At 40.3% G+C, this 144,179-nt stretch overlaps 1 long non-coding RNA gene and 1 other non-coding gene across 2 annotated transcripts; both read right to left on the bottom strand.

Moving 5' to 3' along the window:
* Positions 1 to 32,910: 32,910 nt before the first annotated feature.
* On the bottom strand, positions 32,911 to 132,494 carry LOC138837193 (uncharacterized). The gene is made up of 3 exons (XR_011375226.1): positions 132,412 to 132,494; positions 127,427 to 127,593; positions 32,911 to 33,128 (listed from the first exon to the last, which is right to left on the bottom strand). It is a non-coding gene; the product is annotated as an uncharacterized lncRNA (long non-coding RNA).
* LOC138837222 (U6 spliceosomal RNA) lies at positions 63,531 to 63,637 on the bottom strand. Its single transcript, XR_011375264.1, has one exon. It is a non-coding gene; the product is annotated as a U6 spliceosomal RNA (small nuclear RNA).
* Positions 132,495 to 144,179: the final 11,685 nt, after the last annotated feature.

The raw sequence follows: 144,179 nt of genomic DNA, 5'->3' as shown, positions 1-144,179 counted from the left end.
CTTCTAGCCCCATCTTGAGAGCTAGCCCATGACTTGGAAAAGTTACTTTGTCTCTAAATTTCCCTGGTTGCTTAATCTCTCCTTGCAGGTTGTTTGTTGGTGGTTGTTTTTCTAATGATTAAAACAAATAGCTAGCAAATCTAACATGTAGAATAAACAAGGAAAAGACTCAGTGTGACACTGAAGAAAGCCAGGAAGGAAGTGACATTCTGCCACTGCCTTCCACCTGGGGTATTGGAGTCCTTTGTAACAGCTTTCAAGAAATTGTCCAGGGACTGAAGACCTGAGGCTGGAGACCAGGGACTGGAGCCTGTTTGCTGAGCCTGTATTTGCACTTGAGGAGCTCATGTGGAGAGAAAGGGACAATTTCCATGAGAAGCTGTGCATTCATACTTACCATCTCATTTAAACTTTTCTTATCATCATGATCATTTTTCAGTACTACAGATGGGATTCAAGGACTCTCCTACATTTCTACTTTGAGCTACGTCCCACAGACCCTTCTGTTTTCAAGAACCTTGCTATTTCTATATAGAAAGGCATCAAACTTGTGATAGTGCTCTCTGCCTGCTGAGTAACAGTAATAACAAGCATGAACATTTATTTCTTTTATGCCTACTGGGGCATAAATGCCGCATCCACCTCGACCAGCAAGGAAGACACGACCCGGGATTCTTCTCAAAGCAGTTTATTCAGGAACCTTGTTTGCTAGCTTCTCCTGCTTCTCCCTCGCCCCGCACCCGCACTCCGGTTATAAGCCTCCTGGATGGCCAATCCCGAAGTGCCACGTGGCAAATACCAATAGGGTCACAAACACAGAAGCAAGCCAGTAGCCAAGCCATAGCCATATAAGGAGTTGTTTTTCACAAAGAGCACTCGCCATCGGGAAGGCGGAAGGCGGAAGCCAGCGCCATTTTAGGTCATGGCCGTGCCATGCGGCCCCGCCATCTTTGGTCGGCTCCCGCAGCTCTCCACACATGAACTCAGAGGTTCATGCCTAGCTTTGTCTGCCAGGTTTAACCCTGAACCATGATCCTTTCAACTGATCCTTTCTTGCTCATAGCTAACATTCTACCACTTGAGCCAGTCCTACAGCCTAGTGTTTTGCTGGTTAATGGGAAATTGAGTATGGAGGACTTTTCTTTCCAGGTTGATCCTGAACCTCAATTCTCTAGGTCTCAAACTCCTGATAGGTAGGGTTACAGGTGTGAGTTGACAGTCTGCTTAGCTAAATTTTTTTTGGTGCCAGTGCCAGGACTTGAACTCAGGGACTCGGCATAGTACATGAGCTTATTTTGCTCAAGGCTATCATTTCAACCACAGTTTTACTTCTGGCTTTTTTCATAGTTTAGTGGAGATGAGATTCTCACAGACTTTCCTGTCCTGCTGGCTTCGTATTGCAATCCTCAGTTCTCAGCCTCCTGAGTAGTGGGGATAACAGACATGAGTCACTGGCACCTGGCTGTAAACATACTATTTTTTTTTTAAAGAAGTCTGTATCCTCTTGATTTCTGGGTCCTAGGTCTCCAAGCCAGTTCATCACTACCTTTGAAAGAAACCATTTTTTAGACAAAGAATGATGCTTTCTTTGCCATTCTAAGTAGTGCCACATAGAATTTTCCTCTGAGATAAGAGCAACAGAGCCCTGGGAACTGGAAAAGGTGGAGACACAGACACACTAAGCAACATACCCCAATCATGGAGCTAGGCAGATGGCTGCCACAGTCTGGCTGTGACACCAACACCACACCCAGCTCCTCCCTGTCCAAGAGCAAAAACTCCCCTCCATCTCCCTGAGATCAAAGGGGTTTTGGTGTAATTGTTCTAATTTCTCATGGGCCACTTTTCACCCTACTGCATGTGTCTAATTAGGACAAGAAGGAAGGAAAGAAAAAAATGACACTTTGCAGCTGGCGGAGAGGAAGGGGGAATGAGAGAAGGGTTAATTGCCTCCTAGCTGTCAGACCTGTAATTATATTCAGTTTGTGGATTCCAGCCTTCTTTTGATGATGTGAAACAAATCTCCAAATACAGCCAAACTTCTGCTGCATGTGCCTTTGTGTTGAAAGTAAAGTGGCCTCGACACAGCCTGGGCTAAACTGCACGTTCTTGGCTAGTGGCCAATTGTAACTAAGTTTCTCATTGCTGGGGTTAAACTGCTTGCTTCAGTGTTCTAAAAGAAAGTGAATGGGGCTGTGCAATTGGGCCATTAGAGTGATCTCAACCCACACCGCAGGAATCAGAACAAAGTTAAGTCCAGTAAACCCACAGAGTCATGAGAAATAGTACTTGATGCTCTAAGAAGCTAAGTGCTTAGAGAGTGCATTGCAAAAGAGGCAAAGATTGCCTCTCAAGGCCATGCATGCTCACCCACTTCTCCAGGCTACTTACATAAGGTGGTGCCTGCACATGTGACTCTAGGTTACATGTAAATGCTGAAACAGCCGAATCCCACTGTGGGACAAGTATAGGCCCCAAGCCCCTGCAGAAGCTGTGGTGAAACAGCTTGGCTTACTCCACTTACTCTACAGGTGGCAAGAAATATCTAGTAATCAGAGACCAAACAAAGGATCACTAAGCCAACACTGTCCACACAAGGACCTGCCACTCCTACGAATAAGAATATATTTCAGGTTTTCTTCCCTCCTGGTTATAGCCAAATTCCATTTCCTTGCCCACACTGTGGAATGGTTTCCAAATTCCTTTATTTCACTTCAGAACTTCCCACATGGTGTTGACCTGACTTCTTTGTTTTGTTTTGTTTTTTAATAAGCTTTTTTTTGTGTGAAAATACTGTACAGAGGTGTTACAGTTACAAGAGCAAGGTAATGAATGCATTTCTTATCAAGCATTGTTGCCTCCTCCTTTGTTTCCCCTTCCAATACCTTCCCATACACCCCCCCACCCCCGTGCCAAAGTTGTAAAGTTTGTTTTTTGCAATAACGTCTTGTACATCTCATTGTTGCAATGGGTCCACCTGTATTATTATTTAAACATTTCGTTTTTTCCTTTCCCCTCCCCAAATTATATCAACATCGAATACAGTGAAAACAGGGGTTATACCATGGGGGAGGAACATACAAAGCAACAAAAAAATCACATGGTACCTTAAACTATGTTAGAAACAATAGCAAGAAAGAAAAAAACCACTTGTGTCCATATCTTGGGGTTCATTTCACTTAACTTCATCTTATCTGGTCATATGTACATAGCTTTTGACCTTTTCTACTTGTCCCAGACATTTACTAGTTATTGTAAATAAGGGAAACCATGAGACCTATGTTTCTTTTGGCCTAGTTTACTTCACTTAATATAATTTTTACCAAGGCTTTCCATTTCCTAACAAATGGGGTGATGTCATTCTTTCTGATGGAGGCATAGAATTCCATTATATACATATTATATATTATATATGTAATATATAATGTATATAATATATATCATACTTTCTTGATCCATTCATCCATTGAGGGGCATATGGTTTGGTTCCTGACTTCTTGTACTATTTTCTCCTTAGGCTACTTGTTCTTCCCCTCATGGTTATGATGATATTCCATTTCCTTGCTCACACTCTGGACTGGTTTCTAAACTCTCCTTTATTTTGCTTCAGAACTTCCCACATGGTGTTGCTCTGACTTCTTGCACTACTTCCTCCTAAGGCTACTTGTTCCCAGTTACTAATGTCTTTTTATCATTTAGGTCTGGATCCTGGCAGCTCATTCTAGCTAATCTTCCCTCCTTTCTCAGTCTGGTGTAGGTGCCTCTGCTATGAGCTCTGGGGTGTCCTAAATTATTCTGTTTCTGTTCTGTGCTATCTGTTCTCTCGGGCTCTCTGCATAACTCTACCAGTGTCTTCACAAGCACATGTGCAAGTGTCCACACCTGGAAGTGAGCATCTCTTGAGGTGGAAGAGGCAGCATGCTGTAGAGTTGGAAGTGCCCCATTCCTCAGCCCCAACTTCTGTGTGTGTGTGTGTGTGTGTGTGTGTGTGTGTGTGTGTGTGTGTGTGTGTGTGTGTCTCATACTAAAAGTCAGTATCGATTCTTCACATGGCAAATGAGTAACTTAAGTGGGTTCACTACCTCCACCTATGTTCTTCTGCAACTGATTATCAATGGCTGAATGTCAGGATGATGCTTTATAAGAGCGGTCTTGTCACCACTCTGCTCAAGGCTCAATGGTGTTTTAGTTTATTAGGAGTAATGCCCTCAGGATACCCTATGCCTCCAGGATCCATCATAGCATACTCATCTCTGCCCTCGCATCCCTTCCATCCCTTTCCCCTCACATTCACAGGCTTTGTCCTATTTTCATAAACCCTTCTTCCCTGATAGACACTCTCCCCAATCCAGTAGTCACATGACTCATGCCCCTCTTTTTCATATCTATGATGTGCCTCTCTCAAGAAGCACTACTGATATCTGGCACCAGTGTCTCATGTACCTAATCCTAGCTACTCTGGAAGCAGAGATCTGAGGGCCCCATTTCAAAATCAACCTAGGGAGAAAAGCTCCAGAGAGAAGAGTATCATCTCCAATTAGCCAACCAAATGCTGGAAGTGAACATGTTTCTCAAATGCTATACTATCAGCCTTGAGTAAAAAACCTAATGGACAGCACATGTCCTAGTTTTCAAGCCCCCAGCACTAGCAATAAAATAAAATTAAAATAGAAAGCCAGGTACCAGTGGCTCATGTCTGAAATCCTAGCTACTCAGGAGATATCTGAGGATCATGATTTGGAGGTATCTGAGACAGGAAAAAAAGTCCATGAAATAATTATCTTCAATCACCCTCCAAAAAGGCAGAGCAGATCCTCTAAGGAGGATCCATCTCTAAGGCAGAGTACAAGGAGAAAGTTGAGGAAGAGAAGTAAATGCAGCTGGGCACCAGTTGCTCATGCCTTAAATCCTTGTCCCTCAGGAAGCTAAGATTTGAGGTTGACAGTTTGAAGACAGACTGGGCAAGAAAGCCCATGAAACTCTTATCTCCAATTGACCATAAAAAGCTAAAACTCTGCTGTAGCTCAAGTGGTAGAGCTGCAACCTTAAGGAGTGAAGGCTAAGGGACAGCACCTAAGCATGAGTTCAAGCTCCAATATTAGCATGAAAGAAAAAGAAAGTAAAGGACAGGAAAAAAAAAACTGTTAAGAATACCATTATGTGGTCAGCTCTGTGCACACATCATCCACTGACCCAAGGTAGCAGAGGTGGCTTCAGGTTCTCTGTGAGAAAGAGAAAGATGAGCTGGGCACTGGTGTCTCACCCCTGTAATACTAGGAACTCAGGAAGCTGAGATCTGAGGATCACGGTTCAAAGCCAGCCTGTGCAATAAAGTCCATGAGACTCTACAATTAACCACCAGAAAATCAGAAGTGGGGCTTTGGCTCAAGTGGTAGAGTGCTTGCCTTGAGCTGAAGAGCTGAGGAACAACGCCCAGGCCCAGAGTTCAAGCTCCACACCAACTCCCCCAAGGACAAAACAACAAGAACACCAACAAAAGAAGCAGATAAGGCCCCTACCACTCTCTGAGACTATTTCAGGGCTATGCAATGATCTGTTGCTTGTGGAAAGCTTGAAAGAACTGTTGGCATTACAGTGATCTCACAAAACACTCTGGGGATAACAATGCAGTCTCTTGTAGAGACCAGAAAAACACATCATTCACAGAGAATAAATGTGCTGGCCTGGTGCTGGAGTGGGCAAGGTTGGAAAGGGTAAGCAGTCCTTCCATCAGCATTAGTCATTACAGAGTAATAATCAGCACCTCTGTCACACACAATGCCATTTCACAAGGAAGCAAAAGATTTTACACTTTCACTTTCATTTTAAACATGACATTCCTGGATCTGAACCCAAAATAACATGCTGGGATTCTATAGACAAATACACACACACACACACACACACACACACACACACACACACACACACACACACACACACACGTATTCAAAAATTACACATTAGGAACTCAAGTTCTTGACCACTTCTAAATTGATGAAGCCAACAAAAGTGACAACCGAAAAACAAAGCTCTCTGCCTCCAGCCCCAAACTGAGCAACCCAAACTGCAAAAGTCCTGGTGTCACCACCAAACATAGCATGTGTGCAGTCTGCATGCCTACCCTCTTACACAACTCCACAGCAAGAGGTGTCAGATTTACAAAGTCAAATTATTTTATTTTATTGTCAGTTGTGGGGGCTGAACTCTGGGCCTGGGTGGTGTCCCTCAGTTCTTCAGCTCGAGGCCAGTCCCCTACCACTTGAGTCACAGTGCCACTTTTGGCTTTTTTCTGCTTATGTGGTGCTGAGCAATCGAACTCAGAGGCTCATACATGAAAGGCAAGCACCCTACCACTGAGCCAACTTCCCAGCCCAAGTCAAGTTATTTTTAAGGTGATATGTCAGCTCTTTTCTTTCAAAAGCTTTCAGTAAATAAACATTCTGGGAATTTTATCAGTTAGCTATATTTTCTAGTAAGATGTGTGTATATAAACACATATGTATATATTTTCATATGTGTTTATGTTTACACATATGCATATATTTACACAAGAACAATTGCCTATAGTTATGTACATATATGAAAAAATAACTGCATATATACAAGCATGTAAACTTACATATAGGTGAGTTTATATATGCGTATATAAATAGACACACATATGAAGAGAGAATAATATACATACCAAGTGAATATTTTTCTATTTTCATCATTTATAATTGATTATTGCGGTATATATACACATCTATTAATTATTATTATTACTCTTTTTTGGGGGGGGACGGTCATGGTGCCTGAACTCTGGGCCTGGGTGGTGTTCCTCAGCTCTTCAGCTCAAGGCTAGTGCTCTACCATTTGAGCCACAGCGCCACTTCCAGCTTTTTTTTTGTTTTTGCTTATGTGGTGCTGGGGAATCGAACCCAGGGCCTCAGGCATGCAAGGCAAGCTCTCTATCACTGAGCCACCTTCCCAGCCCTTATTATTACTCTTTTAGGGAGGTGGTCATGGAGCCTGAACTCTGGGCCTGGGCACTGTCCCTCAGCTCACTGGAGCCACAGTGCCACTTCCAGCTTTTTCTGCTTATTTGGTGCTGAGGAATCCAACCCAGGGCCTCATGCATGCAAGGCAAGCAATCTACCACTGAGCTACCTTCCCAGCCCCTTATTACTCATTTTGCTCAACTTTCTTTTTCTTTTTCCTTTTCATTGCCAGTCCTGGGCAGTGTCTCTGAGACTCTGTTCCCAAGGCTAGGGCTCTACCACTTGTGCCACAGCACTACTTCCAGCTTTTTCTGAATAGTTTATTGCAGATGAGAGTCTTGTGGAATTTTTTGCCTGGATTGGCTTCAAACTGTAATCCTCAGATCTCAGACTCCTGAGTATTTAGGATTATAGGCATGAGACACTGGCACTTGTCTCTTTTGTTTTTGAATTTTGTGCCAGTATTGGGGCTTGAACTCAGAGCCTCATTCTCTCCCTTGGCTTTTTTGCTCAAAGCTGACTCTTACCATTTTACCACCTGGACCATGGCTTCTGAAGAGATTTTGCTTGTAAATTGGAGATAAGGCTCTCACAAACTTTCCTACACAGACTGGCTTTGAACTGCAATTCTCAGATCAATTGTAGCCTTCTGAGTAGTTGGATTACAGGTGTGAGCCACCAGCATCCAGTTTTAGAATTTTGTAAGTATCAATGTTTTCTAGTCATGGGTGCTAGAAAACACTTGCAATCCAAGCTACTCAGGAGGGTGAGATCTGTGGATGTGATTTAAAGCCAGCCTGGGTAGGGAAGTCTGTGAGACTCTTACCACCAATTAACCACCAGACAACCAAAAGTGGCACTGTGGCTCAAAGTGAGAGAGTGCTATCATTGAGCCAAAGAGTTCAGGGAAAGCACCCAATCTGATTTCAAGCCTCATGACCAACAACAACAACAACACAACAAAAATGTCTAGCTGAAGATTTTGCTCCATGGTAGACACTGATAAATGATGAATCAAATAAATGATGAATCATATAATAGAGCTGGCAGGTGGGTGTATATAGATGGCAGTTTTTATGTTGCTTTATTGGCCTCTCTCTATGGGAAAAGGTTGATGAAGAGATGACCAGTGCAGTTTTCAGCACAGGGCTTCTTGTTGTGGGCAAGGAGGAGGAGGCCTGACTTCGGCCTTCCCAAACAATGACCCTTACTAAGCCTTTATTATGGCTTCCACTTCCTTCTCACTGTCTCCACCTACCTGCTCTGCCTTTAAAACCCATGCCTATGAAAAACTCCTTTTTTTGCTAAAGCCATTTAGACTTGAGTTTCTGTTGCTTGCCACCAATTCAGACCAAGTTACAGATAAACCTACTTTGAAAAGTGTCAGGAGAAGACTCCTATCCAACAGATTCCTAACTTAAAATCTAAGTGTCACTTTCACTGAATTAGTGACTCTAACTACAAAGAATAGAGACTTGGTGATGGAATAATTTCGAGGCAATTTAAAACAACAACAACAAAAACAACTATATCATCTATCTATCTATCTATCTATCTATCTATCTATCTATCTATCTATCTATCTATCTATCTATCTATCTACACATATATATGCTCAGAAGTCATCAGTTGCAGCCAGGCACTGGTGGCTCATGCTGTAATCGTAGCTGCTCAGAAGACTGAGATCTGAGGATCATGGTTCAAAGCCAGCCTGGAAAGGGAAGTCTATGAGACTTCTATCTCCAATTAACCACCAGCAAGCTGTTAAGTTGAGTTGTAGCTTAAATGGTAGACCTCCACGCTCAAGATAAAAGCTGAGAAGTGGTGTCCAGGCTCTGAGTTCAAGCCTTAGTTCTAGCATCAAAAAAAATAAAAAAGGAAGTTAGGAGCTGGAGGTTAAAAAAAATGGAGCTTGGGCAAGAAGTAAATGTGTTCTGAGAAAGCTCTCTTAAGAGAGTAACACATCCTTAAATCTAAAACAATTTTTGGTCATGGGCTGCTTTTTTACACTGAGTGCCCAAGGTCTAATTATGGAGGATTAAGCTTCCAATTTAAAGCAGTGCATTCCACTTTGTGAAAGAAACTGCTGGTTTCTGAAAGACTCACAATGAATAACGCCACGGTGAAATTTTCTTTGTAAGGAAATGCCTGACTCCATAGGGTCCATGGAGTAAAATTAATTTCCACAATTGCTACAAGCACTTAACAGACACACCTTTCAAGAGGAAAGTTTAGCAATTATGAAGGGAGTGCCACTTTTATATATTGAGTCTGCAGGTCTGCAAATTTCATGTTGGAAATGTTGACATAATTTTGCACAGATTATAGTTATGTGGCCTATTTTGTTTACAGGTTTCTGGCATAAGAAATTTTAAAAATAGTTTTACATATGACTTCCAAAATAAAATGTGGATTCAAGTATGGTTTTGAGATGGGTCCTCTGTGCAGATTTCTGAAAACAAGATGGTAAATAAACAACTGAACAATTACTTGGTAACTGAGTCAGAACTGAGAACAGGAATGCCTCATCTGAATTCAATGAGGAAGTGCATCATGGTTGATTATTAATATCTGTCATGTCATAGAAATTAGAATGCAACTTAGTTCTTGCTATCCTATGTCATCCACAACTAATAAAGGCTTGCAGGTTCCATTTCTGCACTTGCACAATCACTCTTACATATTCTCAAATAATTACATTGGCATTTGGCCATTATTGTAGAAATAAAAAGCAATGACTTGGCATACTTTGAAAAATAATGCTTACTTTCTGATGGCTGTTTTGATTGATACCTAAGCTGCCAGTGACTTTTCCAAGGAAACTGCTATTTACCTCAATCTAATATAGGTCAATGTGGTGGGTGATGACTTATGACTTTTATTCTTAGGGAGATAGATTTTGTGTTCACGTGCCAGTACTAGGGCTTGAGCTAAGGGCCTGGGTGCTGTCCATTAGCTTTTGGTTTAAGGCCAGCACTTTACCATTTGAGCCACAGCTCACTTCCTGCTTTTTACTGGTTAAAGGGAATAAGAGTCTCATAGACTTTCCGGCTCTCGTTGCCTTCCAGCTACAGTTCTTTGATCTCAGCCTCTTGATTACTTAAGATCACAGGTGGAATTAGTCATTAGTGAAGCATTATTGAAGCACTTTTTTCTGAGAAAAACTGTTATATAGACTTTAAACTTCTTAGACATTCCACGTTCTCCCAACCCTTGGCTCTGCACTCAGGTACTAATGATTTGAGCTTCAGTGTCTTCATCTATATTCTGAAGAGACCTGGTAGCTCTGATAACACTCCATTGGAATAATGTATGTTAAAAAATGCGTTGGAAATTGAGAAGTACTATAAATATGAAAAACTTCTGAATGACTTGCTGAATAAAGTTAAGAGATCACTCAATTACAGAGTCCCAAAGCAACATCTATTTCACTTATAATTAAGTGAACTCAATTGTGCCATAGAAAGATGAAAATTCAGCCAGGCTCCGATGGCTCATGCCTGTAATCCTAGCTACTCAGGAGGCTGAGATCTGAAGATCATGGTTCAAAGCCAGCTCGGGGAGGAAAGTCCATAAGATTCTTATCTACAATAAAGCACTAGAAAACCGGAAGTGGTGCTGTGGCTCAAGTGGTACAGTGTTCGCCTTAAGCTGAAGAACGCAGTGACAGTGCCCAACCCCAGAGTTCAAGCCCCATGACTGAACAAAAAAAACAAAAAGGAAACATGAGAACTCAGGTCAGCTTTACACCTTGGACATGCATAATGCCTTCAGCTTGACTATATGTATGGGCTTATCGAACCACTGTATGGGCCTCTGAGAGCACTATTCCTGAAACTTTTTATACTCTTTCTTTTATAAAAATGTTCTTAGCTGAGCATCAGTAGCCCATGGTTATCTCAATAGATGCAGAAAAGCAGTTGACAAGATCCAACACCCCTTTATGATGAGGGTTTTGGAAAAACTAAGAATCCAGGCAACATTCCTCAATACAATAAAGGCTGTATATGACAAACCTACAGCCAGCATTATACTTAATTGTGAAAAACTAAAGCCATTTACTCTTAACGCAGGAATGATACAAGGATGTCTACTTTCTCCACTTCTCGTCAATTTAGTATTAAAATGCCTACCTACAGCAATAAGACAAGATGAAGACATAAGAGGGATCTAAATAGGAAAAGATGAAGTAAAACTCACCCACTTTGCAGATGACATGATCTTGTATTTAAAGAATGCCATGGACTCCACTATCAAATTACTCAAGCTGATTCAAAACTTTGGCAAAGTAGCAGGGTATAAAATTAACCCTCAAAAATCAATGGCTTTTCTGCATGCCAACAATGAGAAAAGCATGAGTGAAATCAGGAAAGCAACTCCATTTGTAATAACCCCACAAAAAATACCTAGGAATTAACTTAACCAAAGAAGTGAAGGACTTCTATGATGAAAACTTTAAAAACCTGAAAAAGGAAATCAAAAGAGAATTTAAAATGTGAAAAACCTCCCATGCTCCTGGATTGGAAGGATCAACATCATCATCGTGAAAATGGCAATACTTCCAAGGCTATTTTCAAATTCAATATGATGCCTATCAATATTCCAACCTCATTCTTCAAAGAAATAGAAGAGGCAATCCAACAATTCATATGGAACAATGAAAGACCCCGAATAGTCAAAATGATCCTTAACAGAAAGAACAATGGTGGAGGAATATCAATACCAAATTTCATTCTCTACTACAAAGCCGTAGTAATCAAAACAGCTTGGTACTGGCACAATAACAGATGGCAGGCCAAATGGAATAGAATTGAAAACCCAGAAATGCACCTACAGACCTATAGCCTTCTAATCTTCCATAAGGGAACTAAATAAATAGAATAAAGGCAGCCTCTTTAGTAAATGGTGCTGGCAAAATTGGTTACTCACTTATGGAAAACTAAAACTAGCTCCTTATATATCACCCTGCTCTACAATCAACTCCAAATGGATCAAAGACCTCAAAGTCAAAGCAGACACTCCTAACACATTACAGGTTGGAATAGGAGAAACCCTAGGTCTCCTTAGCACAGGCCAAAATTTTCTTAGTAGACACCCAGAAATACAACAAATTAAAGAAATGTTGGACAAATGGGATTGCATGAAATGCCAGAGCTTCTGCATGGCAAAGGACATAGCTAGTAAGATCAATAGAAAGCACACAGATTTGGAGAAGATCTTCACTAGCCATACAACGGACAAGGTCTCATATCTAAAATATACCTGGAACTCAAAAAATTAAATCTCCCAACAACAAATCCTTAAAGAACGACTGCACAATATATAAATGGGCTAAAGACTTACAGAGAAACTTCTCTGAAGAGGAAAGAAGGATGGCCAATAGACACATGAAGAAATGTTCAACCTCCCTAGCCATAAAAGAAATGCAAATCAAAACAACATTGAGATACAGCCTCACTCCAGTTAGAATGGCTAAAATCAAGAACTCTAATAAAAACAGATGCTGGAGGGGATGTAGACAGAAGGGAACCTTACTGCATTGTTGGTGGGAGTGTAAACTTGTTCAACCACTTTGGAAAGCAGTATGGAGGTTCCTCAAAAGGCACCACATAGAGCTTCCCTATGACCCAGCAATCCCACTTTTGGGCATTTACCCAAATGTTCACAAACAAGACCAAGCTAAAGCTACCAGCACGACTATGTTTATTGCAGCATTATTTACTATAGCTAAGATATGGAGCCAACCCAGATGCCCCTCAGTAGATGAATGGACAAGAAAATGTGGTATATATACACAATGGAATTCTATGCCTCTATCAGAAAGAATGGCATTGCCCCATTTGTTAGGAAATGGAAAGGCTTGGAAAAAATTATATTAAGTGAAGTAAGCCGGGCCCAAGGAAGCATATGTCCCATAGTTTCCTTTATTTGCAATATCTAGTATATGTCTGAGTCAAGCAGAAAAGGTCAGATAAGTTGATGTTAGGGAAATGAATCTTAAGATATGTATTCACATGTTTTTTTTTCTTTCATTCGATTGTTTCTAACACATTTATAAGATTATTTCTTTGTAGCTTTGTATGTCCCTTCCCCACAGTATAACCCCTGCTTTCACTCTATTTGATGTCGGTATAATTTAAATAGGGATACAGGCGGACCCATTGCAACAATGAGATGTACAAGTCATTATGTCGAAAACAAACTTTACAACTTTGGTGCGGGGAGGGGGAGGGGAGGATTGGGGGGAGGATGGGAAAGGATGGGAAGGGGGGAAAAAAAGAACTAACCAGCACTATGGTTTGGTTGTGTGCTCACTGTGTGGAGGGGGTGGCCTGGCCTTGTGCTCACACTCACTGCCTCTCCAGCGCGGGTGAAGCCTGGATTCTACTCCAACAAAGTGAGAAGGAACCTAGGAAGGAGACAGTACACATCCTGACAGCTTCCTAAGCCAACCCACCCCCTGATGGGCCAGGTCAGTGATGAGAAGGAACGGCTGTCCACTGCCTAGCAAGGCAGTGGAAGTGGCTCTTCCCCGATCTCAGCGCCATGGCCAGCATATCATGGGTAGCTAAACCCAAAGGTGAAAAATTCCCCTCATTTGCAGGGAGTAGTTTTTGAGACAAGGAAAGATGGCCAGATGCAAAGTAATGAAGAAAAGATTTCTGCATTTCAATAACTCCCTTTCCTTCTTCTCCTGCCCCTCCCCGAAAGGACTGAAACCTTTCCAACTGGAATGGGGACCTGTCTCTACTCTGAGCCAAGGCAGAATTAAATAAGCCATTGTGCCATGTGCTCATGGGTAATTAGGCATGCAATTAGACATTTCCTGTCTGGGCTGGTGTTGAACCATGGTCTTCAGATCTCAGCCTCTCTGAGTGGTTAGGATAACAGGCAGGAGCCAACATACCCAGCAGAAATATGTTATTTAAAACACTGTGGACAGCCGTTCCTTCTCATCACTGACCTGGCCCATCAGGGGGTGGGCCTCTGATTGCAGCCAGTGATCCCTGATTCAAGCTGTAGCCTAAAGTCTAACCTGAACTGAAGACTTACAGACACTCCCTCACTTACCAAAGCTACTTACCACTGTCCTCTCAGGTGATTCTCATATATAGTAAAGTTAGAGACCTCCTGCCTTGAATAGCAAATGGATGGATGTGGTATTGATTGTGAAAACTGCTCTGAAAACCTTACAGCCCCTATGTTCTCAGTTTTAGCTACACAGTCAAGTTACCTACTGGGGAGATTTTAAAAGCTTCCCACTGCCAAGACCCTATCCCAGGCTGTGTCATCAGAAGCCCTTGGGCTAGGCCGAAGGTAGCTATGTTATTTGAGGGCTGTCTGGTGGATTCCAGCATGTGGCCAGGTTGGGGAGGTTTGGTTTTATACTTGGGTATAATGTGGTTGCAGAAATTGTGTGTGTGTGTGTGTGTATGTGTGTGTGTGTGTGTGTGTGTGTGTGTGTGTGTGTGTGTGTGTGTGTGTGTGTGTGTGTGTTTCTGTTTGTCTGTGTCTCTGTGTTGGTCCCGGGTGCTATCACTGAGCCTCTTTGAGCTCAAGGCCAATGCTCTACCACTTGAGCCATAGTGCCACTTCTGGTTTTTGAGTGGTTAATTGGAGATAAGAGTCTTACAGGGAATTTTCTGTCCAGGCTGACTTTCAGACTTCAGTCTCCTGAGTAGCTACAGGCAGGAGCCAGTGGTGCTGGCTGGCTGTAGAATTTTAGGAAGGAGGTAAGTAGCTTTGGTAAGAACTAATAGTTCTTTGTGTTCCTTGCAGGTCAGTCTACTGCAAATATTTTTTTCTCCTTGTTGAACTAAGGGCAATCTCTGTTCCTTTGCCTCTTGTTGTTGTGGTTGTTGTTGTTGTTGTGTGTGTTGATCCCAGTGCTTGAACTCAGGGCCTGGGAGCTGTCCCTTTTGCTCAAGGCTAACACTCTACTTCTTGAGCTCCACTTCAGGGGGGTTTTGTTTTGTTTTGTTGTGGGATGAGTTTTTATTTTGGCAGTGAACTATAGATAAATGTTTCATGGACTTTTCTAACTTTGAACTCGTATCTTCAGATCTCAGCCTCTTGATTAGCAAGGATTATAGATGTGAATCATTGGTGCCTGGGTCTATAAAAACATAGACGATCCTCAATGGATAATGTGATTTTCTTGTCAGCCAGAGAATTCTCCTGTTCTATCAAGGTGGGCCTCTGATTGCAGCCAGTGATCCCTGATTCAAGCTGTAGCCTAAAGTCTAACCTGAACTGAAGACTTACAGACTCTCCCTCACTCCGACCCAGGCTCACTGAGGCCTCTGTCAACTGGAGGGAACTTTCTGGAACTTTCTAGAACATTCTGACATCATCGAGTCTGTGTGACCTGAAGCAAGCAATCTTGAAGCTCCCTTTTCTTTGAGATATGGAGAGCTCTAAACCAGACCAAGGCAGTTTGCTAAGAATGGACTTGCTTTTCAATACTGTAGTCTACAACCAGGCCCCAAATGAACATCCAGCAAATACTTGATGAAAGAACTAATTGAGCAATGCAAATATGAATATCATGCCATCATTTCCCCTGGTTCATCTTTTCCCTAAATGATTTACACATTAAATCTTGTGTTCCAAGATTTGCTTGCAGTGAAAATTTTTGGATAATCTTATCCATTTCCAGCTTTAGTCAATGATGGAGATACTTGACATTTATTTTCCATAGCCGGGTTTTTTGTTTGTTTTCTGTTTTGTTTGTTTTTGTTTGTTTTTTGTTTGTTTGAACTCAGAGCATAGGCACTGTTCCTAAGCTTTTTTGCTCAAGACTAGTGCTCTACCACTTGAGCCACATCTCCACTTCTATCTTTTTGCTGATTAATTGGAGGTAAGATTCTCACAGACTTTCCCTCCCAGGCTGACTTTGATGAACCATGCTCCTCAGATTTAAGCCTCCTGAGTCACCAGCACCCAGCTTATACCTTCATTTTCTCTCACAAACATGTGCAGGACTATGATTAGCATAAGCAGGACAGTGGAGGAGCAATCCATTTTCAGTGGACCAAACGTGTCACCTCTGTGAACAGACAAACATGGGATTGTGCCTGGGATATCAAATAGGAGAGAGATGTTGTTCACACTGTCTAATTTCTCTCAAATTCACTTCTCTCAAAGGAGGCTTCTGAGGTGTGAATGGTTAGTGAGTAGAAAGTAGGGCTGGACTCATTATTTGCTATGAGCTTGATGCAAAGCATCTGGAAACTGTAAAGCAATAATAATAATAATTATAACGATAATAATAATAATGATAATAATTCAATATTTTTGTGTTTAATTCTAGGTTTTATCCCAAAGGAAACTCCTGCAAAGTTCCAGAAGGTACTAGAAGGGAGGCAGGGACTTTTCCTGCCAGCTGTGGTATGCACCCAGGGGCTCTGCTGGCATCTCCTTGTCCATATAGACACTAGCTTGCTGTTGGCTGGCAGTGTGGCAGAGAGCCAATCGCTGCACTTACATAGAATCTTCTTTAAAAATTGACAGAGCATTGAAATTACCACCTGGCTAGATTTCTCTTTCCAAATACAAGACTGACTTTTAAGTACATTATACTGGTGTAATTGAAAATCAGAAGCATGGGAAAAGAGGTGCTCTAATTTCTTCTTGACTGTTGGGTGGGGCCTAGATGATCTACTGACAGAGCAGGGAGGCATGGGAGAAAGAAGGATGCTGGGGAGAATGGAAGGCCAACAACAAATCGGTATACCACATCCTTAAATGGAGCAGAATTCCTAGAGGAATAGTAGTTTACCACTCTGGAAATCTAAAGTCTGTGGGTTTTCTCCAGTGATGTGCATAGAACAATGTGGGTTTCAATTAATTCTGCTATTCCTGTTTCTGTCCCTGTGATAAGAAATTTTCTTTCTCTCCTTCCTTCTTTCCTTCTTTCCTTGCTTCCTTCATTCCTTGCTTCCTTCCTTCTTTCTTTCCTTCCTTCCTTCTTTTCTTTTCTTTTCTTTTTTTCCCCCATCCCAGGGCTTGATCTTTGGGCCTGAGTGCTGTCCCTGAGTTTTTGTGCTCAAGGTTAGCACTCCACCATTTAAGCCAGAGCTCACTTCCAGCTTTCACTGTGATTAATTGGAGATAAGAGTCTCAGAGCTTAGATTATAAAAAAGAACACAGTAAAAGACAGATTGCCCATGCAAGCCAATCCAAGATGGTACCCAATATTAGCACTTGTTCTTTGTTCATTTAACAGTGTCCTGTGGCAAACCTGGCAGCAGGGGGTGCTGTGCCCCTATGATTGGTCTCTCCCTGTTTTAGGGCCTGATGTGAGGATGGACAGAAGAGATCAATCATAGTGATAGATGGTTGGTGATTCTAAGTGGTTCTGAAAGAATGTTAATTTTAGGTGCTGGATCTTGGTAAATGGAGTATTACAGAATATGATCAAGTGACAATTGAGGGCTTTTGTGATATCATGTTCAAGATTTCCTCTGCCTGGGGTTTGCAGTGTAGAATTTTCTCTTGAGAGATTTCTTTAGTCTGATATCATTCCTGCAGATACCAACCAATGCTGCTTCAGATGAGTTTGTACTTCCTTGTCATGTCTATCTTGAGTTGAAGAGTATCAACCTTGGTGCCCTGGTTTAATGAGTCAGATGACACTGGAATTCAAATGTGTGTGTTTTGATCAGGGAGGACATTATACCCATACAGTAACCATGACAGGATATAGCACTTCACTGCCAAATGCCTGTGCTTTAGAATAACCATCCAGGCACAGATGAAGAATCTCCTCCTTTCTGTCGGGGATTGAGGCTGGCATTCCAACCCCTCTAAGAAACTCCGAACCTGTCTTCTTCACATTAGGAAAAAAGCACTGGGGACAAATGCTGGCTTTGGTCCTTGCTCTGAGAAGTTCTGACAGGAGTGACTATGTGTCTTAATTTATTCCTCTGTAAATAAGATTCAGAGCTAGGCACTAGTGGCTCATACCTGTCATCCTACATACTCAAGAGGCTTAGATCTGAGGATGCATGTTCAAAGCCAACCCTGGGCAAGAAAGTCTGCGAGACTCATCTCCAATGAACCACCAGAAAACCAGAAGTGGTGCTGTGGTTCAAAATAGTAGACCACTAGCCTTGAGCAAAAGAGCTCAGGGACAGCACCCAGGCCCTGAGTTCAAGCCCCTGACAAAAATATATTAAATATATAATAATAATTATTATAAATAAATATATAAATAATAAATAAATAAGAACAAAATAAGTAAGGTTCCAGTACAGTAGCATAAGATTTAGGGTTGAAATCTACCTTTAACTTGGATTGGGTAAAACCTGCCTCTTCTTGGAACTCAGCTTCCTAATCAGAGGCAAATGTTGTATGTGTGCCTGTACTGGATCTTGAACTCAGGGCCTGCGCATTGCACTCCACCAATTGAGCCACAGTTCCACTTCCTGTTTCCTGGTGGCTCATTGGGGATAAGAGTCTCATGGACTTTCCTGAACAGGCTGGCTTCAAACTACAGTCCTCAGATCTCAGGGTCTTCATTAGGAATCTGCAGCTAGGATTATCAGTGTGAGCCATCCCGGTGCCTAGCTTTGCCAGGTTCTGAGGTATCTTTTAGACAAATCAGAAGGGCCGTTAGCCACCTCGGATCATCTGAGGTAACAGCAAAAAGCCAGGAGAGCGAGGTGGAGCTACCCAAGTTTGGCAAGGGGGAAACCCCCAAATGGCTTCTTTACTCTGGAAGTTCTCAATATTCCACCATAAATGTTTCATAATTGTCTCATGGATTATTCAGTTGCAACTTAATAACCTTAAATTTTATGAGATTGTAGGGTTTTTTTTTTCCTATATGGGAGTAAAACGTTGCCAACCTGGGAGCCAGCTGGGAGGAGAAAATGCTGACATTGTCCATTTATTTTCATGATGCAATGGAATCCACAATAAACAACAAATAAAAAAACAAAAAAAAGAGGAGTAAAAATAATCCTGATGTTGCTCTTTCTAAAATATTTCATTTCATAAAACTCTCCCTCTTTGCAGATGAAATGATTTGTATTTAAAGAATCCCATAGACTCCACTCCCAAATTACTCAAGCTGATTCAAAACTTTGGCAAAGTAGCAGAGTATAAAATTAACCCCCCAAAATCAATGGCTTTTCTGTATGCCAACAATGAGAAAAGTGTGGCTGAAATTAGGAAAGCAACTTCATTTGTAATAGCCCCACAAAAAATAAAATACCTAGGAATTAACTAAAGAAGTGAAGGACCTCGATGATGAAAACTTGAAAATCTTAAAAAAGGAAATCAACACAGAACTTAAAAAATGGCAAAACCTCCCATGCTCCTGGATTGGAAAGATTAACATCGTGAAAATGGCAATACTTCCCAAGGTTATCTACAAATTCAATGCAATACCAATCAAAATTCAAACCTCTTTCTTCAAGGAAATAGAAGAGGCAATCCAAAAATTCATATGGAACAATAAAAGACCCCGAATAGCAAAAACGCTCCTCAATGGAAAGAACACTGCTGGAGGAATATCAATACCAAACTTCAAACTCTACTATAAAGCCATAGTAATCAAAACAGCTTGGTATTGGCATAAGAACAGACCTCAGGACCAATGGAATAGAATTGAAAACCCAGAAATGAACCTACAGACATATAGCCATCTAATCTTCGATAAGGGAGCTAAACCAATAGAATGGAAGAAAGACAACCTCTTCAGTAAATGGTGCTGGCAAAATTGGTTAACTACATGTAGAAAACTAAGGCTAGATCCTTATGTATCACCCTGTACCAGAATCAACTCCAAATGGATCAAAGACCTTGAACTCAAAGCAGACACTCTGAAAACATTACAGGATGGAATAGGAGAAACCCTAGGTCTCCTTGGCTCAGGCCGAAATTTTCTGAATAGAGACCCGGAAACACAACGAATCAAAGAAAGGTTGGACAAATGGGATTGCATGAAGTTGCAGAGCTTCTGCAGGGCAAATGACATAGCTAGCAAGATCAATAGAAAGCCCATGGATTGGGAGAAGATCTTTACTAGCCATACAACGGACAAGGGTCTCATATCTAAAATATACTTGGAACTCAAAAAATTAAACCCCCCAACAACAAATCCTCAAAGAAACAACTGCCCAATAAATAAGTGGGCGAAAGACTTAAAGAGAAACTTCTCTGAAGAAGAAAGAAGGATGGCCAAAAACACATGAAGAAAATGTTCAACATCCCTAGCCATAAAAGAAATGCAACTCAAAACAACATTCAGATATCACCTCACTCCAGTTAGAACAGCAAAATATCAAGAACTCTAACAACAACAGATGCTGGAGGGGATGTGGACAGAAAGGAACCTTACTTCATTGTTGGTGGGAATGTAAACTTGTTCAACCACTTTGGAAAGCAGTATGGAGGTTCCTCAAAAGACTTCACATAGAACTCCCCTATGACCCAGCAATCCCACTTTTGGACATTTACCCAAATGTTTACAAACAGGACCACACTAAAGCTACCAGCACAACTATGTTTATTGCAGCATTATTTACCATAGCTAAGATATGGAACCAACCCAGATGCCCCTCAGTAGATGAATGGATCAAGAAAATGTGGTATATATACACAATGGAATTCTATGCCTCCATCAGAAAGAATGACATTGCCCCATTTGTTAGGAAATGGAAAAACTTGGAAAAAATTATATTAAGTGAAGTAAGCCAGGCCCAAAGAAACATAGGTCCCATGGTTTCCCTTATTTGTAATATCTAGTATATGTATGAGTCAAGCGGAAAAGGTCAGATAATGTGATGTCAGGAAAATGAACCCTTAGATGTGTATTTTAAAGTTTTTTCTTTCATGCATGTGTTTCTGACACATTTATAAGATTATCTCTTTGTTGCTCTGTATGTCTCTCCCCCACATTATAACCCCTGCTTTCACTATATTTGATGTCAGTATAACTTGTGGAGGAGATGGGGAAAAACCAGTTGTTTAAGGATACAGGTGGACCTGTTGCAACAATGAGAAGTACAAGTTGTCATGTCCAAAACGAGCTTTACAACGTCGGTGCGGGGGGGGGGGAGAGGGGGGAAGGAGAAGGATTGGGATTGGGGGGGAGGGGGGATTCTGGGAAGGGATGTGAACGGTAAACAAAGGAGGAGGCTGCAATGCTTGGTAAGAAATGTACACATTATCCTGCCCATGTAATTGTAACTCCTCTGTACAGTATGTTCACAAATAAAATTAAATTAAATTAAAAAATTTCATTTCAAACCTGTGTTTGCAATATTTATTTTCCCCTATCACTAAGGAGCTGAGCTAGCTTTTTGGTAGGTAACAGGATTCATTTCTCTTTTTATTCTGTATCCATTAATGAGTTACACAGAGTATTCATTTTGGAATGAAGGCTTCTGTGGTACCTGAGGAGTATTTTAATGTCATGAAAGAGTGACACTTGAAAACTGGAGTCTGACTCGAGGCTGTCATTTAATTTATGCACATACTTCACAATCCCAATTAAGTGTTCTCAGCCTTGGATTCCTTATTATGAATGAAGCAACTTGGTAAGACATTACACAAAACATGCAACCAGCACAGCAACCCAGGTAAAGAAAGATCACCTCTCATCCTAGCTACTCAGGAGGCTGAGATTTAAGGATTGAAGTTCAAAGCCAGCCCGGGGAAGGAAAGTCTGTGAGATTCTTATCTCCAATAAACCACTAAAATAAAGTCAGAAATGGAGCTCTGTGGCTCAAGTAGCAGAATGCTAGCCTTGAGTAAAAAAACTCAGAGACGGTTGCCTAGGCCTTGAGTTCAAGCCCTAAGACTGGCACAGATAAAATAAAAAATAAAAAGCTGATCTCTGTGAAAGGATGAACAGAAAAATCCAAAGGAAAAGCTGGACATTTCAGACAGCTGCCAGTAATGTCTGCTCCTTTCCGTGAGTTTAAATGTTTTCTAGAAGCTAGAGAGAACAAAGCAAGACCACCCTTTCCTCTGGTGCTTGGTAATGTCATTTTATGAGCTGCTACTAAAGCCCTTTTATTGAACCATGAATCATGAGTGGAGGTGTGGTTCAAGTGGTAGAGTCTCAACCTTGATCAAAAAAAAAAACAGCTAAGCAAGAGCACAAGGCCCTCAATTCAAGTCTTTGTACCATCACACAAACACACACACAAACACATAGTACATGATTTCTGTGTGGGTGGGGTGGGGTGGGCAGGAGCTTGAACTCAGGGCCTGAATGCTGCCCTGAGATTTATTTGGCTCAAGGCCAGCTCTCTAGCACTTGAGTCACAGCTCTTCTTCCGGTTTTCTGGTGGTTAATTGGAGATCAGAGTGTCACAGACTTTCCTGCCCGGGCTGGCTTTGAACTGTGATCTTCGAATCTCAGCCTCCTGAGTACTTAGGATGACAGGAATAAGGCACCAGAACCCAGAAATGGGCTCTCTCTTGTTTTTTTTTTTTTTTGTTTGTTTTTTGTTTTTTTTTGTAGAATCAAAGAAGTGTAGGAAGATGATAATAGAGACTGTGGCAGATGTATTCCAATACACCCATTTTCCTGATGCAAAACTGAGACCTGGTGAAGATGGTAGATGTGACCAAGATTTCCTAGTAGGATATGACAGGACCTGGGACTCAAGGCGATGTTCTTTGGTTCCTGATCAGAAAGTACCAGAAATGTGCAACCAGTTTGGTGCACATCTGGTCTGAAGGGAACGAGTCTGCACAGGTGCAGGGCAGGCAGGGCTGGATAAGGCAGAACTGCAACTCGTGGGTTTGCTATATATAGGCAAAGGACCATGACTGTGGCAAACCGGGGCGGGGGACGGAGTGGAGGAAGGATGATGGGGGTGCTGAGTTGGGTGCTCCTCAGATGGACGGACCTGAGTCATCCAATTAAAACTGAAGCTGATGCCCCACAGGCTGCACGCAACCCAACATTTGCATTGACTTGCAATAACATTTTATTAAAGAAAGAAAGACAGAAAGGAAGAGAGAAAGGAAGGGAGAAAGGAAGGAAAAGAAGGAAGGAAGGAAGAAAGAAAGAAAGAAAGAAAGAAAGAAAGAAAGAAAGAAAGAAAGAAAGAAAGAAAGAAAGAAGGGAAGAAAGAAAGAAAGAAAGAAAGAAAGAAAGAAAGAAAGAAAGAAAGAAAGAAAGAAAGAAAGAAAGAAAGAAAGTTTCAAATATAACAACCTTGTTACAGGCATCCTGACAGCTGTCTGTGGCTCTCCACTGCCCCCTAGTGGCCAGTGCTTTCAAGTGTCTAGAGCCTTGGTTTCTTCAGGGCTCTTTCACAAGCAGCCCAGCGGTTCCTTGTTAATGTCTTTAACAGTATTTAGGGGGACTAAAAAAAAAGTGATAGAGTCTACAACTTTGACCAGGGAGACACCACATATATTTCAAGGGCATGCTGCCACTAAGGACTATGAGATTGCTAATAAATACTGCTGAACTGTAAGCTTAGCTTTTGTCCATGGCCTTATGGAACCCAAAGTATTTCTGAATCCATCTCACCCACTATCAGAGAAACATGCTCTCCCCAAGATATGTGCCTATGAGGATATCTCTAAGAACTGTACACATGTGTTCCAAAATTCTTCCAAATAGACACTTCCTTTGATCCAGAAGTGATATTGCCTCTAATTATTTAACTCAGGAAATCTGTGGAGAAAGAGTATAGCTCAAGAACATCCATCGTGGTGTTTTTGTTTTTGTTTTTGTTTTAAATAGGATAACAGATATGGAGGAATTCTTTCCCTTTCCAATAAAAGGAAACTCTCATTGTGTTATGATATTTCAGTCTGAGTGATTCAAATCCACCAAATAATGAAGTACTTAATCACATGAGAAAATATCCCAGTTATGCAGTGATTAGAAAAAAAAGTGAGTTGCCTAACAACATTGTATATAATAGTACATGGGTTTCTGAACAAAGTTAGTGATTGGGGATTGGAAGGCTGTAGAAAGGGCAGGAGATGAGAGGCATGGAGGCTCATGTCTACTATGATCACTCAGGGTGGGTAGACGGATTCATCTGTCTTTGCCTGAGAGAGGATGGCCTCCATGTGTTTGAATGGTCTATGCTCTGCCTTGTCCCAGGTGAGCACATTCTCTGCACTCCTGAGCATGGTAGCTCCTTGGATCCATATGGAAGCTGAGAATTCCTCACTTACTGAGATCATTCAGCACAGGCTGGCTTCGCCAAGATCAAATTACACCATGTCTATGGGTGAATTGAACATGCAAATTAATTCTGTCTTGTGTTCAGGGGGAAATTAAAAAGAAGATCATCTGAGCTGAGAGGACACAAATGGAATCATCACTTCGGTTTACAGGTAAACAATATGCCATCTCTGGAGAGCCCTAACTTCACCATTTGCTTTCAGTCTACTGATGCTTGATACTTCCCATCCCAGGATGAGGCTTTTGATCACAGGCCAAGCAGGTCATCTGATCACACCTCCTTTAAGAGTAAGTTCTCCCTAGAGGTTCCCAGGCCCTTCCCCACCAGTGTACAACCAGTGTGTGTATGTGTGTGTGTATGTGTGTGTGTCTGTGTGTGTCTGTGTGTATGTGAGAGAGAGAGAGAGAAAGACAGAGAGAGAGACAGAGACAGAGAGAGAGACAGAGAGAGAGACAGAGAAAGAAAGAAAGAATATGCAAGTGTCCCTCTCTATCCTCACCCCCTCAAGTCTGTAGTCAGTGCACTGGTCGGGGTATATGCCAGACCTGAGGCACAGAAGAGCCTTGTTCCTATCCTGGCTTATAGGTTGCTGAGGTCCATGCTCCAGCGGAAGCAGGTGGTCCGGGGGAGGAGCATGTGTCTGGGGGAGGCTTGCTGCTTCTGTTCAGTCTGTGCTTTTACCTGATTGGACGAGGCTTATCCTGCCTAGGGAGCAAAGTCTGCTTTGGAGAGTCTACAGAGTGTTAATCTCATCAAGAAACCTGGATGACAGAATGCTTGAACAAGTATTTGCATTCTCCAGGGCCTGGTCAAGTTAACCTAGCATTAGTCACCACACATGGATTATAGAATTTCCCCAGTGATATTGTGTAAGGTCCTTCTTTCCTTCCTTCCTTCCTTCCTTCCTTCCTTCCTTCTTTCCTTCCTTCCTTCCTTCCTTCCTTCCTTCCTTCCTTCCTTCCTTCCTTCCTTCCTTCCTTGCTTCCTTCCTTCCTTCCTTCCTTCCTTCCTTCCTCCCTCCCTCCCTCCCTTCCTTCCATTCCTCCTTCCATCATTCCTTCCTTCCTTGCCACTTCTGGGGTTTGAACTCAGAGTTTAGGTGTTATCCCTGTGCTTTTTTGCTTAGCACTTTACCACTTGAGCAACAGCACCGCTTCCAGCTTTTTGTTTGGTCTTGGGGCTTGAACTTTAGACCTGGGCACTGTCCCTGAGCTCTTTTGCTCATGGCTAGTGATCTACAACTTGAGCCACAACTCCACTTCCAGCTATTTTGGTGATTCATTAGACTTTCCTGTGCAGGCTGACTTTGAACACCAATACTCAGATCTCAGCCTCCTGAGTAGCTAGGGTTACAGACATGAGCCACCAGCCCCAGATTTCCACATTTCTTCCCTGAGAATATTTGTTTTGCTTTGGTTTTTGTTTTTCTTAAGGCTAATGTTCCATCACTTCAGCTACAGCTCCACACCCAGTTTTTTTTTTAATGATTCCATGGAAATAAGAGTCTCACAGCCTTTCTTGCCAAGGCTAGCTTCAAAGTCCAGCCTACTGGATGTAAAGAGTATCTCTCAGAACAAAATCAGTGAACCTGGTAGAGACGTTCTGAAAACGTGTCTTGGGTCATACAAGAGGCACCTGAGGAAAAAGAATCAGTTCAAAAAGTGTAGAGAGAAGAAAGATTCTCAGCCCCAAGATTCTGTGTGGTGGGATGAGGAGGCCAGCATAGCCAGAGCACGGGGAGATGAGGCTCTCAGGAGGAAGAGCACAGTGAAATCATGTCCTAAGGTTTGTCTTGAAGGTGTTGGAATGAGGTTCAAGTCATGTGATCAGACTTCATGGCCTGACCATCACTAGTGACTTGTCTTAGAAATAAGACTCACATGTATCAACACTGCTTTTCAATTGCCTTCAATTCTCCAGGAGATCCTGTATACCATATTTCCCCTCCCCTTTACTCAGTTTCTTTTCTGGGTAGATCTTTTTAAAATAAATTCCTATCTGTAGAGGAAGTCTGAGTGCTAGTCATATGAAAAGCAAATAGACGCTCACGATTGACCACTGAAATATTTTTTTTCAGTTATAAGTGAATTCCTTAGAAATTTTATTATAAATAAATTCCTCATTCAGGGCACATCTGGCTTTAGAAGAAATCCCAGGATAACAGCTCCATTAGGATGATGGTCTGCCTCTTAGCAGACCATCACTCAACTATTTAATAATCAGCCAAATAGATATTAGATAGTTGATTTAATTCTTTTTTCCAAAAGAGCCAATAAAGCTATTTCATTTTTTGCCATTTATTTTCCATTTAAATCTACAGGATGGAGGAGGTGGTAAAGATGAGAAAGTAAGTTTGCTGAAAGATTCTTATAATTTGGATTGACTCAGCTGAGTGGAATGTAGAGATTTTTATTATTGTTAATTTGCTTTATTATTCTTTTAGAGGTGATGTACAGAGGGGTTACAATTACCTGAATCAGGTAATGAGAACATTGCCTATCTTTTTTTCTTTCTTGTTTTTTTTGGGGGGTCCGGTTGTGGGGCTTGAACTCTGGGCCTGGGCACTGTCCTTCAGCTCTTCAGCTCAAGGCTAGCGCTCTACCACTTGAGCCACAGCGCAACTTCTGGTTTCTTTCTTTTTGCTTATGTGTTGCTGAGGAATCAAACCCAGGTCTTCATGCATACAATGCAAGCACTCTACCACTGAGCCACCTTCCCAGCCCCAGAACATTGCCTTTCATACAGTGTCTTCTGTTCCCTTTTTCTCTCCTAGGCCCTCCCTCTCATCTCCATCTGTGAATTGTATAGTTCACTTTCATCCGTGTCCAGTGAGTTCTATGGCTGCACTTTTCACCCCTTTTCTCTTGAATTTTGTACCCTCCCCCAACACTTACGAAGTTGTACACTTGAATCCACCATACATAAGATAAAGAATATAGAATCATCCATAATTAAAAACAAAAAATCCTTTTTTTCCAAGTCTTAGAGTTTGTTTCATTATGTATATTATTTTATATAAATATGGAAAGGCACTTATGCATTGTGCCTTTGAGTTTCTCTCCTAAGAGTAGCGTCTTTTGTTCTCCCTGTATGTGTGTCTCTAGAATCCTGTATAATTTGTCATATTCCAGTACATTTTAGGTCTAACTTCAGCATATCAGAGAGAACATGCAACTGTGTGTTGACTTACCTTACTTAACATGATTTGCTCTAGATCCAAAAGACACCTGCACACCTATGTTCATTGCAGAGCTATTCACAGTGGCCAAAATATGGAAACAGCCCAGCTTCCCCACATTAAATGAGTAGATCAAAAAAAAAAAACCCAATTGTACTTACACACAATGAAATTTTAAACAGGCCTTAGGAATTTCGAGATTTTTCTGTATGGCCCAGCCCTGGTAAAGAACCATCTGGATCTTGTGATAATAAACCTGTCCTCCATTTGTGGTAGCTTTTAGGCTAAAAAAGGACCAATGTTTACCATTTATAATCCATTGTAGGCAAATATTTTTGTTTGTTTTCTTGATCTCAAATTGAAAAGCCAAGTACTGATTATTTGGTGGTCCCATAAACAGATGGCCTTCCTTGTACTAGTGAATCTTTTGGTGTTTGTTTGCTGTGATTTACCATGGCTCACAGGCCAAGACATCTCTCTCTGGCTTTGCTCCTTTAATAGGGACTATGCGTTGCTCTGAGCAGGACTTCTATAACTCTATATGAATCTGTTTCGAAGAGAAAGATCAAACATTTGCTTGTATATATTTGACACTTTGTAATATTTTATTATATAACTATATATACATATGTATGCATATAATTTATACATAGTAGATTAAATATGTCTGTATACATATATATGTATATATATATGTGTGTATGTATGGTGTATGTGTGCTCGTAATAGGACTTAAACTCAAGGGCTATGTGCTTTCTTTTTTCTTTTTTGTTCAAGGCTGGCACTATTCCAATTGAGCCACAGCTCCACTTTTAGCTTTTTGGTTCTTAGTTGGAGATAAGAGCCTCATGGTCTATTCTACTTGGTCTAGCTTGGAACTATGATCCTCATCTTTCAGGCTCTTAAATAGCTAGGTTTAAAGGCATGAACCACTAGCAGCAGTCCTATTATATTTGAATTGAAATATAAATGTAAAGAACAAACACTTGTAGTATTTTCAAATCAGTATTTTTTCTTTTCTTTTTTTAAAATTTTATTTTTTATTGTGAAAATATCGTACCCACGGTATAACCCCTGCTTTCACTGTATTTGATGTTGGTATAATTGGTGGAAGGGAAGGGCAAAAACAAATCGTTTAACTAGGGATACAGGTGGACCCATTGCAACAATGAGATGTACAAGTATCTTTTCATTTACACTAAAACACACTGCTTTTCAAATTGATTTGTTCTGTTATTCCAACTCACTTACCAAGGAAGGAAAGGAAATGGAAAAGGAAACATTGAATACCAATGAACCTCTGAATATACCAAGGCTCAGGCCTGCTAGCTATTATTTCTTTGCTAGGAAATATAACAGGATATAGTCTACAGGTAAAGCAGGAGAACAAGCTCTCCACTGAGGCTGCAGAAAGGCTGATGAGGATGGGGCAAACAACTTTATCTAGGAAGTTTTACAAAGTGTTGGATGTGGTAGGCTGACTCTGGTGGATGTGTAGTCAATGTTAGAGGACATCCATTGTAAAAGGCCATATAGAGATGAGGAGGATAACTGAAGGTGAATATGTGGTTAGAGAGGCTTGCTTTCTTGAATATAGATGTTTATAGAGTAGGTTTTATACTGTTGAAAATGAGACAGTTAAGGAAGGGATGCTTATTTAATGTTTTAGTTCCAGGAATTGGAAATATTTAACATTATCTTTGAAAATTGATAGTGAGATAAGTGTATTTACAATTTCAATTCCAACATATAGTCTTTCCCAATAAGTGGTTGTTCATTCTGAATCAGTTTAGAAATGAACCACCATAATATATTTGAACACACAAAAATAATGACCTAACAACTTGCCATGCATGGAATTAAAAAATATGTAACAAGGCTCATGTCTGAAATCCCAGCTGCTCAGGAGGCTGAGATCTGAGGATAGCTGTTTGAAGCCAGCCCAGACAGAAAAAAAATTGTGAAACTCATATTACCAATTAGCCTCCAAAAAAAAAGTAGGAGATTGATGTGTGGATCAAGTGGTAGAGTACAAGCCCTGAGTAATATGGTTCAGGGACAGCACCTGGGTCCTATTTCAACCCTCTGTATTCATGCAAAACAATAAATTATGTGACTAAAGCATGTGGTGTATATTAGAGTTCTCATTTCTTATGCCATTCATAGTATATATAACACAAAATTCAGTTTTGTACAGGTATTAATTATAGTTACTATAGTAGTATCAATTATTATAAACATATTATACATATATTACTTATAGATTACATAACATTAATGATATTATAATATATTATTCCTACATTATTAATAGTAATTATAGTAGTATCAGTAAAATAGATATATGTTTTAGAAAAGGGAGTAAGTTTTCTTTGGTATAATGAGGAAGTAACAGTCACAAAAATTTTTCCTTTTAGATTATATTTGTATAATTATTTCTTTTGCATTCAAGATGCTGAATGTTAAAAGCATGTTTTCTTCATATGCACTGGTGTCATTGGCATGGAGTTGTTCTCCTAAAGCATTTACTCCAGGCAGCATAAACAGTGGAAGCTTGAATGATGGTCATTCAGGAATTTCTTTAGAAAATTAACCAATCTTGATTTGATTACTAACAAATTTGTACCCAATACCTTTTTCATTTATAAAATATTTTCCTTCTATAGCAATTTCATTGCCATTATAGCTATAATTAGAAAAATAATGTAGATTCTTCTGTTCCTTATCTCTTAAAAGGTAATGTGACATTCACAGAACATCCTCAGATAAGCATGATGGAAAACTGGATTTGAATTCTAGGTCTGCAACTGGTCAGTCTCAAGTATTTGGGAAATTTGGTTGGCTTTGCCTGCCTAGTTCTTTAGATAGATAAATAGATTAGATAGATAGATAGATAGATAGGTAGATAGATAGATAGATAGGTAGATAGATAGATAGAGCTATAGATATAATGAAGTATTTAATAAAAAGCACAGAATCTTTTCTCAAGTATGTATATTTACATTTTGAAAAAGTAATATAAAAAGGGTAGACATTATTAAATGTATTTCTTTAAAAAAACGAGTGCATGTCAGTAATAACTTCCCTTCAGCTCATATAAGAAGATGAGTAATTGTATCTTTTGTATGTTTGCCATATGGTATTGCATGAATTTTCAAAAATTCATGTGCATTTTAAATAATGGTATTTATTTCATAGTCACAAACCAAATAATTGGAGTGGATGACCCAAATATCTTATTTCAGTTTCCTGAATCAGATTCACAAGAGTCTAAATTTCCTAGTTATGAACATTTCTCCATGCAAACTTAACAACATAGAATGGAGTGTGAAGGTAGAGCCTTTATATATATTAGAGTAACATGCACCTACACTAGTCTGCACTCATGAAACACTGATATATTACAATTGTGTTCATATCAGAAATATACTTTAGCTTAAAGTAAAATGAGATGGACTGTATACTCTCAACCAAAGAGCAATGATCACCCACTGCAATTTTTCTCAGTGGGAAAACCCTCCCATGTATTTTACTGACTTAACTTCTATTTTGTGCTTTACAATTATTGGAGAGGTCACATTATGTCTACATACAATGCTGTAGCAGCCTTAGCTGACTTTCAGTTGTACCTCCATTCTTACAATCATGGTCAGCTTTGTAGCTGTAATCACATATTTAGTGGACATTTGATCTTGTCAAACCCTGATTTAAAATCCAGCCTTCATGTCTCATTGTCACAGTGTTAAAGATATCCCTCCTGTAGATTTATTTTATCTCCTTGTATTCCAGACACTGCCTTAGATGTTAGATTTTAAAGTAGAATTTTTGTACATTTTTATTGTAAAAATACTGTACAGAGGGGTCACAGTTAAATGACCAGGGTAATGAGTACATTTCCTATGGAGCATTGTTGCCTCGTCTTTTGTTTTTTCCCCTACGATCCCTTCCCTCCCACCTCCACAGCTACTCCCTCCCTCCCCCTCACCAGTTTTAAAGTTCATTTTCAATGGAGTGTCTTATACATCTCATTGTTACAAAAGGTCAACCTATATCCCTATTTAAGCAGTTACTTAATATCATCTTATATGGTCATATATCCATAGATTTTGACCTTTTCTGCTTCTCCTAGAAAGAAGTAGAAATTTGACTTTGCATTTGATCTGTTGAGGTATAGTGATGCCTGATGAACTGCATATATATATATATATATATATACATACATATACATATATATAAATAATGTTAATAATGTGATATTTTGACATATATTTGTTTAATTTTACAATTGAGGAAGTAAATACATATCACTTACAAAACTTTTCATGCTGGAAGTGGCACAGTAGCTCATGTGGTAGAGCGCTCGCCTTGAGCAGAAGAGCTGAGGGACAGCGCCCAGGCCCAGAGTTCAAGCCCCACGACCGACAAAAAAAAAAAAAAAGAAAAAAAGACTTTTCATGCACTTTCGTATTGTTTTATTTTACAATTGAGGAAGCAAATGTACATCATTTACAAAATTGCTTTCATGTACTTTGTTATTGCTTTGTTGTGAACTTCCTAAATGCCAGGCATGGCAGCACATATTCAAACTCCCATCACTTCTGTGGCTGAGACAAGGCTGGAAAGTTCCAGGCCATCTGGGACTACAGAGAAAAAAGAGAAAAAGAACCTTCCAAAGGTTTTATTACATACTTTTTACACTTAGCCATTATGACCACCATAATGGAACTCCACTTCTTCACTAAGGACTCACAGGATGACTGCTGATGATTGGTATCTTGCCAGGTGCTCATATATGTTTGTGTATCTTCTTTGATAAAGTGTGTTTCCACCATTTGTATTGAGGAGCTCAGAATATCAGTTCTGTCCACAACTCTGGAACAGCAGAGATGAAGGGATACCTGGCCAATGAACTGAGAAATTACAGAGAGGGAAAGGAAAGAGGGACACCAGGGGACCCAAAGGCTCACCACCAGTTTTTGGTGGTCCTGCTTAACAAACTTTTTATCCAACTTAATATAGGGGTGTGGCTAAAGTTATTTGCACAAACTAGGTCATCAATCTATCTTGTGGTTACAACCACTAACATGAGGTATACTTTGTATAAATAGTGACAATTAACTCTCTTACTGTTAGGGAGCAGAAGGGAGGAATACATATTTTAGCCATAAAATATCTTGTCTCATCTCCAAGATCTTACTATTTTAGTGTCCTAACAGCTGTATCTTAAACACACTTAAGGTAGTAACTTATAGCACTATCTTGCCTTGATGATTTGACTTTTCCAGGGTACATATCTCAGCCTTCTGAGTCTTGTTTAAGATGGCTTTCTAATCTTTTATCTCTTTCCAGATCTCACTGCTCAGCTCTAGAATCCCTCACAAGTAATCTTACAGTTATATATTTTTGGAAAGGATTTTTTTTTCTAGGATAGGCTTCACTTTTTAAACTCTTAAGATTCCCTTTCTCTCCCTGTTCCTGTATCTTCCCCTTTGTGTGTGTGTTTGTGTGTAGGTTGTGACTGTGTGTAGTAATGAGATTTGACTCGAGCCTTGAACTCTTGGTGTTTACACTCATGCCTGATGCTATACCATGTGAGCCAATGTTCCACTAGGCCTTTGACTGATCAATGGAACATCAATGTCTCATGGATTTGGCTACCCCAGCAACCTGTGAGCCATGGTCCTCCAATCTCAGCCTCCTGGGCATTTAGGAATAGGGATGAGCCACTGGTATCCAGATCTATTGCCAAGTGGTTTTTGGTTTTGTATTGTTGTTGTTGTGTTCATCCAAAATCTGTAAGGAAAACAAATCATTTATCATCAGGACTATTCACATAAAATATGCAGTGTTGAAAGATTAATTATGTTTGTCATCCTGTATGATTTTTATCAGTTTACAGATACAGTATGTAATTTGAATTTTTGAATTCTATTGTTGGAAACAGTTGAGTCACATATATAATTTGATTGTTCTTGATTTGGTTTTATAATGTGTTGTTTCAGAACAGAGTGTATTAAGGCTTAATTTTGCACTACTGAAACAAGACTTTTATGATTATTCAATGTCTTGTAAATTATGTTAATCATTTCTTGGCATCATGTGAGTGCCCGGTAGTTTCCTGTAGTCTTTCCAAGTGTTTTAGGACACAATGCCAGACACTTTTCTGAAAACATTTGAATTTACTGTTCTGACAAATATGTAAGATTGTACTTTATAATTCTCCTGGGATTTTCACTGTACTTCTCTGTACTCTCCAGTGATAAATTCATGTGACAGTTATGTTGATTTTCTCCCATGTTACATTCATCATTGCATCTTGGGAACTACTAGAATGCACTCCTGTTCTTCAGTCCATTCACGCCTTGGCCTGTATCCCTCTCACAGCAGAGAGCCATAGATTGGGAATATTTCCTTTGCTGTTTATCTTGGACATCTGTCTTTATTTTCTAGCAATATATTAATTGAATTCACTCTCTAAAGTCTAATAATGCCTTGAAAATACTGTATTTCCATGGTTTTTTTCTTGTTATTTGGCTTCAGGGAAGAATTTAGGTCAAGCAGATTGCAAACAAGTCTCAATAAATGTTATTCATTAGGTAATGTTAACTTGATGGTCTGACTGCCTGCTTCCTTTTCATTGTTTATTTTTCAATGTAGCCGTTTATTGTAGAAAATATTTCTGTGCCTATTTAATATTAATTCCTACTGTATGCAGTAATTAATTTTATTTCAACATCAACTCACAGTACCCTGTGAGTTTCTTCAGGGTATTTTTTTAGGGTACTTCACATTCTTGGATATCTTTTAACCATCAATGCATCCAATGATAAAGGCATATTGCTTAAATCACCATTTTGATCACAAAAGGAAACCATACTGCAATCTCACTATATGGCAAGCAATTTTCTGGTTTTAAATTATTTTAGATTAAAATTGATGTTGCAAGAATGAACATTCTGTGTATAATTTTATTATATTTTCCTAATTATTTAGTGTTAGTATATGTTCCAATATAGAAGTATAAAGTTAAAGAATTACTATTACTTTGTTTAGATTAAAATTTCTAAAATGTTCAGAGGAAAATTTCTATTTATTCACAATTTTAAGTCAATAGAGTGTCCGTTATGACTAATGGAGAGAGTTTAAAATTTTTGTGTTCCTTAAAGGAGTTGCTGGGTAATCAAATCCAGTGATTCATGTGTCAGTCTACTGTGTGCCTATGAGCCTGACGTGGCCTGTTGTTTTATTCTCACTCAATTAGAATAAAGAAAAATTTCAGTAGGAAGAAATTACTTGGTTAGTTTATCCAATATCTCTCATACATACAGAAATAGAATTAATTCTACACTGGCTGAAAATGGTGTTCTTGCATTATTTTTATTAGTAGTTGCTGTTTTTTTATAGCCTCTCCCTTCCCCCTTGAACTCCTGCCTCTATCCTATCCCCTCTCACAAGCTCAACTTGACCCACTTCCATTCAGCCCCTCTTTTGAAACCCTGTCCTGCTACACCTGAAATCCCACCCTCAATTAACCTACACCGTAGTAGCCCTGCTATAAACTTTCAAAGCTCTGTTTGCAACCAGCCTCCTTCCTCAAATCCCTGGTCTGCTACTTGGAAATCCCTCTTCCACTCCATCTACTCTTTTCTCTGCCCCAAAGAAACATATCTCCTCCCTCAATACCCAACTTGTTCTACCCAGAACTTCACTTCCATCCGGCTCCTCCCTTGAATCCCCACCCTTATTCTCTGGATGCCCTGCCCCTACCTAACCTAGTCCCTCCAAACCCACCCTTCCCTTTAAGCCTACCCTCAACGAGCCTTCTCCCTCAAGCTCCTTAGAGGCTCCAGGGAACATTTCTCCCCTTTGCCCTTCCCCCACCCCATAACTAGCCTACTCCTACAGCCCAGACAACCCTTTCAAAGCCCTTCCCTGAACTACACTCCTCCCATGAAGCCCTGTCCTGCTACATCAAAATCCATCCGCCACCCTATATTTGCCCTTGAAGCCCTGCTTTGTTTCACTAGAAGCTACTGGCACAGCCCACCTCATCCTTGGAAAGCCCGAGTACTTCACCAGATACCTCCCTACCTTTCCATCTATTCTCTGTAAGTCCTGCCATTCTCCCCCAATAATCCAACCCTCAGCTGAGCTCCTCATCCAACCCCTAGTTGGGGTTCTCTCTGGAATCCACACTCCACTCCACAGGATACCCTGCATATAATTATCCTAAACCCTTGTAGCCTTACCACCTTCTGAAAGCCCCACCTCCAACTAGCCTCATGGCTCCAAGCCCTGCCCTTCTCCACCAGAAAATCCCACCATCCTTGCTCATTCTGGAAGGCCACATTGTTCCACTGGAAACCATTCCACCAGTTGGCCTCCTTCTGGAAGGCTTACCAGGCTTGACTGGAAGCACCTGTCCATCCCTATCCCCTTCTTTGAAGGTTTGTCTTGCCCTACTGGAAACCCTGCCCACAATAGGCTTACTCCTTAGATATCCTGCCTCCTAACACTGAAGTCCCCACTCAATCTTACTCCATCTCTCCAAGTCTTGGCTGGCCTCACCGAAAACCCCACCCTAACTAGTCCTTTGGATCCTCAACGCCCTGTCCTGACAAGGCTCATTCGTCCATTGCTGCCCCCTCCTGCTCTGCCAGAAATCCTTCCATCTTACCACATGCCAGAAAGTATGGGGTTTTCCACCAGAAATGCTGTCCTTTACTAGCCCACTCCTTCATAACACTGCTTCCCTCTCAGAGCCACACCCCTCAATAAGCTTCTCCCCGTCAGCCCAGCCTTCCTCCACCAGAAAGCCTGCATTCCATCAGCCTCTTCCCTCAAATTTCCCACCCTGCTCTACGGGAAATCCCATTTTACATATCCCATGCAGGCCCACAGCGCTCCACCAGTAACCCTTCCTCTAAGTAAACTCTGTGAGAGCTTGAGGGTCCGGGAAGTCCTGCCCCATGCTGATTCCATCTTCATGCACGCCAGGCCACTTGGGGGAGAGGGGTCAAAGGGTGGCTTGGGGGACAGGCCACCAGATGTAGCAACAGGGGTTTCTGGGGAGGGGATGGAAAGAAGGAGATGCCACAAGAGACACATGAGAAGAGACATGGCTCCTGGACCAGAGCTGTGCCCAGCTCTCCTCAGGCTTGAGGAGAATCTGGGATGGCCCGAGGAAGCTGGATCAAGGAGATATCTGGGAAATCCCAGGCTGTCAGAGAAGGCTGGAGGAAGTCCGGTCAGGCAGGGAGACCTGGGGAAGCCCTAGACAGCTGAGAGGACTGCACAGAGTTGAGAGGCCTGTGAGGAGCAGGGAGGCCTGCAGAGAGCTGAGAGGCCTGTGAAATGCGGAGAGGACTACAGAGAGCCCAGAGGTTTGTGAAGAGGTGGAGAGGCCTGTGGAGAAGTAGAGAGGCTTGCAAAGTGGCCAATGGAGAGTGGAGAGGCAAGGCTTGCAAGGAGGAGGAAAAAGGAAAACAACTTGCCCCCTGGAGGTTGCAGTTGCTCCTAATTCTAGTAACCTAGGGCAGGGTTGCAGACACATTAGTAAAACACCTTTGACATCTTTAACTGTGCTTATGTGTATTTTCTCGCTCACAGGTCATTACATCTCCTCGCTTGCAGCCCCATTCTTCTCTTAGCTGGGCCTGAAAACAACATCTTCCCTGGTAATCCTGCCGTTTTCCTCTGAACATGGCTATCTCTGAGCTTCCTTCCTAAAGCCTTGTCCTGTTCCACTGGAAACCCCGCCCTACAAATCCAATACTTCCTACCTCCTCCCAAATGTCTCAAAGCCCTACCCAGACTGGCCTCCACTCTCAAAACCCTGCCCTGCTCTACCACAGAGGCTGTGGCAAAGCAAGCTCCTTCCTGGAAAACTCAAGAGGGGTTGACTGGAAATCCCACACCACCTCAACCACGAAGGTCTTACCTAGTAACTGTTTTATTTCAAATGTGATTTTAAGTTGGTATACAATTCATATTACTCAACACGATAAAACAGTTTTACAAAAAGGAAACATCCAACTGTGATAGCTATTAGATGCCTTAGTCTAGTTTGGGGTTATGGTACCAGACAGATACATATTGTGTGAAGGAATTATCTTATATTGTAAAGCTTTCTTTGCAGGTATTATTAATGTTTCATAAGTGATCATTTTATTTCTAGAAAATTTATGCACATTTGTGCCCATTAACTTTAAGAATATTAGTTATTTTGGTTGAGGAAAGAGTATTAGAGTGCAAAATCTGACTTTCACCTCATCTGTTTAATGAATAATTTCAGAGTTCCATTCCATACTATGTACTGGAGTTTTAATAACAGAAGTTCTCTAAATACCAGAATTGTAGGGAGCCGAGGCGAGACTCCGCCCACTCCCTTGCAGCTTTGAGGTAACCACCCCAGACGGTGCTTGGCAGGACGCCTGGGCTGTGCGCGTGCGCGAGCCAGGTAGAGTCCCCAGCCAATCCCATGACACCTGGTGACGGTGAAAGGCAGGCGACCAACAATAGAAAGACCCGTGTTCCTATTCCCTATATAAGTGGCCATGTTTCGGGTGCACGCTCTCTCGCGCCCAAGGTCTCCTACAACTAAAAGGCTCTCCAATAAAGCGTGATCTGAGAAGACTCCTGGTGTGGTGGTCGTTTTTCCTCGCTGGTCGAGTAGACGGTCGCTACAAGTGGTGCCGAAACCCGGGAACGAACCAGGGACGGGACCCGCGCGAGAGGCCGAACCAGAGCCAGAACTCAACACGTGGAGAGGGGACGTCGGTAAATATCCCCCGGTATGCTGTTCACTGTAGATTTAGATATTTATTGGTTGCTTGCATTGCTTCTTCCTTTGTGGCTTGTCTTTTTGATGGTGCGCACTTGCCTCAAGGAGGGAGGGTTTGATTTAATCCAGGAAGGACGCAAAGTACTAACGCAACATCAGGATAGTCTATCAGAGTCAGCATCCAGTAAGGGGGAGGAAAATAGGCCTAAAAGAAAAAGGGAAAAAAAGACAAAAGGATCCTAAAGAATTAAAGCAGGAGGGACTGCAGCCCTCACAAAAGGAGAAGGGTTTTAGGGAGGGGGTCTCAAGGAGACCCCCATGCCCTTCTTTAAAAGCAAACCGGTTCTCAGCCCTACATGTGGAAGGGCGGGACCAAGAACGCAGTGATCTTGTGAGTGACTCAGAGGAAGAAATGTTAGAGGAGGAGGGAGAACAGCTCGATCCAGCTGATAGTGAAGACTTAGCAGAGGCTGCAGCGGAGCACGAGGCAGACAGATATGGGGGGTGGCGCCCCCTAGGGGTGGGAGTACCGCAGCAGCCAGGAAGAGGAAGCGGAACTGGCCCTCACCCGTCGGCCCCCCCCCCCCGCCGTGCCCGCCGGCAGGGAAGAGTCACTTTATAAAAGAAAACACCTGGCGGCTGGCGGCCGCCTTTCCAGTTTTTGAAAATCCAGTTACTAATGAAAGAGATTTTGAGCCGGTTTCCTACTCCCAGTTAAAAGATTTAGTTGAGGCAGTCTGGACTTATGGGGTGACAGCCAATTATACCACTGCCTTGCTTCGAAGGCTAACTATTAATGCTATGATTCTGTGGGAGCAAAAACTGTTCAATATTTTCCTGAATTAGTGGCTAAACAGGCAATTTTGGCCTGAAAAAGAAAAAAAAAGGCAATTTTGGGTATAAAGTATTGTTTGATGCACTTTGCAAAAATTATTCCATACACCCGTGAGCAAGTTGAAATTTTAGCAGCCACAGTGGATATGTGGGCAATTCTTGTTTGCTCATTTCCAAATGTAATTGATAATCATTATCCTAAGCATCCTCTGCTTGCCATAGTTAACAAAAATTTAGTGTATTTTCCTGTTGTCACTTCAAAGGAGCCTTTGGTTGATGCTCTGACCATCTTTACGGATGGATCAAAATCTGGACAAGGTGCCTTTTTTGTTCAAGGACACAAACAGCCGGTAGTCTTTAATTTTCGGCCGAATGTCCCACAGGCTGTTGAATGTTTAATTGTGCTTAAAGTTTTTAAAAGATTTGATCAACCTTTTAATTTATTTTCTGATTCATTATATGTTGTAAATGCCGTTGCTTCTCTTGAAGTTGCTGCTTCAGTTAAGCAGGCCAGTACAATTTCTAATGTTTTGTTACAGATTCAATCCCTTATCTTAAACAGAAAACACTCTTTCTATATTGGACACATTTGTGCCTACTCTATGTTGCCGGGCCCGATGGCAAGGTGTAATGATTTGGTGGACCAGGCAACTCGGGCTGTGGCTCTGGTCGCTGCTGATCCTGTAGAATTGGCAAAAGACTTTTATAAATTGTATCATATACCTGCTAATACCCTTAGGAAAAGATATAATTTGTCCAGGCATGTGGCAAGAGATATTGTTAAAGCCTGTAAATCTTGTGTTACCTTTCTTCATCCTCCCCATGTGGGGGTAAACCCCAGGGGGTTGAGACCAAACGCCCTATGGCAGATGGATGTTACTCATCTGATGGAATTTGGTAAGTTGAAATATTTACATGTGTCTGTGGACACCTTTTTTGGTGTCATTCATGCCACACCTTTGGCAGGAGAAAAGGTGTCTCATGTCAGAATACACTGCTTAGAAGCTTGGGCAGCTTGGGGAAAGCCCCTTAGACTTAAGACGGATAATGGCCCTGCTTATACTTCCCATGGTTTTCGCGCCTTTTGCGCACAAATGCAGGTTGCCCACACCACCGGATTGCCCTACAATCCTCAAGGACAAGGTATAGTGGAAAGAGCTAATCGAAGCATAAAAGAAATGCTTCAAAAGCAAAAGGGGGGAATTGCTGAGTCAGCGTCCCCCAGGGAAAGACTTTCTCTCCCACTCTTTACCCTTAATTTTTTAATTCTAAATGACAACGATCAGTCTGCCGCAGATCGGCATATGACAAGAGACTCCATGGATACTAAAGACATGGTTATGTGGAAGGATGTTATTAATAATAAATGGTATGGACCGGATCCGGTAATAACGAGATCCAGGGGAGCTGTTTGTGTTTTTCCACAGAGTCAAGAAGTACCTCACTGGGTGCCAACGAGACTGACCAGGCCGGTGGAGACTGCAGCAGAACCCCCTCTTGAAGATGCAGCTGATCTTCCTGCTGTTAGCAACAGTGCTAATAGCAATCCCTGTGATAGCTAAACCAATGATGCTGTGGGCTGCTACAATTTACTGACTGGATTGCCTCTGCGGTGTCCTTTTCCAAAGAGCGGGTGGGAGTCGGAATGCTTTTAGCCTGCTGCTTGGGAGGATGCGTGGTCTGCCTATGGTTGGTCTGTCGCCTTCGAGCCCAAACCAGAAGGGACAAGGTTGTTATCTTGCAAGCATTAGCCGCTTTGGAGAGTGGATCCTCACCCCAGATTTGGCTGTCGGCCCTAAGAGGCAGTTAAGCCTTACCATTCTGCATAGCCTTAGCACCCCGAGGGATCAGGGGATCCCATTGCACCGGGACAGGTATGCAATTTGCAATTTGGGACAGGGTGCAAGGCAAGTGCACTGCACTTGAGGAGATGGTTCTCATCTCCTCAAGAAGAGCATGCTGGGTTGCAAGTGGGTTGATGCCCAAGATCCCACCTCTGCAAAAAAGGCATCGTACGGGCCTGGTCATCACTGGGGAAGGCGCCCCTCAGGCGAAGGCCAGTGGAAGGTCCTCTCATTAATGTCTTAGACAGAGGCCCAACCTCTACTCTTACCTGTTGCCAAAAAACAAAGAAGGGGGAACTGTAGGGAGCCAAGGCGAGACTCCGCCCACTCCCTTGCAGCTTTGAGGTAACCACCCCAGACGGTGCTTGGCGGGACGCCTGGGCTGTGCGCGTGCGCGAGCCAGGTAGAGTCCCCAGCCAATCCCATGACACCTGGTGACGGTGAAAGGCAGGCGACCAACAATAGAAAGACCCGTGTTCCTATTCCCTATATAAGTGGCCATGTTTCGGGTGCACGCTCTCTCGCGCCCAAGGTCTCCTACAACTAAAAGGCTCTCCAATAAAGCGTGATCTGAGAAGACTCCTGGTGTGGTGGTCGTTTTTCCTCGCTGGTCGCTACACAGAATGAACTTTCAGATTCTTCCTTCCACTAAGGTTCCCTTTGGGAAAAAATGAATTGGGATTATACAGCTAAAATGTTAGAAATAAAAAAGTATTATTATATAATTATATAGTTATATAATTATAACAGGTGAAGAACCACCCAATGTGTCTTTCATTTTCTAACAAAAGGAACTTAAGGATATTTAACTATAGACCTTCTGAAGGCTAAAATACAAAAATATAAGATATGCCCTGTGTATTTCTGAAAACAAAACCAAAACAAGGAAAGACAATAATGAAGCAGAAGGGAATTAGGAACGTTGTATGTGTGATATATAACTGGAGACTGTAAGAAATACAATGAATCAGGTAAAAATACCTTTGGTCAGAATGTCTGTTTCATTGTAAATCTTACTTTTGTTAACCTCTGACTGAATATTTGTTTCAGCAGTGATATGCCCAGGAGCTGTGTGGTTAGGCAGTTTCATCATTGCAAGATCATCAGAATGCTGGTCTCCCACACACTTTACCATACCTCCTAGATATGCAATCCTGTTGGTCCAACACTTTAAGCCAGTCCTGTGTTTTATCAAAGTATGTATGTTATTGGTTTATTTAGGCTTTATTTTTGTTTATTTAGATGTCCTCTGGTCCAGGAGGAGGCATCAATAACAGTTCGTTAGTGGTGAACACATGTATGTATCCTTGGCTGAAATCTGCTCTTGTTTTATCTAGGCTGCTCCTAGAAATAAATAATGACAATTATATCTAACATGGTATAGTGTCACTATTAACGTCTATCACATGCTGACTATATGTTTTTTATATTTCTTTTTACCACTCTCTCTCTCTTTCTCCCTTCTTCCTTCTTTCTTCCCTCCTTCCTTATCTCCTTTACTTCCTTCCTTCTTTTTTCTTTCTTTCTTTCTTCCTTCCTTCTTTCCTTCCTTATCTCCTTCACTTCTTTCCTTCTTTCTTTCTTTCTTTCTTTCTTTCTTTCTTTCTTTCTTTCTTTCTTTCTTTCTTTCTTTCTTTCTTCCTTTCTCTTTTAATTTTAATTTAGATATGTTGTTTGTTAGACAGATATTCTACAAATAAGGACACATCAACAATCTTTTTTATTTACTGACTTTGCTCATACATTATCAGTTTTGTTGATGGCAAAACAGAGACTAGGCTAAGCTCATTCTTACCTTGGTCTGCCAATTAGCTGGGATCACAGAATGCATTTCAACCTGCCTGGCTTTAGGGAGATATGGAAATCTTATTACCTCCCTTCCCAGACTGATTCTGAATTGTGATCCTCTCAAATTCTACTTCTTCAGTTAACTATGTGACCTTCAATAGCCTGCCCTCTCTATAGGTGATCCAAATGAATGGTTAAAGGCAATAATAGTCTCTTTGTGCCAGTCTTGGGGGTTGAACTCTGGGTCTAGTCAATGTCTCTAGGATCTTTTGGCTTGACACTTGATCCACAGTGACACTTCAGGTGTTTTTCTGTGATTAATTTTGGAGATAAGAGTCACACAGTCTTTCCTGCCCTTGCAGGCTTTGAACCATGATCCTGGGGTCTCTGCACCCTAAGTAACTCGGATTACAGGTGCAAACCACAGTTGCATGCCTGCAATTTGAGTTTAATCACTGGCATAAATATTAAATGTAGGGTAAGATTGAAAATATAATTACAATAGTCAAATATTTTAGAAAGTAATTTTGTTTCTCATTAGTAGCTCATCTTTACCAGAACTAAGGGATTATTTTTCTGTTTGTCATCTTGTATGTCATTTGGAAAATTAAACTTCATGTCTTCAAAGTGGGATAAAGGATTATGAATGGCCTTATGTACCAGCTCACATCTATGATCACTATCAGAAATCAGAGATCAAGAGTATCACACTTTGGACATAATCTGGACAAAAGTTTACAAGTCCCAATCTGCACAAATAAGTGAAGCATGGTGACTCATGCCATTAATCTCAGCAACACAAGAGACATAGGTAGGAGTATCATGGTCTATGCATTGTCCACACAATAAAGAGATTTTAAGATAACCTAAAAGCACAAAAGGCAAGAGGTACCAAAAGATTAGAGTTATAAACAATAAATACATGTAAAATTAAATGCATATTTAAAATCATTAATTTTAATTGGAAATTTGATTTCATACCTATTTCTCCACCATTTTTGTTATTTATGGGCCTGAATTCTAGGCCTAGGTGCTGTCCCTCAGCCCTTCAGCTCAAAGCACCTGCTCTACCACTCGAGCCACAGCGCCATTTTCTTTTTTTTTTCTGCTAATGTACTGCTAAGGAATCGAACCCAGGGCTTCATGAATGCAAGGCAAGTACTCCACCACTGAACCACCTTCCCAGACCCTATTTCTACACCTTTTATGTCTTCATTAGTTTGCCTTTCTGCTCTTGATTTCACTTCCACATATGATTACTCGATTCCTGGTGTTTATTTTATTGGACTATAAGTTAGTTTTCCTAATAAATTATATAATTTAATTTCTAATATGAATCTATCATATTTCACTCCTTACAATTATGTGCACCAAGTTTACCCAATTGTCTATTGTATATTTATAGATTAATTCTGTCTTCCTCAGGTGAGAGAAAACACACATTCTTAGTTTCTTTTGGCTTAACTTAATCTAGTTTTCACCAGGTCTTACCATTTCTTAAAATGATGCAATATCATCCTTTCTAATAGATAAGTAAAATTCCATTTTGTATATATTCCACCTTATCCTGGTTTATTTTTCAACTGAGTGAAAATGTCTAAATGTCATTTCTTGTATTTGGTGTGATCCATCTCTCAATGTAGCATTTAAATTTGCATAACTTTTGTCTTTTTGTGTTTCCATGTGTTTAATGTTTTGCTTTTTATTCTTTATGCCATTTCTGGCATTTGCATTAAGGGACTTGCACTCTCCTTTGACATTTTGCACTCAAAGCTGGCATTCTACTACTTGAGCCAAAGTTCCGTTTCTGGATTATTGCTGGTTAATTGGAGATGAGAGTCTTATGAACTTTCTGTCCAGCCTTGCTTCACACATCAGTTCTCAGATATGCATTCAGAATATCTAGGATTATACACAAATGTCAGCCTAACCAGGGAGATTCTCTGTGTTTTACGTTATTCCTGTTATCTTACTGATATTAAGTAAATGGCAGCAACTTGTTATTATTTCCTTAATATTGTGCATGCAATCTATTCTATAACAAAAACTGCCTTTATTCATTCTTTGGCCTGATGGCTTACATTTTTATATATGTCATTATATAAACCATTAGTTCAATATGATACATAAATCTGCTTTTTTTCTGTCAGTTGTGGGGCTCTCTCATGGACTTTCCTGCTTGGACTGGCTTTGAATTGCGGTCCTCAAATCACAGCCTCCAACGATTATAGGTGTAAGCCACCAGTGCCTGGCTTAGAAGGACTTCTTTTTTTTTTTTTTTTTTTTTTTTTTACTCTCATTTTGCTTTCTTTTTTTTTTTAATTTTATTTTATTTTATTTGAGAACATACTGTACAGAGGGGTTACAATTACATGGGCAGGATAATGCATACATTTCTTACCAAGCATTGCAGCCTCCTCCTTTGTTTACCTTTCACCTCCCTTCCCAGCCACCCCCCTCCCCCCCACACAATCATACCCCCCTCCCTCCCCCACACCGACATTGTAAAGCTGGTTTTGACATGACATTTGTACTTCTCATTGTTGCAACAGGTCCACCTGAATCCTTAAACGACTTGTTTGTCCCCATCTCCTCCACATGTTATACTGACATCAAATAAAGTGAAAGCGGGGGTTACACTGTGGGGGAGGGACATACAAAGCAACAAAGAAATAATCTTATAAATGCATTAGAAACACATGCATGAAAGAAACGAAAACATTAAAATACATATTTAAGGGTTCATTTTCCTAACATCACATTATCTGACCTTTTCCGCTTGACTCATACCTATACTAGATATTGCAAATAAGGGAAACCATGGGACCTATGTTTCTTTGGGCCTGGCTTAGTTCACTTAATATAATTTTTTCCAAACCTTTCCATTTCCTAATAAATGGGGAAAGTCATTCTTTCTGATGGAGGCATAGAATTCCATTGTGTATATATACCACATTTTCGTGATCCATTCATCTACTGAGGGGCATCTGGGTTGGTTCCATATCTTAGCTATGGTAAATAATGCTGCAATAAACATAGTTGTGCTGGTAGCATTTTTCGCAGCCCCCAAGAAGGTGGATAACATGGCAGGAACTCCCAAATACCTCTCAGTCCTATCTCTTAAGGTTAACGGACTGAACTCTCCAATTAAGCGACATAGACTGCCTAGTTGGATTAAAAAACAAGACCCTTCTATCTGCTGCCTGCAGGAGTCACATCTTGCCCGTAAAAACAAACACATTTTCAATGTTAAAGGCTGGAACAAATCTACCAAGCAAACGGCCCTCATAAACAGGCGGGAGTTGCAATCCTAATATCAGATAAAATAGACTTCAAATTAAAATTCGTGAGAAGAGATAAAGAAGGTCAAAATAGCTTTCAAAGGACATGACCCTGTGCTCATTTCCAATCTGTATTGTATAAGCTTTTTTGTCACAAGTCACAGTTTAATCTCCAGCTTTATGACTTGCTTACAAACAAATTATGAGAAAATTTTAAACAAATGCATAAGTAAAGTTGGCCAGGCGCTAGTGGCTCACTCCTGTAATCCTAGCTACTGAGGAGGTGGAGATCTGAGGACCGCGGTTCAAAGCCAGCCCAGGCAGGAAAGGCCATGAGACATTTATCTCCAATAAACCACCAGAAAATTGGAAGTGGCACGGTGGCTCACGTGGTAGAGCACTAGCCTTTAGATGAAGAGTGGAGGGACAGTGCCCAGGCCCAGAGTTCAAGCCCCATGACAGACAAAAAAGAAAGAGGAGGAGGGCTGGGAAGGTAGCTCAGTGGTAGAGTGGTATCCTTGCATGCATGAGGCCCTGGTTTCAATTTCTCTGCACCACATAAGCAGAAAAAGCCAGAAGTGGCACTGTGCCTCAAGTGGTAGGGTACTAGCCTTGAGTTGAAGAGCTGAGGGACAGCACCCAGGCCCAGAGTTCAGGCCCCATGAGCGCCAAAAAAAAAAAAGTAGATAGTTGTCTCACCCCCAAGTTTACTCATTACTTACCTTCAATGATAATAAGCTTATCTTGTTTCATTTATAATATACCTCACCTACTCTTCTCCCTCCTTCCCAGTATTATTTTAGAGAAAGTATATGACCATTTTATTCATTAATACTTCAAAATATAGATGTAAAACAATATTACCAAGTGTTGTTTCTCCAGTTTTTTTTATTGCTCAGTTTTTAGATACTGTCATGTTACTCAGACTAAGTAGTGGAGTAGAAGGGTGCTTTAAGTATTTACAAGTACTCTGTTAGCAAATGGAATATTGTCCCAATTCTTTGCATTCACCAGGTAGCTGATTGACTAATTTTTACTTCATCCTACACAAAAAAGTAGAGGGCATATGGCTTCTTGAATAACACTAGTGACTATTAATAGAACAACCCTGTGTCATTTGTTTTTATCATCCCTTCAGAAAGCTATGGTGAAGGTTTTTGTTTTCCTTCTTATTCTAATGAATTGAACTTCACTAATATTTTACCTGACTAAGCCATTCTTTGTCCAGCATCCTTATGTTCATGTGACCCACGCCCCTGTCTCCCTTACTGTCTCTGTCATGTTGGGTCTTCTTTTTTTTTTTTGTCTTTGGTTGGTCGTGGGTCCTGAACTCTGGGCCTGTGCACTGTCCCTCAGCTCTTCAGCTCAAGGCTAGCGCTCTACCACTTGAGCCACACCCATTTCTGGCTTTTTCTGTGTATTGGTGATGAGGAATTGAACCCATGGCCTCATGCATACAAGGGAAGCACTCTACTACCACTTAGCCACCTTCCCAGCCTTCCTGTTGGGTCTTCTTGAACCCTCCGTCAAATGCCTTGCACAGCATTAACTATTTGGTACATTTATTTTAAAACAGTAAGTTTCTTCAAAATTAACTCCATAACCCTGTCTGGAGGCCTGAATCCTATGTTTGTAAGCATAGTCTGTAAATCTACATTATAAAGGGAAATCTTTAACATTGTTTAAGCAACAGAAATCTCACAAAAAAATTCTCTATCCCTGCCTTTGTCTCTTCATCTGATAGTGCATATCTTTTAGAAGTCAGCTTCTTCAACTATTGGGTCAAACCTTCCAGAAGGAAAACTTGCAGATATTACTTTTGGGCATAATCTAAACTTATCTGCCAGTTTTGTTTAAGTAGTAGGTTCTTCCCTCTCCTGATACTGGACAAGGGTTTAGTTCACTGCCACAAAGTGGTCTGCTGAATCTGCTCTTCTCATACTTGGGACAAGTATGTGATGTTATTTCATGGTACCATATGTCTGTGGAGTGTCATGAAGTAAATTTTCTAAATGTCCTTTTCCTGGCTTTCTAGAAGAATATCACTGAGAAAGATCATAAGCAGTCCCTGCAGCTCACATTCCATTCACTGTGCACATATTTTAGGTAAGTTTGATTCTCCTCGATTATTGAATAATTCTAACCTCTGTAGTTATTTTTCTTTAATTAGTCCTTCCTTCTGTGCTTTTGGAGTAGTGCTTCTTCTACCCAGAATTTAGAGAGTTTCTCGAGTTCCTACTAGGCATGAGAATGACTAAAATAGTGATAGACTGATACTCTTCTCAAGACCTTAATCCAAGGCCTTTATAAGACAAGGTAGTATTGAACCCAGTGAAAACTTCTTCAGACCTTCAGTCTCTAATTAAATATCAAAGACAAAAACTAAAACCAAAAAAGTTTGGGGTCCTCAGTCTTCCATTACAACAACTGAAAATGCAGAGTAGTAATGTGTAGAAAGAAACATTCCAGGAAGAGAGTATATGGAGACTTACAGTCCCATCAGAAAAGCAGATGGGACTGTAGAGTTCCTTAATGGAGGCACAGACTCTTGAAAGAGGGAGGGAACTGAGCATCTGCTTACAAGTTGGACTATCTGGTCTGGATGACAGATTTAGGGCTATTTGTATAAAATGCTTTCAGAATCAGTTAACGAAGATGATGATAGGTCCTGGAGGTGTTGCATGAAGAACATTTGAAGATACAGGGATTGTTAGCCTGGATTGTTGAGTTACCAGTCATGATATCAGATATATTGAACACTGATATCAAGGTAATTTATGTGCCTATGCTTTTGGAAGGATATATGGACAGACAGTGGCATAGTCCTAGTTGTAACTACTATTTGTCTTCCTGACCCAGACCCCTCTATTTCATAGAACTGATGCTGACACCTCTCTGTGTTCTTTATTTGAACCTGACCAGGAAAAGCCTCTTCCTACAAACAGGTGTGAGTTTGTGTCCTTTCAGTGATAAAGATCCAGGTGGCCTTATACTTATACCTGAGAAAAGTGACCTTGCTGGCATGAACATTGGTGAAGTCCTAGCTGTCATGAATACCCTCCTTTGTGTGGCTGCTCGAGAGGTACATCCTGTTTTCTTCTCCATTCTTTACCTCATGCTTCTTTAAGAGTATTTGATAAGACATTTATTGTAGGGGTTTTTTGGAGGGTGGGTGGGATTGATGGTACTGAGTTTGAAATCACTGCCTCATTCCTGCTAAGCAAGTGCTCTACCACCTGAGCTGTGCCTCCTAGCCCTTTTTACTCCTGTCATTTTGAGGATAGTGTCTCAGTTTTTGCATGGTCTGGACTGAGATCCTCCTGGTGCTGGTCTCCAAAGTAACTATAGTGGCAAGAGGTACACCCCAAGCTATCCTTTAAGGTAAGATGTAGTGAACTTTTTTCTGAGTGTTCCTTGAACTACAGCTGCGATTATAGCATGATCTACCATACCTGGCTACAGTCTTAACTTTTGTAGTATTGTTTTTGCCATCACATAAGTTTTCTCTCATATGTCTAGACTATTCTGCCCATCTCTGTGTCCTCCTTAAAATTCTCACTACAAGATCATTGATATGTGCTGTCTTTCCAGTTCAGCACGGATCATTCTGATCTCCATTTTTATTTCTGCCATTTTCTATAATTTCACTTTCTCTTGTAGCACATCTAAATCCTGCATATTCTTCAATCTCTAAAAACTTCTTCAACTCTTACCATTCTCAGTCAAAGCCACTGGGTGAAAACTTCAGGGTTCTCACAAGTTGATAGAAACAGGAGCTCAACATGCTGGAACAAAACTGAAACCTGGCTCTTCAACTGGGCCATTCAACTCTGAAATCTCACTGACTGTCCAAGAGAGTTTCCCATAATCCCTTACCACTGGGACATCAAGTACTTGACCTTTCTTCCCTTTCTCTCATCTGTGATACAGAGGACATTGCATATACAATTAAACTTTCTAGGCCAGAGATTATTGCAGCCACTGAATTATCTTCTTGTAAAAGCAAGCATTTATGGTTATAGGGAGGGAGATAGAGTTACATTAGGAGAAAAAAAAGTAAAAATGGTCTAAATTACACCAAGTCTGAGCTTTTTGCTCATGTCTGTTAGTTCAACAATGCCTACCCAATGCCTGTTGTGTTTGAGGCCCCACGTTAGATGCAGAGGATACAATGATAGAGGAACCCAAACAAATGTGTGATTACATAGTTTTGTACATAATTCAGGCTGTCAAAGGATGAGCACAGGTCTAGGGAGAGGGAATGCAACTAGGGAAAAGCATTTTGGAAAAGAATTGCTGAGCTCAGGGAAGGACTTTGAATAGGCTTAAACAAGCAAAGAGGAAGTTAGAGACATTTCAAATGGAGGGAGGTACACCTACAATGGGCCTGTGATAAATGGGAAGGAACAGGTTACTAAAAAGGGGATGATAATGGGTAGATTCTGAACATGACGTATTCATGGTTTTATTGGCCTTAAGGTGGTAAGACCTAGTTGCACTCTCAAGATAGAAATTGTGGCTAAATTGAGCTGCAGAGTTGAGGGATAGCGCCCAGGCCGAGAGTTCAAGCCCCACAACCAGAACCAAAAAAAAGAAAGAAAGAAATTGTGGCTAAAGATTTGTAACCAGTAACGAACAGGAAGTCATGATTGGGGACTGCCTCACATCAGTCATGGGCATCTTGAGCAAATCTACAAGGAAGGTAACCAGGACAGTAGGAAGGAGTATCAGGAAGAAATTCTGGCAGAGAAAGGGAAAGAACTTAAAGAGGGCCAGAGTTTGCAGAGCCTGAGTTTCAGTGGAGGGGCTTTGCTCTCCAAGTGGTAACTGGGGAGTGATCCAATAGAGACAGTAGAATGGGACTGAAGGAAAAGCAAAGCCACAGCATGAAGGGACTATTTCAAAATGTGGTTCACATACAAAATAATAGATATGGAGGGACAATAAGTGAAAACAACTCTCTGTAGTATCATTCTTAAGTGTGTGTTCACAGGTTCCTTGTTTTCCTTTCTAGTTATCCCTGTACAATGTGTTGGTTATTGCTTGGTTTTTTTTTTTTTTCACCTTGATAGCATACAATCTTCTGTGAAATATTTGATTTGTTTAACAATGTTTTGGAGTTTCATTCATGTGTTGTCACTTGTATTCACTGGTGTACCACAATAGTCTCTTTATGGCATACCATAATTATCTGCTTAACTTGGAGAGGCATATGGGTTGATTCTAGTTTAGAGGAATTAATTACAGATAGTGCTAATATTAACATATTTCATAGTTTTTTGTTTTGTTTTGTTGGTTGTGGGGCTTGAACTCTGGGCTTGGGTGCTGTCCCTCAGCTCTTCAACTCAAGGCTAGCACTCTAACATGTGAGCCACAGTGCCACTTCTGGTTTTCTGGTGGTTTATTGGAGATAAGAGTCTCACAGCCTTTCCTGCCTGGGCTGGCTTTGAACCACAATTCTCAGATCTCAGCCTCCTGAGTAGGTAGGGTTATAGGTGTAAGCCACCAGCATTTGGCACTTCATAGTTCTTCTTCTTCTTCTTTTTCTTTTTTGTTGGTCGTGGGGCTTGAACTCTGGGCTTGGGCACTGTCCCTGTGATCTTCAGCTCAAGGGGAGCACTACCACTGGAGCCACAGTGCCACTGCCGCGGACCGGGTTCTGTCGGGACGACGGAGGATACCTAGGGGAGGAACCTGGAATAGGATGGGGAGATGGCAAACAGACATCTCACACACATTAGGAGTGGATGCTGAGTGCTGAGTGCGATTTAATGCAGAGGATAACAAACTTTTATAGCAAAAAGTCTCCATAAGAAAGGGCAAAAGGTTACATAATCTTGCTGCAGGGCTTCATTCTTGGGCGGTCACCAGCTGGTTGCCTGAAAGGGCAAAAGGTTACACAACCTTGCTGCAGGGCTTCATCCTTGGGTGGTCACCAACTGGTCGCCTGATAGGCACTTGTTTCCGGCTTTACCTCTATTTTTAAGAAATACAATGGGTTTCGATGATTGTCACCAATTAACCACTACTTTTTTCTATAGAGGCCTTAACTGTCCCATTAAGATCTTTCCTGTTTCTTCTTTAATAGTAAACACCAAGGAGACTTAGATTTGGCAAGTCTCTTAGTAAATGAGGAAGTTCTTTCTCCTAAGTAGTTATCTCAGCAATTGCCATACATTCTTTCTGTTCTAGCTGAGCCTACAGATTCTTGTAAATTTCTTACAATTCCTTCTGCTGAAGTGACTTTGTGAAACCCCCAATACTTTTATATTTGCTTATGGCTTGTCTACTAGCCTCCATAAGAGGGGTTTCAGGGTAGCACTTAACTCTGGTGAGTTAGTCATATTTTTAAGACACTCATCAGATATTGGAGTCGTCAAACACTCTTAAGAGCTTTGAATAAGGGAACGTTGACAATGAGTAAGTACAATGAGCAGTAGAAACAGTAAAAGATTAATAGGCACTCTTATGAGGAAAAGATAGGCAGAAACACATCTTTTCCAGGGGTTTTGCCAGCCTTTTCCCAGGAGTAGGCCTCTTAGAAGCCCTATTCTCCGAGGTAGACTTCGGTGAAGTCACAAAACTTGGAGATAGGTTTCTGTAAAGCCCCATTCTCTGAGGTAGACTTCGGTGAAGTCCCAAAACTCAGAGATAGGTCTCGAGGCCCCTATCATGGTCTGATAGATGGTTTCCCATGCTAAGCAGACTCTACTGGGGTAGGCGTGGCATGCCACTTCTGGTTTTCTGGTGATTTATTGGAGATAAGAGTCTAACGACTTTTCTGCCCAGGCTGGCTTTGAATTGCGATCTTCAGATCTCAGCCTCCTCAGTATCTAGGATTATAGGCCTGAGCCACTGATGCCCGGCTACTTACAATTCTTCTTCTTCTTCTTCTTTATTTTTTTTTGTATGTCGTTCATAGGGCCTGAACTCTGGTCTGGGTGCTGTCCCTCAGCTCTTCAGCTGTAGACTAGCACTCTACCACTTGAGTCTCAGCCCTACTTCCAGATTTTTCTGCTTATGTGGTGCTGAGGAATCGAACTGAGGGCCTCAAGCATGCAAGGCAAGCACTCTACCACTGATCCACCTTCCCAGTTCCAACTTCATAATTCTTATGTGACAGACCCTATGGAGGTTAGATGCCCCTTCAGAGAAAGTCCAAAGAACAAAGATGACAAAGAGTTACAAAAAGATCATGAATTATTTTCAAGTAGGTTTTTAAAATAAAATAAAAAAGTGAGAAAATCCCATCTTCCCTTCCAACATATAGGCACAATTTTTTTTTCAGGTACACAAAAAATCAGACACAAATTGAATGGACATTTCTAAAGTTTGGGCTCATTAGTATACAGGTTCATCTTCAACAGACATCTCTAAGCATTTTCAATGGTAGGAAGATTACAAGCTACTTGGCTACTTCTTTCATTTAGAAATTATAAATTCTGTAGTCATTTAGTCAATTCTCCTAACTTAAAATATTATGTTTTCTAAAAACATCCTCCTTATAGAGAGATTCCACACAGTGGTCCAATTTCAATCCTTTGTAAATTACGCTTTTAAAAATTAAAGGTTGGGCTGGGAATGTGGCTTTGTGCTAGAGTGCTTGCCTAGCACCCAGGAAGCCTGCCATTTGATTCCTCATTACCACATATATAGAAAAATCCAGAAATGGTGGTGTGGCTCAAGTGGTAGAGTGCTAGCCATGAGCAAAAGAAGCTGTGTGACAGTGCCCAGGTCCTGAGTTCAAGCCCCAGGACTGGCAAAAGTAAAAATTTTTAAAAAAATTAAAGGTTTCACCAAGGTGCTAGATTACAGCTAATCAGATAGCTGAGATCCAAGCCAGTCTGGGCAGGAAAGAATATAATAATTTTTTTTTTTTGGATCCGGTCGTGGGGCCTGAACTCTGGGCCTGGGTGCTGTCCCTCAGCTCTTCAACTGAAGACTAGCGCTCTACCACTTGAGCCACAGTGCCACTCCTGGCTTTTTCCTTTTTGCTTATGTGGTGCTGAGGAATCGAACCCAGGGACTCATGCATGCAAGGCAAGCGCTCTACCACTGAGCCACCTTCCCAGCCCAGAATATAATAATTTTTTTATCTCCAATTAACCACATCTTTTCCCCCCACTCCCCAGAAACGCCAGAATTGGAGATGTGGTTCAAGTAATAGAGCAGTAGTAGCCTCAAGCAAAAAAGCTGAGGGACAGCACTCAGGTCTTTAGCTCATGCTCCAGAACTGCCACCAAAAGAACAAATAAATGCTTCTGTTCTTTTTAGTGATATATATTTACCATTTAAAAACAATATGTAGCTCCTAGTTCTTCAAGTACCTTGACACTGGTCTTTAGCCTGAAATTAGACATGCTTTTCCAAAAATGAAGAGCTAACATTTAGTGAGATCACTGCCCCCAGTCACACAATATCAGTGATATCACAAGCAATGCTGTTTTTGTTGTTGTTATTGTTGTTTAAACCTAATAAAGAGGTCACATGACTATAGCATAACAATTTTTGATGTTTGAATTTATATTTTCATTTTCAAATGAATTGCTCGAAAATGTGATTTTCCTATTGTCCTTCAATGATGGATTATCTTTATTTTTTCCATATTTTATTATCAATTTATGGTACATGGTAGATTTATTTTGACATGTCCATATACTCATACAATGTGGGGGCTGGGAAGGTGGCTCAGTGGTAGAGTGCTTGCGTTGCATGCATGAGGCCCTGGATTTGATTCCTCAGCACCACATAAGCAGAAAAAGCCAGATGTGGCGTTGTGGCACAAGAAGTAGAGAGCTAGCCTTGAGCTGAAGAGCTGAGGAACAGCGCCCAGGCCCAGAGTGCAGGCCCTATGACTGACAAAAACAAAACAAAATAAAACTCATGCAATGTACCTTGATCAAACTCACACCTTCTTTTCAACTCTGCTAGCGAGAGATTTGATTGAAGACTCAGGAGAAGGGCCCAGAGACAGAAGATTCATTACAAGAAAGAGATGAACAATAGGGTGGGCGTCTTGGGATGCAGAAGATGTCTTGTGGAGCAAAAAGAATATTTATAGGTTCCACAAAACTGCAGAGCAATAGGGAAGTTTTCCTAACACCATTTTTCTTGGTTCAATTCTGGATTGAAAGCTCTTTCATAACTTTGCCCCATACACATAGTATTTTTTTGTTTTTGCTTTGCCAGTGACCGCTGCTTCTATAGAGATATTTCCTGCCCAAGTTCGGGGAACACCTTATTTGGACATTTCCTGTTTGTCTGTTTCTTTGTAGTGTGAGCTGATGATGCTCAGTGAGGCACCAGGGGAAGTTGGCTCTGTGCTCTTTTTTCTGTTCTGATCTGTGCAAAGTAGCCTGTTCTCCTGGTGCTATCTGCAACTGAAGAGCAAAGATCTGGAGCCAAAGATCTTACTGTGGACCTTATAGAAAAATGTGAGTATCAATACACAATCCATGAAAACAGATAATTATAACTCATGCATCAAGGATGTATATGGCTTATTTCAGTTCAGATCTATAGTTATTTCTGCTTTTGTTTTTGTTATTTGGAAGGTTTTGTTTTGTTGAGACCATATCTCACTATGTAGCTGATGAATGTCCTGAACTTGTGACTCTCTTGCCTCAGCCTCTCAAGTGCTGAAATTACAAGCCTGTGTCACCACCTTGTTCAGCTTATTTTTGTCTTTTTTTGTGCCATTTCTGGGTCTTGAACCTAGGGCCTGATTGCTGAGCTTTATTACCTAAGGCTAGTGCTCTACTTGAGCCACAGCACCCCTTCCAGGTCTTTTGCTGGTTAATTGGAGATGAGAGTCAAGTTGGCATAGAACCCCAGTCCTCATATCTCAGTCTCCTGAGTATCTAGGATTACATGCATTAGTCACCAGTGCCTAGCCTTCTTTTCTTTTTTCTTTTTTTGTGGGGGGAGGGAGGTGCCAGTACTTGAACTTAGGGCCTAGGCACTTTCCCTTAGCTTTTTTGCTCAAGATGAGGACTCTGACACTTGACACAGTTCCACTTCTGGCTTTTTGCTTGTTAGCTAGAGATAGAGTCTCATGGACTTTCCTGCCTGGGCTGCCTTCAAACTTTGATCCTCAGATCTTAGCCTGCTGAGTAGCTAGGATTACAGTTATGAGCCATTAGCACTAGTGTTTTTATTTAGAATTTGGTCATTCTACTGCCTAGTCATTCTCTTTGCAATCATACAGCACTCTTAAATGATATTATTCCATGTCACGGGAGTCTTCCATCTCTGTTAATCATCACCCAGAAAAGAAAGTATTGAGCCTTTAAAATCTATGACTTTTATAAGTCACTGAAAATATTGATACTTGTTTCCTGTAAATCGACCGAAAATTGTATGAAATCCAACAGATGGTGAGAAATTGACTGTTCACTTCTGCCAAATTTGGTCTCAGCAATTATGACAAAATGCTTAGAGTTCTGGATCAGGCCACTTAGGCCTTGGCTTTAGATCAGAACCCTTGATTCATGGACACATTGTAAACTAAAGGAAAGGGAAGGGTAAGAGCTGACTCATTTGGTCATTTTTTCTTATTTTTCCCTTTTCCTTCCCCCCTCCCTTTTCTTTTCCCCTTTTCCTTTTCCCTTCCCCTCTCCCTTTCTCTTTCACTCCTTCACAGTACTGGTATTTGAATTCAGGGCTTTGTGTTTGCTAAGCATGTATAAGTCAGCCACACCCCTTTTTTTACTTAACTTATTTTTCAAATAGAGTATTACATTTATGTCTGTGCCAGCTTGGACGGCAATTTTCCTATTTGTACTTCCCAAATATCTGGAACTACAAATATATAATCATATGTTCAGATTTTTATTGGTTGAAATGTGGTTGCTCAAGATGAGTTCTCTGAAACTTCTTGTCTAGGCTGACCTTAAACTGGAGTCCTCCCAAGTAGCTAGGACTACAGGCAGCACCACTTCTTTTTAGATAAGTTTTCACTGTGTAGCCCATACTGGCCTTGAACTTGCTGTCTACCCAGACTGCGCTTGAATTCTCAGTTCTTCCTCAGCCTTCTGTGTGCTGGGATCAGATATAACTTAGAGTGATATCTCCACTTCATTGAAAAGCAACACAAAAAATCACCTTAAACTTAACTATCACTCATACCAACTACTGAAGTTTTCACTGCTTTTCCCTTTCAGAGGTAATTAGATTGACATTGTTCATTAGGATGATGCTTAATGTTCTTGTGATCTGCTGTTCCCTTCTCCCTGTTTTGGTAGTCAGCTTCTATAGCCCTCCCTAGCTTTGCCCTTGGTAATAATGTAGTAAATGATGTTTTTACCATATAAAATATTAACTACTTTATGTTTTGATAGATATGTAACAGTTTCTGGTAAGCATGAGAGTGATTTTGGAATCCCTTTTGTCACAGTATAGTGGAAAAAACATAGTAGAAAAACTGTGTAAGGCTGGGAAGGTGGCTCAGTGGTAGAGCACTTGCCTTGCATGCATGAGGCCATGGGTTCGATTACTCAGCACCACATAAGCAAAAAGAAAAAAATAGCCAGAAGTGGCGCTGTGTCTCAAATGGTAGAGTGCTAGCCTTGAGCTGAAGAGCTGAGGGACAGAGCCCAGGCCCAGAATTCAGGCCCCACGACCAGACTCCCCCCCCCCAAAAAAAAAGAAAAACTGTGTAATTCAGTGTTTTCCATGGCAGCTCATGAACTGGTAAGGAGAAGTGGCTATTTTCAATAACCAGGAGGGGGCTGGTGGAAATACCAGCATGTGCAGTGAATACTGAGTACTTCCTTCATCTTCCTTTAGGTCATCTTTCTCCTAGACTTCTGTTCTTTGGACATTTCACAATGTACTCTCTTGAGAGAGTTCAGTACCTTAACAGAGCTGTTGAAGAAGCTCTACAATGACCCTGAAGGAGGACTGAGCAAGGTAACTTCAGTTGGCCCTGAACCTATTTTGCTTCCTCTCTTCAGAGAGATATGACTCTACCATATAAAACCTACTGGACTACAGATATATACAAATAAGTTGCCTCTAGAAGCTTTATTGGTATTTTTGCCAACAGGGATAGTAAATATCATCTTGATTTGTCATTAGCACAAGAAAGGAGGCCAAAAAGCTGTATATCCAATCATTTTATCCAATCATTTATCCAATCATTTTAGGTTATATTAAGTTACATAAAATCTATGTAAATAAAGACTGAAACTTTTGTCTAGCCAGGTGCTTGTAGCTCATACCTGTAATACTAACTACTCAGGAGTTGAGATCTGAGGATCTCAATTTGAAGCCAGTGCAGGCAGGAAAGCCTGTGAGATTCTTATTTCCAAATAACCAGTTGGGGGGGGAGGGGGGCTAATGAGGAGGGGTAGGCTTGAGCTGTGGCTCAAGTGGTGGAGTGCTAGTCTTGAATGAAAAAGCTCAGGGAGAGCACCAAGACCCTGAGTTCAAGCCCCATGACAGGCACACACACAAAAAAAATGAAGTCTAAAAGAGAAAATGTACATGGAAAGACAAATAAGAAGGTTTAGTATTTAAAAGAATTATCTCCCATACTTAATTTTTATTATATAAGATTTGTTCACAGTCTTTTTGAGTTTCATAACTGCCTGATGGTAATAGAAAGGGCATGTACATTTAGCAGATCTTTTTTATTTTCTCATTTTGTTTTTTGGTGTAAGACTGGAACTCAAACTTAGTACCTGTTGCTTTGGCTCATTGGGTAGTGCACTACCAACCAACTAATCCATGCCTCCAACCCTGATGTTTTTGTTGGTTGTGGGGCTTAAACTGAGCCTGGGCACTGTTCCTGAGCTTTTCAGCTCAAAGCCAGTGCTCTACCACTTGAGCCACAGCATCCAATCTTAATCGTTTTTTTTTTTTTTTTGCCAGTATTGGGGCTTGAATTCTGAGCCAGGGCACTATCCCTTAGCCCCTTTTTCTCAAGACTAGCATTCTACCACTTGACCTATTTCTGGCTTTTAATTACAGATAAGACTTTCCTGACAAAGCTGACTTCAAACTGCAATCCTCAGATCTCAGTCTCCTGGGTAACTAGGATTAGAATCATGAGCTAAAAAGAAAACTTTATTTTTTAGAGGAAAAAAAGAGTGGTCTTAGACATGCCAAGGTCCTAAGTAAAAATGTGAGCTCTTTAAACTTTTAATTCAGTGTTTTTCTCCAGTGGAATTCATACTAATACTTATTTTTAAAAATAGTTGTGTCACTGCTAAAAGATAAAAGCATGAGTCCCTAAAGTATAATCCTAATGCACTTCTGCTGAGTGATAGATGTCTATTGATCTCTGCGTAGACAGGAAAATCAGATTAGCCTGTATAAAATTTCATCAGGGCTGTCAAAGCCTGTGATCTAGAGCACTGATAGTTTATTTTGACAGTTGGTTGTGTAGTAATATCTGGAATTTTCTCTTACTCATTTGTCTGCCTAGCTGGATGTTGAGACCTGGCAGCAGGAACAGCCTGTGGTATTACATATATGGTCCAAGAAATCTGCCCATAACTATGAAAATAACTGCCATGAAGTATCTGTCTTTGTTAGTCCAAGGGCAACCTATTTTGAAGTGGAATTTGATGAGAGGTGTGAAACCAAAAAGCGCTAAGACTCACATGTTTTTTCTTCCAAGCAATAGTGGATCAAAAACAAGAGAAAGAATATAATAGAGATTATGCCTTCACAGGTATGATTATCTGGAATTTACAGACTCTAGAGGTGGGAAGACACACTGACACAAAGTTGGTACTTATAAGTGGCCTAAGGTAAGTCATATTCCCCAAACAAGGTAAATAAGTACTTCTGTAGCAATTCTTGTCCTTTTTCCAACTTTAGAGCAATAATGGTATGGTGTGTAGAAAGAGAAGGACTAGCTAGGCTCTGGTGGCTCATGGTCATATTGTTCAAAATCCTAGCTACTCAGCAGGTTGATATTTGAGGAATAAGATTTAAAGCTAGCCTAGGTAGACAAATCTAAGAGAGCCCTATCTCAACCAGCAAAAAGCCAGAGTGGAGACATGGCTTGAATGGTAGAATGACAGCCATGAGCAAAATAGCTGAAAAATACTCAAAGCTCTAAGTACAAACCTTAATACTGGCACATTTCTAGAATGTAACCACACCCATATTTCTAAGGGTTGCTTTGATACTCTACTTGTAGAAAGGAACAGTTGCAGTAGAGATTATGTAGCCCACAAAAGCTAAAAATTTAACTATCTGGCTCTTCATAGGAAATTTGCTAATACCAGTGTTGTCCAGAATAAATTAAAGAGCTGTTAATCTCTGAGTTCAGAAGGGCCAGTGGATCCAAGAGAAAGACTTAAACCATGGTGAAAGCTAGGAGCCCGGCTGACAGATCTGTTTAATATCTGGGCTGCAGCCTGCTTCAGACTGTTTACTTCTCTCTCCTATCAAGGGTCTTGGTTGAGAACAAAGAACTGAGCCAGTGATCACTGGTTGAGCAGATAGTCACTTGAGTTTTAGAAAGCTGAGCAGCAGTTTTCTACTAATTCTGCTTTCTAAATGTAGTTGTGAGTTTTGTGTTTTGGTATCATCTGTGTACATTTCTCCCTTAATCATTTTGAACTTATAGAAATGGAGACCGCTTTTAAGATTTTTTTGAGTCACAAAGAATATACTTAACTGCTGAGTTGTTGCCTCCTTCCATCTTGTTGACCACATGACTTTTTTTTTTCTCTCTAGAACGTGACGTTTAAGGATGGTGCTCTTTCATTCTGACAGCAGTAATAATGAATGGGGCTACAAATTCACCGTCACTGCCTATGGCCTGCCTGATGTTGCCGTGTCTTGTGGGTTAGACTTGCAACTCCTTGTTTCTCGACTAATGGTCCGCCTTGACTCCCAGTGCATGGCACTCAACTCTGTGCATCGTAAGTTCACAGTCTTGTCCCTTCCTTTTTCATTACAACTGTGTTGAAGAGCAAGGTAGGAACTCTTTCTCATAGGTGGTCTCCACATCACGAAAGAGCAAGGTATTAATAATGTTTCTTTTTAGTTTTCTTTAAACCAAATCAAAACAGTTTACCCACTGGGCACCATTGGGAAGTTTCTTGACTCAGGCTTTGGCCCTATCACAAAGTACGCTGTGGATGCCCTCTGTGGAGGACAATTGGGGAATTGCTGTTTATAGCAGCAGCATAGTCATTTTTAGAGATTTAAGTATATTCCAACTAGAAGGTAGAAATATAGTCATTTGATTGTTGTTTAAGTGAAATTTATGTGAACATAAATAGGTATGTGAATATATGTATTATCGTAAAATACATTAATCAACTTCGTATCATTTGTTCCAAGGGATAGATTCATAGAATAAATCTTTTGGAGTATTTTATATCTATATAATTTTTTAAACATTTTTCTGATTGTAAAATCAAATATCATTCATCCTAAATGCTCATTTTCTGTTAGGATTTTAAAAAGAGTTAGCTAAGGAAGAACAGCAGCATGTACGTGGTATTCAGGTAAGGAGTAGGTTTATTCATCATTCCAGCTGACACCAGACCATCTTGGTCCTCAACGTGGTGGGGAAAGGCCTGGGAAAGAGAGCTTGAAGAGCTGAGAAAGAGAGAGAAAAGAGCTAGAAAAGAGCTAGAAAAGAGCTAGAATAGAGAGCATCTGGGAAAGGTGGGAAAGAGAGAGCGAGGAAAGAGAAGAGACCTGGGAAAGAGAAGAGAAGGAAAGAGATGAGAAAGAGCTATAAAAGAGCAGAGAAAGGTCATCTGGGCCTTATCTAAGTTATGGGCGGAGAAATTTGTGGCCACATCAAATTCAGATGTCACCTCAGCAGATGCAGATGTGACCTCTTCCATTTGTGCCAGTTGCCTAGATAACGCAAGTACTGGGTACAAAATTTGCTGCGAGGAGGGTGGAGTCTGCTTGCCATCTAGGAGCAGACCTTACACTTTCCAAAGCCTGTGTGTCTAATTTCCCTTAGTTTCTTTTTAAAAAAAATTTATTGTGAAAATACTGTACAGAGGAGTTAAAATTACATTGGCAAGGCAATTAGTACATTTCTTATCAAGCATTGCTGCTACCTCCTTTGTTTCCCCTTCCCATCCTTCTACCTTCCCTACCCTGCCAAAGTTGGAAAGTTCGTTTTTCAACATAAGGATTTGTCCAACTCATTGTTGTAATAGGTCCACCTATATCAGTATTTAAACGGTTTGTTTTTGCCCTTCCACTCCACAAATTATAACAACATCAAATACAATGAAAGCAGGGATTATACCGTGGGGGACAGACATACAAAGCAACAAAGAAATCATCTTATAAATATGTTAAATACAATTGCAAGAAAGAAAAAAAAACATTTGACTACTTATCTTGGGGTTCATTTCATCTAGCATCAACTTATCTGACCTTTTCTTCTTGTCTCAGACATAAACTAGTAGTTCATAAACTGACAAATAAATGTAAGGAAGCCAACAAAAAAAATCAGTTCCTTTCATCTGATGATGCCTCTACAACAATGAGGAAAGAGTTCATCCTGCTAAGGAACTATGATAGGATATCAAAAAGAGAATTCATTCTTCTAGGTCTTCCCTATTTTTTCAATGTAACTTAAATGATGTAAAACACAATATACCGCTCATCAGTTTTGCACATTTTTATATGGACTTCACCTCAGTCTACAACATTCCTTCATTATTCTGTTCCTGATATTTTTACACTACCAAGACATAAGAACATTTTCATACAATTTTTATTATAAAAAAACTGTACAGAGGTGTCACATTTATGGGAGCAAATAATGAGTACATTTCTTAACAAGCATTGTTCCCTCTTCCCACCATCCCTTCCCTCCCACCTCCACAAATACGCTCCCCTCCCCCCTCCCCCTGACTAAATTGTAAAGTTCATTTTTCAACAGAGTGTCTTGTGCATCTCATTGCTACAATGAGTTAACCTGTATCCCTATTTAACCATTTTGTATTTCCCTTCCCCTCACCAAATTAGAGAAACATATACACAGGATGTAGGTGTACCAACTTCAAATACAATGAAAACAGGGGTTATAGCGTGGGGGAGGAACATATACAGAAAGAAAAAAAAATCACATTGCACATCATAAGTACGTTAGAAACAATAACAAGAAAGAAAAAACATACTTGTGTCCCTGTCTTAGGGTTCATTTCCCTTAATATCATCTTATCTGCTCATATGCACATAGCTTTTGACTTATTCTGCTTATCTCAGACATATATTAGTTATTGAAAATAAGGGAAACCACGGGACCTATGTTTCTTTGGACTTGGCTTACTTCACTTAATAAATTTTTTTCCAAGACTTTCCAATTCCTAACAAATTGGGTGATACTATTCTTTCTGATGGAGGCATAGCATTCCATTGTTTATATACACCCACATTTTCTTGATCCATTCATCTACTGAGGGCCATCAGGGTTGGCTCTATATCAGCTATTGTAAATAATGCTGCAGTAAACATAGCTGTGCTGGTAGTTTTAGTATGGTCTTGTTTGTGATCATTCGGGTAAATGCCCATAAGTGGGATTGCTGGGTCATAGGAAAGCTTCATATGGAGTCTTTTGAAGAGCCTCTATACTGCTTTCCAAAGTGGTTGAACAAGTTTACACACCCACCAAGAATGCAGTAGAGTTCCCTGTGGCCAGATACTCTCCAGCATCTGTTGTTGCAAAAATATGGAACATTTCACTAATTTGCATGTCAACCTTGCTCAGGGGCCATGCTAATCTTCTCTGTATTGTTCCAATTTTAGCGTATTTGCTGCCTAATTGAGCACAGAACATTTTTCATATATAAAGTGTAATTGATTTTCTTAAACTAGACAATTCAAAAAAAAGTAAGTTCAAAAGAATTCTTGTGAAATTTTAGAAGCATGTATTTTTTTTTTTTGTTAGCAATACAACAAACTGTTAGTACCATGCATTTCTTACATAAGCACACATTTAAGAATAAAGTCAAGACTGGCATGTCAAAAACAAAATAATTCCAGATATTTGTTGTTCAAGAGATGTGTAGGAGGAGGAATTCAATTGTTCTATACAAGGCACCTGTCATAATGAACACTGCAGCAAGTGTTAAGGTTGTTAAAAGTTTTAAATTTTAAATGTATTTAATTTTGGGAATTTGCATATATATGCCAAAATTAGGACTGTTTGGCAGGTGATAAACTTTTCTATAAAGTATTTAAGGTTTATGGTAGCAGACATATGGTACTAATTATGTACATTTCAGAGTTTATAGAAACATTACCAATAAGAAGTTGCAAAGTCTTTGCGTAAAGAAGCAGAGTAAAGAGTTAAGACTTTGTTAACTATATAGTTTCTGTTTAATTTTTAGGGCTTCCTTACTTTACATGTTAGTGAGGAACAAATGATGATATAAGCCATATACAAATGATGAGATGAGCCATAAAAAGTAATCTTAGTGGGTAATTTTAAAGACTACTCATAGCCTATAAAACTCTTTTTAAGGGGCTGGGAAGGTGGCTCAGTGGTAAAGCGCTTGCCTTGCATGCTTGAGACCCTGGGTTCGATTCCTCAACACCCATAAACAAAAAACAAGCTGGAAGTGGTGATGTGGCTCAAGTGGTAGAGTGCTAGCCGTGAGCTGAAGAGCTGAGGGGCAGCGCCCAGGCTCAGAGTCCAGGGCCACGACCAGACCCAAAATAAAAACCAAAACAAAATCCTCTTTTTAAACATCATAATCTTAGCCAGTTTTAAATGTACAGGAATATGAGAAAGTAGTAAAATCTAATATGTAGAACACTGGTAATTGTTTGTTTTTTTATTTGATTAATCATTAATATTTAATTGTCCGTTTTCTTTATTTGTTGCATTGTTTTCCTTTTTGTAATATAATACAACTTTTTATAAGTCGTCCTCAGGAGGTACTTTGAGAAGCTTACTGGGATGGCCAAAGCATTTTTTTATAGGTGCATGTGAGTTTACAAAGAAGAAAATTAAGAACAAATTATTTATTAAAAAAATTATCAAGTACAGTCTGAATTAGGAAGGATGATAAAGGTCCACACCCAAAATCTTAGCCTTCGTCTGAAGTGGCGGTATTACAGAGTTGAGACCACAAAAGTGAGAGACTGTTTTTGTGTTTTTTGTTTTTGTCAGTCTTGAGGCTTGAACTCTGGGCCAGAGCGCTGTCCCTGCACTCTTCAGCTCAAGGCTGGCACGCTATCCCTTGAGCCACAGCACCACTTCTGGTTTTCTAGTGGTTTATTAGAGATAAGATTCTCACGGACTTTCCTGCCTGGGCTGGCTTTCAACCGGGATCCTCAGAACTCAGCCTCCTGCATAGCTACGGTTACAGTCCTGAGCCACCGGCACCCAGCAGTGTTTTGAACTCTGGGGCCTGGGTGCTGTCCCTCAGCTCAAGGCTAGCGGTACCATTTGAGCCTTCGTCTTTTTCTACTTCTGTAGTGCTGAGGAATCAAACCCAGGGCCCCATGCATGCAAGGCAAGCACTCTCCCATTGAGCCACCTTCCCAGCTCCAGAAAGACTGTGCTTTAAAAAATCATCTAAACAATATTTGCTTTCTGCTTTGGGTTATATAATGAAATATATGAATATCTTTTTATATTTTTGTGAATTGTCATACTTCTAAATTTATGCTAACTTGAGCCACTTTATCCTTTTCAAAGTCATGAAATATCTCTGAGAGTGTTCTTCTGGGAAGATTATATTTGCACTTATAATTTCTTCTGAGTCATTTTTATTTTTTTATTGTGAAAAAACTGTACAGAGGGATTACAATTACATGGGCAAGATAATGAGTATATTTCTTATCAAGCATTGTAGCCTCCTCCTTTATTTCCCCTTCCCATCCATTACAAGCCTCCCCCCCACCCAATCCTCCCCCCACCCCCCACCAAAGTTGTAAAGTTCGTTTTCGACATGACAACTTGTACTTCTCATTGTTGCAACGGGTCCACCTGTATCCTTATTTAAACGACTTGTTTTTCCCCTTCCCTTCCACAAATTATAACAACATCAAATACAGTGAAAGCAGGGGTTATAATGTGGGAGAGAGACATACAAAGCAACAAGGAAATAATCATATAAATGCGTTAGAAACAAATGAATGAAAGAAAAAAACATTTAAATACGTATCTTAGGGTTCATTTTCCTAACATCACCTTATCTGACCTTTTCTGCTTGACTCATACATATACTAACTATTGCAAATGAGGGAAACCATGGGACCTATGTTTCTTTGGGCTTGGCTTACTTCACTTAATATAATTTTTTCGAAGTCTTTCCAGGCCCATATCAAGCATTGAAATAGAAACAGCAATAAGAGACCTTCCATCTAAGAAAAGTCCAGGACCAGATGGTTTTGCAGCGGAATTCTACAAGGCCATCAAAGCAGAGCTCACACCAATACTCCTCCAACTCTTCAATGAAATTGAAAGAGAAAGTTCACTACTGAACACATTCTATGAAGCCATCATAATCCTCATCCTAAAACCAGGCAAGGAATCATCATTTTTATTTTTTATCAAAATCATTTTATATGTTATATTGATGGGTTATCATACATCAGATACCTTCAAATGTACATGAAGAGTCTAAAGATAGCAGTATGAATATTCTCATACAGCTCTTGTTTATCTGTTATGTACTTTCAGTATTATTGTACTTCTCTCTTTCACCCTTTTTCATTCATGGTCTTTCTCTTTCAGGCTCCATGTCTGCTACTTAGAATTTCAGCTGGTCTATTATCCTTCAGGATCCACTGGTTTTGTGGGAACATGATAGGGACCAACAGTTTCCCTTGCAGTTTTTAACAATTATAAGATTGGCATGATATTATTCTTTGCCATTCTAAATGGCAAAACAACAGATCTAGGAATTCCTTTTCACTTTTCTTCTGTTATAAATTTTATCTCATAGGAATCATTGGGATAGGTAAGATATTTTGACTTGAGACCTAAAAGTTCTTTTTCTTTTACAAAAAACCTTTGTCTTTGATTATCAGTAAGTAACTACATGTAATGAAAACAAAACTATCCTATTGTAAGCAGACCGAAGTTGTTCACAGGGATGAAAAACAAGGTAATGGGGCAAGTGAGAACAAAGGACACCCATCATAGAGCACAGCTCCTCAGAGCAGTTTAACATGTACACTTTGTGAGAATGACAATGTGCTGGGAACTATTGATTAAATCACTGAACACTGATTTATATATATGTACATATATTTGCATATTTATATTTATTTATATATGCATATATGTATGTATATGCCCTTATATATGTACACATGTATGTTACTATACACACAAATTCACACATACATATACACATGTATACATGCACACATGGAGAAAGACACATATTTACAGCCAACACAAGTTTCACTAGTTGTTGACTATGCCTTAGATGGAATGCTTGGAACAAAATATGTTGAAAATGTATTTGTCTCCATGAGTTCTTTTACCACTCCTCTTATCTCTTACAACTGGTAGGTTTTGACAGATTCGACTTGCAAAATGCAGTACAAGTCACTTAGGAATCTCAGTAAGTAAAGAACATATGGTGTCTCCCAGCTCCCTACAGAATGCTTGCTCTTATAGACACTCTTAACAACCAAAGTAGCAGGAAAATATCCTTGTAAAGAATAAAGTTATACATCTCATTGTTGCAATAGGTCCACCTATATCCCTAGTTAAATGATTTTTTTCCCTTCCCCTCCACAAATTATACCTACATCAATACAGTGAAAGCAGGGGTTATACCGTGGGGGAGGAACATACAAAGCAACATAGAAATCATCTTATAAAAATGTTAAAAACAATTTCATGAAAGGCAAAAAAACATTTGAATACTTATCTTGGGCTTCATTCCCCTAACATCAAGTTATCTGACCTTTTCTGCTTGACTCAGACATATACTAGTTATTGCAAATAAGGAAAACCATGAGACCTATGTTTCTTTGGGCCTGGCTTACTTCACTTAATATAATTTTTTCCAAGTCTTACCATTTCCTAACAAATGGGGCAATGTCATCCTTTCTGATGGAGGCATAGAATTCCATTGTGTATATATACATTTTCTTGATCCATTCATCTATTGAGTGGCATCTGGGTTGGTTCCATATCTTAGCTGTAGTAAATAGGGGTGCAATAAACATAGTCGTGCTGGTAGCTTTAGTATGGTCTTGTTTGTGATCATGTGGGTAAATGCTCAAAGTCGGATTTCTGGGTCATAGGGGAGCTCTATGTGGAGTCTTTTGAGGAACCTCCATACTGCTTTCCAAAGTGGTTGAACAAGTTTACACTCCCACCAACAATGTAGAAAGCTTCACTTCTGTCCACATCCCCTCCAGCATCTGTTGTTATTAGAGTTCTTTATTATAACCATTCTAACTGGGGTGAGGTGGAATTTCAATGTTGTTTTGTCGAAAAACGAACTTTACAACTTTGGTGGGTGGGGGGATGACCCGGTGTAGGGGGAAGATGGGAAGAGATGGGAAGAGGAAAGAAAGAGTAGCCAACAATGCTTGATAATAAATGTACTCGTTATGTTGCCCATGTAATTGTAACTCCTCTGTACAGTATTCTCACAATAAAAAAAATAAAGTTATAAGGCGCTAAATAGCATCCTTCCTTGAGCTCTTTTCCAAAAGACAGCATCAATTCCTAAGCAGATGAGTGAGTCCTCAGAAGACTGGACCTCAGACCAACATTTAACCAACCCATGTGAAAAGTCTTATGAGAGAAATGCTGACTGAGGTCTGGCTGATTTCCTGGCCAAGAAAATAAGAAAAGAAGAAAGTATTTTTAATGTATTAAAGTTTGAGAATAATTTGCAAACTGTCAATAATTGTGTAGAAAACAACTATACCAACTGACAAAAAATGATGTGCTCTTGGACTTGGTGAGTGATTTTACATGTGTCTACACAAGTAGAATCAGCATAAATCAAGCCAGTATTTCTTCATTTAAGATATGAGGAAAAGATACAGGTTGACCCATTGTAACAATGAGATGTACAAGACACTCTATCAAAGAGTGGCTGGAGGGATGAGTTGGGGAGGTGTGAAGAGAAGGGATGGTAGGGGCAAAACAAAGGGGAGGGTGCTCAATAAGATATATACTCATGCTGGGCGCAGGTGGCTCAGGCCTCTAATCCTAGCTACTCAGGATGCTGAGATCTGAGGATCTCGATTTAAAGCCAGACCGGGAAGGAATTCCAAGAAATTCCGGCTTTTTTCTTTTTGCTTATGTGGTGCTGAGGAATCGAACCCAGGGCCTCATGCATGCAAGGCAAGCACTCTACCACTGAGCCACCTTCCCAGCCCCTGAGAAATTCTTATCTCCAATAAACCACCCAAAGACAGGAAGTGGCACTGTAGGTCAAGTGGTAGAGTGCTAGCCTTGAGCTGAAGAGCTGAGGACAGCGTTCAGGCCCAGAGTTCAAGCCTCATGAACGACAATAGAGAAAAAAATGAAATGTACTCATTACCTTACTTATGTAACTGTATCCCCTCCATACAGTATTTTTACAATAAAAATATATATTAAAAAGATACAATGAAAACTTCTGTACTTATAGGAAGTTGTATTTGTCACTCAATATCAGTAAGGTATTGGTTTTAGGACCACAGGCATATTAAACTTTGGATACTCAAATTCTCTACGTGAACACAGTATATTATTTACATTAGAATCTGCCCACAAACTAGTGCAGAGTAATTGCTATGAAAATTTTTACTACATTCTATGTTTGTAATGAAAAATAAAAGTATATGCACTATCAACAGATACAATTTTTTCAGATAATTTTTGTCCACATTTTGTGGATGGAATTGGGAGAGCAATTTTGAAAAGCACAAATTTCATCACCAAGACTGGTCTGCAAAACAAGGAGCTAATACAGCATCACTGAATAGTATGGAACGCCAAGGAGAAGTACTTGAATTGAGACAGTATCAGAAAGTGTAAGCACACAAGGACTTTTTAGAAATGCAGCTGCTAGATTTCTCATGGAGAGCTTTCATAACACTTTGTGAAACACAAGTCAGAACCTTACTGAAGTGTAGATAGTTTTCCCTCAAATTTCTCTCATGCTCGGTCATTATCAATCAACATATAGCTAATCATGAATAATCCTCTAATAACAAAATATTGATGGAGTATTTATATGCAGAAAACCTGGGAAGGCTAACTTTTTTCAATTAGGACAGTTGTATTCTATGATCCAGCAGAGAGGAAACTAGGTAAGCATCCATTTACAGTCTTCTGAATAATTCTGCTTCTGACAACATCAGTTATTTATCCATACCTGTGCCGGAGTGAGAGGCTTTTAAAAGACTTTAATGATTTTAAATTTAAATTTAAATGTGGAATGAAATTAGTTCCAATAGTGCATTACATTAAGATATTTAGAAACAACTGAGAAACCTAGAGATCTATAAGATTTTTTTGGAAGTGAAGGGATATTGGAATTTGGTTCTTTATATTTTAAGCAATTTGCAAAAAGAATTGGCAAATAAAATTTACATTTGCAGCAGACTTGACACTTATTAAATTTTGTATTGAAAAGAGCGCAGCCTCAACAATATATTAATGCTATCCTCTTATTTATCTTTAAAGGTTTATGCTTCTGGTCTCTTAATATTAAAACAAAACTTTTTTTTTAATCTTTAGCTAGTAGTCCAAAAGGGTTTTGCTTCATCATGTTAGTGTTGAATAGAGTGTATTTATGTATGTACGTATGTTGAATAGAGTGTATGTACATTTCAATGTACAATAGGATCATTGTCAAACTTTCCACTTTTCTTCCTTCCCTTACGCCAACCCAACCTGTTTTCTACTTATATTCTCACATATATACTGAAGTATGCCCTAACAGGGACTCGAGCTGGTACAGCTTCTTTCCTGGCTTTGCCTTTGTTTTAGGGATTTTAGAGAAAAAAAAACCCTCTAAACAAGGTTAACTCGACCTTGGCTCCAACCAGCCCATTTCTTGCAATGGAAAGAATGCCTCTATGCTCCTCTCCCCTTAACAACCTTACCCACCTTGATTGTTCAGTTAAGGACTGACCCATAAAACAGATAGGTTGTAATCTGGCTCCAGCTGGTGACACCACATGCTTTATGATAAACCCTGCCTTTTGCACATGCTTACAGTAAACTCCACCTATTAGCCAACTGTGTGTGGTCTGGTATGGCCGTACAATCCTTTGTGTGTGTTACGATCCCATTGGTCACCTGCGCGTGACAAGGCTTGACCTCATGGATTTTGTCTTTAAAAACCAAAGAATGGGGGCCGCTCCAGGTTGTAGTATCAGCTTCCGAGCCTGTGCTGAGGCCCTGGCTGGTCAGTGTAGGAACCTCAATAAAGTTGATTCCTTATAATCATCTTTGTTGCAGTGGAATCTGTCACTCCGGAAGATTAGGTGGGCTTGCCTGCCCTGAGTAGGGGGTCTTCCTACTACATTTAATGAGGGCTTGTCCAGGATAGAGCTCTTAGCCACTCCAACCTGAGGGGGATTGAAGTCCCTGGCTGGTAGGACAGTGTGTGAGCACTTGGCTGTTGGAGAGAAGTTCCGAGAAAAGCCTCGAGGTAAGCGGGGTCGACCTAGGTAGAGAAGGCGCCAGAGTGAGGCCAAAAGTAGGGTGAGGCTGGACGCAGCAGAGTCCCCTATGGCTGAGGAGGTCCAGGGACGCCTCGACCCCTCAATTCTACCTGTCCTAGGACTGACCTCAATTCTACCTGTCCTAGCAGTCCTAGTTGGACGGGAGCTTGCTTAAATATTTGTCAATTATGAAACTGCCACTGACCACCTGCAAGTGGCCCCAGTTAGATCTCAGCCTCAGGCCTTGCTCAGGGGGTCTGAGCATAGGGGAGAACCTGTCAGTCTTAGGGACCACTGCTAAGGACATTTTTTCCTTGCCTGAAGATGACTGGGAATTCTTCTCCACCTTGGAATGCCCCTAGGTCAACTTTTGCAAGAATCTAAAAGAAAAATCCTCCAGAGGTGAGTGGAGGGGGGTGGGGTTAGAGTCCTCTTTTTAGTGAATGGTGGTGAGATGTTGTCCCATTCACTGAGAATTGATTTTGTTTTTGTGGCCACTTGTCTGTCTTGTTTACTTCAGTGTGTTTTCTGTTCTATGTTTTCTGAGGTAGGGAAGTTCTGGGTGAGCATGGCAGGCTCATTCAGCAGACTCTGCATTCAGCTTGCTGAGTGAGAACAGGGCAGAATTCTGGTAGGGATGTACTGGGGACCCGTTAGTCCCCAACTCAGCCTTTGGTTGTTGTCTACTTTTGTTTTAAAATTGGGACCAGTTTTAAGTGTGGATCCTTCGTTTTTGTGTTTATTTGTGTTTTTGTTATTATTTGAAGAAGAATGGCCAATAGACACATGGAGAAATGCTCTAGCCATAAAAGAAATGCAAATCAAAATAACATTGAGATACCACCTCACCCCAGTTAGAATGGCTATAATCAAGAACTCTAATAACAACTGATGCTGGAGGAGATGTGGCCAAAAGGGAACCATACTGTATTGTTGGTGGGAGTATAAACTTGTTCAATCACTTTGGAAAATTGTATGGAGTTTCCTCAAAAGACTGCACATAGATCTCCCCTATGACCCAGAAATCCCACTTTTGGGCATTTTCCCAAATGAACACAAACAACACCATACTAAATCTACCAGCACTACTGTTTATTACAGCATTATTTACCATGGCTAAGATATGGAACCAACCCAGATGCCCCTCAGTAGATAAATGGATCAAGAAAATGTGATACACACACACACAATACACATATGTATATATATATATATATATATATATATATATATATATATATATACATATATAATGGAATTCTATACCTCCATCAGAAAGAATGGCATTGCCCCATTTTTTAGGAAATGGAAAGACAAAAAAATATAATAAGTGAAGTATGCCAGACCCAAAGAAACATAGGCCTTACGGTTTCCCTAGTTATTTGCAATAACTAGTATATGTCTGGGACACGTAGAAAAGGTCAAAAGCTATATACATATTACCAGTTAAGATGACATTAAGCAAAATGAACCCCAAGATAGGGACATAAGTAATGTTTTTCTTTCTTTCTATTTTTTTCTAATATATTTATAAGGTACCTTGTGATGTTTTTTGTTGCTTTGTATGTCCATTCCCCACTGTAGAACCCCTGTTTTCACTGTGTTTAATGCTGGTATAATTTCAGAATGGGAAGGGAAAAAACAAAATGTTTAAATAGGAATATAGGTTGACCCATTGCAACAATTAGATGTAGAAGACACTATGTTGAAATATGAACTTTACAATTTCAGCAGGGGGGTTGTGGGGTGAGATGGAGGGGAGTTGGACGAGGAGTCGTGAGTGTAGTTGTTGAAGTAGGAGGGAAAGATGGTAGGGGAAAAAAAGGAGGAGGCAACAATTATTGATAAGAAATGTACTCATTACCTTGCTCATGTAACTGTAACCCCTTTGTACAGTATTTTCACAATAAAACTTATTAAAATAATAAAAAAAGAACGGCTTTTGCAGAACTCTGCCAGGTGTTTCAATAAATCATCATTCCTCAGTTGACTGGGGACTGATGATAAACTGACTCTGGGCTCTTCTCCTTGTGATTCTTTCTTCTATTCATCTTTTCTCTCTTTTCCTTTCCTGAAGTAGCACGTGACATTCTATGTTTCATCTTTTGATTTCTGTCCTTATATAATGATAAACATTGGATTATGCTACACCCCAATGGGCAGTATAAATCCTGGCTGTAGCTCATAAATTTGTAGTGGAGACAGACACACCAGCCAATTACACTAATGCAATGTGAGGTTTTTGTTTATTCTTGCCAAATTTTGATGTTTCTGTTTATTAAATCTTTTTCAGGTATTTAGTTGATTCTGGTATAGGTCTATTGGATTAGAAAGATATGGACCTTGCAGTTCTGAATGGTACACAGGTAGTCATAGGCCTGTGAGGGTGTTGTTTAATGTGCCTTTACACAGGGAGCTGTGTGCTAACATTCATGGACTAGGAGAGAGTGCACTTCATGCTCTGGAGAGTCCATGTGCAGGTAAATTATTAGAGAACCATGGAGAAACAAGAAACCACAGCTTAGGGCTGGGAATTTGCTTTCCCAGACCCTATTCTGTGATTAATAAATGTGTCAAAGCAATTCTCACACAAGTAAGTGAAATATTTGCATAAAATTTCCAGCCAGAAGAAAGCCACAAATAACATCAAACCAAATGTGCACAAAAAATGTCCAGACAAATTGCAAGTCAAAAACTTCTTCAGCAGGTTGCAGGGCTCACATCTATAATCCTAGCTACTCAAGGGACTGAGATCTGTGGATCTTAGTTCAAAATCAACACAAGCAGGATAGTTGGTAAGACTCTTATCTCCAATAAACTACTCAGAAAAAAAAGCAGAAGTGGCACTTTGGCTTAAGTGGTAGAGTGCTAATCTTGAACAAAAAGAGCTCGGGAACAGTGCCCAGACCCAGAGCTCAAGCCCCATGCCTTACAAAAAACAGAAAATAAAAAATCCCCACAACTATTCCATTGAATTTCTCATTGAGGTGAGACACTGGAACAATGAAATACTTCGAGATTTAAACAAAGGCATGCACCTTCCAGGAGAAATGGGGATTGAACACCTACTTACCAAATGTGAGACTTGCCAGATACCATTACGAAAAATTGTGTCAAGACTTGTAAATAAATGGGCAAATACAGAATGTAAGCAAGCAGGGGAGCACAGGGGAACATGAAGATCCTGAAGCTGGCACTAAGTGAGGAATTTATACTTGTTTGCTTCCTGTCACTCTGGTGTCAGCAAGTGACAGAGGTCAGTGCATGCTGACAGAGTTGTGACTCCAGGCTTAGATCCTTCTCCAGAAAACTTTTCTTTTTGTGGGGCTTGAACTCTGGGCCTGAACACTGTCCTTCAGCTCTTCAGCTCAAGGCACAAAAACATGTACAAGAGAAGAAAGTTAGGAAGTTAGGAAGTTAGGAAGTTGGAAAAAGGGAAGGAAAACTCTCAAAAGAAGATCAATCACCTAAACAAAGGAGGAGGCTGCAATGCTTGGTAAAAAATGTATGCATTATCCTGCCCATGTAATTGTAGCCCCTCTGTACAGTATGTTCTCAAATAAAATAAAATTAAATTAAAAAAAAAAAGAAGATCAATCATACAGTACCTTAGAATGCTCATACAAAATAATTGCGGCAGAAGTGGGGAAGATCGCGACGGGGCAGTAGGGAAATGCCACAGCTCTCTCCAACCAAAAAGAGAGTTCAAGTTCCAACGCTTAATCTCCCCAAGAGACCGACAACAACAAAAAGATGAACACTCAGAGAAAAACCAGAGGCGGAGAATAACAAAAAAAGAAAGAGAGGAAAAGAAGAATTTCAGAACAGAGAAAAGCAAAGACCCCTACCCAAACCTTTATTGGCCGCGCGGCAGTGTGCCAAGCCACCGGCCAGCCTGCCCGGCGGGGGCTGCCGGAGCCCGAGACACACAGGGGGCCACTTGCAGATCACCAGGTACCGGTTTGCAGAACAGCAGATCGCCAGGAACAGAGAGTCTCCGGGAGTCTCCATGAGGATCCCACCCCCACCCCTCACTCTCCACCGGAGCAGAGAGGCTCCATCCCACCAAAGCCGCTCGGCACCAGCAGCGCGACAAAGGGACCTGTCGGCAGACCACCTGCCCGATCGCGATCGCAACGACCTGGCGGGGCCGCCCGGGCCCCAGAGGCACCGCGAAGAAGCTGCCTGAGCATGGACACTTTTGACCCGACAGCTTCGACAGAGGCAGAGACAGAAAAGAATCACACAGAGCCACCACCGCCCAACCCAGCCCGCAACCACCCCAACTAAACTCGGATTGCAACAAGAACTGACGACGTACACCACACAGAAACAACCAGCTCCAGGGTGAGTATCCCACAGGGGAAGTGTATCCCTCAAGGGAGACCAGAGCTGGAGGGAATCCCCAGACCCTGACCTAGACTCCCTACCCCAACACCCAGACCACAGGACCCACTAAAACTGGGAAATATTTGAGAGCTCCACCAGCCCATGGAGCACACTCAGCTGGCCAGGCTAGAGCAAGAGTGCCCTGGAAGGGAGCTTAAATGCCCAAGCCAGGAACAGGGCCCCTGGGTCAAGACTACCAACAGTAGAAGAAATTTGAACTGTGTCCCCCAGGCTGTATAACCTAGGTGGTATACACATCAGCACAGGCCTAACAAGTGCGCTCCAGGCTGCATAACCTAGGTGGTCTACACATCAGCACAGGCCTAACGAGCGCGCTCCAGGCTGGGGCCGGAACCAGGCCCCGGGATCCGGCACCTGAACAACACGACCAACTCCTCCCAACTGAAGTAAAAAGCTGAGCATATGCCTCAACAGAGGGGAGAAAACCAGGAAACAACACTCCCCGGGAAGCACGCCTGTGACAACAAAAGACCTTGAGGCCCAGGACAAGAGAAGCCCAAACCCCACCAAACCTCCACCCATATATCCTAGACTGGGAATTGGGCAACACAGGCTGCCAGCACCTGATAGTAAGCAGGAGGTCAGACTGTTAAGGTGGCTCAGCAATAGAGTGATAGTCTTGGATGTATGAGGCCCTGGATCTGATTCCTCAGCATCACAAAAGCAAAAAGGGTCAGAAGTGGTGCTGTGGCTCAAACGGTAGGGTGCCAGCCTTGAGCTGAAGAGCTGAGGGACAGCACCCAAACCTAGAGTTCAAGCCCACAACCAGCCCAAAACAAACAAACAAAAATGCATCAGGAGCCCATAGCAGACTCCAGTATTTGGGAAAGTGCATCCAGAGCATCTGTTCTTCACAAGAGCACCAGTAGGAGCAAACACAAGCAGTCTAGGCTGCTCAACCCTTCCAAAGGTGGGAACTGCCAGCAATCTACAGCGGAGAGCTGAGAATCCTAAGTAAGTCAGAATAGCAGCTGGAAATAGGCTCCCAACAGAACCCAGATCAGGCACAGACTCTCTCTACCAATACAGAACCAGCAACCAAGCAAAGACAGACACACCAAAACAAAATTGAAGAGCAGTCTCCTGAACCTCCATGCGAAAATCACAGAGAAATATCACAAGGTTTACCACCACCCAGGACAGCAAGCTCACCTCAAAAGCCAGCAGCCACGCAGGGGAGAGCCCCAGTGGGAGCAAAGCATGAATGGAAGACAAAAGCTACATCCAAGGGTTGCTGGAGGCAATGACTCAAGAAATAAAGCGAGAAATTGATCAGAAATTGAAAGAGCACATGGATGAACTAACAAAAGAGATACAGGGTATCAAACAAGAGATGCATGCAAAAATAGAAGCTGCACAAACCTCAGTAAGAAGTGAGATAAACGCCAAATTAGAGGTAATGCATACCTCATTGAGAGGTGAGATCAGTACTATGAGAACCAACATTGAATCCATAAAGGGATCCATTTCCTCCATGCAAACCACAATAGAATGAACAGAGTGAATGAAATGGAAGGTAGAGTGTCAGATACAGAAGACAGAATACACCAAATGGACCAAAGAGTGACAGATATGGCAAAATCACTCAAATTAAACCAAAGGGAAATTCAAGAGCAAGCAGATAATGCTAAAAAATTTAACCTTCACATAATCAGAGTGGACAAAGGTGAGGAATCCCAGAGCAAGGGAATGCAACACCTATTTAACAAGATAATCAATGAAAATTTTCCCCACCTCAAAAACGACCATCTTAACTACATCACAAAAACTTATCGAACACCCAACAAGCAAGACCCCAGGAGAAACACTTCTAGACACATTATAGTAAAAATGATAGATCTGAATAATAAGGAAACAATCCTGCATGCAGCAAAAATGAAGAAGGAGCTATACTACAACGGGAAAAAAATTAGAATCACTGCAGATCTCTCCACACAAACAATGAATGCAAGAAAAGCCTGGGAAAGCACCATACGAGCCCTGAGAGCCAATAACTGCCAACCCAGACTAATATACCCGGCAAAGCTAGCATTCACATTCGATGGAGAACTGAAAATTTTAATAGCAAAGAAAAACTAAATGAATACATAAACATTAAGCCAGCATTACAAAGAATTCTAAGAGGGGGGACACAACCTGAAGAAAGCAACCAGGAACTGGGGCCTGCCCAAAACAGGCGTTACTCAAAGTCTAACTGAGCAAGCACAGGAGGAAAGGAAAGAAGAAAAACTTAGGAAAACGGAATGGCAGGGACAACAATGCATCTCTCTATACTTTCTCTTAATATAAATGGGCTGAATTCGCCAATTAAAAGAAAACGAACTGAGGACTGGATCAGAAAACAAGACCCATCCATCTGTTGCCTTCAGGAGACCTACCTCTCAGCCAAACATACAAACTCAGAGTGAAAGGGTGGAAAAGGATCTACCAATCAAACGCCCCCAGTAAGAAAGCAGGTGTAGCTATCCTGACATCTGACAAAATAAACTTTTCATTAAAATCAGTACAGAAAGACAAGGATGGACACTACATATTAATAAAGGGAACAATCCAAGAGGAGGATATAACCATCATCAACTTATATGCCCCAAATATTGGTGCACCCAGATATGTCAAAAAATGCTCTCAAACTTACAGAATAAAATAGATCCCAATACAATAATACTAGGAGACTTTAACACACCACTCTCACCAAAGGACAGGTCTACCAACCAGAGGATTGGCAAAGAAGCTACCGAATTAAGAGAGGCCATACTCCAAGCAGAATTAACTAACATCTACTGAGTATTTCCCCCTAAAACAACACAGTAAACATTCTTTTCAGCAGCTCACGGAACTTTCTCCAAAATAGACCATATCATAGTTCATGCAAGGAACTTAAGCAAATACAAAGGGATCAACATAATCCCCTGTATCCTATCTGACCACAGTGGAATCAAGCTAGCTCTCAATAACAAAGCATACCACAGAAATTTCTCTAATACATGGAAATTGAACAGCACACTCCTTAACAATGCCTGGATAACAGAAGAGATCAGAGAAGAAATAAAGTATTTCCTACAACTCAATGAAAATGAAAACACCTCACAAAGAAACTTGTGGGACACAGCAAAAGCAGTCCTGAGGGGCAAATTTATTGCCCTCAGTGCCCACATCAAGAGAATGGAGACAGACCAAGTAAATAATCTCATGTTGCAATTAAAACAGCTAGAAAAACAAGAAAAAATGGGACCTAAAGCTACTAGACGAAGCCAGATAACCAAATTAAAAGCAGAGATTAACCAATTAGAAAATCAGAAAACCATAACCAAAATAAACCAAACAAAAAGCTGGTTCTTTGAAAAAATAAACAAAATTGATGGCCCATTGGCTAGATTAATTAAAAAAAGAAGAGAGGAAACCCATATTAATAGGATTAGGGATGCCACGGGAAACATCACAACACGTACCCAAGATATCCAAACAATTCTAACAGACTACTTTCAAAAGCTATACTCTCTAAAGGAAGAAAATCGGGCAGAAATGGATGCATTTTTAGAGAAATACAAGTTGCCCAAACTGAGCAAAGAAGAAGTTAACCAATTAAATAAGCCAATATCCTATAATGAGATACAGGAAGCTATCAAAAGTCTTCCAACAAAAACAAGCCCAGGACCAGATAGATTCACAGCAGAATTCTATAAGACTTTTAAAGAAGAACTAATACCCATACTCCTCAAGCTCTTCAGAGAAACAGAGAAGGAAGGAGCTATCCCAAACTCATTCTACGAAGCCAATATCACACTCATCCCTAAACCAGGCAAAGACCCAACCAGAATTACAGGCCAATCTCCTTGATGAACACAGATGCAAAGATCCTTAACAAGATTCTAGCTAACAGAATCCAGAAACACATAAAAAAATTAATTCACTATGACCAGGTAGGCTTCATCCCAGAGACACAGGGATAAACCAACATATCAACAGAGCCAAGGTCAAGAATCACATGATTATTGCCACAGATGCAGAAAAGGCCTTTGACAAAATTCAACATTCATTCATGCTAAAAGCTCTGGAGAAAATAGGAATAGAAGGAACATTTCTAAAAACAATAAAAGCCATTTATGACAGACCAATAGCCAATATTATACTTAATGGGGAAAAGCTACAACCAATTCTCCTAAAATCAGGAACAAGGCAAGGATGTCCACTGTCTCCACTCCTCTTCAATATAGTCCTAGAACCCTTAGCCAGGGCAATAAGGCAAGAAAAAGACATTAAAGGGATCCGCATAGGGAAAGAGGAAGTTAAACTATCACTTTTTGCAGACAACATGATACTATACCTCCACGATCTCAAAAACTCTATCCCCAAACTCTTAGAAATCAGAAATCACTTCGGCAAAATAGCAGGATACAAAATAAACCCACAAAAATCAGTTGCCTTCTTATACACTGATAATGTACAGGAAGAGAGGGAAATAAAGGGAGCCACCCCATTCACAATAACCTCCCAAAAAATAAAATATTTAGGAATTAACCTAACCAAAGATGTAAAAGAACTATTTAATGAGAACTATAAAAAGTTAAAGAAAGAAATTGCAGAAGACACTAGGAAATGGAAAGACCTCCCATGCTCCTCGATAGGCCGACTTAATATAGTAAAGATGGTAATACTTCCAAAACTAATATACAAATTCAATGCAATTCATATTAAAATCCCAATGACGTACATCACTGAAATACAGAAAACAGTCCAAAAATTCATATGGAACAACAAAAGACCTAGAATAGCCAAAACAATTCTAGGGGATAAAGACAATATTGGAGGGCTATCCATGCCGAACTTCAAACTCTACTACAGAGCTATAATAACAAAGACAGCATGGTACTGGCACAAAAACAGACCCGAAGACCAATGGAACAGAATCAAAGATCCAGAAATAAATCCACAGGCGTACAGCCAGCTGATATTCGACAAAGGAGCCAAAGACATACAATGGAAGAAACACAGCCTCTTCAACCGCTGGTGCTGGGAAAACTGGGCAGCCACATGCAGAAATCTAAAAGTGGACCCCAACCTATCACCATGCACCAACATCAACTCAAAATGTATTAAAGACCTTAACATTAAACCTGAATCTCTGAAAGTACTGCAGGACAGAGTAGGAGAGACACTTGAACTAATAGGCACAGGAAGAAACTTCCTGAACAGAGTCGCAGGGTCACAACAAGTTGGAGAGAGACTCGACAAATGGGACTACCTTAAAATAAAAAGCTTCTGCACAGATAAAGCTATCGCAACCAAGCTAGAAAGACAACCAACTAATTGGGAAAAAATATTTACCAGCAATATATCAGACAAGGGGTTAACATCCTGTATATACAGGGAACTCAAGAAACTAATCCCTCCCAAACCAAACAAACCAATTACTAAATGGGCAAGGGAACTAAAGAGGGACTTCTCAATTGAAGAAATAAAAATGGCAAAGAAACACATGAGGAAATGTTCATCATCCTGGTGGTGAAGGAAATGCAAATAAAGACAACCCTGAGATACCACCTTACCCCAGTCAGAATGTCCCACATCCACAAATCAGCCAACGACAAATGCTGGAGGGGATGTGGAGAACAAGGAATGCTATTGCACTGCTGGTGGGAATGTACACTTATACAACCACTTTGGAAAGCAGTCTGGAGGGTCCTTACAAAGCTAAAGATTGACCTCCCTTATGACCCAGTCATACCACTTCTAGGCATCTACCCTGAACAACAGGAACCAATATACAAGGACACGTGCACCTCCATGTTTATTGCAGCATTGTTCGCAATAGCTAGGATATGGAAACAACCTAGATGCCCCATCACAGATGAATGGATCCAAAAATTGTGGTATCTATACACAATGGAATAATATGCAGCCATTAGAAATGACAAAATAATGGCATTTGCAGGGAAATGGATGGAGCTAGAAGGAATCATGTTGAGTGAGGTAAGCCAAAAATGAAGAGACAAACAGTACATGGTCTCCCTGATAAGTGGATGCTAAATCCAAAATGTTAGGTGATATGACAAAACTAACAGGACTTAAGAAACAAAGAACTCCCACTCATCTGGTTGAACCACTACCAAATATCCCCATGCTGCTGATCACATATATGGTATATAACATGTGAGCACCGTTATATATTACAGACTGTGATAGACAATTTGCTCCAGGAAAGTTAGAATGAACTAGTGACTTTAAATGAGCATCATTATTCCACAATACTGTGAATTTCCGGAAATTATGTAATCACTTAATCACAATCAAAAAAAAAAAAAAGAACCTCGGGGAAGGGAGGGAGGGAGGGGATAGTAGGGGGAAAACAATGGAGGGGGTAACAATGTTCAAGAGGAAGTGTACTCATTACCTCACTCATGTAACTGTAACCCTCTGTATAGTATCTTTACAATAAAAAAATAAAAAAAAAGAAAAAAAATAATTGCAAAAATAGCAGGATACATCACCAAGAGCCGTAAAAAAGTCCTCTCAGTTAATAATTTATTATTCTGTAATTGCACAGATTGTGTTTTCAAATAATCCGCTTTTCAAATATAATGCAGCCACAGAGGGCCATGACTTCATTTTTTTAAGACTAAAACGTCTCATTCCTGTATAATGTCCCATTCATAAATGAGTGGAATCAAAGTCTCTAGTGCCCCTGACGATGAGGCCCTCCCTTGCCAACAACTGGGAAAAATAAATACTACAAAATTCAGTAGGAAGCCACCTTGTTTGGCCAGCTTCACTCTTCCTAGCTCTAAATTTCCCAGGATTTTCCATTTCATGAATCTCGTATTTTCTCCCATAAGCCCAGCCAAGATGGTTACACCTTCTCAATTCTCTTTGCTCACATCCTTATAAAAACAAGTCATTTAAGGATACAGGTGGACCCGTTGCAACAATGAGAAGTACAAGTTTTCATGTTGAAAACGAACTTTATAATTTTGGTGGGAGGGAAGATTGGGTGGGGGGCAGAGGGAGACTGGGAAGGGATGTGAAGGGTAAACAAAGGAGGAGGCTGCAAGGCTTGATAAGAAATGTACTCATTATCTTGCCCATGTAATTGTAACTCCTCTGTACAGTGTGTTCACAATAAAAAAAAAAAAAAAAGATTTTTAGCATACGTTTCCCTGAAGTATCTACATCATAGGAAATCTATGTGTGTGTTTGTGTGTGTGTGTGTGTGTGTGAGAGAGAGAGAGAGAGAGAGAGAGAGAGAGAGAGAGAGAGAGAGAGAGAGAGAGAGAGAGAGAGAGAGAGAGAGAGAGAGAGAGAGAGAGAGAGAGAGAGAGAGAGAGAGAGAGAGAGAGAGAGAGAGAGAGAGAGAGAGAGAGAGAGAGAGAGAGAGAGCACCATTCCAGCATTAAAAATCAGTCATAGATCCTGGGTGCCAAAGGCTCATACCTGTACTCCTAGCTAATCAGGAGGCTGAGATGTGAGGGCCACAGTAAGAAGCCAGCCCAGGCAAGCAAGTCCATGAGGCTCTCCAATAAACTACTCAGAGAAGGCCAGAAGTGGCACTATGGATTAGGTGGTAGAATGCTAGCCTTGAACACAAAGAAACTCAGGGACAGTGCCCAGGCCCTGAGTTCAAACCCCACAACTTGCAAAATATGTCATACAAAAGTCAAACAAATTCAGTAGTCATACAAATTCACTGAACACTATGTTGAAAATGAACTATACAATTTGTTGGTGAGATGGGAGAGAAAAACAGAGAAAGTAAGGGAAGGGGAGATATTGTCCAAAAAATGTATCCATTATCTGACTTATACATCTGTAACTTTTCTGTACATCACCATTATAATGATAATTTTAAAAAGGCATAGACCTAAAGATATAGAACTTATGTCTCAGTTAAATAGAATCAATAACTTCTGGCATCAATGAGAACATATAAAATCCATATTACAGTTTCACAAACTGTTTTTTTAATGGGGGAGAGCCAGACTCCTTGTAGAAATGACTAGGTCTAGGGCTGGGACAACACACACACACACACACACACACACACACACACACACACACACACACACACACACACGATCTTAGCAAAATAATAGAAAACTCCAGGAAGTCAGTGGGACACAGGACCCAATATGCAGACTTGCTACTGACCAATAGACAGAATTTTCTAGTGATAAATAAAAAAGACAGCAATGTCAGGTTATAACCCACAGCATATCCAATACATAGGTAAAAATACAGAGAAATAAGTAATGGAATAGGTAAGTAATGAGGGAGAAAAACATATCTACATATAGAAGAGTCCCTCCTAGCTCTGCACCTTGAGTAGTGGGATTACAGTTATGCCCCACCACGCCAACTCCCTGGGTTCATGATACAATGGATTCTGAAAATAAGTATTGCTGTGACTTTTTTACCCAACACACAAACTCAATCAAATTGTAACAAGAATATTTGATAAATTCTAATTGAGGGCAGTGCTATAAAACCCATGACAAATATGCCTCTGAACTGTCAAAGTTACCAAAAGCAAGGAAAGTCTTGGAGACTGTCAAATAAAGAAAGCACGATGCTGAACATAATGTAGTCACCTAGATGGGTGCTGGAGTGGAAAAGAATCAAAGAAAATGTGAAGAATGGAACTTAGTTAATTAATAAAATAGGTTTTCAGCATTCTGGTTCTTCAGCCAAAGACACAGAAGCATTTTCTAACTAAAAACATTTCAAGATACTGTGATATAAATGACCAAGATGGCATGTGTGTGTGTTTTGTACTAACATCGTTAGGTGAGACAGCCCAAGAGTGCACTGTTAACTTGGAGGGAGATTCAGACACTCACCCTCTTCCAGAAAGCTTCAAAAATTATTTCTCAAGTGATTTGCCTTTGCACTTCTGTGCTTTATTACCTTTTAGTGCAAAGTACCTTTCAAAGTTTGAACATTACATTTCTTAAGAGTTTCTGCACATTGAGATATTTATTTCACCCAAAGTGAGCAAGCTAATTACTCCCTGTTCCAGCAATGCTATGGCTAGTGCAGAAACATTAATGCAGGCAACAATGTGCAGGAGACAGCAGGAAAGATTAACTGACAATCTTCAGTTGGAACAACAAACATGTTTGCATATACATCTATAAATATGCATATATAATGACATGTATGTGAAAACACAGGAATATATAACCAAACCACAATCATGGTGATGCATTCACTCACATGGTATGTATGTGAGCATAATAATAATTTATACACACAAACGCATATAAATACTGACACACAACCATGTATGAACCATGAATGAGCCACACATATACAAATTCATACTCACACACAATGTATACATAGTCCTATGGGTCATGTGTGCATCACTTGTGTCATGTAGGTCTGAAACAGACAAGCCTTGAGGATACTTTGTCAATGTACTAAGCTTGAGTTACTGTATGATTTCACTCACATATGGTAACTAGCATTGAAAAATTCTTAGAAAGTGAAATGGTAACTGTCAAGGGCTGGGGAAAGGGCAGGAGGTATCATTATTTAGTGAATTTTGATTTTCTGTTTAGGGGTAGAGGAGAAGATGGGAAGGGAGGAGAGAGGGAGAAGAAGAAAAAGAAGGGAACAGTAAAGAAAGGGAGCGGAAGGAAGAGAAAGAAAAGGTCAGGGCAGCACAGGGCAGGGGAGGGAAGGGAAGCAGAAAGCCAACATCTGGGAAGTCCACTGGCGCGGATCCCTAGCCTTTCTTCATGGAACATACCAAGTTCCAGACTCCAGAGGAAAGTAAGCTTCCTCATGGCCACATTCTTTGGACATTCAATTAAAAACATGGTGAGCTATGCTACAAGCAAATGACTACTAGGAAGACATAGTTCCCTGGAGAATTGGACAAAGCTCTCCCAAGATCCAGGATCCCAGATTATAGCCAATGCTGAGCCTGCAGTAGGCCTGCTTTGTTAGCTCTTCCTTGCTGGCAGCAGCCTTGCTAAAAGGCTCCACTATTTCTCTGAAGCTCACTTCATACCAGAGAGAGGTGTGATCTATAGATTTGGTCGGCAGAAGGGTAATGCTTGATGCATCCTGTAGAGGTGGGACCTCGATGGACTGTTAACCATCAGTTCACCTGCACACACCTTGCCAATCACAGGTGGCATAAGTACAAAAATATCTACAAGCAAAGGTAATGTTGAAGGGGATAATGCTGTATAACCTGATGAGTATCCCTGCTAGTAATTAATCAGAAATTTATGTTGTAATTAAGGCCCAAACTGACTTGAATAAGCAATCATTACATTATTACATGAAAAATCATTACATTAGACACAATGAAAAACCGCTTCCAGATCATTTGCCTAATTGAGAAATGATTTGCTCTGTGTGTCTATTCCCTATGGATGGCCAATTATCATCCAGTGTGGTGGCTGGTTACACTGAACACAATCCAGGAGTGCCAGGTTTGTGTCTCTGGTGCCGCCTTCATTCCACCTGCCTCATTCAGTCCAGCAGAGGCCTGTAGTGTTCACTGGGTTCCAAGGCAGGCAACATGGAGGGAAATGGTTTCCATTTTGCATAGACTAGGCCTTTCCACTCAGTGAGCAGACAGATGGAAAAGGCCTGCCACTGATTAGGCAGAGAGGAATGGCTATCCCCTAGAGGAAAGAGCATGGTTCTCTTTAGAGATAACAAATAATAAAGAAGGCCAGAAAGAATATGCCTGGGATTAGGAGTAGACAAGAAGGAGCTTTAGGCAGAGTAGCGTGGGTCCCTACAGATCTGAGCCACTCAATTATAATAGGGGCAGAAGAGCAGAGAGAAGTTGGGGCAGGCCTCTTGCCCGCGGTGGAGCACACACTGGGAGAAGATCCCCCAAAACCCAAGGACAGAAGGACACTAGACAGTTTAGGAGGTATCCCTTGCCCTATGGGGTCCCACTGGAACCAACCTCAGCTACCCATGTTCGTCTTAACCTCACCTTTAGCTTGCTCCTTTTGCTCCTTCTGTCTGCTTGGAGGCTCTAGCAGAGCTCTTCAGGGATGTGTCTAACACAACGTGGGCAGCTATTGCTCCTCCCATGCCCCTCCCTGCCTGATCCCATCCATCTTTTCTCCAGCTCCTCCAGGTAACCTATCAGGATCAGGGAGGACAGCAACAAATCCATTTCATTGTTACATGCATGATGCACCACGTGAACTGAGGCAATAGATTTGTATTTTACCCTAGTTAAGTAAATCAAGTGATTTTCAGCTTTTCAATTCCAGACAACTTGAGTAGGTATGTGAGGTTAGGAGATTGTGGGAGAAGCCAGCCTGTAAAGACACAGAATGCACCAAAGCCAGCACCAGGAAATTTTGTACACAAACTTGCAAGAACCTGTGCTAATGTCCAATAAAAATGGCAAAGGAGGGCTTGACCTTTACACAGCATGGTTTCCTGGCAGACAGTTGGCACTGTGCTTCCAAAAGTTCTACATATATATGTATAAAGCGTATATAAAGTATACAAATAAATCTGTATAAAATGTGTATATATTATATATATGTAAAATATATAGTACATCTGAAACATTTTAATATATATTTTATAATATATAACTAGTATAATAAAATATATGTTATATAATATATAAATATATTTTCTACTATTTATTTTTCTAAATTTTTTATTGTAAAAATGCACAGAAGGGTTACAGTTACATGAGTAGGGTACAGAAGGGTTACAGTTACATGAGTAGGGTAATGAGCACTTTTCATAGTAAGCATTGTTACCTCCTCCTTTATTTTCCCCCTACTATTACTTCCCTCCCCGCCTTCCCAACTCATCCAGCCCCCCCACCCTGATCTTGTAATGTTCATTTTCAGTATAGTGTCCTATACATCTCATTGTCACAATGGGTCAGCCTACATCCCCATTTTAAGCGGTTCTGCAATATCCCTTCCCCTCCCCAAATTACAAAAATGTTTATACAAGGTGCAGAACACCAGCATAAAATCCAGTGGAAACAGGGTTTATACCATCGGGGAAGGACGTACAATAGAAACAAAAGAATCACATAGTGCATTGTAAGTACATTAATAACACTTGCAAGAAAGGAAAACAAACCTCTTGACCCTGTCTTAGGGTTCATTTTGCTTAACATTATCTCATGTGGTCTTATGTATATAGCCTTTGATTTTCTCTGCTTGTCCTAGATATGTACTAGTCACTGCAAATAAGGGAAACCTTGGGATGTATATTTCTTTGGGCCTAGCTTACTTCAGTTAATACAATTTTTTTCAAGTCTTTCCATTTCCTAATGAAAGAGGCAATGTTATTCTTTCTGGCTGAGACATAGAATAACATTTTATATAATTATATCTATATATATGTATGTATGTATCTATCTATATCTATCTATATAGATAGATAGATACATACATAGATAGATATAGATAGATAGATTTATATCTATATATAGATAGATATATAGATAGAGATATATCACATTTTTATTGTGAAAATGCCATACAGAGGTGTTACAATTACTTGGGCAAGATAATGAGCACATTTCTTATCAAGCATTGTTGCCTCCTCCTTTGTTTACCCTTCCCATCCCTTCCCATACCCCACCAAACCCCATACCAGATCCTGCCCCCACCCCCGACCAAAATTTTAAAATTCGTTTTTCGACATAATGACTTGTACATCTCATTGTTGCAATGGGTCTACCTGTATCCCTAGTTAAACGATTTATTTTTCCCCTTACCCTCTACAAATTAAACCAACATCAAATACAGTGAAAGCAGGGGTTATACCGTGAGGGAGGTACATACAAAGCAACAAAGAAATCATCTTATAAATATGTTAGAAACAATCACATTAAAAAAACTTTTGAATACTTATTTTGGGGTTCATTTCCCTAATATCAACTTGTCTGACCTTTTCTTATTGACACAGACATATACTAGATATTGCAAATAAGGGAAACAATGGGACCTATGTTTCTTTGGGCCTGGCTTACTTCACTTAATATAATTTTTCCCAAGTCTTTCTATTTCCTAACAAATGGGACAATATCATTCTTTTTTTCTTGATCAATTCATCTACTGAAGGGCATCTGTGTTGGTTCCATATCTATGGTGATTAATGCTGCAATAAACATGGCTGTGCTGGTAGCTTTGGTATGACCTTGTCTTTGATCGTTTGGGTTAATGCCCAAAAGTGGGATTACTGGGTCATAAGGGAGCTGTATGTGGAGTCTTTTGAGGAACCTCCATACTACTTTCCAGAGTGGTTGAACAAGTTTACTCTCCCACCATCAATGCAGTAGGGTTCCCTGTTATTACAAGATTTCTTGATTATAGTCATTCTAGCTGGGGTGGATGGAATCTTAGCGTTGTCTTGATTGGCATTTCTTTAATGGCTAGAAAGGTTGAGTATTTCTTGATGTCTATTGGCCATTCGTATTTCCTCTTCAGAGAAGTCTCTCTTTATGTCTGTAGCCCATTTGTTAATCAGACAGTTGTTTCTTTGAGGATTTGTTGTTGGGGGATTTAGTTTTTTGAGTTCTATGTATATTTCATATATGAGACCCTTGTCCTTTGTATAGCTAGTGAAAATATTCTCCCAGTCCTTGGGCTTTCTGTTGATCTTGCTAGCTATGTCCTTTGCCTTGCAGAAGCTCTGCAGTTTCATACTATCCCATTTGTCCAAACTTTTTTTGATTTGTTGTGCTTCTGGATCTTTATTAAGAAAATTCTGGCCTGTGCCAAGGAACCCTACAGTTTCTCCTATTCCTTCCAGTAATGTTTTCAGGGAGTCTGCTTTTATTTTGAGATATTTGATCCATTTTGGAGTTGATTCTGGTGCGGGTGATATATATGGATCTAGTTTTAGTTTTCTATAAGTGTTTAACCAATTTTGCAAGCACCATTTACTGAGAAGGTTATCTTTTTTCCAATATAGTTCTTTAGCTCAATTACTGAAAATTAGGTGGCTATAGGTCTGTGGGATCATTTCTGGGTCTTCAGTCCTATTCCATTGGTCCTCAGGTCGGTTCTTGTGCCAGTACAAGCTGTTTGGATTTCTATGGTAGAGTAGAATTTGAGTAGAGTAGAGTTTGAGTAGAGGAGAGTTTTCTATGGTAGTTGAGTTTGAATTTTGGTATTGATCTGCCTCCAGCACTGCTCTTTCTACTCAGGATTTTTTTTTTTTTTTGCTATTCGGGGTCTTTTATTCTTTTTTTATATTTTTATTTTTTTATTGTGAAAATAGTGTACAGAGGGATTACCATTACATGGGCAAGATAGTGAGTACATTTCTTATCAAGCGTTGTAGCCTCCTCCTTTCTTTACCATTCCTATCCCTTCCCAGCCTCCCCCGCTCCCCCACCCAAACCTCCCCCCCCCCACCAAAGTTGTAAAGTTCGTTTTCGACATGAGAATGTGTACTTCTCATTGTTACAACGGGTCCACCTGTATCCTTATTTAAATGACTTGTTTTTCCCCTTCCCCTCCACAAATTATACTGACATCGGGGTCTTTTATTGTTCCATATGAATTTTTGGATTGCCTGTTCTATTTCATTGGAGAATGAGGTTGGAATATTCATAGGTATCTCATTTAATTTATACTTAGCCTTTGACAGTATTGTCATTTTCACGATGTTAATCCTCCCAATCCAGGAGCATGGGAGGTTTTTCCCTTTGCTTAGTTCTGCTTTAATTTCCTTTCTCAGGTTTTAAAGATTTTGTCATAGAGTTCCTGTGAAGGTGACTCTTTTGTTAAGTTCACTCCTAGTATTTTATTTTTTGTGGAACTATTACAAAAGGGGGTGCTTTCCTAATTTCAGCCGTGCTCTTCTCTTACTGCTGTAGCTAGGCATTCTAATACTAGTTTAAAGAGGAGTGGGGAGAGTGGACACCCTTGTCTCATTCCTGAATTTAGAGGAAATGGCTTTAACTTTTCACCATTAAGTATAATGCTGGCTGCAGGTTTGTCAGATATAGCCTTTATTATATTGATGAATGTTCCATGGATTCCTAGTTTTCCAAAGCCTTCATCATAAAGGGGTGTTGGATCTTGTCAAATGTTTCTTTTTTTGCATCTATTGAGATAACTATGTTGTTCTCATCCTTGCTCTTGTTAATGTGATGAATTATATTGTTTTGCATATATTGAACCAGCTTTGCATCCCTGAAATGAATCCTGTTTGATCATGGTGTATGATTCTTTTCATGACTTGTTGAAGTCGATTGGCCAACATTTTGTTGAGAAGTTTTCTGTCAATAATCATCAAAAAATAGGTCTATAGTTCTCTTTTTTGATGAGTCTCTGCCTGGTTTGGGGATGAGGGTTATGCTGGTTTCATAAAAAGAGTGTGATAGTGAATTTTTGCTCTGCATTTCATTAAAGAGATGGAGAAGTATTGGTGTCAGTTTTGCTTTGAAGGCCTTGTAGAATTGAGCTGTAAAACCATCCAGTCCTGGACTTTTCTTGTGTGAGAGGTCTCTTATTGCTGCTCTATTTCGATGCTTCATATGGGTCTGTTGTTTTAAATCAGCTTGGTTAAGTTTGGGCATGTCAATATTTGCTAGAAACTAGTCCGTATCTTTTAGATTCTCAAACTTATTAGTATAAAGGTTTGAGAAGTATCCTTTTATATATTATGAATCTTGGTTGTTTCTGTAGTTATATTTCCATTGTACTCTCTTGAGTTTGTTTATGTGGGTGTGTTCTCTTTTTTCCATTCCGTAGGATTTGTTAAGGGTCTGTCAATTTTATTTTTTGAAGAGCCATCTCTTTGTTTTGTTAATTCTTTCTATAGTTTTTTTTTTTTGGACTCTAATTCATTTAGTTCGGATTTAATTTTATTTGCTTCCATCTACTGGATTGGGGTTTGGCTTGTTGTTCTTTTTTCAAAAAGCTTTAGTTGCCTCATTAAATTGTTGGTTTCAGATCTTTCCAATTTGATAATGTGCAAACTCAGAGCTATAAACTTGCCTGTGAGTACTGCCTTTTCTGTGTCCTAGAGGAGCTGGTAATTTGTGTGAACATTTTTGTTGAATATCATGAACATTTGATTTTCCTTTCTAATATCTTCCATGACCCACTGGTGGTTCAAAATTGTGTTGTTCAGCCTCTATGTGTTACAGTATTTACTTTGGTGGCTTTTGGTATTGAATTATAATTTTTTTCCCTTCTGGTCTGAGAGAATGCAGGGTATAATTTCAATGTATCTGAATTTGGACAGATTTTCTTTGTGGCCTAGAATATGGTCTAATTTGGAGAATGTTCCATGTGCTACTGAGAAGAAGGTGTAATCTGATGGGGCTGGGTCAAATATTCGGTAGATGTTGGTTAAGACTAGTTGATCTATGCAAATTTTAAGATCCGAAGTTTCTCTGGTGACTTTTTGCTGGGTGGATCTATTTAGTGGGGATAGTAGTGTATTAAAGTCTCCCACAATTAATGTCTTTGGATTTGAGAGAAAGTAGCATTTCTTGTATAAATTCTGGTGCTCCATTATTTGGTGAGTAGATGTTTTAAATCATAATATCTACCTGAAGGAGAGTTCCCTTAATTAGAATGCAGTGACCTTCTTTGTCAGTTCTCATTGATTTTAATTTAAAGTCTATTTTATCTGACATTAATATAGTAACTCCCATCTCTTTATGGGGGCCATTTGCTTGATATATTTTATTCCAGCCTTTCACTTTCAGAATGTTTATTTTTGTGGGTAAGTTGTGTCTTTTGAAGAAAGCAGATAGAAGGATCTTGCTTTTTGATCCAACTGGACAATCTATGATGCTTAACTGGAGAGTTAAAACCATTAAAATTGTGAGTTAGGACTGAGAGGTGTTTGTCTGTCCCTGCCTTCTTATCAATTTTTTGGGGGAGAAGCTGTGTCTTGGCTGTTCTTGTTGTGATTACGTACGTGTTTTGTACTATTTATAATGTGTGTATATCATACATAATGTATGTAATACATACTATATCTATAAACATATATAAGAAATATATATATATATATATGAGGAATTTTGCTGAGTGGCTTCATTCAAATGGAAAAACCGTTAGTGCATTTCATGTGTGCAGCAGCTTGATGAGAGCTGATTTCATTTTACAAATCATTGAGAAGCCAAGGAACCTCCTCTATGCACACAGAATAATAAACAGTAGGGCCAGTTTTCAAGCCCAGAGGCTGGATCCTCAACTATTATACCATCTTGTCAACCAATGCCAATCTAAGCAAAGGAGTGGAAAGAAGGGTGCAGCTGTAAGGGATGCAGCTGGTGCTTAATGCAGGTATAAATCAAGGTGTAGACTAAATATGATGCCCTTTTCCACTGTGTTTCTCCTCCCACCAACTCCTACTTCTCAGGAATTAGGTAGTGATTCTTGCATTCAAACCTGCTCTGGAACTGGAGCAAGTGTCAGGCTTGACCACATGCCCAGGAAAAGAATAAAGACTGGACTTTTTTCCCACACCGCCATCCCCACCCCCTTGCCCTCTGGCTATTACCTTTCATACAGGTAATTTCTGTATGAAAGGTAATTCCTGTATGGATAATTCTCAGCAGCAACGCTAGAGGACAGTCAAGTTCCTTCTGGCAAACCACCAATGGGCATGTATAGCTTTGAAGCCTCTGACTGGCAAAGAGGTTATGTTTTAGCTTCATGACAAAAATCAGCATGTTAACATTTTGAAGTGTTTGACATTGAGGAAGCACTTACTCCTGTTTAACCCGACGCTTCCCAAAATTATTTGAACACAACACACTCATTTTGTGATTCTTCCTGAATTGGACAGGATTATTCAGGACAGCCTAAGTGGAATGCCTGAGGAACCCATACTTCCTGCTTCCTGGTGGCCATCCAATGCAATTCCTGGAATTCTGAAGCAGAGAAGCCTCCATTGTGTAATGGACAAACCCTACAGACCCAGCCCACCTCAAGAAAGCAGGTGATCTCCTTTGGTTGACCCTATATCTAGTAACTGGCTCCAAGATGGGCCTCCCCTCCTTCCACCCCACTCTTCCTTTCTTTTTTTATATTTTAAAAGTGCCAAAATACACAGATTATCAATTCAGAACCCACCCATATCCTCCCATATCTAAAGAAGTTAAAATGCTCCATATTATATAAATGCTTCACAAGTAGTATTTTTATTGTTTAGGAAACCCTGAGAAAAAGAAATGCATGTACAGTTTCCTGACAGATCAAATCACTCTCTTAAATAATTGTGATCCAAAGTGAGTTGAATTCATGGATATAGAACTTGTACATGAAGTAGCTAAATGTTTTATCAGAATATTAAAGTCAGATTTATTTTCTATGTATTTGAAACTTATAATGGGACTGTAAGCTGAGTACATCTGACAAATTATACACACCAGGAAAATAAACAGTCTCACAAGAACTACATGACACTGCAAGAGCTGACACCTGAGATTTGCAGAATCAAAGTCTGCAACTTAAATGGCAAGAAATCTTAAAGTTAATTAATTTTCAAAGGTGAGTCTTAAGGTGAGTTTTAGAAGAGAGATTGGAAATGCTTAGCTATGTCCGAGTTCAATATTGAAAGAAGCAAATTCAAAGAGGCACCACCTCTTTCTCATGAGTCATTCAAAAGAAAAGACATATTCAGTTTACAAAATGCAAAAAAAATCTATTAAAATGATATAGAATTGTTTGTAATGTCCAGCACACTTGACGATATAAAGAAAATTATTTTAATTCTATAAAGACAGGAGTTCTTATATTAAGCCTAGTGATAAACTCCTGAACTATTAAAGGACTATGATAACTAAATCCAGAGACATTTAAAATGGGCATAATCATATTGCTATTGCTTTCATCAAGAGGAAAGTAAGTCATCTTGAAAACATACATGTGAATTTCTGAAAATTATTTTCCTTTCACATTTTTACACACTGCCAAACTTTCCATAATCTGTGTGTGTGTGTGTGTGTGTGTGTGTGTGTGTGTGTGTGTGTGTGTGTGTGTGTGTGTGTACAGAGACTCGAATGCAAAAACACAAGGCCTAAGGTTATCTATTGACTTTTTCCCTCAAGATAGGCACTCTACCCACTTGAGCCACATCTCCACTTCTGGCTTTTTGCTGGTTAACTGTAGAAAAGATTCTCAGATTTTCCTTTCCAGGCTGACTGAATCTAAATCCTCTGACCATAGCCTCCTTCATAGTTAAGATTAAAGACATGAGCCACTCGTGCCTTGCCATAATCTTTTTATACACAGACACTGAGACATTTGAAATTGTTGAGTAAGAAACTTTACCACAAGGCACTACTTTTCTTGTAACTTTTAAAACTGCAAATGTATCTTGCTGGATTGATTTTTGTTTGAACCTGACATTTTTTACACATTTCACATTGCTTTTGTCAGGGTGAAATAGGAAATAGGCTTGATTAGATACATAAAAAAGTCTTAAAAATCTTATGATCTTTCCTGCCCACCCTGGCTTTGAACCATGATCCTCAGTTCTCAGCCTTCTGAGTAGCTAGGATTACAGGCATGAGCCACTAGCACCCAGCTGAAAATTACTGCTTTAAAAAATGGCAAAACTATTTTTGACAAATATAATGAAGAAATGTGGCCCCATTGGGAAGAAGCCCCTTTGCCTCCAACCATTGTCCCATTCGTTGTAAGTGGATCCAACTACAGTATTGAAACCCACCTATGTAGACTAGACTGAAGTGCACAATAATTGCTGTTACTCTAATCAACCATTTTGGGATGCCACAGTCACTGTGCTCTGCCCAGTGCCTTTCCGATCCCTTCACTCTATATCCTGGGTTTAGGCCCCAGGTCCATTCTTCTCAAAAAGTCATGGGCTCTTGTTAAATTAGTCATTACAAGGGATTTCATGCTTTGCTGGCTTTATACTTCATGCCTGGAAAATACACCAATGGTGTATTTGTGGGTGGTCACATGAATCAAAATTGGTACTGTTTCTGTGAGAGGTAATAGCAAAATCAACAGTTACCAGAACTTTTCTGCACCCCTCTTCCGGTACCTGATGGAGAACCAAGGCTTCCTCTAACCATCTGGTACTCTTTGGTCTTCAAGATGCTTAAGCAGCCCTCCAGTGCTCCTCCTCTGCTTTCCCAATAGATGTAACAACCATTCTTAGGACTGGAAATGTCTAATGATGAGTATGCCACCACCTACCCCAAGTGGTATATCCCAAAGCTAAAGGTTTTAAGTCTTGATGTAACTTATTTTCATGTATGGAAACAGAACAATGAAAACTGCTGAATTTTTTGGAAGACAAGGGAATTGATTCTCATGGAATGAGAGTTATATGAGAGAGAGAGAGAGAGAGAGAGAGAGAGAGAGAGAGAGAGAGAGAGAGAGAGAGAGAGAGAGAGAGAGAGAGAGAGAGAGAGAGAGAGAGAGAGAGAGAGAGAGCTCGGCTAGATGAGGAAGCAAAGGCAAGAAAGGGCAAGGCTCTGATTTCAAAAACTGGTATTTGTGGGGGTGCAAAGAGCTATTTTTGGAGCTGCAAGAATTGTATGCATTGGGTATCATTTCAAATCCAATTCATAATTTAAAAGTTATATTTTATCCAGTATTATGAGCTGTTTTACCTTGTGGGATCAACTTGCAACAAGAAAGTGTGATCTCTCATCTTCTATTTATTTGACTGTCTGCCTAGATGTCATCTACATATTTTGCAACCATTTAAACTAAGAACATGAACTCATGTTCTTTAGGATTTGTTTGCTTGCTCACAGCTGACACTCTTCCAACTGAATCAGGCCTCCATTCTGTACTATGATTAGTTAACTACAGATGGAGTTTTGTGGACTTGTTTTTAGGAGTTTCTTCAAACCATGATTCTCCAGTTCTCATCCTTCTGAGGTAAGATTATAGGAATGGGACAATGGTGGAAAGCAAAGGGGCTTCTTTCTGATGAGGCCACAGTTGTTTACTTGTCAATAATATTTGCTATGCTTAAAAACCCCAGTAATTTCCAGCTGGATGCCAGTGGCTCATGCCTGTAATCCTAGCTACTCAGAAGGCTGAGAACTGAGGATCACGGTTCAAAGCCAGTCTGTGCAGGAAAGTCCGTGAGACTCTTATCTCCATTAAACCACCAGAAAACAGGTGCTGTGGCTCAAGGGACAGAATGCTAATTTTGAGCTGAAGAACTGAGGGACAATGTCAACCTAGAGTTCAAGCCCTATGACAAACAAACATTAATTTTCAAATGCAAGATTATAGTGATGGAGAATTAGTCTTGAAAAGAAAATTCAGGACAGCACCTTGGACCTCAGTTCAAACCTCAGGACATACAAACAGGGACACACAGGCATAACTTAAAAGTCATAAACACTATGCAACCCATCTCAGGACACAAGGCTCTTTTACATAGCTGCTCACTGTTCCTCTCATATACAAGCATCCAAAGAAATTATTTTCTTTTATTCTACAGTCTTGGCGGTTTCTTTGAATAATCAATTCAAGGTTGGAAACCATACAACATAGAAGATAAACAGATGGATACACACCTGTAATACTTTCATTCAGGTGTTGGTAGGAAGCTTGGAGGTATGACTCAACTGTGGCTGGCACAGCAAGACCTATGGCAGAACAACACTGAAACATCAAAAATGAATGACTGAATGAATGAATACATTTATTGTCATAGTCTGAAACCTTATGGCCCTCACAATTGTCCTGATCATGATAAGCATCAAAGAAAGTGTTTTTGTTATGGCACACAATGAAACTAGTATACTGATAGCAAAGAGCCTAGCATGGCTGACCTGAGACTGAGCAATCTGAAATAAGCCAGTACTCTTACCCCTGCAGGAACATTCTGGTGACAAACCAAACCAGTCATTGTTCAAAGTAGCTTGGCCTATAGCTTCTGTAAGCACACTTACCTTGCTGGGCCATTTCCTTCACAGCCTGCAATTGCTGAGAAACTGTCACAAATCTCTAATTTTCTTAGGTTGTTCACTTCCCTGAACATGCCCTTTGCAGAATTACTTCTTCCTAGAAATTTATTCCATACCACTATCTCTCTCCCCATCTAAATTTGCTTACAAATACCATGTACAAGTCTACATTGGGTGATTAGACTCTAGAGGGGGATGCCTCTGTGTAAGAATATTTTACCTTCAATAGCTATATATACAACAACACATCCACATGTGTCTTTCCTCATGGCTATTTCTACTTCCTGTGCAAACCACATGTTTGGGACCAGCCTAGGCAGAAATGTTTGCAAGACCTCAGCTGAGAAATGAGCACATTTGGAGGAATTACTCTAGTGGAGGAACACTAGGATCACAAGGCCCTGAGTTCTGTCTCCAATATCACACACACAAAAAGGCAGAGGTTTGTTTGTTTGTTTTTTTTAGAAAATCGAGGAAATACAGGCTTAAATGACAATATTAAAGAAATGCTATTAACTTAATAGAAAAGATGAAGAATAGTAAACTTATAAAGAAAACGTCCTTATTTCTTGGAGACTTATACTGAAGTGTTAGGAGTGAATTCTTTAATTAAATTTAATTAAATTCTTTAATAGCAACAGTAAAGTGGATAAGAAAGAAAACAATAAAATTTTCACAATTTTTAAATGTGCCTGCTGATAGGTAAATATTCCTTATATAATTTTTCTCTACTTCTGCTAGGCTAAATTTTTTTATAATATGTATGCAAACATCTCTAAACATCCAGGAAAGCCAGAGAACACACCAAGAATATTCTTGGTGCAGAGGCACAACACCAAGAATGAGTCTCCACATCTGCAGAACTGGTGTCAAGAAGCAACCGATTGCACAGTGCCAGGGGCAGACACCTCAGCTGGAGCTGCCACCCACATCTGCCATGGTAGCCATCATTAGGAACACTGCCCACTGTCACTGCTGATATCTTTGCCAGGCAAGAGTCTAAATGATCCCTTCCTGAACTCTGATTCAAAGGAAAACTGAAAAGCCTTTACCTGACATTTCAATTGTGTAGAAAACGAAACAGGCACAGATTTGTTGATGTTAAAATTAAAGTGTATCTTTATCATCAAACACTTTCCAGAGAGCAAAATGCCAAACCATGATTTAAAAGAATGACCATAAAACATATTTAACTGGTACTGGTATAAGCAATGAAAACATAGATCTAGAAATATAAAACAAAGAATTTAAAAATCCATGTTTGAGAGTAGATTCCTTATATAAGTGCTGAGCTTCTTTGAGAGTGTTATACAACTTGATATATAGCATTATTGGTCAAGAATTAAATTTTACTATTTGAAACAGAACATAAGGACTAACACGTGGATACTATTTTATAGCTTATCAAATACTTCTTAAGGTATTAATATTAATCCTTTAATCCCTTTACACAAGTTTAAACAAGAGGTGTGAAGCTTCAACAGTTTTTTGTAAAAGATATAAGAAGATAGCTAAGTGACTAGATATGCTAATCATTAACATTAATAAAATGGCTTTTATCTTAAATAGGTACTGCTTTAAAATGTTGATCTTCTCTAAGAATAGGGGACTTGAAAAGCCAAAAAGAATGGCAAATGTAAGACATATATGTACAACAAACACAGACAATTTAGTGACATTGAGCCCTCTGTGGTCTAGTTCTTGCTACTAATAGCCAGGACACAGTCTGCTATAGAACCCACACTCCAAAATGTTACCCCAGTAGTTAAACACTGAGCTGAAGAACAAAATGGCTTCTGACATGGAGCCTCATCATTTTGACCTAGTAAACTCAGACTTCATTCAGAGAAGCTTCCTAGCAATAAGCCACTAAGGACAAGAGAGTCTTGAGCTGAACTAAATAGAAAAGTATGGGAAAAGAAAGAAAAGGGAACAAGAGTGAGATATACCTAAAATGATCATGTGTTCCTGTTCTCTGAGTCCAACCAACTTGTGCCATTGTCCCAGAATAATTATTAATAGGGTCCAATTTTCAGTATTTAAGTAATTCTGATTGGGACAATGAATACCGTGGAGAAAGCCTAGAAACAATGAGAGTCTGAAGATGTGTGCATGTGTGTGCGTGTGTGTGTGTGTGTGAGTGTGTGTGTGTGTGTGTGTGTGTGTGCGCACGCGCGTGCGTGTGTGCGTGCTTGTGTGTGTGTGTGTGTGTGTGTGTGTGTGTGTGTGTGTGTGTGTGTGTGTGTGTGTGTATGTAAAGGCTAACCTTAGCCAAACAGGGCCCAGAAGCCACAGGGAAGAAATTTACTTCATCCCGTGTGTATAAGGGCTCATTGACAATTCATAAGCTCAATAATCACAGGAGTAGGAAATAGTATTTTATAGCTTGTCTTTAAGCAATAAGACAGAAAATGTGAGGAGAACAGGAAAGAATTCAGGTGTCAAAAGGTGTTCTGTCACAGGACTACCAAAGGCAACAGTATCAGATGTAGAGTGAAGGATTGACTCCCACCCTATTGTCCCAGGTCCATACAGATGCCAGACAAATTCCCAGGTATGTTTGTTTGATGTGCCTGAACCCAGCTGTGAACATCCCACGTGAGCTCATTTGAAAGGCACAATTCACTAGACTAGGCCCTTTCATTCATCTCTGCCTCCTTGCTCAGATGAAAAGCCCAGCTCCTACCCACAACCTCCAAACTGTAGGAAGGTCTGTGCCCCTTGGTGTTCCTCAATAAACAGTCCTCACCTATTGACAATTGAGTCAAGCCTATCCCCTTTCAGTCCTCCTCCCTTTTCCCAATATTGAAGGTCTTAATAAGAGCCCATAGAGGGTCCAATGAGAAGGAAGTTGTACAAACAAGTGACTGGGAGTCACCTCTTTGTAAACCAAGTCTGCTGCACTCCTGATTAACTGTACTACTGAGTACTTACATGTTAAGACTTGACATTGAGAGAAGAAAGACAAAAAGCCAACATAACAAAACACTCAGAAAGTGCTCAGAATTGTATGAACATGATCCTGCCCTTAGGAAACTTACAAAATTCACTCCAAAGATTCCCTCAGTGGGTTTATAAGGCACATCTCTAATAACAAGAGGTCTTTGAAGGTAGTTGTTCTTCATAATTACGGGACTGTATCCATTTTGAAGGCTATGGATTATTTTGCTTTTGAGACCTCAATTTATATGCAACATTGATCAGTGACTGACAACAATTTGAACAGAGAAGAATGAGATCATTAGGAAAAATGAATGTAATACTTTCAGCTTATCACCAGAAGTATGTTGTTAGATCACAGAAAGTTTGTTTATTCACCCATTTATTTATCGAAGACCACTCTAAAGTCCCAGTAAAATCAAAGGAAATGCATAACAGAATTACCTATTTTGTAATTTCTAAGAAAGGAGAGAATTCAAAATTTCAGAAATCCTAGAAACAGGAGACCTGAATGAAATAATTTAGAGTCTGTGGTAAGCTGAAATGCTGAAGATTCTGAGCTTCTAAAACCTGCCAGGAAATATGCATATCCAGATTGTCATAGATAAGCATTTATTCAAAAAGAATATGGATGGTCTCTCTAAGATATAGCTCTTATTCCTTCAGTAGACATTAATATCCTTTGTTGAAAAGCAGAAACTTTTAACTCCACCCAAGGAAAAGCTAAGCAAAAAAAAAAATCAGACCAATATTAAACACCTACACACAGGTGAAAATGAAATACTACCCATTTGTTCATTCCCCCTTAAAAATGTCTGCTGACACCTGGATACTGATGGTTCATGCATATAATCCTAGTTACTCAGGTGGCTGAAACGTGAGGATCATGGTTCAAAGCTAGCATTGACAAAAAAGTCCATAAGAATCTTATCTTCAATTAACCACCAATAATCCAGAAGTGGTGGTATGGCTCAAGTGGTAGAGTACTAGCCTAGAACAAAAAAGTTCAGGGACAGTACTCAGGTCCTGAGTTCTACCCCAAGACTGCCACACACAAAAAAGTTTGCTGACATCTTACATGAACCTAACCAGAGAACAAAATGAATAACATCTCTATTCATTAAGAAAGAGGCACGGTGGGGGAAAATGCCCCCAGAAACAGACAATAAACACATAACATGAAGAAGTTTTCAAAGCCAAGGATGGGATGGTGCATGTCTGTCTCCCCAAATCCCAGCTACTCAGAAGGTGGAGATCAAGATGATCAAAGTTGGAGGCCATCTTGCACAAAAAATTGAAACATCATCTCAATAAACTGGGGATGATTGTGCATGTATCCCATCTCAAACTCCAGGAAGCTGTGGACAGGAGGATGTTGGTTCTGCCTAGTTAAGACAAAAAACATGAGGTCCTATATAAAATATAACTGAAGCTAAAAAGAGTAGAGATGTGTCTCAAGTGGCTGTGTGAGCATGTGCCCAGCAAACTAGTCTTGAGTTCAAATGTAAACAAGATAAACAAGCAAACAAATATGCAGATGGGAAACACATAAAATATTAAATGATTACCTGCTGTAGCATTTGGGAGAAAAACTATCTTCACACTCAGAAGACAAACGTGAAGTAAACACAGATTACAAGGCAAGAGTTTCTATAAGGTCAAAAACAAGAAAGAAAGGAAGGAAGGAAGAAGATAGGGAGAGAGAGAAAGAGAGAGAGGAAGGAAGGAAGGAAAGAAAGAGAGGTAGCGAGGGAAGGGGAAAGAGGGAGGGAGGCAGGAAGGAAGGTAGACAAGACTGGGAGCTGGTCACCTCAGCTGTGGAATAAAAAGGTTGACTCTACCATAGCATGGGGTGTGTTTCTGAATGGTTGCTTGAAGTCCTAGGGATTGAACTCAGAGCTCTATGATTGCTGGAAGGCCACTCTAACACTTGACTCATGCCTCCCTATAATCTTAATATGCTTCCCAATTAATGGGATGACAGGCATAATACAAAATTATGAGGTGATCACTGCACACAGCTGAATGTTCTGCCAGCTTCATCATGGGGTGGCCACAAAGTCTATAACACATGGGCCTTTAGGGAACATTTCAGACTCAAACTTCAAAGATATACCGCTTGGTATCACAATAGCTGAATATCACCAGCATTAAACAAATTAATCATTACTTCTTTTCTATCAGAGAAGTAAAAGGACACAGGGAAAATCCTGTTCCTTTTTATGACACTGGAAGTACCTGGGTATATGCCAGTTATTGGCAAAGTAGCTGAGCCTCACATTTCCTGCCCAAGTCCTGCAGGGGAGAGGTGAGGTGAGCCACAGACTCTCATGCCTTTAACTTGTCAAGATGAACAGGTGGTACCTGGGTCTTGGACTCCAACTAAGAATGGAGTCCTCGGCAGACTTCAAGAACACACTCATCTCCCCCTTCTGGAGTGGCTGGATGTGAGAACCTGGACACTGAGCAAATATTCTTTTGTAGCAGCAACAAGATGGAACTTTTTGACACTCATTATGAGAGGCAAAGAGAAAAAAAAAACTCTAGGTTTTCTTAAAATCAGGAGAAGACACAATTTTTTCTGGTCCCTTCTTGTGTAATTTTACTTCCCCACACTGACAAGAAGGTCCACAGAGCCAAGCATTTCCCATGCTATTTCCCAAATACTGCATGTTCTGATGAAACTGTTTCTATAAACATCACTGGAGCCATCTGCAAGCAGTGAAAAGCATCTTCAATGACCCACAAAGTGACAAGTGACAGAGCTGGAGACATAGCACAACTCAGTCCTGACTGTCCTAAAAACTTAGGGTAAGCCATAAAGGGGCCTATCCAATAGCATTCCACCAAGGACTCAGAGAAACCTGGTATTTCCTAAGTGACAGAGCCATTCCAACTCCTGTCCTGGGACTACTTAGAAACCCTACTCTAAGGGCCACAGAGCTGTAACTCCTGTGATAACCTCACCCCCACAAGTTATGTGCTCTTAGTAAGGCTAAGAATATTTCTTATTGGAAGGGTGATGACAACAGATCAGCTAAGACTATGGGAGAGTTGTCAAGTCAATGGGCAACCTGGTGAACCAGAGAGAGACAGTGGCTGTGATGAAAATAAAAAGAAAATACACTTTTAATGCCCTTCTTTTAAAAGTGTTAGTAGGTATGCTAAAGGTAAGATAGACACACATGCTTAGAGACATTTAAAACATTGTACATTAAGGTGTTGGTAGTGTTCCATTTTTTCTGCTGAGATATGGAATTAGTTTTTTGGGGGGTTTTTTTTTTTGCATTTTCTTTTTTTTTTTAATTTAATTTATTTTTATTTGAGAACATACTGTACAGAGGGGCTACAATTACATGGGCAGGATAATGCATACATTTCTTACCAAGCATTGCAGCCTCCTCCTTTGTTTACCCTTCACCTCCCTTCCCAGCCTCCCCCCTCCCCCCACCCAATTATACCCCCCTCCCCCCCCACACCGACATTGTAAAGCTGGTTTTGACATGACATTTTGTACTTCTCATTGTTGCAACAGGTCCACCTGAATCCTTAAACGACTTGTTTGTCCCCATCTCCTCCACATGTTATACTGACATCAAATAAAGTGAAAGCGGGGGTTACACTGTGGGGGAGGGACACACAAAGCAACAAAGAAATAATCTTATAAATGCGTTAGAAACACATGCATGAAAGAAACGAAAACATTAAAATACATATTTAAGGGTTCATTTTCCTAACATCACATTATCTGACCTTTTCCGCTTGACTCATACCTATACTAGATATTGCAAATAAGGGAAACCATGGGACCTATGCTTCTTTGGGCCTGGCTTACTTCACTTAATATAATTTTTCCCAAACCTTTCCATTTCCTAACAAATGGGGAAATGTCATTCTTTCTGATGGAGGCATAGAATTCCATTGTGTATATATACCACATTTTCTTGATCCATTCATCTACTGAGGGGCATCTGGGTTGGTTCCATATCTTAGCTATGGTAAATAATGCTGCAATAAACATAGTTGTGCTGGTAGCTTTAGTGTGGTCCTGTTTGTATAAATTTGGGTAAATGCCCAAAAGTGCGATTGTTGGATCATAGGGGAGATCTATGTGAAGACTTTTGAGGAACCTCCATACTGCTTTCCAAAGTGGTTGAACAAGTTTACATTCCCACCAACAATGAAGTAAGGTTCCTTTCTGTCCACATCCCCTCCAGCATCTGTTGTTGTTAGAGTTCTTGATTTTTGCTGTTCTAACTGGAGTGAGGTGATATCTGAATGTTGTTTTGATTTGCATTTCTTTTATGGCTAGGGATGTTGAACATTTCTTCATGTGTCTATTGGCCATCCTTCTTTCTTCTTCAGAGAAGCTTCTCTTTAAGTCTTTCGCCCACTTATTTATTGGGCAGTTGTTTCTTTGAGGATTTGTTGTTGGGTGGTTTAATTTTTTGAGTTCCAAGTATATTTTAGATATGAGACTCTTGTCCATTGTATGGCTAGTAAAGATCTTCTCCCAATCGGTGGGCTTTCTATTGATCTTACTAGCTATGTCATTTGCCCTGCAGAAGCTCTGCAACCTTATGCAATCCCATTTGTCCAACCTTTCTTTGATTTGTTGTGCTTCCGAGTCTCTCTTCAGAAAATTTCGGCCTGAGCCAAGGAGACCTAGGGTTTCTCCTATTCCATCCTGTAATGTTTTCAGAGTGTCTGCTTTGAGTTCAAGGTCTTTGATCCATTTGGAGTTGATTCTGGTGCAGGGTGATATATAAGGATCTAGCTTTAGTTTTCTACATGTAGTTAACCAATTTTGCCAGCACCATTTACTGAAGAGGCTGTCTTTCTTCCATTCTATTTTTTTAGCTCCCTTATCGAAGATTAGATGGCTATAGGTCTGTAGGTTCATTTCTGGGTTTTCAATTCTATTCCATTGGTCCTGAGGTCTGTTCTTATGCCAATACCAAGCTGTTTTGATTACTATGGCTTTATAGTAGAGTTTGAAATTTGGTATTGATATTCCTCCAGCAGTGTTCTTTCCATTGAGGAGCGTTTTGCTATTCGGGGTCTTTTATTGTTCCATATGAATTTTGGGATTGCCTCTTCTATTTCCTTGAAGAATGGGGTGGAATTTTGATAGGTATCGCGTTGAATTTGTGGATAGCCTTGGGAAGTATTGCCATTTTCACGATGTTAATCTTGCCAATCCAGGAGCATGAGAGGTTTTGCCATTTTTTAAGTTCTGTGTTGATTTCCTTTTTCAAGATTTTCAAGTTTTCATCATAGAGGTCCTTCACTTCTTTGGTTAAGTTAATTCCTAGGTATTTTATTTTTTGTGAGGCTATTACAAATGGAGTTGCTTTCCTAATTTCAGCCACACTTTTCTCATTGTTGGCATATAGAAAAGCCATTGATTTTGGGGGGTTAATTTTATACTCTGCTACTTTGCCAAAGTTTTGAATCAGCTTGAGTAATTTGGGAGTGGAGTCTATGGGATTCTTTAAATACAAGATCATGTCATCTGCAAAGAGGGAGAGTTTTATTTCTTCTTTCCCTATTTGGATCCCCTTTATGTCTGCATCTTGTCTTATTGCTGTAGCTAGGCATTCTAATACTAGATTGAAAAGAAGTGGAGACAGTGGGCATCCTTGTCTTGTTCCTTAGTTAAGAGGAAATGGCTAGTTTTTCACCATTGAGTATAATGCTGGCTGTAGGTTTGTCATATACAGCCTTTATTGTATTGAGGAATGTTCCATGGATTCCTAATTTTTCCAGAACCTTCATCATAAAGGGGTGTTGGATCTTGTCAAATGCTTTTTCTGCATCTATTGAGATAACCATGTGGTTCTTATTCTTGCTCCTGTTGATGTGATGAATAATATTAATTGATTTGCGTATATTGAACCAGCTTTGCATCCCTGAAATGAATCCTGTTTGATCATGGTGTATGATTTTTTGGATGAATTGTTGAAGTCGATTGGCCAAAATTTTGTTGAGAAGTTTTGCATCAATGTTCATCAAAGAAATGGGTCTATAGTTCTCTTTCTTTGATGAGTCCCTGCCTGGTTTTGGGATGAGGGTTATGATGGCTTCATAGAATGTGTTCGGTAGTGAGCTTTCTCTTTCAATTTCATTGAAGAGTTGGAGGAATATTGGTGTGAGCTCTGCTTTGAAGGCCTTGTAAAATTCCGCTGTAAAACCATCTGTTCCTGGACTTTCTTAGCTGGGAGGTCTCTTATTGCTGTTTCTATTTCAATGCTTGATATGGGCCTGTTAAGCTGGTTTAACTCATCTTGATTTAGTTTTGGCATGTCAATATTTGCTAGGAAAAGGTCCATTTCTGTCAAGTTCTCAAACTTATTAGCATAAAGTTTTGAGAAGTATTCCCTTATAATGTTCTGAATCTTGGTTGTTTCCGTGGTGATGTTTCCATTCTCATCTCTGAGTTTATTAATTTGGGTGTGTTCTCTCCTTTTTCTGATAAGGTTTGCTAAAGGTCTGTCAATTTTGTTAAGTTTTTCGAAGAACCAACTCTTTGTTTTGTTGATTCTTTCTATAGTTTTTTTGGATTCTAATTCATTTAATTCTGATTTAATTTTGATTATTTCTTTCCGTCTACTGGATTGGGGTTTATCTTGCTGCTCTTTTTCAAGGAGGTTTAGATGTGTCATTAAATTGTTAGTTTCAGATCTCTCCAATTTGTTGATGTAGGAGCTCAGAGCTATAAACTTGCCTCTGAGTACTGCCTTTGCTGTGTCCCAGAGGAGCTGGTAATTTGTGTGTTCATTTTTGTTGAATAGCATGAACATTTGAATTTCCTTTCTAATCTCTTCCATGACCCACTCATGATTCAGCAGTGTGCTGTTCAGCCTCCATGTGATACCGGACTTTCTTTGGTGGCTTTTGGTGTTGAGTTCTAATTTTATTCCCTTGTGGTCAGAGAGAATGCAAGGTATAACTTCAATGTTTCTGAATTTAGACGTTTGCTTTGTGGCCTAAAATGTGGTCTATTTTAGAAAACGTTCCATGTGCTGCTGAGAAGAACGTGTATTCTGATGCTGCTGGGTGAAATGTTCGGTAAATGTCTGTTAAGTCTAGTTGATCTATTCAGCTGTTTAGATCTGCGGTTTCTCTGTTGAGTTTTTGCCGAGTTGATCTATCTAGTGGGGAGAGTGGTGTGTTAAAATCCCCAACAATTAATGTCTTTGGATCTATATGGGATTTGAGGGAAAGTAGTGTTTCTTTGATAAATTTGGGTGCTCCATTGTTTGGCGAATAGATATTTAGAATTGTAATATCCTCCTGAAGGAGAGATCCTTTAATTAGTATGTAGCGACCTTCTTTATCTCTTCTCACGAATTTTAATTTGAAGTCTATTTTATCTGATATTAGGATTGCAACTCCCGCCTGTTTATGAGGGCCGTTTGCTTGGTAGATTTTGTTCCAGCCTTTAACATTGAAAATGTGTTTGTTTTTACGGGCAAGATGTGACTCCTGCAGGCAGCAGATAGAAGGGTCTTGTTTTTTAATCCAACTAGACAGTCTATGTCGCTTAATTGGAGAGTTCAGTCCGTTAACATTAAGAGATAGGACTGAGAGGTATTTGGGAGTTCCTGCCATGTTATCCACCTTCTTGGGGGCTGTGAAAACTGGGTTCTTCCTAAGGTTCTTGGATTCTCATTTTTGGTGCAGTTTCTTGGCCCTTGTTGGGGTCTTGTTGGTTTTCTATGTGTAGGACATCTTTAAGAATCTTTTGTAGGGCTGGTTTGGTGGAGATGTATTGTTTCAATTTTTCTTTGCTATGGAAGGTTTTTATTTGGCCTTCAGTTATGAAGGAGAGTTTAGCTGGGTACAGTGTTCTTGGTTGATAGTTGTTTGTTTTTAGGGCATGGCATACCTCATTCCAGGCTCTTCTTGCTTTGATTGTCTCTGCTGAGAAATCTGAGGTAATTCTAATTGGTTTCCCTTTATAGGTGATTACCCTTTTCTCCTTGACAGCTTTAAGGATCTTTTCCTTGGTCTGGGTTGATCCTGTGTGGATTATAATGTGACGGTGGGATGTCCTATTCTGGTCTGGTCTATTTCGGGTTCTAAAAGCTTCTTGTATCTGAATAGTCCTATCTTTTTGTATGTTTGGGAAGTTCTTTGCTAGGATCCTGTTAAACAAATTTCCTAGACCATTAACTTCTGTTTCTAGGTGCTCCTCTACACCCATTATCCTTAGATTGGGCCTTCTGATGGTGTCTTCCAGGTGTTGGATAGACCTATCATATTTCTTGGACTTGTCTTGGATGGTTGTATGTTCTTTCTCTGTAATATCTAGGCTGTCTTCAATCCCTGAGATTCGATCTTCTGCATGGTCTAACCTGCTGTCAAGACTCTCTACTTTGTTTTTTATCTCTTTTCCTTCTAATTGGTCAGCTTTGATGGCTTCAAGTTCTTTGTTGAAGCTCTGTTTTAGGTCTTGTATGAATTTCTTTACTTCCTTAATTTGGTGTTCAGTGTTTGCTCTCAAATCACTTAGTTGATTGGTTATGGTTTCTTTGGACTCCCATTCCTTCTGTTGGGTTCCATTCAGCATTCCCTTTGTGGTCTCCCTGACTTCCTTCAGCTCTTTGTTAATGGATTCCATGAATGCCTTTAGTGATCTTTGTGTATTCTCTACCTGGTCTCTCAATTCCTGAATTACTCTTTGATTAGCTTCCTCCCATCTGTGGGATTCCTGCAGTTCTCTTTGAGTGTTCTCTGCCTGCTCACGCCATTCCTCCCTTTCTCTTTGAGTATTCTCAAGTTGTTCACGCAAATCCTGTATCAGTTTTTGAGTAGCTTCCTCACGCTTGTGATATTCCTGTATAAACTTCTGGGATGTCTCCTCTCTCTCCCTATCACGCTCATACAGAGTCCTTTGTACATTGTCAAACTTCTCATTTATCATGTTTGCTATTAGTGTTTGTAGAGCTATTTGGGAACTCTCCTCTGGATTATTCTTTTTTTTTTTTTTTTTAATTGTATTTTATTTTATTTGAGAACATACTGTACAGGGGGGCTACAATTACATGGGCAGGATAATACATACATTTCTTACCAAGCATTGCAGCCTCCTCCTTTGTTTACCCTTCACTTCCCTTCCCCGCCTCCCCCCTCCCCCCACCCAATTTTACCCCCCTCCCCCCACCCAATTATACCCTCCTCCCCCCCCCCACACCGACATTGTAAAGCTGGTTTTGACATGACATTTTGTACTTCTCATTGTTGCAACAGGTCCACCTGAATCCTTAAACTACTTGTTTGTCCCCATCTCCTCCACATGTTATACTGACATCAAATATAGTGAAAGCGGGGGTTACACTGTGGGGGAGGGACATACAAAGCAACAAAGAAATAATCTTATAAATGCGTTAGAAACACATGCATGAAAGAAACGAAAACATTAAAATACATATTTAAGGGTTCATTTTCCTAACATCACATTATCTGACCTTTTCCGCTTGACTCATACCTATACTATATATTGCAAATAAGGGAAACCATGGGACCTATGCTTCTTTGGGCCTGGCTTACTTCACTTAATATAATTTTTTCCAAACCTTTCCATTTCCTAACAAATGGGGAAATGTCATTCTTTCTGATGGAGGCATAGAATTCCATTGTGTATATATACCACATTTTCTTGATCCATTCATCTACTGAGGGGCATCTGGGTTGGTTCCATATCTTAGCTATGGTAAATAATGCTGCAATAAACATAGTTGTGCTGGTAGCTTTAGTGTGGTCTTGTTTGTAAACATTTGGGTAAATGCCCAAAAGTGGGATTGCTGGATCATAGGGGAGATCTATGTGAAGTCTTTTGAGGAACCTCCATACTGCTTTCTAAAGTGGTTGAACAAGTTTACATTCCCACCAACAATGAAGTAAGGTTCCTTTCTGTCCACATCCCCTCCAGCATCTGTTGTTGTTAGAGTTCTTGATTTTTGCTGTTCTAACTGGAGTGAGGTGATATCTGAATGTTGTTTTGATTTGCATTTCTTTTATGGCTAGGGATGTTGAACATTTCTTCATGTGTCTATTGGCCATCCTTCTTTCTTCTTCAGAGAAGCTTCTCTTTAAGTCTTTCGCCCACTTATTTATTGGGCAGTTGATTCTTTGAGGATTTGTTGTTGGGTGGTTTAATTTTTTGAGTTCCAAGTATATTTTAGATATGAGACCCTTGTCCGTTGTATGGCTAGCAAAGATCTTCTCCCAATCGGTGGGCTTTCTATTGATCTTGCCAGCTATGTCATTTGCCCTGCAGAAGCTCTGCAATCTTATGCAATCCCATTTGTCCAACCTTTCTTTGATTTGTTGTGCTTCCTCTGGATTATTCTTTATCTGTTCTAATCCCTGATTATCAAGATTGGGAATTGAGATACCCGAATTTGCCATTTTTCTTGTGTTTTCCGGCTTACTCGGCCCATTTGAGATGAAGATTGCACCAGTTTTGTGCTAGAACAATATCTTAAGGCAACCATCAACCAAAGTTTGCGTTTGTACAGTCAATAGTCTACAGATACAATCTAGTTCAACAGATACATCTATTCAACATCAAACAACTATATGTTAAAGGACTTCGAACCTCAGAAAAGAATTTGGAAAACCAGAAATTATTAGGATTAAGGAGAGATGTGGGTAAAAAATAGGAATAGATTGGTGTGGGGAGGCACAGGGAGAGTTAACTATGTCCTAATCACAATGCAGGAAATGGGTTGGGTAGGATGCAAGTAGAGAGAGAGAAAAAAAGAAGAGACGGAAAGGGGAATGAAGAGAGACCAGAAAAAAAATAGAAACGTAAAAATTAATGTTATTATAGAGGTTAAAAGACCGTCTATTTAGAGAGGAATGTGAATATGTTCAGAGAAGGGGAGGGACATAGAGGAGATGTGAAAAACTTTAAGGAAGGGAAAGGGAGAAGAAAAGATCAGAAGTTCAGTAGAGCTAGACAAAAAACAAAAAGATAATTAAGAAAGAAAGAAAAAGAGAAAGAAGACAAGAAAAGAAAGGAAAACGCTCATTCACATATTCCTAAAATAAAAATTATAAGATGAGAAAAAAAAAGTTACTGGAAAACAATTATTTTTTCAGAAGAGGCAAAAATTAAAGATTAATAAAAGTTTTAGAAGGGAAAAGAATATATATATATATATATATATATATATATATATATATATAAGATAACAAAAAACAAAAAACAAGCAAAAAAAAAGAAAAGAAGAAGAAGAAAAAAAAAGAAAAAAAAGTCTTTTGATTTTTTTTGGGGGGGGGGAGGAGTGGAAAGAATCCTGTATCTCTCTTTTGTCTGTAACCAGTCTCTTGTTGGAGTCTCTGGTCAGCTTGAGGTCCTGTGGCTTGATTGGTTTCTTAATTCGGTTGGTTGGAAGAGGCAGAATAATGCTCTGCTTTACCCAAGATTTTGAGATCCCCCTCCCAGGTTAGTTTTCTGGGAGGGTGATCTGCTTTGAGAATCACAAAAGAGGGGGATGTGGTGATGAGGCTAGGTTCTGGGTAGAGTTGAGGCCTTTCAACAAACAGTAGCTTTTTCCTGGGGCTATTTTGTGATAAAGCTCACAGCGCCCAGCCTGGAGCCATTCTCAGTGTTTCTGTTTTTCAATTGATTGTTGAGACTGCTAGAGGGAGGGGCAGCCTCTGGCTCTGGTTACCCAGTGAGGCAAGGCACTCCAATGGCTGGTGCCTGAGCTGGGTGACTTTTCCCTGGATGGAGCTGAGTCTGGCAGGTCACTTCGCCGTTAAGTTCTTGTGACCTGCTAAATGACTCGTTTTATTCCAAGGCCTGAGCTGGAGCTAGCAGCTCCTCCGAGCTTTGTCGGTATCCAAGATGGAGATCACCGGTGCTGGGGGGGGAGGGGTGGCCTTCCCTCCTCTGCTCCCTGAGAAGGAGTGAGGACGTCGGGCTTGTACTCACGCCGAGTCTTGGATCCTGGTCGTCTCTGGTCTGCAAACAGCAGGATGAAGATGTCCGCTCCTTGTTGGTTCTTGTTGGTGTTGAGTAGAATCCGCTCGTCCGCTGCGTCTGGCTCCTTCGTCCCGGACTCTCTGTGTCTCAGGTATGACCCCGCTGAGGTGGTCGCCGCCGCGACCCTGCCGCCGCAGCGGCAGCTGATGTGTTTCCTTGGCTTCCCCTCTCTTGTCTAACTCTCTGTCCTGTGATGGCACACTTGGTGTGATTCTCTGGCTTATTCCTGTTCACTGGAACTCTAAAACTGCTTTCTATGCGAGAGCTTGTTCAGATTCCAGCTTCTCCTCCGCCATCTTCCCGGAACCCCTGGAATTAGTTTTTCATCATGCTTTATCTCTATTACACACATTTTCTACAATGCACAAATTGTATTTATTCTGAGGAATGTACTACTGATTTACTTATATGAATACAAAAAAGACTCATATCTATGCAAACACTCTCAAGAGTTTGTGCCCTATTTGTAAAGTCTTTGTAGCAGTTTTGATTAAACCCATCACACCCACAGCTAGCTCTGTTTTAGAGCCCCATGGGAACAGTGATCCTTCAGAACTAGAGAAGACAATGAGCCATTGTTCCTCCTTTCCGGCCAATACTGTGGCTCCAAAACTGCTATATATCCCTTTATGAGTAAGCAAAGAAAACAGGCTTCATAAATAATTTGATGTTTCAGCACTTTCTTCCACAACAAGCATGCAGGCTTCACACAAAAGACAGATTTACTAACTAACTCAAAGAGCTCGGCTAACTGAACAAGGAGCTTTTGATGCTGGAACTCAAATTGCACTAGTATAATAGGATCTGATTGGAGCTAACAGGAACCATTTAGTATTAGACAGGCAATTTGGCACCAAGGAACCAAATAGAATAGTGCACAGCTTGCCAGGGCCTCAGACTCTTCCCAGAGACCACCAAAGAATATCTCATCCCCCAATATTCAGAACCAATATCACCTTCCTGTGAAGACCTAAATATTTCTCATCTATTTTTGGTATGAACTCAAGCTAACCAATCCTTCTTCCATGTGCCCTCTTAACTCACTTATGAATCACCTAGAGTAATTGAGCACTATGTCTACTACTGTGAGTACACAGAGCAGTTCTGTACTGGGCGCCATTAGGTACTCACTGAGTACTCACTCTGAAGTCCTCAATGCTCCAGGGTAACAAGGAAGCTGGACTTGTAGGCTCCAGGCACCACATCAACAAGTATGCACAAATGAGCACTAAAGGGCTGATGAGTTTGTCAGGCACCCTAATGCAGCAGCTGTGTGCATGCTATGCTCAGGCTTTAGTTCCCTAGTAAATCAAATGCCCAGAGGGGTGACTGGTCTGGAGCTTCTTGGAGATAAGTTTACCCCCAAGTGAGATAGGGTTCTCAGCCGTCAATCAGGATGCCGGGTTAGTATACCAACACACAAGAGACAAGGAACATTCAAGCCGAGCCCATACTCTCTGCAGCCAAGGGTGCCATCCAGTAAAGCCAGAGGCAGGTAGCAGAGGCTCTGACACAAAGCCAGATTGGAAGCACTATCTACCACATAGACAGACCTCCTTAGGACAAGCTTAGAGAAGGATTCTGTTTCTCACACTCTCTTCTCTTCCTCCTGCCTTCCTTGCCCAGATGAGGGAATCACAGCATCACCTTCTCAGCAAGACTTCCAAGTGGATCTCATAGACACAAAGCAAGACCATCAGGAAAGAAAACCATCCCAATTTCTCAGAGGAGGAAATGCAGGCTGAGGCCTGGACATGTTTAAAGGAGACACATCTGGTACCTGATGTTGTCCCTGCCTTCAATGCCAATATTCATTGCCCTGCACTGCACTGTAGAAGCTATAGGAGTCTTCTACAATTACAAGGAACATCTGGGATTCTGGCACATGACCTGAGCCACTCCTGCTTGACCTACAGCTTCATATCTCCCCTATTCTCCATCCATCCATTCAAAGCAAGACCTGGGAACTGGGAGAGGTTAGCTCTGTCTTCTATTCTGCCTAGGCTTTAAGAGCTACTGAAATATCAAATCCCCCATGAGGGCTGGGTGCTTCATAGATAAAGTCACAAGAGAGCCAGGCCTCCAGAAAGGACATATCTAAGTGGGCCAGGGGTATGCATATCAGGAGCAATGCAGATCTCTCCTGAGACCTTCCTAGAGCTAGTTACTCACAGAAGACCAGGGACCTACACTTTGGGGTCACCCAATGCCTTTTAATGGTCCCTAAACACTTCCTTACAACTCTATACATCCACCATCTCATTTGCACTCCAAAACTCCACACGCAACCTCATTAAGAGTCAGTAATTGGTGAGAAATATTGATACTTCAAATTAATTGTGTTATTAATACTATAACCAATCATAGGGTCCTAAAATAACTCTATTTTCTCTATATAAACTATACTATTAGTGCCATTAAAAAACAATTGCAAATAGACTTGTACTATATGTGGGCAAAAAAAGCAATTAAGTGAAACTCTTGAAAACTAAATGTATAACCAACAGCATATTATCAACATTTACATAATTCACATTAAAATAATGACATCCTAAAATATATTACTTTTTTTGAGGGGGGTCCCGTCGTGGGGCCTGAACTCTGGGCCTAGGCACTGTCCCTCAGCTCTTCAGCTCAAGGCTGGCGCTCTACCACTTGAGCCACAGCGCCACTTCTGGCTTTTTTCTTTTTGCTTATATGGTGCTGAGGAATCAAACCCATGGCCTCAGGCATGCAAGGCAAGTGCTCTACCACTGAGCCACCTTCCCAGCCCCAAAATATATTCATTTTAAGGGATAGACTTATCAATAAAATATTATATACCAGGCTGGGAAGATGGCTCAGTGGTAGAGCGCTTGCCTTGCAGGCCCTGGGTTAGATTCCTCAGGATCCCATAAGCAAAAATAAAAAAGCTGGAAGTGGTGCTGTGGCTCAAGTGGTAGAGCACAAGCTTTGAGCTGAAGAGCTGAGGGACAGTGCTCAGGCCCAGGTTCAGGCCCCTCGATGGGACCCCCCCAAATATATATATATATATATATATATATATATATATATATATATATAACATTCCTTTTAATACTCTGCTACAGTATCTCAGGGAAATAAAATGTAGGTCTATTCATCAACTAAATACACAATCCTTTCCCATTAGCTTTTATTAATAAAGGAACTACAATTCAGTCATAAATAGGCAAATTATTACATGATTTGAGGATTAGGATGAAAAATTTGATACATAGCAAAGGTATATGATGCAGTAAAACCAGCTGGTTTATATTTTGGTCATGTGTGAACTGCCCATAGAGTAAAAGGAAGAACTTTTAGTGATGGAAGTTAAAATAAACTCTATTTTGGAACTTATTTTTCAAGAGGAAAAAGGGAAAGTATTTCAACAGAATTAAAGAGTACCAGACCCAATGAAAGGCTCCTTAAATCATGGAGGCTCTATGTTTGCTGTGTAGAAACCTCACGCCTACCATAACAAAGACCTGATACCTGCAAACTTTCCCATAATCCCTCTTCCTAGAAATGATTCAAGAATTCATAGTACTTTTCCAACTCTCTCTTTTCCAGCTCTCTCTTTCCCAACTCTCTGTCTTTCCCAGCTCTCTCTTTCCCAGCTCTCTCTCTTTTCCAGCTCTCTTTCCCAGCGATCTTTCTCAGTTCTCTTTCCCAGCTCTTTCCCAGGTCTTTCCCGGCCTTTCCCAGCCGCGTGGAGGGCCAAGATGGCCTGGTGCCAGCCAGAACAATGACTAAACCTACCCCTTACCTGAATACCAAGTGCGTGGTGCTCTTCTTACTCAGCTACCTCTTTTTAAAAATCTAACATAAATGGTGTCGTGACTCGGATAAAGGGCTTAAAGTCAGGATAGGTGGGATTCCTCTCTGTTTTTTTCCTCTTTTTTTCTTTTTTTGCTAGTTTTTCCCTTTTTGCTCTGAGGAATACCCACAGTTCTGATGGCCTTTTGCGAATTGGTCTGTCTGCTGTGGACACATCACACCGATACCATTGCTGGCCTTCACATCCACGTCCACACCACTTCTCTACTCTGGTGAGTGAAACTACTCTCTACAATTCTCAGTTGCTCAGTCTCTGTCCAGACATGGCACCATGCCAGAGAGCTCCTACAGCCTTTAGCTGAAAAAGGCCACTCACCTCTGAAGCCTAGGATGCTTGGTTTTGGGACTTGGCCTTTTTTCTCTAGAGGGCTCTTGGGGAAGTGGGGAAGCCACACATGGTGGGTTAAGGGTTTGGCCCCATCTGACCCTTCAACTTCCACCAAGCTTACTACTCCATCCATCTATTCTAAGGTATCTTGCTAACAAGTTGCTCTTTTTCAGGCCCTGGTAAGTGAGGCCCAACCATCTGATGTGCTTTGTTACCAAAGATGTCTACACACTGTTGTTAATGCTTGATAGGAAATGTACTTGGTATCTTGCCCATGTAATTGTAACCCCTCTGTACAGTATTTTCACAATTAAAAAAAATTCAGGTTTTGAGTTTTGCCTTTTTTGTTTTATGTTGTGTATTCTACTACTAACTACGTGGTTTTAAAATACTGGGCCTATCTGTGCTAAAATTTTCATCACATCTAACAAGTTTAGTCATTGCAGAATATTTGTTGGTCAATTCTTGATAAGGACCAGGTAAGCTCTATTCTCTATTCTATTTGATCTCCTTGTTGATTTATTGGAAATAATAAAGGGCCTTTGTGGCAAAGATTGCAGTTCAAAGGCAGCCTGGGCTGAAAAATCCCTAAGACTCCATCTCCCAACTAACCTGAAAAGAGCCAGGTTGGAAGCATGGCTCAAGACTCTTATCTCTAACCAGCCAAACACTGGAAATGGTACTTTAACTCAATGTGATAGAGCACTAGCCTTGAGTAGAAGTGCTCAGGGATAGTGCCCAGGCCTTGAGTTCAAACCTCCTTGAATACCAACTGGGACAACCATCCCAGCAACGAGCACCTAGACTCAGCCAGTCTGGGGAACAAGGGACCATGGATAGGTGTAAGAGGAGATGTTGTCAAACAGCTACTTTGTGCCTGCCCTTTCAAAATTAACCACAGTTGGGAGGTCAATAGAAGTAAGAAGCCTGCCCATCCAATGTCTATACCTGTCTACCTATTAACTGAACAGGAATTTATATTCTTGTCTTTGTCACTTGACTTATCCTCTACCTAGTTGCCAGATATCATAAGTAGCTAGAGACATTTCAACCAACATTTTCAGTCCTTCCTCTTGCCATTTATTTGCTCTCTAGTATTTTTTTCCAGCCCTTCAATGCCTCATGAGACCTCTCCAGAGTTCATCTAAGGACTCACACCACCAAGGGACAGCAGCTGCTCACTGCCTTCTCTGGGAGGGGACCAAATTTCAGACTTTTATCCCTAATGTCAATGCCCCTGTTCAGCAGGAAGTAGCCAGAGAGAATCCGTGCCCCATTTCATGATTATTAAAAGACTGGAATGTAAGGTCTGCTCCTGGATGGAGAGCAAAGTCTCCACTGAGTACCTGCATTACCTAGGTGCCTGGAACGCCTGGAAGAGGTCACATCTGCATCCACTGAGGTCACATCTGAATTTGATGTGGCCACACCTTTCTCCACCCATACCCCAGATAAGGCCTAACCCAGGCCCAGATGCTCTCTTTCCCAACTCTCTCTCTTTCCCAGCTCTCTCTTTCCCAGTTCTCTTTCCCAGCTCTTTCCCAACTCTTTCCCAGGCCTTTCCCAGGCCTTTCCCAGCCTTGTGGAAGGCCAAGATGGCCTGGTGCCATCTTGAATAAACCTACCCCTTACATGAATACCAAAAAAAAAAAGAATTCATAGTAGTTCTTAAAATCTAAAAACATATGGACAGGTTTCTCAGCAGAGGAAGCAGGAAAACCCAGACAGCCCTTCCAATATTCCCATGTGGTGTTTCAAAAATCACTAATGATGAAGGAAATGGTGGCCTTGAATTTCATGAAGGCCATTCAGTGGGCATGAGGGGTTTATTTAGATTCATTCTCTTAATTTGTGTACTTTTGGCATTATTGGCATCTGACTCAGTGTTTCATTCTTGATAATCAAGTGCTCTACCACTGTAGCCATGCCACATCCCTTTGTGTGATGCTTTATGCCAAGACCAGACATTCTGGGATCCTCTTACTTGCATGTCATGCCACACTTGGATGACAGATGCATGCCACCATCCTCAGCTTTTCAATTTTTCTCCCCATGCTATCCTGAAAGGTCAATGCTCCTGATTTTAGCCCTTCCCTGTAGCTGGGATGAAATTTTTATTAAAAACAAAATTAAGAGCCTAAATTTGGTTTTTAAAAAGTTCAATACATGTGTTACAATTTTCTCCCAAAACATAAAATCCTGTGCTTCTAACTTTAAAATACTTAGCCAGCTAAGGGGTATTATGCATTTTGAATGTCTAACAACCACCCCAAAGTAGGCTGGCTACACACATTCCCATCACATCTATGTTCATGATTTGCCCAATAGTGACTGCTCTGACCCTGCGCCCCTTCACTTTCTCACAGTCCATCTCTAAGCAACTCTCAATAAAATCTGCATGTCAAGTACCCCATTTCCCAAACCCTATCTGCATCATGACATATAGAATCCACCTCACCTGAGAACCTGAAATCGTTCTCACCAAATACCTGGCAAACTCATCTATGAAACCATGAGCCTGGTTTGGTCATTCACTTACATAACAACGTGACAGCTTCCTGGCTTTGTGGAGGGAAGCTACACTGAATCATTGTGAAATAGCAGTCAAAACCGTGAAATCAACAACAGATACATGCTTTGTATCTGGTGAAAGACTGTGCTCAGGGAAGACTCAAAACAGTCCCTCCAAACAGACAATTCAATGTGACAAGTGTAGTGACCATTGGATTCACAATCCTGTGTGCACATACTGAGTTGGAATCTCCTTCTCTACAGGCTTGATAGGCAAATAGTCACTACACCCCCTAATATGGTGACACCTTCTCTGAAACCATTTGAGGTCTGAGCGACATGGGAAGGATTGGACATGAATCAATGGAAGCCACTGCACAGCCCAAAGTTCCTCAGGGGTCTGGAAAGGGACCTCTCCTGATGGTGAAGGATATCAAGGCCTTTCTTTCAGGAGCCAAGGCAAGATAACCCTAACTTCCCTGCAGGTACAGACACTTACTTTGAGATACTCTTGCTGAATGACACCACCACACAAGCGGAAGAGTGAGGTCTCCAGAGAACGCACTTAGGGAAGAACAGTTGCAAATCGCACCATAGGTTGGATCTGACAGGAGCCTGCTGTTCACTGGCACCAATGTGACAGGATAGCATCCCATTTTCCAGGCCATATGGTAGCACAGGAGGGGGCTCTGCCTTGGAATGCTCTGTCCCCCATACGTTATTGGTTCAACAGATGTGAAATCCACGAATAGAATTCCTCAGAACCTTCTTGAAGGCCCTTGGTGCCTTTCTCATCCAATCGCTGCCTCCAACAGTGACTGGAAGTAGCCTCAGCTTCTGAAGGACCCCCCAGCTTCTGTCTGACTGGTGGCTTCCAGTCAAGCACACAGGCACTGGCCCTCTTCTTGAATTAGATGGGCCTCACTTGTCTCATCTGAGGGCAAGCCACAGAATTATGGCTTAAGTCTGAAGAAGGTCTAGTCACTGCCACCTTTGAGCTGCTGCAGGTATGAGCTGCCATGTGTTGAGGCCACCAGAGACCATGTATACACGACAGTCTCTGAGGACTCCACACACAGATGCCCAGTCATTCTAGCATTTCAGGTGCCCTGCCAAACACTTAAGGGAATGGCTACAGGAAAAGCAGACCAACTCAACAGAACCAGCTTAGACTAACTTGTGATATTTCAAGATCATGATGCTTCCTTTGCTCTAGACACAAGATAATTATGCCAAATGCAAAAACAGAGCAACTGCTATCCTGTCACAACTAAAAGTGTGGTGTTCCCACTATCTGTTTCATTGGTGCTGTCCTGGGACTGGTTGCTCTGCCACAAATTGGGTGTCTCATGCAGTCCCTGACATCTGCTCAGGAGGTGGGAAAATACAACCACCTACAAAAAAGGGAAACAAATCACACTACTTTGGCTGAATTTGAACCATGATCCCTCACATCTCAGCTTTCTGAGCAGCTAAGATTATAGCTATGAACCCCAGCTCACAAGAAAACACCGAGTGTTTATTCTTAATAGCGAAGTGTATGCCCTTAGAGCAAGGCATGCAGGCTGGTGGTGAGGGCCTGGCTTTGAATCCTGGCTTGTTTGATCTCATTGTTAGAATATGGTGGTAATGGGATTACCTTCCTTAGCTGGGTACTGAGGGGGAACTGTGGGAAACTTAACATATTAAGGACATTTGGGACAATGACCAATGTCAATGGTCAATAGACAATGGCCAGGGCATGTGGGCATGATCAGTTTGAAGGGCAAACATTCTGCAAACAATTCTTATTGCAAACACATTGCCTTCAAAGCCATTGCATGATTTATTAAAAAGGGAGTAAGGGATGCTAGTCTGGTTCTGGAAACAGATGTAACCCAAATTGCTGCCAATTCCTCAGTGAGACCTGGGAATGCATGATCAATAGGCAGAAAGTGGACCACAATATGTGGGTATGGACAAAGTTTGTTGACATATCACATGCTGATTTACAGCATACAGACCTAAAAGTAGATCTTCAGACAAAGAGAAGAAAGTTAACTTTACAGAATTTCATACGAACACAGACAATTAGAGGTAATTTAAAGTCAGTAAGCAGGAAGAATTAAACCTTGTCAACAAATGTGAAGTAGCTCCAGTGATCAGAGGTTGCAAAGAGTAAGCAAGGCACAGGTGAGCTTCCTTAGACACACAAAGAGAGTCTCTGGGCATTGTCCTATAGAATTAACAGGGGAGAATAATCGCACTTCCTGCAAACCTTCACCTGAGTCTGGCAGCTGGGCATCAGGCCTTTGCCCTGACATGGAGAAAGGGGAGTCCCTCTTATTTCCCCCAGAGGGAATACATGCAGGCATATGCACACTCATGGCACGTAAGACTTCAGATGGGGTCATGAGAATCAATGCCTCCAACTAACTTGCCTACTTGGTTCCTACAGCTGTAGAGCTCCATCTTCCTCACACCAACATTTTGTCCTTGTGACTGCCCAGAGACAAGAAAGTTTCCAAACAACTGGAAAGGGTTGCCTTCCTGGAGGGCTCTGATTGGAGAAGAGGCTTGGTCATGAGGACTTCCCATTGGTGGGTTCCAGTGCTGATGTTCTGTGACCTTCCCAAAAATCTTACACCTTCCCTCCCCTACCTTTCAGAATGACAGCACAAAAGCCATTATAAACACCTGTCTCTACTTTACCCTAACCCACTTTCTTATTTCAAAGGGTAGGGGTTGGGGGCATAAGTTTGCATCAGGAAGCTAAGCTAACAAACAACAAAATAACTTGAGTTTAAAAAGATCTAAACCCCAGGAATACCTCCCTGAGAAGGAGGAGTAATGCTTTTATGGACTTCTTCAGAACTGTGGTATTCAAAATGGAATGCTACAGACAAACCAATGGGGTTAAGAAGTAAGATGTAGGCTGAGCATCTCTAATCTGAGGATCTTGTGTTGTGATGCTGTCTCAAGTGAGAAGATTCCACATTGGGCTTCCTGTGACTGTGGCCATCAAAATAGGAGCACGCTGCTATGGGCTCATGCCTGTAATGCTAGCTGAGATATAAGGATGTCTACAGTTCAGAGCCAGTGTAGGTAGAAAAGTCTCTGAGATTCTGATCCCCAATTAACCACAAAAATGTAGACATGGAGCTGTGTCTCAAGTAGTAGAGCACTAGCCTTGAGCAAAAAGCTCAAGGTAAGTGCTCAGTTCCTTAGATCAAGCCTCAGGTACAACACAAAAGGAAATGAAAACAAAAAACATCAAGGCACACTAAAAGTATATAAAGTTATCTTCAGTCTAGGTATATAAGTAATGAATGCATTTTATGTTTAGAATTAATCCCAGCACGAAGTTACCTTATCACATATATGCAAATGTTCCAATATCTGAAATTCAAAATATCTCCTTTCTCAAGTATTTTGTAGGAAGGACAGTCAATCTGTTTTAAATTTTCTATTATTAAACCATTCTTTAAATTTTTCCACATTCTATATGTCATATAATTCTTAACATTACTTAAATAGAAATAAGCAAACATCTAACTGCAGACGACATGTGCCTATTGTGCTTTCCATGCTACCAAATTCCTTAATCCTTGTCCACAGTACTAAGAAATGGGTACTACTGAAGAAGAGATTAAAAACGTTTCTCTATTTCAGGTGGTGTACAGTCTGAGTATTCAAAGGTAAGTCAGGATATGTCGTATTTCTTAAAGCTATACCCTTAAAAAGCAGACATCAGAATACAACACAGGAGGTACTTCCTAAGTACCCATTGGATGAGTAAGTGATGGGCACTCAAGACTGCTAGATTCTCTTTCCATAGAAGGGATTATTATGTTATATTAAAAGATAAGAAGTGAAGAACAGAACACATGGGAGAACTTTTGCAGCCATGCTCCTTTTTAACCTCATCTCCATATACAGTACTGAAGATCCCTTCAGATGTTAAAAGGGAAGGCAGAGGAAAAGAGAACAATCACCTGGAGATTACAGAGTTTCATCCAGTCAGGACTTAATCTGTTTTATGTCCCAAGTTCTATCTGGAGGCTGATGAATATCAGTCCCAGATGAATGTCAATCAAAATGTAGCTCTCAATTACAACTCCCCAAAGAACTTTCAAAATTATGCCAATTGTATTATTCTATACTCTGTAGAAACTAACCCAAATGTCACCTTTCCCAGGTCAGAAAGTATGTGCCCAATGGCCAAGTTCACCAAACTCCATGCTAGACAGGCCTTGTTAATATTGCTCTTAGAAACATGTACATCCTGAATTACCAGAAAGAAACAAGAAAAATGATTCAGAAACCAGCCTGTTGGCATAAACTGCATCACATCAACACCTAAGTAGTTTCTTTATGTGGCTCCATTCTCTGCCCTTCCCAGGGCTTTACCCAGGGACTCTGAGCTAAATTTTTAATATATACATACACATACATATGTATGTACTTATGCATATATGCATATATATGTATGTACATGCATTTAAACACATATATAAATACAAATACACACAAATTATCATAACAAATAACACTGACTGCCTCCCCATAAAAGAAGTAAGGTTTCCTGAAGCTGAATTCCAGTTCTAATAAACAGAACAAGAAAACTTCTAGATGTAAAGTGAAGGCTCTCAACCTGTAGAGATATTTTTCTATGAAACCAATCAAAATAAGAATCATACCCTTCCAGTCTTCAAAGACAGTTCTTTTTACAGGAATTATGCATAGAGATGCAAAACATAAAGTTGTCTTTTGTCTTAGCTCATGAAGGTAAACTCCCTCTAGAATAAACTACTGAGCCTAGATCATACATTGTATGTTGAAGAATTTAAATACTCAATGCATATTATTGAAATTAATTCATAGTCATGCCTAAGAAATTAATTTACCTCTGCCCTGTTTTCCTTATGTATAATGTACCATGAAATCAAAGAAATAATAGTACAAGTTAAAAAAATACCTATTCCAATGTGGGCAATATGAAAAAAAAATTACTAAGGAAAATAGAGATACTCAAAAGTAACAATCAGTATGGAAATAAATCAATAGTCAAACTTGTGAGTAGCTGTCAATTGCTTAAAACATTACACCCAGACCTAAACCATTTTATCTTTTCAGAAGGTTCACCATCTCTATAGTAAAATAACCATTTACTCCAATATCCCCCAGCATTTTTTGGGGACATGAAGGTTAACAATACATTTTAGAGCTAATTGTCTCTCTGGAGCATTTTTCTCATCAGAGGACTTTTCCATTTTCTACTCAGCACAACCCGCTCTGTGCCCTGCTTATCAAAGGCAGACTCCAATCCCACAGGCATGCCCACGCCTGGAAAGTCCATCACTAATCCCCAATGGCTGAGCTCACACTCAACACTCTCCATTTCATCTGCAGTTTCTATTGTAACCAAAGGAAAAAGCCAAAGAGCAAGACACAAACAGACCAGAACAGCAGCCACAGACAGTGCTGAAGTCTGAAATGGGACTTAATATTTATGAAAAAAAAACATTCCTTAGGTTGAATCAATAGCTCCAAGTTCCCAGCTGCACCTGGGCATGGGCAACCCCTCCTGCTGCACAGCATGCCCTCTTCATTCATTGGTTCAGCATCTTGCATCATGGTTGAATCAGTCTTACCCAAGGAAAGGAAGAAAAGGAATGACATCTGCTCTGTTCTCTGCAATTTATCAGCTCTAGTTTTCTCATCCAAGAAACACATATGTCCAGTCCCTTCCTCACACACAGTCTTTGTTCTAGCACTGCAGAACTGCAATTCTGGGGGAAGAGAGAGTCATACAGTGTTATCTTAGCTCTTGCTTGTTTATGAAGTGTTCTAAACCCAAGGAAGAAACATTTAGATTGGAGACATGTAAAAAAAAGATTTCTGTTCTAACTAATTTGTTTCAAATTTTAAGGATACAGTGAATTTGGAAGCCTGCTAGCAGAGACATGGTTTTTTGCAGTTTGCTCTCTACCTTTTGAGTCCCCCTGTATCCTGGTTAGAAAGACCAGAGAATTCATATAATCCATTCTATCGCTTGTGTCAAAATAGCCCATTTTTTAATTAGTTTTTTTTTATTGTGAAAATACTGTACAGAGGGGTTACAATTACATGGACAAGATAATAAGTACATTTCTTATCAAGCATTGTAACCTCCTCCTCTGTTTAACCTTCCCATTCCTTCTCATCTTCCCCGCCCCCTCCACCAAATCCCCCTGCCCCCCCAACAAAGTTGTAAAGTTCGTTTTCGACAAAACACTTGTACATCTCATTGTTGCAATGGGTCCACCTGTATCCCTATTTAAACGATTTGTTTTTCCCCTTCCCCTCCACAAATTATACTGACATCAAATACAGTGAAAGCAGGGGTTATACTTTGGGGAAGGGACATACATAGCAACAAAGAAATAATCTTATAAATGTTAGAAACAATCGCATGAAAGAAAAAAAAAACATTTGAATATATATTTTAGGTTTCATTTCCCTAACATCACCTTATCTGACGTTTACTGCTTAACTCAGACATATACTAGATATTGCAAATAAGGGAAGCCATGGGACCTATGTTTCTCTGGGCCTGGATTACTTCACTTAATATAATTTTTTCCAAGCCTTTCCATTTCCTAACAAATGGGGGCAATGCCATTCTTTCTGATGGAGGCATAGAATTCCATTGTGTGTGTGTGTGTGTGTGTGTGTGTATATATATATACCACATTTTCTTGATCCATTCATCTACTGAGGGGCATCGGGCTTGGTTCCATATCTTAGCTATAGTAAATAATATTGCAATAAACATAGTCATGCTGGTAACTTTAGTGTGGTCTTGTTTGTATACATTTGGGTAAATGCCCAAAAGTGGGATTGCTGGGTCATAGGGGAGCTCTATGTGGAGTCTTTTGAGGAACCTCCATACTACTTGCCAAAGTGGTTGAACAAGTTTACATTCCCACCAACAATGCAGTAAGATTCCCTTCTGTCCACATCCCCTCCAGCATCTGTTGTTATTAGAGTTCGTGATTTTAGCCATTCTAACTGGAGTGAGGTGGTATCTAAGTGTTGCTTTGATTTGCATTTCTTTTATGGAGAGGAATGTTGAGCATTTCTTCATGTGTCTATTGGCCATCCTTCTTTCCTCTTCAGAGAAGTTTCTCTTTAAGTCTTTAGCCCACTTATTTCTTGTGCAGTTGTTTCTTTGATGATTTGTTGTTGGGGGATTTAATTTTTTGAGTTCCAAGTATATTTTAGATATGAGACCCTTGTCCGTTGTATGGCTAGTTTATCTTCTCCCAATCCATGGGCTTAAAAATAGCCCATCTTGAAGGCCAAATCACCTTCAAGACTTTGCAGGGAAAAGGAATGATATCCCTTATCCATTCTCTTGTTGAGAGTTAACATAATGTGGCAAATTCCTCCCATCCTTAGCCTCATTTTCCTTAGTCCAGAATTTCTGTTTAGCAGACCACTGTTAGGCTCACTTCCAGCTTCATGAAAGATACTCTCCTTACAGGCCATCTAAGTCAATGTTAACACCTCCTTCTTTAGGACAATAGTCTAGATTATTGGGATTGGAATTCAAATTCAGGAACGCTATTTCCAAAATGGAACATCTGGTTTACTCACGCTCCTGAGACCTACACCAAGTATTAGCATTGAACCTTAGCTCAGTCCCCTGCAATAGCTGATCATATACCTCATCCTACCAATGGCTGGTCACTTTTGGTGGGAGGATCATTCAAGCCCAGGAGTTGAAGGACATCCTGGGTAACACACACAGGAAGATTCAGTCTCAAAGAAACAGGTGCAGAACTTCTCTAACAGAGGCTCTGCTTTTAATCCCAAGTACTAAAAAAACAATACTAACCTAATGCATAATAACTTTTTACTAATAATCAATCTCTTTTAATGCACAAATTATAAGTATCTTTTTAAGCATCAAACTTTAATCTGCAAGTTTATAAAGATTCCAGATTACTGTAGAAGAAAGGCATGCTTAGGTTCCTCGCTCAGTGAAGTAAGCTTAGAAGTAGGAAGCAATTTCAAGTCATTTCTTACCTTAATACAAGGACATCAAAGACATGTTACTAACACTCATTAACTTTGCTATGCCTGTCATCCACCTTGAAAGCTTTTGTGTTGCTGCTGAAGATTTTCCACTATTCACTCATTTGCTTCAATGGGGACTTCTTTTCACATAACAGGATTATTTCCTCCATGCAGTCCTGGAAAGGTATGAAAACAGGAAGCTCCATTATTACTCGACCTCGCTGTTTTCTTTTTTTTTTGTGCTTGTATGAGAACTTGAACTCAGGGCCTGGGTACTATCCTCTAGTTTTTTTCTGTCAAGATTGGTGTTCAATCCCTTGAGCTAAGGCTATATTACCACAGTTTTGATGGCTAAATGGAGATAATTGTGTGCTTTCAAATTCAGTCTTCAGATAGCAGCCTTCTGAGTAGGATTAGAGAGGTGAGACTATAGTGCCCAGCCCCCAGAAGCATTTCTTCCTTAGAAGTGGTGCTGTGGTTGAAGAGGTAAAGCACCAGCCTCGAGAACACAAAGGGCCAGGGCCAGTGGCCAGGCTCTGAGTTCAAGCCCCACCACTGAGAAAAAAAAACACTTAAATGAAATGAAACTATTATTTTAGATATGAGACCCTTGTCCATTGTATGGCTAGTGAAGATCTTCTCCCAATCCCTGGGCTTTCTATTGATTTTGCTAGCTATGTCCTTTGCCATGGAGAAACTCTGCAATTTCATGAAAGCATATTTGAACAAACTTTCTTTGATTTATTGTGTTTCTGGATATCTATTAAGAAAATTTTGGCATACACTAAGGAAACCCAGGGTTTCTCCTATTCTGTCCTGTAATGTTTTCAGGGTGTCTGCTTTGACTCTGAGGTCTTTGGTCCATTTGGAGTTGATTCTGGTGCTGGGTGATATATAAGGATTTAGCTTTAGTTTTCCACAAGTAGTTAACCAGCTTTGCCAGCACTATTTACTGAAGAGGTTGTCTTTCTTCAATTCTATTTTTGAGTTCCCTTATCGAAGATTAGATGGGTTCATTTCTGGGTTTTCAATTCTATTCCATTGGTCCTGAGGTCTGTTTTTGCGCCAGTAACCACCTGTTTTGATTACTATGGCTTTGTAGTAGAGTTTGAAATTTGGTACTGATATTCCTCCAACATTGTTTTTTCTGATAAGGATCATTTTTGTTGCTGCTTAGTGGATAGTGAAGTTAAATAATTACTTGAAATTTAATTATCTTATATTTATAAGGTTATACAAAGTGAAACCTCATTTTAAACTGAGAAATGCATTCTTGCTAAAGTAGCCATTGCATAATCATTTCTCTTCTACTGGAGTTATTGTTTGGCTTTTTATTTTTATTTTTGTTGTCCATGAAGCTTGAACTTTGGGCCTGGCCCCTGTACCTGTGCTTCTTTGAGCTCAAGGCTAGCTCTCTATCACTTGAGCCATAAGGCCACTTCCACTTATTTTTGAGTAGCTTATTGAAGAGTCTCAAGAACCACTATCCTCAATTCTCAAGTTCCTGAGTAGTTAGTATTACAGGCATGAGCCAAGCCACTAGCACCTGCCTTGGGCTAACTTTCTAAATGAAATTGTGTAAGAAAAAAATTGTCTGTTAGTAAGGATCAGTAAAAAATTCCCTCTGACTTTGGAAACATTTTTTCTTGGTTTGTGTATTTTTCTTGCTGGTGGCAATCAAATTCAGAATTTCATGCAAACTATGCATACTATCACTAGCCATACCTGGAGTTATTCTGTATTCTATTTATTTTAATTTTGGGGGCTGATTCTGGGACTTGAACTCTGGGTCTGGGCACTGTCCCTAAGCATTTTTGCTTAAGGTTACTACTATGCCACTAAAGCTACAGCTGTGTTTCCAACTTTTTGGTTGTTAATTGGAGATAAGACACATAGATTTTTCTCCCTTGGGTCAGCTTTGAACAGAGATTCTTAAACTTCAGCCTCTTGACTGGCTAGGATTATAGACTTGAGCCACTAGCATACACTTATGTCTTTAAAATATATCCATTAGTAACAATAATAAATGACTTATTATTACTACAGGATCACACCTACAATGCTACCTACTTGAGAGGCTGAGATCTGTAGATCATCGTGTAAATACATCATGGTTATACAATTCAAAGTTCATTAATTTTTGTATGTGCTGGCCCTAAGGATTGAAGGCTTCAATTCAAAGCTTGAGCACTATTTTTGAGCTATAGTACCACTTCCAGGTTTTTCATAGTAGTTTTTCAAAGTAGTTCTTAGGACTACTGGACTTTTCTGCCCAGGCTGGCTTTGAACTGCCATGTGTATCCTCCTGAGTAGGATTTAACCAGAAAAGCCACACTGAAGGTGTATACATGCTCAAATGGTAAATGCTAACCTTGGCTGGAAAAAGTTAAGAGGATTCAAGCCCCAGTATTGGCACATATACACTTATATGCATGCATGTGCATACACACACACACACACACACACACACACACACACACACACACACACACACACACACACACACACACACACACAAAAACCAGACTCCTATACTCAGTTCCCCAGGATGAAAAAAAGGTAAAAATAACAAATTATAAGATGGATGATTATTTTAAGTAGCTTCAATAGTTACTAACATGGCTATATTGTGGCTTAGGTGGTAGAATGCTTTCCTCCCATACACCAGTTCAATTCCCCACGTTGTTCAAACCAAACCACACAAACAAAAACACACAAAGAAGCATATCACACAAAAGATATATAATACTATGTAACAAACATTAATCATTAAAAAATAACTGAAAAACAGCAAAATACAGCCATGTCAAAATCATGCATGGGGGGCTGAGAAGGTGGCTCAGTGGTAGAGTGCTTGTCTTTCATGCTTGAGGCCCTGGGTTCGATTCCCCAACATCACATAAGCAAAAAGAAAAAAGCCAGAAGTGGCGCTGTGGCTCAAGTGGCAGAGCACTAGCCTTGAGCTGAAGAGCTGAGGGACAGTGCCCAGGCCCAGAGTTTAGGCCCCATGACCGGACCTCCAAAAAAAAATCATTCATGGGAATACTCAATATCTAAAGAATGTATTGTTTTCTATCAAATCAATCTATAAATTGAATGGAATTTTATGAGAAGTCTTATCAGGACTTTTTATAGTTTCAGGCTGCATAGCTTAGAAAAAATGAGACCTGGAAAATGACATCTAGGAACTCTGATAGAAATAATACATTTAGAATAATACATGCACTATCTTCTTTGCTTCTAACTCAGGATGCATTCATCATCTTAAGGATGAGCATCTGTTCTATGGCAAAAATATATGCATTCTTTCCTGTAAGAAATTCACTAAAGGGGCTGCGAAGGTGGCTCAGTGTTAGAGTACTTGCCTTGCATGCATGAGGCCCTGGGTTCGATTCCTCAGCACCACATAAGAAAAAAGAAAAAAGCCAGAAGTGGCGCTGGGGCTCAAGTGGTAGAACACTAGCCTTGAGCTGAAGAGCTGAGGGACAGTGCCCAGGCCCAGAGTTCAGGCCCCATGACTGGACCCTCCCCCCCAAAAAAAGAAATACACTAAAGACTGAATCACCAAATAACCAAGAACTCAGATGGTATAACCCCAGAGTGATTAAGAGCAAAGATAAACACCTATATATATGGCTTTATGACAGGACTTGCTTTTATTATATAAATGCCACTGATGTCAAAGAGCTCTTTGCGCCTACTGTTAAGAGCACTCACACTCTGAGTGTGCCTCTGTCTTCCTGTTTATCTGCTTATCTGTTTGTTTGCTTGCTAACTCAATAAAGTATTGCCAAGTTTTCTTACCATGGTGACTACTCTGCAAATTTTTATTCTGTGACCAAGGACCCTAAGTCAAGAGTTTCTACTGATAGAGGGAAACTTCCCCAAACCTCACCTGGACCCAGTGACTGTTGTTCCTCAAAGTTATGAGGTGAGTTGCTGAGTGGTAGAGTGCTTGCCTTAAATGCAAGAGACTCGGTGTTTGGTCCCCGCTAACAGAGGAGGGGAAGGATTTGTAAAGATCAAAAGACACAAAGAATATGAAAGAACAATTTTGGGGACACACCATAACTCAAAATGAGGATTTGTTATACTAAAGCCTAGTAATCAAGACAATCTGGTATTACAGCTGAAGAAAAAGAATTACACAGGGTAGAGAATTGAGTACAAGCCCATGTAGAATCCTGAGATTTGACATTAGACTATTCAACAAATAGCTATTTGGATGAGCTATCTATTTATATGGAATAAGATACAAAATAGACCTTAACTTAAAGCCGTAGCAAACAATTCCTAAAAACAAAGAGGCAAAGGTAGAAAGCAACACTTAAAAGCTTTAAGAATGAAATAAGAGTACATTTTAAGAATGGAGATTTTCCCCAAGGAAATGAATACAAAGGTCGGAAAATATCAATAAGTTTACATTACAGCAACACCTTTGGTTGAGTAAGTAATATCAAGAAAAATATAAACATCCTCTCTTAAGGCTGAAGACATTTAAATAGTATGTATTCAACAAAGGAACATTTCAATCAAGAAGATGACAGATAGGATACATGATATTGAATAAAATATCTGAGCATGCAATTCACAAGAAAAGGCATATGTGATGTGGCAAGATTTATGAAAAATATTCTATCAGGAACAATAAAGAGATATCACACTTGTCAGACTAGGGAAAAGTTAAAAATATACTGGACAATACCAAATGATTGGATAAGGATTATATAAGAATATATGTGGATATTGATACCAACTTTATCATTATGCAAACTGCATATAGAGGAGTAAAAGTTATCAAACACCACTGACTAAAATTCATGAAGAAAATTTTCATACATAATATGAAGTACATCACAATTAATATGCACTGTCATAAGTATTTGTGATGATTTTTAGTACACTGGAAAATTTTTCAAGGAAGAAAAAAGGGGGTAAGAAGCCTTAATAAGGACCCTCATTTGTGAAATAACTTCAAGTACCCCACTACTTACTAGTTCGTAATGTTTTCTTTTTTGTTTTGCAATTCAGTTCCCACAGGGCAAGGGCAGGAGAGGAACAGCTTCCTTTGAATTGGGGTCATCTGCAAATGGTACCTGCATCTAGGACAACACAAATCATGAAGCTAGAGGTTTGCAAGATTAAGAAAAACAGGCTACTGGGCATGACCTGTTTGTGGAAGGGGAAGCACTGGATGGGGTGAGCAACAGTATCCCCTGCTCAGGGCTCATAATCCCAGTATATAGGCTATAGTTGGGAAGGGTGGTGGACATACTCCAAGCTCCAATGTGCCATCTCTTCTGCCCGCTAGAGCCCACCCTTAGTCCAACTGGCACCACATAGACACAATCATGTGTCCACATTCCATGAATGGGTTCCCATAGAATGGCAGGGTAGGAGCAATCTTTACATGAAAATGGATATATCTCAGATGGCACTGTCTCTGAGGCTGACAAATCATGAATAAAGAGTTCCTTTACATGAACAAGAAGAGGTCCTCACTATGAAGTCACTGTACCAGGTAAACGACTAGTTAGGGAGGTAGCAACATACCCAGATCCAAGTTAATAACCCCAGGCTACAAAGGAATTACAGGGGTATGGACACAGGACCAGGCCCAATATGCCCACAATCAGGCCTATCTGGCATCATGTATGTGCCCTCTTATGAAAGTGTGTACTGGCGCATAGGCCTATCAGAAGGGACCAGCAAGACAGTAGTCCACATGGTGAAGAGCAAGCTACCAGGCACGACCTCTCTTTAGCAGGAGTAAGCACATTTAGGAAGGTAGGCAGCACCCCAAGTCCCAGGCATATAAGCCCGGCTCCACAGGCCTGTGAAAGGGATGTTTTACAGTCTCCAACCCCATCCTTTTTCTCTTGGGTCCAAAAACACCTAGGACCTATCTAATTTAAAAATAGGTTAAGTGCTTTCATGGGAACATGTGTATACACATGCACAAAATCCCTGACCCATTATTTCATTTTCACAGGACAGAGGAGGGAATGGAATCACTTTGAATTGAAGGCCTCCCAAGGCTACACTGAAATTAGCCAGCTAAGGAAAAAGGACAAGCTATGGCTTCCCTTCTTCTGGATCCAATATATTGCACAACAAGGCCACTATGGCACCACATTTGTGCCCTCCTGTGAATGTGTATACACACATGCACAACACATATCACAACTGGATTCCCACAGTTCCAACCGGGAGTGGAACCACTTACTGAGAAGGACATAGGCACATATAGCTGCACATGGGCTGACTCATACCAGGAAGCCAGAGGTCCCAAAGTGAAGAAAAACTGGCCGCCTTGTATGGCTTCCCTGTAACAGGATAAGCCCTGGTTAGAAAGTGCAGCACCATGCCAAACTCCAGCCCGGTAATCCCAAGCAGCACAGGCCATACTCTGCAAGGGAGACATGAAAGACCTACTCTCTATGCTTTTCTTCCCTTGGGCTGGCATCAGCACCCAAGTGGGAAAATCTTGCCACAGGTCCTTGTGTTCCACAAACTGGTGTATACACAAGCACAATGATATACTCACTCAACCCCACACAAATATTCAGTTACCACAAAGGGAGAGTGGTCCTATTTGCATAGAAACTAGGGCATCTGGAATGGCACTGTCACCTCGGTCTTCAGAGAAGGACCTGCAAGATGTTAGTCCAAGAGGGAAAGAACAGGGTTTTGGGTATGCTCTCCCTGTAGGAGGAGGAGCACTGGTTGTGGAAGGTGGATGCATGCCCACTTCGAATCCCACAACCCTGGGCTATACAGGACACAGCTAAATAGCAAAACAGGACAGCTCGTAGTCAAGGAATCTCCAAGTCTTCTTTCACTTTGGTACTATAATATATAGTATACAACCAGTCAAATCTGACACTATGTACATGCCTTAGTGAGAATGTGTGTACATACATGCACAACTGCTCACCAGTGATTTGGTTCCCACAGTGTGGCAGGAGATGTCTAACATAAAATGAAATGGGGGCATGTGGGATGGCATCTGTTGTGGCCTGGCACAGATCAGGAATTTAGATTTCCTTAAGGTAAACAAGAGGCTCTCAATCATTTATTCACTTTAGCAGGTGAAGCACTAGTTAGGGAATATGTTGGAAGCATCCCCTGCTCCAGACCAATAATCCTAGGATACACAGGCATATGCTGGGTAGGTATGTGGGGCCACTGGAGCACCGTGTATGTACATTACTTCAAATGTCTGCAAACCCTCTCACACTTGACTCTTTTGGCATAGAGGATGAGTAGAATGAACTTACTTCAAATCACATGTATCCAGGATGGCACCCCCAACTGGGCCCACAGGACCATGAAGAGGTCATGAAGCTGTAGTTGAAGGAGCCCTTGGGTATGACTGCCCTGTTAAGAGGTGAAACACTGGTTGAGAAGGGTATCAGCATCTGCAGCTCCAAGCCCATAACCTCAGCCTACACAAGTCATAGCCTGGGAGGCATGAAAAACCATGCCTCGACTGAACATTAGATGCTACATGAATGAGAAAATTTCCATCCATCATAAGCACAGCCATGTAATGTATATTATCTAACTATTTGAAGTAGGTGGAACATGGGTTTTTCTTGTAATTTTCAAAAATATAAAAATTAAGATCTTTTTTGTTTTTGGTTTGTTTCTTTTTATCTTTTGATTTGTTTTGTTTTTGTGCCTGTCTTGGCACTTCAAATCAAGATCAAAATGCTGTTCCAAAACCTCTCTGTGCTGAAGGTTAGCCCTGTACAACTTGAGCCACAGCACTATTTCCAGCCTTCTCTGAGTAGTTTGTTGGAGATAAGAGTCTCATGAACTTTTCTGCCATGGCTGGCTTCAAACCACAATCCTCATTTCACAGCCTCCTGAGTAATTAGAATTACAGGCCTCATGGATAGTTTTTTTAAACAGTTGTACAATGTATCAATTGGTTTTTACAATGCCTCTTAGACTTTGTCATAGTGTCCATCGACTCTTCTAGTCTATAAAAACCCCACCCATCCCCTTTCTTTCCTAGTTCCATTTTCACATATGTGCATTGAATCTTATGTTGTATTTTCCAAGCCATCTACTCCCTATTACTTTGCCTCTTTCCATTTCTCCTTTAACACCTACCCAAGGACAAGATATGCTTCATCTTTTTACTGTTCACATATGATACTGTTATGTCAGAGAGGTTAGAACATAAAATTGAGTCATTATGTCGAAAATGAACTTTAAAACTTTGGTGCAGAGGGGTGGTCGCCTGGGAGGATTGGGGGGGCGGGGGAGGATGGGAAGGGATGGGAAGGGGACAAAAAGAAGGAGGCTACAATGCTTGGTAAGAAATGTACTCATTATCTTGCCCATGTAATTGTAACCCCTCTGTACAATACTTTCACAAAAAAATTAATTCAACATAAAATTTTACTGCTTTCTGTACTATATAGTCTGAACTCATATATAATTAATGGACATGTGTTTTACTTTTTTCAAATTTCATGGTCATATTTTAGATCTAATATACATATGAAAGGATTTACACTCCATTTCTCTTTCTGAGTCTTTCAACATCCCTTGCACATGAGCATGCGTGTGCGTGTATGTGTATGTGTGTGTGTGTGTGTGTGTGTGTGTGTGTGTGCACGCGCACACACACACACATGCTAGTTCAGGTTGACAAACTCAGAGCCTTATTCACTTTTTGCTTTTTTCCTCAAGGCTAGTACTTTACCACTTAAACTACAAATTACTCCCTGCGTTTTGATGGGTACTTAGAGATAATTTTCCTTAGTAACTGGTATTATTATGTATGAACCACCCAGTTCAACATATTATCACACTCTAAAGTCATTTTCAACTTCCCAGTTTTTAAAGGAAATTATTGATAGGGCTTAAAACTCCAAATAAACCAGTAATCTACTGTAACTTTTGCATTCCCTTTTTCAAGCCAATTAGATTATAAGTAGCCTATTATCTTTGAATGCATAGTCTTTGATATCACAAAAATTATGTTCCTAAATACACCTTTTTCCTATCATACCTTTTCCTTTTTGGCTGTCATTTATGTGGCATTTATTATTATTTGTACCTGGAAGAAACATTGCATACATGTACTTTTGTTTTCCAAAAGTCTAAAATATTTGTCTAAAATATTTGTAAGTCAAATACAACTGAGTTATTTCTAACTGCCTTTGGAATATAAAGAAAACTTCATTGTATGTATGTTTATATATGTATATATAGTATGTATGTATGTATATGTATATATGTATATATATATCTATATCACATTTTCTTGATCCATTCATCTATTGAAGGACATATGGTTTGGTTCAATATCTTAGCTATGTTAAATAATGCTGTTATAATCATAGTTGTACTGGTAGCCTGAGTATGGCCTTGTTTGTGATCCTTTCGTAAATGCCCCAAAGTGGGATTTCTGGTTCATAGGGGAGCTGAAATGTACTCATTACCTTGCTCATGAACTGTAACCCCTCTATACAGCATTTTTAGAATTAAAAAAGTACAAAAAAGACAGAAGCAAAGCCAAGAATGTGCTGAACCTGACTGTCACTCATGAATGCTCACAGATGGCTAGGAGAAGGGCCAGGCTAGTGCTACTATGACAGGCTTGGCTTTGGCTTCTTCTTCAAAATAAGAAGTGAACAATAGGAGACTATTTTGTAACTAATCAACACTCAATTAACTAGGGGTAGAAAACAAAACAATAACAAAAAAGAAATATAAAGAAAACTAAAATATAAAGAAATCTGTGTTTAAGAGCATAGGGAGTTTTAGGCTCATGATTTGGGTATGATGTCAACTTAGCTCATCTCAGAGAAAACAAATGTAAAAACCCAATGAATTTTTTTAACATACCTCTTAATTTTTCTATCCCCAATTTTCTTGTCTTCTGTTCTTGATTCTTGAACAGATAACCATTTGAGGGGATGTCGTGCATAGATGGGTATGGAGGAAGCATCAGCAAACATGGAATAGCAAATCCGGCCATACCTATATAGACTGTCCATCCAAACTGTTCAGCCATTTATGCATAGATAAATCCAACTATTGCAGAAAAAAGAATAAGTCCTTGAAACATCTGTTCAGCTAGCTTCTTCCCCTTGTAAACCTGGTTGTAACCCGGCGTCCAGCCCATGAGGGCTATGGAAGTGGTTGAGTCAAGGCATTGCATACTCCTGAATGGTTCGCTTTCAGGGTAACCGGGGGCAAGGAGCCACGGTTGAGATCTGGTAAATTGTTCTAAGCCTTGCTTTTGAGGGTTAATTGCTGCCCATACTGGCTGCGTCTCCATGGTGACTGCATTTTCTCAGCCTCTTTTCATTCTTTTCTAACACCTGAAACGGCACCAATTTAGACATTTTAAGATATTACTTCACTCGTCCCACTTTCACCTATGCAATCTTGTAGAGGTCCAGTAGTGTCCCAATCTGGGCAGATTTTAATCCTGGTGGTCTTGTAAATGCTGCCATAGTCTTACAGTTTCTCATACAAGGCTGGTTAAGGATCTCGTACTTCCTAAAGAGGCAAATGAAGGGATTTTTAAATGCTGTCCAACTTCCATATTGAACCACATAAATATCAAATCCCAAGGTCAAGTTATAGTTTTTTTTCATTTCTTCAACAGAAAAAGCCAATCCCAAAACGAATTATAGTTCTTGAAAATCAAGCTGCATAATGAGCATAGAAATTTAGGGAGTTTTTCAAAACTTAAGATTTTGATTGTTTGAATGCTTACTTCTCTGCCAATGAATATGTTAAAACATTATCTCCAATCAGGATAAATTACAAATATTATACTTATGTTTGTAAATAGGAATAAGTAAGGACATGAAGGGAATTTGTCATGCATGAGATTCAGAAACTTACTTAAGCTCTGAGACAGCTTACTTTATGCCCACTTTCACATGCACCACAGCACAAACTTGTCCCTTAAATATGAAATAGACTCTCATAAGACACCAAGTATTCAGTTGTCTTTTTCTTGGGGTAACAATTTCCATATGTGTGTGAAAATACTTTTGTTTGGCTGGGCACCAGTGATTCACACTTGTAATCCTGGTTACTCAGGAGTCTGAGATCTGACTACCATAGTTAGAATCCAGCACTGGCAGGAAAGTCTCCATGGAATATTAATCTCCAATTAACCACTCAAAATTCGGAAGTGATGCTTTGTTTCAAGTGGTAAAATGCTAGCTTTCAGTACAAAGCTGCTCAGGTACAACTCCACGGCCCCAAATTCAAGCCAGGGAATTGAAAATAAAATTAAAATTTGTGTTCGAGTCACCCAGTTTAGGTTATGTGTTTATATGGGAAGTCAGGCTAACTAACAAATATTTCAATTTAAGAACATCTTTCAGAAGCAAAGTGTCATTTAGAGAAGATTCCATAGTAAGCTCTGCTCACACACCCAACATTGTGAACAACACGTCCTGCAATATCAATCAGAACAAGAGCTCAAATATCAGGTGAGGGAATTGTATTTTCATTCATGTAGCACAAAGGGATTCATTCAACTCTAGGAAATCATTCTGAACAGAGGAACATCAAACATGGGGGAAGAGGAATGAATTGTGAGCAAACTCTACATTGAAATTCCAATTCCAAGGCCAGTAGGACAAAAAGGAGTAATCACTATTATATTCACAATATTTTTAGATTAAAATTGTGGATAGGAAAGAAAACAGGAGTAAAAAGGATTAAAGTACATTTCTTTCTTTGTGTACACTTTTGATATATGTATGTGTGCACATTTTAAGGAAATTAATATAAGGAAGTAAAAACGAATTGTTCAAAGGAGTAAACAATGGTAGCAACATGGAAATTCAAATGAGAATATTAACTTTTTCAACATATGGTATAATATATATATATATTTAAAATTTCTCAATTCATGCCTGTTAACTTAGTGATGTCTTCTAAATAGAAGAAAATAGTTACGTTGAAGGAAATCTAGTCGAGTACTAAACTGAAAGCAAGGATGAGGAGACATGTGAAAGAAGTTTTGTCAAAAGTTGACAACAGTATAAATAATAGTTAATATTAGTGTTTTGTGGATTTAGGAAATGATGAGGATGCTAACAAGTTAAAATGCTTGTTCTAATAAGTAATGACAGAATTTTAAATTCCTACATACACAAGAATAAGAATACATGATACCAACTAAAACATAAAATGTTAATCAAATTTTTGACAATGACATCTACACATATATGGCAAGCTATTGTATGATCAAGCTGTCAAAAGTGAATTTTGTATGGAAGATTCTCTAGCTTAGAAGAGAAATGGATCTAATACTTAGGTGTGTCTCTGTTTCTCTAACAGTTGAGTCCTAAATATAATACACAGATGCCAGCAGGGTTTGGCAGGAAGTCTTTACAGAACTGAAAAAAATGCATTCTATCTACCATGACAACGGTACTTTTCAAAGATATCTTTCACAAGAGAAAGATAAAGGACAAATGCACAAACATATTTCCAGACTGATGCAATTAAGAGACTATACATCCACCATACCTATTCTACAAAAATACTGAAGTCTTTTAGTCCAAAAGATACCTACATTAGTGAACAAGAAAATACACAAGAATGCACAAAATTTACTGGTAAGACAATAAACTGGTAATGGCAAAATTTAAAATTCTGGGTGGGTATCTGGATGAATGGCGATTAAGCCTGTCCATCCAGTGCCTGGGACCAGGAGTTTCCTTGATACTGCCCCCTGAAAAGACTACCTAGGCATGGGCCTACTCAGGAGCCATTATGCTATGTCACGTATCTCCATGTTCATGTCCTGTTTTATGTCTCCTGGCTCTTCTCCAGTCATCATGTCATCCCAACTCAGCAATCCATTGGAGCTGAATTGGTTTGCTAGTATTGTTTTCCTTTGGTCTGTTTCCTGAGTTCAGTGTATTTGGTGGATGCAGGTCTTTGTAATTGGTCATCTGCACATAACTAGCACTCCAATAAAGACTCCTTTGTCACCTCTGACTGAGCCTCCATACCCAAGTTTATTTAAACTACAGAGTATATCCAGCACCAGAGTATCCCAGAAGGAAATGAAAATAGGAAAGGGATAACAAAATTTTCAGTCCCTAATCTCAATCCTAACACAGGGAGGTGTTGTGACTTCTTGGTCATGGAAGCAAGTTCTACCATTGCCCCTCAAGCATTTGTCTATCTCCTGGTGTAGGTAAACATATCCTACTACTAGCAAATAGTATTATGTGTGGGCTGGGCTCCACTGAATATCAGGAACTCAATACGTGGTGAAGATGGAAAACTCTCCTGGCAGATGAGCATGAGTGGTTGCCTAGCTGTAGCTCTATTCCAGTGCTTGACTGTTCAGCTCTAATGGGAATGAAAAAGGTCCCATCTCTCTACTTTAATGTTTAATCTTTCAGAACCTGTCCAAACTTATGTACCTGTAACCCCTCTGTGTATCACCTTTATAATATCAATAAAAACATTTTTTTCTTTTTTTATTGTGAAAATACTGTACAGAGGGGTTACAATAACATGGCAAGATAATGAGTACATTTCTTATCAAGAATTGTAGCCTACTCCTTTGTTTCCCCTTCCCATCCCTTCCCATCCTCTCTCCACCCCCCCAATCCTCCCCTCCACCACACCCCCACACCAAAGTTGTAAAGTTCGTTTTCGACATAATGACTTGTACATCTCATTGTTGCAATGGGTCCACCTGTATCAATAAAAACATTTTTAAAGGCAAGTTGTCCTAGACAGAACAAGAGGACACAAGAGTAAGGGGAACTCTGACCCATCCTTAGCCTCACCATATATATTAATATGTGCCACTAGGTACAGAAAGCAAGACATAACGACTTATACATCTCATGGGTGGGGGTAGGCGGGTGGGAGGATTGGGGGGGCAGGTGGAGGATGGGAAGGGATGGAAAGGGGAAGCAAAGGAGGAGGCTACAATGCTTGATAAGAAATATACTCATTACCTTGCCCATGTAATTGTAGCCCCTCTGTATGGTATTTTCACAATTTAAAAAAAGAAAGAAAGCAAGACAAGTTATGAGGCCTCTCCTTACTCATCTCGTAAGCTTCTCCTGACAGAACTGATGTTGGGTTTGTCTCAGATAATACAAAAAATTCGAATATCAGCTTTGCCAATCAAACAGGTACTGTGGGTGATTAGTACAATATATAGATTGCACAGTTTCTGCCTGTGGGCCAACACAAGGTGCTACAGCTGGCTCTGGCTTTAGATCTTAAACTAATGCTAGTGTTGCCACAAGAGTGGGCTCCAAAAAGAGTCAAAAACATTCTAAACGTCTCAAAGTGCCTAACAACCCCACAAAAATCTCACTTTGTGAGTTGGTCCTAAGGTATGAAGTTCAAACTGGAGTTGGGAAGAATTTCATTGTGTCTAGAGCCCATGAGGACTTCATACCTACTGAAACTGTTTAGGATTTCTAGTGTTAATGACCAACTGTCCATTCCCTGGAGAGCAGCAGAGCTTGGGTTTTCCAGTGCCTGGGGGAATGCTGTTACACTGTAGGTGGTTCATATCTATGCAATGTATTAGAACAACGAGCTCTTTTCCAAATAATCCTGTTTGATTAAAGTCTCACAATCTGCTATAAGCTATCCTTGCTCTGTCTATATATAGGTTAGGGAAACTCCTTTCAGATAGAATCAGGTGCCCCCTTCATAAATATTGATTCTTATTCTCATGCATCAAATAGTTGAAGTTGGATTAAGAGAACATTTTTTCATTCAAAAGTAGAGGCACAAAAAAAGATTCCGAAGATTCCACAGCTGTAAGCAGCACACTCTAAAGGGCCAGCCTAAGCCAGCATCTTCATGGCACATAAAACATGGTGCTGAAAATAACCAGTGAGGGTGCTTCTCTGATCTGAGCACTCCATTTTCAGGCTCTATTTCCAATGCGTTTCCTGCAGGTCAAGAGTTTCACATTATTAGAATTGGCACTCATATTTTGAACAGATAGTTCAGTGCCAGGTGGATGTTGGCAAACATCCAGTAGATGGTCAGCAGAGTTAGGCTGCATGTTTTGAAGAATTCACCAACTCCAACAAGTCTAAGTGTAGGATACCTTGTAAAAGACTCATCAAGTCACAATGTCTATATTTTACTCCATGATACCCTTATGGCATCAGGGATATGTAAAACTACTCTAGGGAGATATCTGTTAATCCAATAACAGGTAAAATCTTTCCTCCATTACTTATTGTGATCAGAAATGCATAAGGATTCCTATTAGTGTATGTGGACAATTTGTAAATTGTAGCTTTATTTAATATATTGTTGATTTTTTTTTTTTGGTCCAGTTGTTGGGCCTGAGCTCTGGGCCTGGGCGCTGTCCCTCAGCTCTTCAGCTCAAGGCTAGCGCTCTACCACTTGAGCCACAGCGCCACTTCCGGCTTTTTTCTTCTTGTTTATGTGGTGCTGAGGAATCGAACCCAGGGCCTCATGCATGCAAGGCAAGCGCTCTACCACTGAGCCACCTTCCCAGCCCTATATCGTTGATTCTTAAAAACATCAAATGGATATTTGATTCACTTCACAAGATTACTTTCTGAGTACTTGAAACAACTGCTGGCTTCAGGGAGACTTCTAGTCCATGAGACAAGCAGGATCGCTCTGGCTCCAAAGGTCCCACATGTGTACACAAGGGCAGCACTTGTGGTGAGTAAATATTTCCACTCACAGAGCTTCTCTCTCTCTGACCGCAATTCCAGTCATCTTCTCCTGGACACTGTCTCCAGGTATTCCAGTATGCCTTAAGTTGTGAATGGTCCTTGTTTTTCTAGCCCATAAAAATTGAAGAGCTAAAATGTAAAATAAAATACTACACTACAGACAACATAAAAGAAGAAACATTTTATTTAGACAGTAAGCTACTGATTAAAACTTCAAATATCTCAGTAAATAAGAGCAAAATTTGACAAATGGGGTTACACTGAATTAAAAATGTGGCACAACACAATAAACAGTAACTAGGGTGAATAGATGGCTTACAGATTAGCTTAACATCAGCCAAGAACTTAATTATCAGAATATGAAGGAAGGTTAGAAATCTAAACTCTTAAGTAATGTCAATGAACACATTGGCAAGCAAATTTAAAGATATTCCTGACATCTGGAAGTATATGGGGCCAATTAAAATACAAAAATAGATGCTCAACATCCTTGGCATAAAGGAAATGCAAAGCCAAAGGACATTGAATTTTTCACACTTCAATGACAATGTCTATCACCAAGAACACAAATAAAAATGCTGGCAAAATAAAGTGATCACTTATACACAATTCATAGGAATATCATTTCATACTATGGAAATGTATGTAGTTTCTCACAAATTATAAAAAGCTGGATGCTTGTGGCTCACGCCTGTAATCCTAGCTACTCAGGAGACTGAGATCTAAGGAATGCGGTTCAAAGCCAGCCTGAGCAGGAAAATCTGTGAGACTCTATTTTTTTTGGGGGGGGGTTCCTGTTGTGGGACCTGAACTCTGGGTCTGGGCGCTGTCCCTCAGCTCTTCAGCTCATGGCTAGAGCTCTACCACTTGAGCTACAGCTCCACTTCTGGCTTTTTTCTTTTTTCTTATGTGGTGCTGAGGACTCGAACCCAGGGCCTCATGCATGAAAGGCAAGTCCTCTACCATTGAGCCACCTTCCCAGCCCCTGTGAGATACTTATCTCCAAAAATCCACTAGAAAATCAGAAGTGGCACTCTGGCTCAATCTGTAGAGCACTC

This window comes from Dipodomys merriami, unplaced genomic scaffold, assembly GCF_024711535.1.
Source record: "Dipodomys merriami isolate MVZ:Mamm:240054 unplaced genomic scaffold, mDipMer1.0.p SCAF_266, whole genome shotgun sequence".
Classification (NCBI taxonomy): Eukaryota; Metazoa; Chordata; class Mammalia; order Rodentia; family Heteromyidae; genus Dipodomys; species Dipodomys merriami.
Note: the sequence above shows the minus strand (reverse complement) of the source record. Positions and strands in the feature narration are given on the sequence as shown.